Genomic DNA, 144,179 nt, shown 5'->3' with positions numbered 1-144,179 from the left:
ATCTGACATTGATAGTGGCTTCTCACATAGCCGGGATCGACAATGTGTAAGCGGATTTTCTTAGCCATCAACAACTGGATCCCGGGCAATGGAAACTGTCAGAGGAATTGATGACACTCATCTGTTACAAGTGGGGCAAGCCCTGCATGGATTTAATGGTAACTCAGCGAAATGCCAAGGCACTCCACTTCAGTTCAGAAGAGAGCGCAGAGTGGAGGGAGTAGACACCTTGGTTCTTACTTGGCCATGAGACATTTCTTCTATATGTGTTTCTGCCGTGGCCACTGGAGGGCAAGATTTTGTGACTTGTGGGGCTTTACCCTGGATACGTGATTCTGGTGGCTCCAGTGTGGCCTCGGCAGCCTTCGTTTGCAGATCTCATCAATCTAGTGGTGGATGGCCTGTTGGGACTCGCTCTTCTGCCAAAGTTGCTGCATCAAGGCCCCATATCGTCAGATCAGGTGGCTCACCTTTGTCTTGCGGTTTGGCTTTTGAGAGGAAACGTTTGAGAGAGAGGTTTCTCTGAGGATGTTCCTAAGTGAGCTTCCCTGCACATATCTTTTCCTTCTTACAAAGCAGTTTGATGAAGGGTTTCTCCTTTAACTCCATCAGAGTTCAGTTGACGACATTAGGTTGTCTTCGAGGCACGGTCCACGGAGTGGCTCTGGCTGCACATCCAGATGTGGGGGCGGCTATTCCAGAGGGGTGAAGCATTTGTGTCCTCTGATTCAGCAACTGTGTCCGTCCTGGAGTCTTAACTTGTTCCTCAAAGGCATGTGTGCGGCGCCGTGTGAGCCTATTAGAAGGTCTACTATAAAAGATCTCACTTTGAAGGAGTTTTTGTTGGTTACAATTTGTTCCATCAGACATATCTTGGAGATTTGAGCTTTGTCATGTAGGGAGCTTTTCTTGAGAATTTCAGATTTGGGGGTCTCCCTGTTCCAGCTTTTCTGCCGAAGGTGGTTTCGTCTTCTCATTTAAATCAATCAGTGTAGCTCCCCGCTTGCCCAAATCTGGAGGCTACAATGCCTCATGTTGAGAGAGTTACGGCTTTTGGATGTCAAGCTTGCTTTGTTGTGGTATATTAAAGTTACTAACAGCTTCAGGTTCTCGGATCCCCTTTTTTGTGCTGTGGTGGTACGAAGAAAGGGCTCATTCTTCTCGTCCCAGCGGCATCCTGGACCAAATGTCAGCAAGTGTCGCTGCAAGAGATCTGTGGGACGACTGCTTGGAAATCTTTGCACACTTTGGTCAGACATTGTTTGGATATCCAGGCCCCTGAGGCCATGGGCTTTAGTGAAAGTGTACTTTGAGTGGGACTCTCATAGTCCCACCCTGTTTAGGGAAGCTCTGGTACATCCCAGGAGTCTGGACTGATCTGGGTACATACAGGGAAAGGAAAATTTTTTTCTCACCTGCTAGTACCACAAATCAGTCCAGAGTCCCACTCAGTTTTAGAAAGGGAATTTTGGAGAGTCCACTCAGTATCTTATTATAATAATTCTGAAGATTGGCATAGGTTTTGTTAGTCCTGCATTTTTTTACTGTGGATGAGATTATTTATTTATAAATACAGAAAAAGGCAACCAAAATGATAAAGGGGATGGAACAGCTCCCCTATGAGGAAAGGCTGAAGAGTTTAGGGCTGTTCAGCTTGGAGAAGAGACAGCTGAGGGGGGATATGATAGAGATCTTTAAGAACATGAGAGGTCTTGAATGAGTAGATGTGAATCAGATATTTACACTTTCGAATAATAGAAGGACTAGGGGCATTCCAAGAAGTTAGCAAGTAGCACATTTAAGACTAATCAGAGAAAATGTTTTTTCACTCAACACACAATAAAGCTCTGGAATTTGTTGCCAGAGTATGTGGTTAGTGCAGTTAGTGTAGCTGGGTTCAAAAAAAGTTTGGATAAGTTCTTGGAGGAGAAGTCCATTAACTGCTATTAATCAAATTTACTTAGGGAGTAGCCACTGCTATTAATTGCATCATTAGCATGGGATCTTCTTACTGTTTGGGTTATTGCCAGGGTCTTGTGGCCTGGTTTGGCCTCTGTTGGAAACAGGATGCTGGGCTTGATGGACCCTTGGTCTGACCCAGCATGGCAATTTCTTATGTTCTTATGAACATGCTCTCATGTTCTAAGTTTCCACTTTCCACTGTTCATTCAGGGGATATGATTTTGTAATTGTTATTGTAATGGTTGCTGTCTTGGCTTGGGTATTTATCGATACTGAAGGACAGCAGGTGGGACACTAGGTTATGTGGCAGTGTTTGTGAAACTTTGTCTCCCATCTGCTGGAGGGGAGACAAAACTCAGGAGTCTGGACTGATCTGTGGTACTACAGGAACGAAAATTAGCAGGAAAATTTTTCCTATAGTGCTAGGATAGAGAATACTGCTGGAAGGGTCTAGGAGAGGGACTGAATAAAAGAATCTCAGTCTCAGCCAAAAAGATCAAGAAGGGATTGTCCACCCATAGCTCAGACCTGGTCTTAGCCAAAAATAGGCCAACATGGTACCACAAAGGTACAGTCCTGCATGTAGATGTGGTATCAGTTGTTGAACCATCCTGTGCACGGAACAAGACTGAGTGTATTCAGATCATGTCACTTATGACCGAAATCTTAAGAGTTTCAGAAGTTGAAAATCTAGTGCATTAAATCTACTGTGCCAAATGTTGCTAGAGTTTCTTTATTAATATAAAAGTGTCTTTTGTTTCTAAAGTTTTTTTTTTTGTTTTTTTTTAAGTTTACATGAACTTGTGAAACATGAAGAGAATGGCTTGATATTTGCAAACTCAAGTGAACTTGCAAAACAACTCAAGGTAAATGTGACATGCTGGTATTGCAGATGTGACTTGCTGGATCACATTCTGAGCTTGAATGGTTTGCTTAGATCAGGGATGGCCAACTCCGGACCTCAAGACTTACAAAGCAGCCTGGTTTTCAGGCTATCCATAACAAATATACATTAAATCAATTTGCATACACTTTAATTATATGCAAATTTTTCATGCATATTCATTATGGATCTGCTGAAAACCAGGCTTGTTTGTAGCTCTTGAGGACTGTTTGTTTGCCAACTACTGCTTACAATATTCTTAGGACTCAGTTGAGATTTATAGTAGTGGCAGCGTTTATCAGGTTATGCTGCACAGTGCTCCAAGGCAAGCAGGTTAAATTGTGTTAACTGGAATTCATTGTTCTTACTCCTGTAGGGAATTAGCAGCACACTAAATAATTTTCTATCGCAGCACCTCTGTCACAATGTATCATGTCAATTTTGCATGTAATGCTTATTGCCACTGCACATACACTAAAATTGATCTTAGAACAAAATTTCCGGGTAGACATATGTGAATTAAAGGGCATGATTTCAGACAGCACCATAGTGTAGCATCAATCAGCCTTACACCCAAATTGAAGAATTCAGATGCCATTTATTCTCATTTGTCAGCAATGGGAAAATACTTAAGGTGAACACAGCAATAGAGAAGGTCCTGTTGGCAGCAAGTGGAAATAAGCAGTTAGCCAGTTCACCCTGAAAGATGAATGGCTCTTCAGGTCATGTATAACAGCAATGGTGTGATTGCTTTCTGCTTCTAAGAATGCATTCCTCTTCATGCAGTCAAATCAATCCAGACAAATGGGTTATGCTCACCGACCAGCAGATGGAGACAGAGATCAACAGGTTTGCTGACATCATACTGTGCTAACCTCAGCCTGCTAGTATTATGTCTCCAGCAAATGATAGCTGAGCATCCCATACTGTGGAATGATTGCTGGGGCAGTTCCTGCAGTGAAAGGCCAGTCTTTCCTCCCCCAGTTGAGCATAGCAGGGGACATACTTGGTTATATTTGGCTAGTCCGTAAGCTGTTCCTGAGGTGACAGTCTAAGCATGGCCTGGCTGGGGGGTTTGTCTATTGTTTTTTTTTGGGGGGGGGGGAGGTTTCCTCCCTCTCCCCTCTCTTTCCCTCCTCCTCTCCTCTAATTCCAGATGCATATGAAATATAAATAAATAAGTGCCTTGCTTGCCATAGTTTTTGCCATGCAGGCTTTTTTGGTGCTGGTATTTTTTTTTTTTTTAATAATAATTCCCAGTAAGGCAAAGCAATGGAGCAGTTAGGCAGTTGCAGTTGGCCGGGAAGCTGGTTGAGGAGCTGTAGGAGTATGTTGCTTTCCCAGGGTATTCAACTATAGTGGTGAGGACTGGGGACTTTCCTAACTGCCACGGAGGGGTGAGGCATGTTGAGGGGGTGGCTTAGTTGAGCCATGCTTGTTTCGTCAGAAATATCATTGAGTAGGTGTAGTGGGCTCTGGAGGGAGGATCTGCTGATGCAGATGCCCTTGGGTCTGCCTTCCTTGCCAGGAAAGGCTCTGGTTTGGGGACAACTGTCATTTTGGATGTGCCGGGGCTAAGGAATTTGAAGGCCATCTCTCTGTCTCATGATGCGAAAAGCTGAATACTGGTGGATTTTGAGGTAGCGCCCCTCAGGAGATTCTTTTATGCTACTGGTGAGATCAGCAGCGAATTTCATTGCTGCTGAGGAGGTGGCCACCACGGATGAAAAAAAAAAAGCCATAGCTGCCATCTTGGAACTGCAGACAAGTGAAAAGGAGCCAGGGTCTCCTTCCTTCACTCTTGTGGAACACATTTTTAGTGTTGCAATGATTAGTAAAGGGCCTGGTTCTATTCTTTTCTCACTGGATTCCTCCTCTATGGCTTTAATATGAAATGAGTTCTTAAAGTGCTTTCTGCAGGCCTTCTCATTGGGTCTGAGTCTGGTCCCTAACTCCCAGGCACTTCTCCTGTACCATTACCTTGTTGCAGGTTGTCGTTATTGCTGTCTAATGTACTTGTCCTGTTCTGTATACTTTTTTATTATGTATGTTCTTGTATATAACCTACCCCAAAATTTGGAGGGTGTGGGGGAAATACTTTAAAATAAATGGGTCCACTCTAGGTTTCCATCTGCTCTTGTGGAAGTAACTGGTCTTGGAAAGCAGAGCAGTGTTCTTTTTCTGATTCATAGAAGCTCCAGGGGAGGCTGGTAACAGAGAAGAGGGAGGGGAGGTAGAAGTTTCCTCCGGGCAGGAGGATAGATATCGGATACTCCTCCTCATCAGGAGGAGTTTTCCTCTTCGATCAATCAGTCCTTAGGAACTTCCAGTATTGGAGGCCTCCTATCTTCCTTTCCCAGCATATAGCTAGGCAGGATCAGAAAGGGGGTCTCTCTGGAAGCATTTTGACTGGGGCGCTTCTTGCTTAGGCTTATTTAGGGTGGCTCAAGAATGGGAGAGGCTTTAGATCGGCGTTCATGGAGGAAACACATAGAGGAGAACATGTGGTGGCCAAGGAAGAACCAAAGCATCCACTCCTTCGGACCCGTGGTCTCGCCTGCGACTGAAGAAACGAGCCGCCTTTGCGTTCCGACGAGTCGCCATCAGGTCCAGACGTGGAGTCCCCCATCGTCTTGATATCGTGCTCATCGCTTCCTCTGACAGTTCCCATTCCCTGGGATCCAGTTGTTGCTGGCTGAGAAAGTCCGCCTGAATGTTGTCGACTCTGGCGATGTGAGATGTCGCAATCCGGTCGAGGTGGCACTCTGCCCATCTCATCAGCCTGTCGGCCTCGTCTGACATGGGACGACTTCTGGTGCCTCCTTGTCTGTTTATGTAGGCCACCGCAGTCGCATTGTTGGAGAGGACCCGGTTCCGCCTTGTTGCGTAACATGGGTAAGAAGTGTTGTAGAGCTAGTCGGACCACTCTGGTCTCCAACCTGTTGATGGACCACTGTGCCTGAAGCGGAGTCCAAGGACCCTGAGCCGAGCTTGACTGGCACACCGCTCCCGAACCGGAGAGGCTGGCATCAGTCGTTACCACTACCCATTGGGGGCTCTCGAGATTCACCCCCTTCAGTAGGTGATCCGGATTGAGCCACCAGGCCAGACTGGACCTGGCCGGTTCGAATAGAGGCAAGGGATCTGGTACTCTCCGATTTGGGATCCCAACGCAAGAGCAGCGCCCTCTGTAAAGGTCTTAGATGTGCGAAGGCCCAAGGGACTAGCTCCAGGGTAGATGCCATATATCCAAGAACCTGCAAATAATCCCACACCACTGGAGAGGGGAGCGACGACAGACGCCGCACCTGGGACATCAACCTGCCCATGCGATCGAGGGGTAAGGAGACTCTGCCCGCCAATGTATCGATTCGAGCCCCCAGGAACTCCATCACCTGAGTTGGGATCAGCTGGCTCTTGGCATAGTTAACAACCCAGTCCAGAGATTGTAGACGACACACAACTGAACGGACCGCCGCCCGGCAGAGTTCCTCCGATTTCGCTCGAATAAGCCAATTGTCCAGGTAGGGATGCACCAGAATTCCTTCCCAACGTAAACTCGCCGCCACCACCACCAGCACCTTGGTGAATACGCGAGGAGCAGTCACCAGTCCAAAGGGTAGGGCACAAAACTGATAGTGTTGCTCCAGAATCACGAATCTGAGAAACCGCTGGTGGTGTTTCTGAATCCCTATGTGAAGATATGCCTCCGTCAGATCCAAAGAAGCCAAAAACTCTCCTTTGTGGACTGCCGCAATGACCGACCGCAACGTTTCCATACTAAAGCGAGGCACTAGCAAGGCTTTGTTGACATGCTTGAGGTCCAAAATCGGGCAAAAAGTCCCATCCTTCTTTGGAACCACAAAATAGATGGAGTATCGACCGGTCCCGAGCTCCGACGGAGGAACTGGCGTAATGGCTCCCAGAGACTTCAACCGACCTAGAGTCTGAAGGACCACCTGTTGTTTGTGCGGTGGCCCGCAAGGGAACATCAGGAAAAGATCTCGGAGGGGACGAGCAAAATCCAAAGCGTAACCGTGACTTATAATATCTAGTACCCACTGGTTGGAAGTAATTTTGACCCATTCCTTGTAAAAGTGGGACAGCCGACCCCCCGATGTTCGGTATGGAGGAATGCGTCGGCATCCCTTCATTGTGCAGGCTTGCTGTTGTGTGCGAAGGCATGGGTCCCGGCTCGCTGAAGCCGCCTGCCTCGAAAGGAAGAAGACCAAGACTGTGCTCTCGAAGCTGATTGCCGAGGGGCATAGCCCGAAGCACCCCTACTTGATCAAAAATGATGCTGTTCCCTAAAACAGCCTCGGTAGTTACCTGGAGAGTGGGCTGCCCTGGCTTGTCCTCTGGTAGCGTGTACACCTTGTTGTCACCCAAGGCCTTGATAAGTTGTTCCAGCTCATCACCAAACAACAACTTACCTCGAAAAGGGAAGGATCCCAGTTGGGATTTAGAAGAGGCATCCGGACCAGTTCCGGAGCCACAACAGGCGACGCACAGATACCGCCGAAGACATAGTATGTGCCGAGGTTCGAAGATGATCATAAAGGGCGTCTGCCGTATAGGCGACAGCTGATTCCATACGGGCCGCCTGTTCAGCCTCCCCAGGGGGAAGGTCTTGGGCTGTCAACATTTGCTGAACCCATCAAAGCAAAGCCCGCCGCATAAGGCTACTACATACAGCTGCTCGTATTCCCAAGGTGGATACTTCAAATATATGCTTAAGCAACGCTTCCAACTTCCTATCCTGTAGGTCTTTAAGCGCAGTGCCCCCCCATCACCGGAATAGTAGTGTGCTTGGCTATGGCCGTGACTGCGGAGTCCACTTTTGGAACCTTAAGGAGGTCAAGCATCTCAACAGGGAGTGGGTATAATTTTTCCATGGCTCTGGTAACCCTCAAAGAGGCCTCCGGGGTCTCCCACTCCCGGGACACAATCTGTGAAAGCTTCGGATGAAAGGGGAACGTCTGTGGCGGGGCACGAAGCCCCGCTAACGCTGCATCCGCCATAGATAAATTAGACTATTCCTGAAACAGGGGGAGTTCCAGCTCCTGCAGCACATGCATAATCAAATGGTCCAGTTCTTCCCTATGGAACAGACGTAGGACCTGTGGGTCGTCACCCTCCACCTGGGTGACGTTGTCTCTCTTATCGCCCAGAGAAAGGTTGAAAGAATCCCGGCAACCCGGATCCACAGGATCAGGCAACCTACCCCCCCGAGTTCCTCTGTATCTTTGCTGGGAGTAGAGACTGGACATCCCACTCAGTCTCCGCCTCCAGATAAGCTTTATGCAGCAATAATATAATTTTGGAAGAAAAAGGTTGCCATCGCTTTAAGGCACCCCCCCCCCCCCCCCCCCCCCCCCCCCCCCCCCCCGATGGCTTACTCGGAAGAGGAGCTGGTTCGGCCAGCAAACTGCGCGGTCTGAGCGGCGGGGACAGTGGGGGAGGGAGATCCCCCTCCCTCCTCCGAGTCGTCAGCATCCCCGTCTGAGGCAGACAAAATGGCCGCCACTCCTGCGCTAATCGGGAGCGAGCTAGGCCCCTGCCCCTCTACCTCTTGTACTCCTCGTGACTGTCTGCGTCGCGAAATGGCGGCCCCCCTTGCTGAATCGCCGCGCTGCAAAAGCCCCTCACCCCGGGGAGACACTGGGGGCAGAGGCCACGGGAGAGCCAGAGCCCTGGCTCTCCACAGGAGCTGCACGCCGTCCCCCTAGGCATGGTCTGCAGCCAGGTGGAAACTCCACCCCCTCCGGAGGTCCGGGAGAGTGCTGGCAGGCACGGCTGAGGAATGAAGGCGCAAGCCGAAGAAAAAAGATAAGATTCTGCAATTTAATTTAATTATTATTATTTTTTAAAGTAAACTCAGCTCATGGGGAACAGAGTTTGGGGGGGGGGGCGGGGAGAATCAGAGGAATGAAAGCGTCTCTGAGGGAGGGGGAGAGTGACCGGCCCACTGGTAAATCCTCCCCCTCTTCTCACCGGGCCAGCTTAAACGCAATCTGAGAAGTAGAGACAGGACAATGCCCTGCCTTGCCTGCCTGTGGCTGTGATCCAGTCAAAGGCTCTGAAGCTGTGTATTATTGCTTATATATAATTTTTTTTTTTCCCTAAGGTGTTCAAATCTGGTGGGGCACAGCCCAGGGAAAACAGAGATCAGGACCGCAGGTTATGCCTCTCAATCTGCTGGAGTCAGAGAAAATACTAAGGGATTGCAGGTGGCACCCCGGGTTATGTGGGTGGTGCTTTTCGGTTTCTCTCTGACTCCATCTGCTGGAAGAGAGGCATAACCCAGCAGTCTGGACTGATCCTGGTACGTACAGGGAACTTCAGTTAACTTATATGGTGAAACTGGATGTGTCAATTAATAATTCCACAAACTTTCTAAAGTTATGTTAGTTGATTTCTTTAACTGAATATCAGATTTTATTACCACTTCAATATTATCTTGTTTTACTTTAATAGGACTAATCAGCTTCGGAGTACTAGCCTCCTTTGGAATAACAAAAGAACTTTCCAAAGTATTCGATTGCATCATTTGCTCTGATAAATCCCCATTTCTCAGTTCAAGAGGTCTCAGACTTTCCTCCTGCAGATTTTCTGGACTCTCTAGGGTAAAACCCTCTACTTTTCCAGGTGGTGGTAGTGTAACCAGTGCGCCTGGGTTCAAAGATGTTTCTATGACCTGGGGGGAGGCATTCCGCTCTAACGCCTCTCCCGCAGTGGTCTGCCCTTCAGGGGTATTTTGTGTTGAGTCTAACCACTCTAGTACAGTCCTTTGTCCAGTTTCTGACATTACCACACCCACTGGAGGCCTTAACCTGGCCTTCCTTTTGGTATGTGGCATAATTACTTAGAAAAAATATAAGGAAATCCAAGCAATGAATTTGTACAAGATGGAATAATGCAAAAAAAAAAAAAAAGAAATGGAGATTTCACTTTAGAGGCTTTGAGGGAGAAAATATATATGACCTACCTGACTTGGGAACAGATTGCAAAAACCAGAATGCAATAATAAACCACTGAGGAGGCAGATCAGGCAGAATCCCGGCAAAGCCCAGCTTAGCCGCACGCCGGCTCCGCTGCGCGCCGCAGGAAGTTCAAATTTTATAGTCCGCTTCTGGGTCCCAGGCCACGCCCCTCGAGCGTCAGAATCAGCTGGGTAAGATTGTCGCCATTGGGGCAAAACAGCGTTTACCCCCGGAATCCTCAGCTGCACACAAGGTAATAGAAATCTCCTCTCCGCCTCAGTGAGATCAAGGCAGGCAGTTCAAATTTTATAGTCTGCTTCCGGGTCCCAGGTCACACCCCTTGAGTGTCAGAATCAGCTGGGAAAGAGTGTCGCCGTTGGGGCAAAACAGCGTTTAACACCCGGAATCCTGCTAATTTCTTTTTAAGAGTGAGAGCTCTGGATATTCAGGAGCACTGTTGGATATTCAATTTTTCCAAGAGCAATTTTGATTCTTGCAGGCCCTAATGTGTCAGGTGTTCTGTTCGAAATGAGGATCTGCTGAGTTCAACTAATGGTCCTTTAGTTTTTTTTTGTTGCTTCACAGCTGTAGAAATTCTAATAAATAAGGAGACTACTAGATGCAAAAAGTAATCATAGAAAAAGCACCTAGAATTTTTTGGAGTTTTTTAATCTTGTAATGGTGCTTGATTCTTGGTTTCGCCTTCACGGTTCATGTAGTCCACCATCGTCGCATTGTTTGATAGGATCCATACTGGATGGCTGCGTAACCTTGGCAGACAGGTAAGCAACATGAAATGTACTGCTCTAGTCTCTAACCAATTGATAGGCCATGACGCTGTTTTGACCACAGTCACTGCAGGGCCAGAACTTGCCTCCATCCAGAGAGGCTTGTAGAGGTGGTGACTTATCCAATTCGGAATCTCCAGTTCCGCAACAATCTCGAGATTGGTGCAAGTAAGCACCACGAAAAACTGTCTGGCTTCCCCCTCTAACTGAAGAGGAAGGTGAAACTCTTCCAATAATGGATTCCAGTTGGAGAAGAGCCCTCTGCAGAGGCTGCATATGTGTGAATGCCCAACGCATTAATTCCAATGTCGATGCCATAGAACCCAGACCTGTAAATAGTCCCAGACCCTGGGCACCGAAAGCTCTATCAGAAGCCTAATCTGACTGCAATTTCAGCAATCTCTCTCCGTGAGAAACATTCTCTCGGCCAGTGTGTCTACCTGAGCTCCCAGAGTTTACAAGAGAACTAAATGGCTTGTTACTAGGTTCACCACCCATCCTAGAGCCTTCAAGCGCATTTGTACCTTTTATACTGATTCTCGACAGAGGTCATTTGATTTTGCATGAATAAGCTAGTCATCCAGATATGGATATACAACACACCCTCTTTTTGCAATGCGGCTGCCCTCACTACCATCATCTTGGTGAAAGTATGTGGAGCCATCACCAGCCAAAGGGAAGGGCTCGAAACCGAAAATTATTCCCTTGGGACCATGAACCTCAGGAATCTCTGGTGCTCTGGCCTGATGGTTATCTGCAGATATGCCTCTATCAAAGTGAGAGATGCCCAGAACTCTCCCTTGCGTATCGCCGCTATGACAGACCTCTGAGTTGGATCTGAGTTTCAGTGCAGAAATGGGGAACTTTTGAGAGATGTATTTATTTGCTTTAACCAGTATCTCTTGAACTGGATACGGCGGGAAGAACCAGGGTGCTTAATTTAAAATTGACCTCTGGCCACACCGAACATGTTCAGGGTCCAAGCTAACAAACTCAGCAAGACATCTCTGTGAAAAAAGAAAAAATCTGAGCAGAGTCCAAAGCAGCTCTCACATATGCAATTTCTCCCTGAATTATCAGATTCACAAGATGACCAGAAGTACATTCAGTGCATAAAATGTATTTTCAAATGTTGGCTCTCACTCCTACACATCAGCCAGCTCAAGACAAATAGAAAGCTTCAGGTGGACTATAGTACAGTGGGCCCTTGAGTTATGACTGGCTCGAGTTACGAACAACTCGGGTTACGATCAACTTTCCCGGTCTTGAGTTACGACCAAATTTCGAGTTACAACCAAAATATTTCCATGTTTTTTGAGAGAGAGCGCGAGCCTAGCCATAATGCCCTCGTACTAGGTAGGTGTTTATACCCCTATATGAGGCCCACCTAGTTACTCGAGGTGAGGTGTAGGTATTAGTGTAAGGGTTAGGGGCCACTTTGACATGCAGAGGGTGACGTACGAACAGAACAGTGCATTCTTGTGAAGATTTGATGACCTTCGGATTGAGGAAACTCACCCAAAGATGTTCTCTCAACCTAGCTTGATGTTACCCAGGTAGAGAGTCCATATGCAGATATCATAAAGGAACTGGTGGAGGTGAAATTTTCTGGTAGGCTAGGCACATTTTATAACTTTTTTGTGAGTATACTAGGAAATTATTGGTGTTTCTGGTAATTACAGACATTATACCACCATTTTTTATTATAGAAATGGTTAGGTAAGGGGGTGCTTTGGAATGCATTATGGGTATTTCCTATGGAAAAAATAGCCTTGAGTTACAACCAGCCCTCTAGAACCAATTGAGTTCGTAAGTCAAGGGACAACTGTACTCTTCTACATGTTTGAGGAAGCAAAATTTGTGAGGTGGAACATTGGCACCAGCTGTGGACCTTTTTATTGTTCTACATTATGCAATGCCAGGGTGACTGCTATTAACATTAGCAAAAGTATATATACTTCCTGCTCTGAATGTACGTCTATCTTTTATCCTGGTTTGTTTTACTTCTGCCAAAAGCATGCAAAGCTTTTTTTGTTTTGTTTTTTATATTCCTGCTTGGTCCTGAGTAGCAAATTGGATTTCTTTTAATAGTCTTAAATGGCACATGCTAATTGACTACTAGCCCATTCAGACCACAGATGGGGCAATACAGGACAATAAAATCCCTGCCTGCCAAAAGCTGTAGCCTGCACAAGCTCTTGCACAGAAACTCTAAGGAGCATTAAAGAAGCCCATCCTGGAAGAAGTGAGTGTAGATTTCCATCTGGAAAGCAGAGATTGTACATATGTAGCTGGTTTCCATAATTGTATTGTATGTATTAATGTGTGTGAGAAATTTTGCTGTAACATGCTTTGAGCCCAGGTGGAATAAGAAAAAATGATGATTTCAAGATTTTTTATACCTAGAGGTTCCTTCTTCCACCTCCTATGTAACCACCCCTACTGTTTTCTTAAACATTTCCTGCCAGGGGGGAATACTCCACAACACTAGGGGGTGGGGGGTGCAGTAACTTTCTTGTCTCTGTTTCAGGCTCCTTTTAATTCACTATGCAGTCATATTTATGAAAGCAGTTTTGTTAATCAGAAATTAGTCTCACTCTTTAAATATCTCAACTTCAAAATCATAAAATTGGTTATAAAAACAAAATTGGATCCATTATTAAACAGAAGAACAGATCTGGTGTCCCATTAATTTCAGACTTGTTTTGCTGAGGGGCTTGTCTGTTTGGTCTTTCCCTGCAGATGCTTTTCTCAGACTTTCCTACAGCCACCAGCAAATTAAACCGATTCAGAAAAAATCTGCAGGAATCCAGACAGCCACGGTGGGACGAGAGCTGGGATCAGACGGTGCTGCCTGTGCTCAAAAACTCCCTGAATTACGGCACCGAGACTTCAGCAGCAACCTGATAGACGTGGGGTAACGTTTTACCTCACGTTTGGTTTAGTGGAAGTGGCACATTTGTGTGTAAAGGAAGACCACAGCACCTTTTCTACGAATATTACTGTATATGTTAGTAACTTGTAGGGTGCCATGAAATTCTGTGGTGGCGGAAATCACTTGAGAGGGATTGAAAAACATTCATATTTACATTTCTTTTTTTGGATTTGTTGGCCAGCAGTTGTTATATAGACATTAATTATGTGGAAGAATAAGTCCTTTATAATACTGATGCGGAAAAAAAAAATCACATGTTCCTGTTTGACTCCTATTACAACAGCAGTTCTAGTCAATATTTATTTAAAACCGTTTTTATATTCTAATTACTTGTCTAGTACTTTAAAAGGTAAATGAACAAAACCATTCCCTTTTCCATTTTATTCCTGAAGGCATAATTATGCAATGAATCTAAGTAAACTGAGGCTCTGCTTTTCTGATCTTGTATTGGTACCTGCCAAGGCAGTGTGCTGATATATATTCAAACAGCTGAATATGTTTTTTTGGTAATGTAAAGGTATACATAATATCTTTTCAAATTTTTGTTTGTTAATTAAGATATTAGAAAAGAGAGACTAAGAACAAAAGAAAGAAGCAACAGTGAATGAAAATGCAGGTTGATATTTTGAAAATTGGGTAGTGCTGCATCTTTTTATGACACCAGTCCAGAATATCAAATAAAGCCAGGATCTATTATTTATCAGCATGGTTTGCTCATGAGAAAAGCCTAAGACTCTTAGTGTACAAATCATCTCAGCAAGAGGAAGCTCAGCAAAAAATCCGTGTACTGCCCTCAGAAGCTGATCCAGCCTCTGAAGCACTTGTATGTTTCCAGGCTGTCTTCTGATTCTTGACCATGGCAAGTTAAGCCCACTAGGGCAAGAGAAGGAGGGCTCTTAATCATGTTTTGTGAATAAGTTGAGAATCTCGATACTTGAATCCAAATCATAAGGGAAAAGTGTCTTCGTATGACCAGGAATCACTTCCCAGGCAATCCCAGCTTTATCTGCCAAAAAAAAAAAAAAAAGAATGAAGTAGAGGTATAGTTCTTAGCATGTTTAGCTGCACTGTTAGGAGTGTGGTGCAGTATCATCAGGCAGTCCTTCACTGCTGGAACCTGCCTTTTAATACAAGATTAAGCACAAGACAGTAAACAGCTTGCAAGGATGCTATTAGGCTGCTGTATTTTAAGTAAGTTTGCTGGCCATGCTCGTTGTCAAATGATTTTCCATTCAGGAGCAATAATAAAATTGCCTACTCCCCCCCCCAATATATTCAGATTACAATTGTAAATGTTTCAGAGCAGCAATGCTCATATTAAAGTATGAATAGTTTTCTTAATGCTTCACTGTTTTATAACACTGACAGATAAAAATTTGACTCTGCAGATAGGTGCAACACCCCAAATTGTTTTTTTCTGAGAAAAACAATTGCTGTGAAAGAATACTAAATGTTTGAGCAAGATGGAAATTTTTGGCTCTGCAATTCATATTGGCAAACTAAGGCTGTCAAGCATTCCAGAGCAGGTATGCCTCGAAATTACAATAAAAATGTACAGCTTGTAGGACAGTCCTTAATATAGTTAAAAAAAAAAAAACCTGCTGGGGCAATTTTTTTTTAGTTCTGTTTAAGAAAACAAAGCTCCTGTTCCATTGATTAGAAAGTAAGAATGGCCAGCAGTCCTATGATCCTCCCTCTTTGCTGCTTGCTCTGTGCTGCGGTGTATAAAACCCTCGCTCACTGCTTAAGCAAAGAAGGAATAATACTGCCACCAAACACACTCACAAATTAGCGAGCCTGGTTAAGAACATTTCTTAAAGTGCAATTCTTGAAAGCCCAGGGTACTAACCCATTTTTAGCCAGGAAAAATACAGATGGGGACACAACAAGGCCCGTACTTCTGCCTGTGAGAAAAGCAGGCAGGGTTAGGTTGGAGGAGGCAGCATGCTGCATAGCCCTTTTTACATTTTCTAACCTGTGTGTGTTTTTCAGGGAAAATACAGGTGCGGATACTTTGGTTTTTCCCCTAGGTAACATTCAAGGGGACAGCGTACACACACTTTACTTTGCATCAGTTCTCAAGTCCGTAAGAAGCTACAGATGCTGCTTCGGGCTTCGGCATTAGTAGCATATAAATACAAATGCATAAATAACTTTGCCAAGCTTGCTGGCCATTACCATTTAAGGACCTGAAAGAAATGGCAGTAGGGCTGGGCCTGAATTCAGTAACATATAAAACAGACTTTGAGACCAGGCTTTTACTAATTTTAACTTCTATCCCACACCTCCACCCCCCAAAAAACAAAACACTTAAGTAGCAATTGCAGAGTAAAGGCCTTTTTATTTATTTTTTTTTTTATAGTTGGTAGAATAATATCTCTCTCTATCACAAAAAAATGAATGTTCTAAAACACAAATTATTTGCATGCTTATGTTAAAAGCACAAATTGATTTTAGTTGAATTTAATTCTTGTGTTCCTGATTTGGAGATATGTCATGCTACAAAAGAGAAACATTAGTCCAATAGCATCATGTGCCCTTTCAGTCTTCAGTTGTGTAACTGGATCTTGGTATTGCCCATAACCGCTCTCCTACTGCCTGTCACTTACTGAGTTCCGTTTGAAACTGGTGGTAGGTCTCTGGGTTACGAACCGTAGAGGCTACAAATACTTCGGCAGCTCTGCCATTTCTTCTGACATTTGAAATTCTTTGCAGCACACAGACTAGAGATAAAATTATCTGTGGGTCATATACCACATCTGCAGCAAAAAAAAACCAAAAAACAAACCCAAGTATTTAAGATGAAGAATAGACCACATGGAGAAAAATCAGTGGTTAACTAAAAACAAAAACTTTACAAGCTAACTCCATATTTATCATTGTGAAATCTCTCAACTAGTTTGCAGTTAGACAGCAAATATTCCACAAACAGAAATTATTCACCCTTGCTCTAGCTACATCTAAAGAATATCAACTTGTCTTAGCTATATTGTCTTCTGTTCTGGTGTTAATCATTGCTGGGGTCTTTTTATGTCCTAACAAATGTTATTTCTAAAATGTTTCATAAGACATGTACTAATTTGTCATGCCCTCTGTTTTTATAAATTTTCTTCTTAACATCAACTACAGTGTCCATTTTATGTGATTACTTTAGAAAGATTACCAACTTTGCATCAGTGCTTGTCAAGCCATCATGCAACTTTGTTTGACATTTTCCCTAACTGCATTACTCTTAGGTTCCAGTTTCTTTGTTTTTACTTTTCTGTCTTGTGCCCTCTATGGTCCCTGGCGGCATTTTCCCTTCCCACTTGATCTTGCCTGGGTGGCAGAGGGAACCCAGCGCCCGTGGGCTTGCGATGAGGAACATTGCAGTGCTATAGGCGGGGCCAGTAGGCGCTGATAGATTATTAACAGCCTTTTCCCCTCTCTCCCTTCCTGTTCCTGAGTGCATCATCTGCACAGTATGCTCAGGCTTCATAAGCCCTGTTGGCCAAACTTGGATCCTCCTGCACCAGGCCCCTTCCTCGTCTGCTTCTTTTTAGGGAAAATTAAACTCTCATAAAGTGTTAAAAGAAAAGCAAATTGAATGAGACGGGATTTAAGGAAGATGGAAGAGTGGTCGAAGACATGGCAGCTGACATTCAATGCCAAGAAGTGCAAAGTCATGCATATGGGGAATGGAAATCCGAATGAACTGTATTCGATGGGGGGAGAAAGGCTGATGTGCACGGAGCAGGAGAGAGACCTTGGGGTGATGGTGTCTAATGATCTGAAGTCGGCGAAACAATGTGACAAGGCGATAGCTAAAGCCAGAAGAATGCTGGGCTGCATAGAGAGAGGAATATCGAGTAAGAAAAGGGAAGTGATTATCCCCTTGTACAGGTCCTTGGTGAGACCTCACCTGGAGTATTGTGTTCAGTTCTGGAGACCGTATCTCCGAAGAGACAGAGACAAGATGGAGGCGGTCCAGAGAAGGGTGACCAAAAAGGTGGAAGGTCTTCATCAAATGACTTATGAGGAGAGATTGAAGAATCTAAATATGTACACCCTGGAGGAAAGGAGGAGCAGAGGTGATATGATACAGACTTTCAGATACTTGAAAGGTTTTAATGATCCAAAGACAACGACAAACCTTTTCCATAGGAAAAAAATCAGCAGAACCAGGGGTCACGATTTGAAGCTCCAGGGAGGAAGATTCAGAACCAATGTCAGGAAGTATTTCTTCACGGAGAGGGTGGTGGATGCCTGGAATGCCCTTCCAGAGGAAGTGGTGAAGACCAGAACTGTGAAGGACTTCAAAGGGGCGTGGGATAAACACTGTGGATCCATAAAATCAAGAGGCCGTCAATAAAGAGTGGGTGGCTAGCCAGAATGACGGCTACTGCCTGGAGACAATACCCTTATTCAATAAACATACACATGGTTACTGTGACTCCAACATCGCTCTAAGCTACAACAGCAAGAGGAAATGTGGAAAAAAGGATTTGCACTCACAAAGTGGGGAGTAGCTGGCTTGTTACGGCGGTTACTACCCCAAACCAAATAAGCCTGATACTTCACTTTCAATGCATATCCAGCATAGCTCTCTGCTTCAACGGCAGGGGAGAAGAAAAACTGATACTTCACGCATATCCAGCATAGCTCCCTGCTTCAACGGCAGGGGAGAAGAAAACCTGATACTTCACGCATATCCAGCATAGCTCTCTGCTTCAACGGCAGGGGAGAAGAAAAACTGATACTTCACGCATATCCAGCATAGCTCTCTGCTTCAACGGCAGGGGAGAAGAAAAACTGATACTTCACGCATATCCAGCATAGCTCTCTGCTTCAACGGCAGGGGAGAAGAAAAACTGATACTTCACGCATATCCAGCATAGCTCTCTGCTTCAACAGCAGGGGAGAAGAAAAAAGGATTCGCACTCACAAAGCGGGGAGTAGCTGGCTTGTTACGGCGGTTACTACCCCAAACCAAATAAGCCTGATACTTCACTTTCAATGCATATCCTGCTTCAACGGCAGGGGAGAAGAAAAACTGATACTTCACGCATATCCAGCATAGCTCTCTGCTTCAACAGCAGGGGAGAAGAAAAACAACCAATAAGGGCTGAACAACACAGTCTGGGTAAAACAAATAAGCATGGGTGTAGCTTGCTTATTGCGGCGGTTACTTCCCCTACTACCCATAACTAATCAAGCTTGATATTTCACTTGGTTGCAGCTCCATCACTGCTCTCTACATTAATGGTGGGGGTGGAAGGGAAATAGAACCAAAGAGCTAAGAGAAACAGATAAGTATGAGAAAAAAATGTGAAGCTTGCTGGGCAGACTGGATGGGCCGTTTGGTCTTCTTCTGCCGTCATTTCTATGTTTCTATGTTTCTATGTTTCAAATTGATGGAGAAGAGAAATGCTACATATGCTGGGTCACATGAGCATTATCCCTGGCTGATGTAGATGAGCTATCAAGACCATATGCCTTAATTTCTGAAGAAGGGCCAGCTCTGTTCTGGAAGGATCTGGTAGATCAGTAGAAAAGGTATTGCAACCTGCAGCAAAGCCACCTGCCAGACTTCCGTAGTACAGATGAGACATGCAATTAGTAACCTACCTGCTGCAATGACAATGTCAGCAGCAGTCTCTTTCAGTTGCTCTGCTGAGACAGAATCCCAGTCCAGATCCAGCACAGCTAGGGCGGTTCCTGCCATGGGTGGGTGCTCAGCCCTTCTTGTGGCTTGCTCCTCTGTCTCCAGCAGAAAACCATTCAGTTGGATATTCTTCCTGAGCTGCTGAAGGACATGTGGATGACAGTCACTGAATATATACTTCTTGGGTTTAGAAGTCTTGCAGATTGCTAGTCCTGTTAATCCAATCCCACTTCCCAGTTCTAAAACAGTCCTGAAGTTGAATAGTTAAAAAAAAAAAAAAAAATTATTAAAGCAAGGCATGCTTATTCAATTGGGGGGCGCAGCCATCAAACTGCATTTTTGGAAACAAGTGAAAAGCTAGTGCCCATCAGTTTGGACAGATTTCTGCCTGTCCAAACTGATGGGTAACTGAACAAATTAAGTTTTGAAGGCTATAATCTTCTCATTTCTTTTTTTTTTTTTTTTTTTTAACCAAGTGAAAGGTACCCATCTATAGCAAAAAGGTACTTGGAGACCATGTTCATTAGATAAAGCAAGAAAGTGAGAATTAGGAGTGTTTCTAATCCTGCTTCTGCTGCTCAGAGTGGTATTGCACAAGATATGTTACTTGCATTCAGGGATGGTGCAAGAGTAACTGGCACCCTCTGTGAGCTTTTGGTCATGCACCTCACCTCCAATTTAGTGGTGGGATTTTGCCATCCCCCAAAATTATGTTGCTCTAGGTGATTGCTTAATTTTCCTAATGTAAGCACTGGCCCTGCCTCCATTTGCCATGGCTTTTCTAAATACAACAGGCAAATAATAGTGGGAAGTATTTTTTTCTGTAGCTAGCTAGAGGATGAGTTCAGAAGAGAGAGCATTTTTATTTGGAGTTTATATATTGCATTATGTTTAATAGTGGGATTGTATTATTCATTTTAGCACTGCATTTGTATACTAATTGCCATGAGCTTTAAGGCTAGGGTGAGCAATCAAATTAAATAAAATTTACCCTATCTGGAAGTTTTCATACACCATTAAAATATATGCTTCTGCAGTGCTGTGGAATCTTGTTTGGCATAAAAGTATGCATTAGAAATGAATATCTTCAACTGCTTTCTGTCCTCAATTAAAATTGTAAATCAGAGTAGAAAAAAAAATTCTGCCACCTAATAATAAAAAGAACAAAGATAAGGGAGATCAACGTGAACTGGTAGAACTAGGGTTGCCTTCTCAACCAGGTCAACTTGAAAGAGGTTGAGCCAATCCTCATTTTGCCCCACTGCATGCATGGAGTTTTAGTTCTGAATTTCCTAAGACAAGTAGAACTACAGCTCTATGCAGCAGTATAAAAGAAAGATGGATCAGCCTCTCTGGGCTGACCCAGTGAGGTGGCAAGCGTATGCCCAGCTTGGGATGAGCCAGGAAAAATGGCTTCCTCCTGTACTAAAAGATGAAGTGTGCCTGCCGCCTGGTTATTCTTTCTCGTAATGAGACTTCCACTGCCTGACTTGCTTGCAAGGCTCCTGCGACACTGTAGTAGATACTAAACCCATGGATTATAGATCACTGAGCAAGTTAGAAACAAGTACAATTTAGATTACTTTTTCTTGGCTCTGCTGCTGTGCAATGCAGTTTACCTCTGTAAGGAGCAAGAAAACACAGACCCTTCCTTCTCTGATTTCCATCCTCCCCTCCCCCATACAATAATTTGCCTTCACTTTTTTTTTTTGGTTCAGCATTTTCTTTCTGCTCATTTTGGCTTCCAGTCCCATCAGACAGGCCGCTGTAGAGTGGGGCAATGTGAGTCTTAATTCACCATTGATTAATCTCTCCATTTGTTAAAGGAAAATGAGTTCTTACCTGCTAATTTTTGTTCCTGTAATACCACAGATCAGTCCAGACAAGTGGGTTTTGCAACCCTACAGCAGATGGAGGCACAGCACCAATCCAGGCATAACTTCTGAATCGGAGGACACAAATGCTTGACTCCCTTTATGAACTGAACTATATCAGGATGAGAGGCCAACGACCTCCCCCGCAACTTGCCCCTAAGGGAACGTGAAGTGAGCTGTAGGCTAGATCCTTAGACAACCCCTGCTACAAAAAGGCTAAGATATGCAGAACATCCACAGTCAGGGGATCCAGTTGCTGATGAAGACACCAAGACTCAAAACCTTTCCAGAGCCTGACGTATGCCAGAGAAGTAGAGGGCCTTCTAGCCTGGAGTAAAGTGGAAATAACTGGTTCCGAATATTATTTCGGGCGTAACCGCTGCCTCTCAAATGCCAATTCACAAGATAAAAGTGATCCTCCAGATCCGAAAACATGGGCCCCTGCTGAAGCATCCCTGACAGGTGAGCTAACCCGAGGGTCCCTCTATCGCGAGATGCACCAGATCCACGAACCTCTGTAGCCGCAGCCACTCTGGCGCTACCAGCACTACATTCCCTGGATGCGACTATGCGCTGCAAAATTCGACTGACGAGTGGCCAAAGCACATAGAGGACGACTCCCGTCAGCCATGGACACACTAGAGAATCCAGACCCTCTGAGCTGACTTCCCTTGGATCTCATGGCCATATGTGCCAACTGGAAAACACCCCACCTGGCACAGATGCGATCCCAGGCTTCTGGAGACAATTCCCATTCCCCTGGATCTAGTTGTTGCCTGCTGAGGAAATCTGCTTGTACGTTGTCCATTCCTGCGATGTGAGAAGCTGCTATTCCCTAGAGGTGACGTTTCACCCAAGCCAACTGCTCTGAGGTGCCAGAGCCACTGCATGATTCTTCGTCCCTCCTTGACGACTGATATATGCCACCGTCATCGCATTGTCAGAGAACAGGTGAACCATCCAACCTTTTTGATCCAGGGTAGGAAGGCCTCCAGGGCCTGGCGGACTGTCCTTGTTGCCAGTCGATCAACCAGGACATCTCCACTGTTGACCAAAGAGCTTAGGCACACTGCCACCCCCAACCCTTGAGGCTGGTGTCTGTGGTCACTACCACCCAGTTCAGGGCCTCCAGCTCCACTTCCTTTTCCAGGTTGTGACAAGAGCCACCACGAGAGACTGGACTTAGATTCCCATAGAAGAGGCAAAGGCAGATCATACCCCTGAGAATGGATTCTACCTGGACAAGAGCACCTTCTGCAAAGGTCACATGTGTGCAAAGGCCCATGCAACCAAAGCCAACATGGAAGGCATGGAGCTTAGGACATGCAAATAATCATAGACTGTCAGTACCGACAGATGTAGCAAGTGTGCCACCTGTGCTTGTAACTGTGACAGTCTGTCCACTGTCAGGAACATCCTGCTTATCTGGGTATTGAATCGTGCCCTCAGATACTCCAATCACTGGGTCGGAACTAGTTGACTCTTCGTCACGTTTATCACCCAACTCAAGGTGTCCATAACTAGCTAAATGGATCAAATGCATTCTTCCTCCATCTTCGCCCAAATGAGCCAATCATCCAGATCCACATGGACCAAAATTCCCTCTTGCCACAAGGCTGCTGCCGCCACCACCACCATGACCTTTGTGAAGGTTCGAGGTGTCATGGCAAACTAGAAGCGAAGAACCTGGAATTGAAAATGCTATCCTAGCACAATGAATCAAAGAAACTTCTGATGGTTGTAGCTGTAAGCCCCTGTCAGGTCCAACAATGCCAAGAATTCTCCTTTGCGGACTGCCTCTACAACTGTGTGCAATGTCTCTATTCGAAAACACGGAAACCACAAGGCTACATTCACCTTTTGCAAATCTAGAATGGGACGAAAGGTGCCCTCCTGTTTGGGGACCACGAAATAAATGGAGTATCTTCCCTGTCCCTGCTGGAGCAGCACAGTTGGAACTATTGTGTTTAAACTTGGTAACATCTGCAGTGTGCCCGTTACTCCTTCTCACTTGCTTCGAGATGAACAGTAGGACTCTAGAAAGGCCTCACAGACCAGGCACGAAAATTCTAAAGCATAGCTGACTCTTACCATCTCCAGGACCCAGTAGTCCGAGATAATATTGGCCTACTCCTCGAAAAAGCTGGACCATCTGCCCCCTACCACTTCTACGGAGGAATGGGTGACCCTGGCTTCATTGTACTGACTTTCTTCCTCCACTCCCCTGACTGTCAACATCCCTGGAGGACCTGAGGGAGCCTCAAAATGACTTCTATTGTCCCAAAGCCAGTTTTGAGACTAAGGCATTCTTGCTTGACCGGAACAACTGTGAATCCCAAAAACAGGAATGGGACAGGAAAACAGTCTTACTGCTCCTTTTATCCTCTGGTAACATGTTCCCTTTAGACTCCCCCCAAAGTCTTCATCAACTTTTCTAATTCCTCCCCAAACAGGAGTTTTACCGGGAAGATTACACAACTGGGATGTAGACCATATGTCTGCAGACCACTTGCACAACAACAAAAGCCTGTGTGCCGTCCCTGCTCAGACCATGCTCCTGGCTGAAGTATGTACCAAGTCATATAGTGTATCCGCCACATAAGCCCCTCCAGATACCCAGACTGCATGGGACTGAAAACCCCAGTTGAGGCCTGTTCCTGTGCTTTCTGAACCCAGCACAAACACGCCATCTCCATCATACTGCTACAAATCATGGCATGGAACCTCAAGGTGGAAACTTCAAATATGTTTCAACTCAATCTCCAATTTGCGGTCCTGCACGTCCTTCAGCCATCCACTGGGATGGTCGTCTTTGCAGTAACCACTGAAACTGCACCATCCACGTTAGATATTTAGGCGCTCCAAGGTCTCTTCCATCAACAGGTAAAGCTTAGCCATAACCCTGCCAACCTTCAGGCCTGCTTCCGCAAAGTCCCATTGCCTGTTCACCAGCTTCTGAGGCAAGGGAAAGGTTCTAGGAGGACCTTGTGGCCTATCCAAGACCGGATTCACCCCTTCATTATCAGACTTTTCCTGAGCCACCTTAACCCTTATTTTATTTATTTAAAATTATTTATATACTGTTTTTATACATAATTGTAGTCAAAACAGTTTACATAAATTAGAACATACCTAATAAGCCATAAAACAATCTAAGTAAATTAAAAAATTAAGTTAACAAAAAATAAAAACTATCGAGAAAAGAAAGGGAGTCAGTTTAGGTAGGAAGAAATGTTTAAGGTGTGGAACATGCATCAAAAGAGCTTAGTTCCTCTAATAGCTGGGGAATAAGGGAACACAGTTCCTCCTACTTCTTAAAGATCTGGACCACCTGAGGCTCATCCCCCCCCCCCCCCCCCGGTAATTCATTTGGATCAGGGTCATCCTTATTAACATCAGCATCCACATCTGAGGCTGCAGGATCCTCCTGCAGATCATCAGAATCGTCCAAATCCCTGGCATCAGCCTCTGTTCCTGCGTAACCCAGGCCCAAGCGTTGTCGCAAGACTCCAGAGCCTCCTGAAGACACCCCCTTTGGTCTTTTAGAAGAGCGATCTGGATGTGTCTCTCTGGGCCACTCCCTCCCCCCCTGCTTCCTTCCTCGCCAGGAAGGGCTTGTGCAGGCGGACAAATTCTGGAGAAAATTCCTCTGGATTCTCAGCCCCCAGGACAGAACAGGCTCTCCTCCCCATCCTGTCCTACCGATGAAAGAGGAGTGGAATCCCAGGCACGGCGCCTCCCTGTGTTCCTCCTGGGACTGCAGCTGCAGCCCCAAAGACCTGAGAGCCTGTGCACTGATCGCCACTCCCGCAGAGGATCTCTCTTCCGCCAGTGCACGCAGCAGGTACAGAAGGAGTGTGCATTGAATCTCACGGACCAGAGACTGCACGCTTTGGATGCTAAAAGAAAAAAAATTCAGGCTGAGCGCTGCTGAAGAGAAAAACATGCAGGCACCTGTGGCTTAGGCGCTCCTGCACCAGCACATAGCAACCCTCCTTTCCTCTAGATCCCCTCACGGAAGAAAGGCAAGGGTGGCTATCTATCTCTCTCTCTCTCGCCCCCCTCCTGCCAGCGCCGACCCCGTTCTTGATTTCAGATAAACTGCATTGCTAAATTTATTTATTTATTTATTTTTTTAAACTTAAACTTTAAAAAACAGAGTTACTTCCCTTGAAGAAGACTGCAGCTTGCAGGAGGAGACTGAAAAGGCAATGAGGGAGAACACTACCCTGGCTATCAGAACCTCCAGAGCACAGTGGGCTACAGCCAGATAGAGGTTTCCAGGCCCCCACCCCAGTTGCCCGGCTCCACCTGAGGGATGGTCCACGAAGGAACCTAACACTGTATATTTTTGGTCAGCGTGCAGGTTTGCACCTCTACCATCTGCTGAAGACAGAGAAATACTGAGGGACTGCAGGTGATACTCTCGGTTATGCAGCAGTGCCTCAACATTTTTGTTCTCTGCCTCCATGTGGTGGTAGGGATGCAAAACCTGCTTGTCTGGACTGTTCTGGGTATGAATAGGAATGCCCTTTTCATCTAGCTCAACTATCATAGTCTGCAGCTAGATCCAGAAGCTAATTGGCAAAGACATAGTCTGGCCATTAGGTATCATAGTTTAACGACAACCGCAATGTCTTCTCCCCTCTCTCCTACCATGTTCAGAGAAGTCCCACGGTCTGGCCTGATCTGGGTACATACAGGGAATCCAAGTTACTACTGTAGTCTTCTTTGATCTTCTGCCATTCTGAATAAATGATCAGACACGTTCCCATACTTTAACTCCCAACGTTACCCCTATTGCTCATTTCTTTTTTTTTTTTTCAGTCATTTCCCCAAGCATACTTCAAATATCACAATATTTGTTTCTATCACCTCTGTTGCTAGGTTATTCCACATACCCACCACCACCTCAGTAAAGTATTTCCTCTGAGTCTTCTTCCTTCCATATCATCCTTGAATTTTTTTTGTATGGAAAATTGTACCTTCCTGTATTATTGAAACCTGTTTGCTATTTACTGCATACAATCAAAGTAGAAAAAGAAACGGACCTTTCTCTTTACTTTATTACTGAAATGTGATATCTAGTAGCCATCCATGCTGATCAAGTGGTGTTAAGAAATAAGTCTGCATGCAGCTAACTTTAATACATTGCTGTACACAAACCTAACCCAGCTACCTGTCCGTGAAAAGGTGAGAGTTCCCAATTGCCCATTCAGCTAGATAAAGAGCAGCTTCCCAAGTGATGAGGCCGGTGGTTCCTTGCGAGATCATAGCCATGCTCTCCAAAAGCGTGACAGAATTTCCCGAGGGCTGCAAACACAACAGAAAAATAAGCCCAAGATTAAAAATGCCACCAGGTTTGTCAAATCGGTGTGTGAGAAAAAGAAAGGCGGAGCAACTTTCAAGTGTGCTTCATTATTTATTAAGCAATAGTGCAACAAAGACCTCCCTCACCTCTAAGCCCTGTATTGTACTCTTCAAAAGTTGCAGGCCAGCGCTGTAGATTAGCCGAGCAAGCCCACAAGCTTTAAAAAAGGCAGTGCTAGTATTACAGAGAGAGTGGCGCACTGTGCAGGTACCTGGATTTTACTTGCCTACCTCCCTCAGGGCAGGGGTGCCCTGAGGGAGGAGGCATGGAGAGCGTGTGCATGTTTGATGGCTTTTGACCCCCATCTTGAATATGTCACAATTCTATTCTCAAAAGACCGAGGTCAACCTTCCTTTGCTGTGTTTCAGAGATCAGATTTAAGTTGAGGGCAGAGGTCAGGCAAAGAAAGTGCCAAAAAAATCAACTATGTAATTTTGAAATAGGGCATTGTTTATTAAAAAAAAAAAAAAAAAAAAAAGAGAACTATGTTTCCAGCAATTTCTGGAAGGAAAATAAGTTGAACCAATGTGTACAAAGTAAAAGGTTCTGTAAAAAGCACTTTAGAGCTTTCACTCAAATTTTATCTCTATATTTTAAAGAGGCAGATAAGAATCCTGCAGTGCTTTTTTGTAACAACAAAAGATGGCAACAGTAGAACAGCGCACACAAACATCAATGCAATACTTTTTTTCAAATTTACTCAGTTTAGTATTGAAACAGACTACCTGAAGATTAGTGAAATGAGATCAAACTTTCATTGCACTAATTTCTACAACTGAGATTCAAATCTTTATCATTTCTCAAAACTAACACTAAAATATTTTTTTCATTAAGTGCTCTAAAATTCCATTGCATTTGTAAAAAAAAAAAAAAAAGGCATTATTAAAATTGCTTCAAAATTTGTCCCTCCTTTAACAACGTGCCATCTGAGTCCAGTTCCTAACCATGTAGTCCATCTCATTGTGCAAAACATATCTTAGTGATGAAAATCTTCAATGTGTGCTTTTTTTTTTTTTGGCACAAATTTTGGCTTCTCAAAGGTGCAGGAAAATAAGTGCTTAGAGAAAAGATGTGAGAGATCAAAATTTAAGCAGCAAACTGCTTTGCAGGCTCTATGACCTTCCTTTGCCCCTTCTTTATTAGAATATTATAGCGTATAATTATACATCTTTCTGTTAATGTGAGTTATAAGGCCTTTACTGATGTGTCCTAATGTATCTAGGCATATGGGCTTATTTGAAAGCATCAAACCCCAAGCGTTTAAATCGACTCTAAAGGAATGGTATCAGTTGGCTGGGCAGATAGGATTGAACATTTTGGTCTTTATTTAAAAATAATTTACATGCTGCATAATCCTACATCCTTAACGGCTTTCATAAAAGCATACACTGTAGTCATAGTACAAACAACTTGACATCCCCATCAAACAGCAGCATTTGTATCTGCATGCAAATTGATCTCCTGCATGCTCATTGCAGATATCCTGACAACCCAACTAGCTAGGGGGTCCCCCAGGACAGGTTTGGTAACCAGGGGCTTCAGAGTAGCACTAGCACAAGCTTCTGATAAGCAGTACTGAAACCCTGACTTAGGTACACGTAGTGCAAGCACAAATAGCAAAACAGCTCAGCCAAGTTTTGGGTGGGCTGTAAGAATTCCTTTAACGCTGGTTCCAGCATCTTCAGGTCATTTGAAAAGGGAACTAAAAAAGTAAGAAGCCTGCTGTCAGTTGTGGGCTGCTGCAGCAGCCTTCCTGGAAACGAAACACAGTAGAGAAAGAGTGGAGTGAACAGGATGACTAACTCCGCTACAGTGATGCCCCTTAAAGCAAACATGGCTGTATAGCAAGCATGTTCATATTGTGAAGCCTCATTTTCTTCCATTGTGTTCCAGAAAGCAAAACCCATCGCACTGAGCCCAGTTCTTCCTATGGAGAAAAAGGGCTAGGGCCGACTGTACGACGACCTCTATTAGTGATCTAAGTTTTGCTTCAGCTTAAAACTTACTCCATTTCTGCCCTGGTGCTTTTCCCATTTCCAAATACTGAGGAATATTTTCCCTGCTCAATCCAGGACAGCTTTTATACCGAAACAAATGTTTGCAGTATCTGCCACTTAAAGTCTGCATAAGTACCATCGGACGAAGTTGAGTAGGTAAATGCATATTTGTACATACGTTTCTTCAATACTTAGTCACAGATTGGTGGAGAAAATACTCTCCCTTCATAGGCAGTGGAGAATTATCTTCAATAAAAATTTTACTTTACAAAGTTACTAAATCAATTATGATTTTTCACTAGTACCAGTAGGTAGCTTTTGTGACAGAGGGTGGAGTCTTCCATCCTTAATACAGCAGCAAATGTTTCATACAGTTCATCCAGGGGTTCAGAGGCTGTAGACTCATGCTGCATGAAATAAAGACAGTGTAAGATTCCAGATTTCCAAATGGGGAAAATAGAAGAGATTTGTTTGTCTAAGCTGCCCAGCTAAAACCATAACAAATGAGATACATGAAGATCAATTTTTTTGGTCATTTTTTTTTTTTTTACACCTGAAAATAAGAGCCAGCTAAAAATGGACCAGTACTTCTACACCTTTATTTTTTTTTCAGACTCTGTTTACTATGATAATGACAAGGGTACATCAAAACAAGAGAAATAAACCAGAACAGGCTGACTTTCAGGAGCTGAGGTCAGGGGGCGGTCTTAAATGATTTCAGTCTCTCAATCTCACAGGGTACTGCACTGCACTCATACATGGAATTGCTAGAATGTCTCTCTACTGCTGATAAAGCTGTATCCCAAACATTAGGCAAGGTGATAGTTCAGGGCAATAAGCCCCACTTTCAATTTACCTTTTTAATGAGCTCTGATAAGAAGAGCCTCCTATATTTCACTGAAGGAGGATGTTCCCTACATAGCGGGTGAAGGACAGTCTAAAAAAAAAAAAAAGTACAATATCTGGGTTATAGAAATATTCAAATTTCAGAATAAGAGACAGCTACCCAGTAAAGCTTACATGCACTCAGCGCCATACCATGCTGCCATATGGTGCAGTTTTGAGGCAGATTGAAATGCACTGCCAAATCATAATTAGAGGCACGTGATCTGGTAATCCAAGCAGCACGCTTTGGGCTGAAAGAACACAGAGGATGCAAATTCAATCCCACCGGTCCTGCTAATCCTCTGTGTGACTTGAGGCAAAACCTTCATCATTCTGTGCCTCCATTAACTCAACAGTAATTGCACAGTAATAACATATTTAACTAGTAGTACTGTTAATGTGTATTCTTTTTGGAAGCTGTTATGAAATTCAGGTATCAGAACTGTTAGACTTTTCATCCCAGCAGTATCGGTTATAGAAAGTATGTTTTTGTAAAATGGCAGAACTGTGATCCTGGTTGCGTAAAAGATGGTATTATTCACATTAAATGTGAATTCCTGGCATTTTATCATTAGTACATCTAAGAGTATAGCACAGCCTTTAAAGAGTCTTTGAATGACATAAGTTGTGCAGCTCTAAATTAGAAGCAAGAAAATGTTGAAGGTGGTACCTCCTCCTAAAATACTAGTTTGTCTGTTCTACTAGGTCCAGTACTGGTTAAATAATAATGACTTGGATTTATACAGTGCCTTTCACCCAAATAGCTCCTCAGGGGCTTGACAGGCAGTTGCTTCTGTTATTTGGACTGCAGGAAGGTTTCCCCGAGGGGGCCAGGGAAGAGGGAACAATGTTGTAGTAAAAACAAAACACTTTTAATAAGTAAGACACAGATATAGGAGCCTCTGTACTAAACAGTTTTTCCATATTGTGCTTTATGGGAAAAATGTGTGGTACATAAACCCTTAGTAACTTGTCCTAAAGCACACAAAGTGAGATTTGAAGGTGGATCCCAGGAACATTTCTCTCTTGCTTGCTTTAAAAGTGTAAATACAATCACTACACCCAGGAGCGGCTCAAGGCAATCTGCTGCCTGAGGCGAGAGAGTGCCCCCCCGTGGCATCCATAGAAACGACGGCAGAAGATGACCAAATGGCCCATCCAGTCTGCCCAGCAAGCTTTTGCACTTTTTTTTCTCTCTCATACTTATCTGATACTCTTGGCTCTTAGTAACCTTTTGGTTCTATTTCCCTTCCACCCCGGCCATTAATGTAGAGAGCAGTGTTGGAACTGCATCTAAGTGAAATAGCTTAATTAGTTAGGGGTATTAACCACCGCAATAAGCAAGCTACACCCGTGCTTATTTGTTTACCCAGATTATGCTGGCCTGGCCCGCAGCAGCCCTCCTCGCCTGTCTGGGTCGGCAGGGGCAGGCAAGGTGAGGTGGAAGTCTGTGGCATTCTGAGAGGGGCATTTTTTTGTTGCCTCAAAATTCTGCCGCCCGAAGCAGCCACCTCACCCTGCCTCATTATAGAACCGCCTCTGACTACACCACGCCTCCTCCTTACTGACAAAGAGAGTGCAATTATTACCATCTTCAGAATGTCCAGCAGCAGCCGTGTGTCTGATGAATTCTCTAGGTTTTGTTTCAGATCCTAATAAAAGAAAGAGGGGGGGAAGCAGGAAACATTAAATTCAAGGAAGCCTTTTATTGGGCACATGGTAAATGATGGCTGAAAAAGACCAAATTGGTCCACCCAATCTGCTCAGTTACATTTCTTCCATATGGGACAGATGAGAATATACTTTCCCATACTTGACCCAACCCCAGCTCCCCAGGTCTTTTTTTCCTGAACTTTTAATCTCTTTCCTACCATTGCTTTCCCTATCAGGCTCCAGTATGCCCAAAATCTGGCTTCTACCACCTCTGCTGGCACATCATTTCAGGCTTTATCCTTGTCTGTAATTACCGCTTTCTTCTGCTGCATATGGATCTAGATGCACCAACAACAAAATATCTATAAATAAGAACTAATATTGTATATATCTTTATTCCTGATGCCTGTCTAGGTGCTCTCTGACTCTGGATCCAATTAAAGAGTAGTTTGAGCTCTTTTCAGACACATAGCATGGGGTAGAGAGAACCAGAGAAAAAATTGTTGAGTCAATTTCCTTCAATCAGCAAATTACTCTACCTGAAGGTGCTGGAAAGGCTGCTTCCCTAGTTTCCCCTTCCAGTATTTAGGAGTTTGTAGATTTGGTTATAATCCAAACAGCAGTAGCAAGCTGCAAGACTAGCAGTGGGGTGATCGGTGTGGAGTAGCAGTTATGACACCCATAGTATGACTAAGGCTGCACTGCATTTTCAAGAAAGCACTGGGGTAAGATGCATTAAGCAATCATGGTAAAAACTCTTTACATAGCAGGGGGAGGCCAGATGTTCTTGATAATGACTTTGGAAATGTAGAGCCAAGGCTTAGGCTGTCGCATGTGTGTGTATATATGAGAAACAGCATGACCTAAGGACCAAGAGTAGTTTATAAAAGGGGTGGGGTGATGGAGGGGGTTACTCACCGCCCAGCGGAAGGAGCTCAGCGGTTTCGCAGCCAGAAAAGTGCGTTCAAAGGAGCTGCATAGCTCCCGCTCCTGTTCCATCAGTGCAGCCTGGTGTGCAACAACTTCCTGCAGTCAGAATCCTTGGCACAGGGGAGTAAGTGAGGCACCAGCAGCAGCAGAGGAGCATCCCCCCCCCCACACCCCACACCTGTGTTTTGTCTCAGCTTCCCATCCTGGATTCTGTTGGGTATTGCTAGATCGGAAATACAAAGTTTCTATCTTAGAAAAAATGATAGTACACTGTAAAAATGAAAAAATGTACATTGCAAATATAGAGCCCGATGGAAAATGGTTAAATAGGTCTAGAACTGCATGCCAACTTAACAGTATGCTTTAAGAAAATAAAAGTGATTTTGATGTATGTTATTACTTGATAAGAATGATGGAGTCCTGGCCAGGTGCTTCTGCTCTGGTTCTAATTTTCAAATTTATCAAAACAACATTTCATAAAATACACCTTTAAATTGTCACTTGGAAAAATAAGCAACAAAACTAGAACCACTGTTCACCCCTTCATCCAGTATTTACATCCCCAGCCCCCGCTTGCTGTTCCGCCTCCTTTGAGCACCCTCAAGCTTATTCTGTGTTCCTCCATCTTCCCCTCGCTTCTTTCCACAGAGGCCTGGCTGCCCTCAGTTTAGGTGCAACAGAAACACTCTTCCACCCACGAAAGACGCTCCCCTTTCCCCGGCGGACCGCAGCAGACTGCAGATTTCCCTCTCTTTTGTCCTGGTTCCTGTGGACTTGGCACCACCTAGTTCCAGAGAGGGGGAGGATGATGTTATGGGGCGCCTGCCACCCCCACCCCTTATATTACTGGTTTGTCCACGTGCAATGTCACAGTCGGCCAAACTGTTAACATAAGAAAGCTAAAAATGCATATAAAAAATCCAGTGCTTTGTAACCGCTCTGAAACTAGGTTTGATCTTGGATTTGTATTTAAGATTTAATTGCCTTTCCAAACCCATGCTCAAGGCCAGTTATGTTTAGGTACAGTCAGTATTTCCTTGCCTCAAAGAGCTTATAATGTAAGTGATCTTAGGAACAGCAGAATCAAAGTCCAGACATCAGGACGTAGGGCTGCCCCTGCCTTCCCACTCCAGACAAGAAGCACTGGGCACCATAAGAAGCAATGCGATCAAATTCAAGAAACAGGCTCTCTCCCCCCCCGGCGCGAGGCAAGCAGATGGCTGCAGGAGAAAGAGAGACTCCGCTGTCTGCACCGCAGGTAGGCACAGAAAGAAACTGAAAACAGCCTGGCCCTAGGCAATGACAAAAGGAAGGCGAGCTTCCACCCTCCTAACGCACGCGTCTCCAGCCAGTTAACTACAGCACAGGGGAGAAAGGGAACGCAAGCACTTACACTGTTTTCTTCCTCCCACTACAATCAGGATCGTAAAGGAACAACGGAACTAATTGCTCAGACTTAGCTGATTGGCTGCAGAAGTCAGCTTAGAGGACTCACACAGGATTAGCTGATTGGCTGCAGGGAACCCGGAAGTGAAAGTGTTAGGCGGGCAGCCACTGCAGGCTAGATTTAAGCTAACAAGTAAGTTATGTCGCTAATGTGGCAAGTTTTTGTCCCTATTGTCTAGTTGCTGCACTGAAGGGTGTTCTATTAAATCAGTGAGAAAAAAAACCCATTATTCAACGTTTTCGGATTTTTAAGATTTATTGGTCAATCATTGTACCATGGAGCCAATAATTCGCAAGACTGGCAGGGCAGAGTTATCTTATTACAAAAGGCACCGATGAATCTTCCGTCCTGGATGTGTAAAGAGACTGCTCCCGTGTGTAGTTAGAAGAGTAACACATTTTTATGAAAAAGAGTGTTAAAAAAAAGAAAAAGAGACTGTGTAATACAGGGCTTCCCAGACTTTTAGCCAGTGTAACCCAATTTCTCATGACCCCAGAGGAAGTTCAAAATAAATTAGGTGTGTGGTCCCGTTTAAACAAACACTTCCCTTTCACCATCCCTGCGATTCAATTAATCCCTTCCCTCAACCTCTACCCTGTCAGTCTATTCTTTTTCTCAGCAGACCTCTCTTAATCTCCCCTCCAACAGAACCCCCTCCCCCCAACTCCCTCAGGGTCCTGGCCCACCTGGCCAGTTGAGTCAGTTCCTATACCGCTGGCTGAAGACCCAGTGCCTCAGGATCTATCACCTGTCAATGACAGTGAGAAGGATCCTTTCGACCCTTGGGGGGGGGGGGGGGGGTCCTCAAAGGCTTTGAATAAGTAGATAATGTATGGCCTTTCCTCTGAACCAAAAAAATAAACCGGAAATTGATCCAATATTGCAGTAGTGACTAAAAAAAAAAAAAGAGGATCAATGAACACCAGGGCTTTTTTCATGTTCTGTGCTGAATAAAGAACACCTGGTGTTCATCTTTCCTCCGAACCTACTCCTCCCAACGGCAGAAGGAAGGCTTCTCAGGAAGACCTCTCCTTCGCAGGCTTTTTCCAGTTGATGGCAGGAGCCAGCCCGTTTACTTAGCAGACAGAAGAGATTACCGGCACAAAATGTGGGATATCCTCCAGTATGAAGAGCCTCCTAATGAGATCATGGCAATCCCAGTGCAAAAAATCCTTTTGGAGTTCCTGAGGATGTGGGAGAACCCCTCTCAGTTGCTCCCATGAATAAAAAGGTGGACATGATTTACCTCATCCAAAAGGCTCCCAGATTCGACCAGCATCAACTGCCACCTCAATTGGTGAAAGTCAAATCCACTGGCAGGCACCTTCAGTTCTTTGTGCTTCCAGGGAAGGAACCGAGGAGCATGGACACACTTGAGAGGAAGGTGTTTTAATGAGCTATGCACAACGCTCACAGAGCGGCCTACCATGGGCCAATACATGCTGGACATCTTGAAACAGGTGCAGGAGGTGGCTGAGCAGCTGCTTCAGCAGCATCCTCCAGTCACAGATACATAAGAGTCTGGAGTGTTGAAAACACAGAATCCACTCGAATTACGATGTTTTTGAGGCGGCATCGAGAGTCTCTGCCACAAGGATTGGTGCCCACAGACTTGCTTAGCTGCGGGCTTTGGATCTCCATCAGGAAGTACAGGAAAGACTCGTTGATGTGCCATGCACAGGAATGAATCTCTTCAGAAATAAAGTGGCTCAGATCCTTGACTACCACTCGACACTCCAGCAGCTCTCCACTGTCACTTAGGACCCACCCTCCTCATCCAGGAGTCTGGGCTGAGGAAGTCTTTCTTCCACCCACGGAAAGACTATCCTCTGCCATCTTGATCTCATCAACAGAAGCAGGCCCCTCTTAGCCACCTTACGCAACAGAGGGCCCCAAAGGCATCTCAGTCAATTCCTGGGACAGGATTTTGACTGGGTTGAAGGGAGCATAGCCAAGCCAGGATACCCATGGTGATGGATCTTGCAATTCCTCATGAAACAGTGGCCCAGTACAACCTCAGACCAGTGGGTTCTCACTTTCATTCACAGAGGGTACAAATTAAACATATTGAGTGTCCCACCAACCTCCCTCTGAGTCCGTTTTGGGGACCGGTAGCCCATTAGGAAGTGCTTTGGACAGAGCTTTCCTTCCTTTTAATGGCAAGAGCGGTCGAGACGTTCCACCAAGTTAAAAAGGGCATGGATTTTACTCCAGGTACTTCCTAGGAAAACAGGGGGACTCCATCTATCCTAGACCTAAGGGCCTTGAACAAATTTCTAAAAAGAGAAAAGTTCAAGTTTCTGTTCGTATCCCAGATCAATCCAGACAAGTGGGTTTTGCATCCTTACCAGCAGATGGAGGCAGAGAACAAAGCTTTGAGGCCTTGCTACATAACTGAGAGTGCCATCTGCAATCCCTCAATATTTCTGTTTCCAGCAGATGGTAGAGGAGTAAACCTGCAGTTAAGAAAAAAGAAAGAAAGAAGGGACAGAACAAGAGAAGTTAGAAGATGCTCCCTGAGGTGTTAGGTTCCTTCGTGGGTCATCCCTCAGGTTGAGCTGGGCAAGCGGGGTGTTGGTAATCCCTGATCAGGTTTAGCCCACAGCAGATCTAGGAATCTGACAGCCAGGGGTCCTGGTTCATTCTTATCCCTTGAAGGCTCCTTCCCAGAGATGTTGCCAGCAGTAGGGAAGTATTCCTTTTTTTGCTTGAATTTCTTCCTTTACTTTGGGGCTGTTTCTTTCAAGAAAAAAAAAGTGTTACATTATTCTTTCACCAGCAACTGCTCAGGTTGTTTTTGGTTTGAACATCGGCTTAGGCTCGGGCAGGGGGAAGGGAGCAGTGTAGCTCCTCTGTTCGCGGCTTTGGGCTGCTCAGGGAGCCATAGGCTACGTTGGGCCGTATTCCTCTTCTCTCCCGCGTGCTGCGATCACGCGGCTTCTGTACCTCTGTAGCAGGCCCAGCCACATGGAGACAAGATGGCTCTGATATGATTGCCAGCATGGGAAAGCTTCAGGCTGCTCTGGGAGCCGAAGGCTGTGTTGGACAGTGTTTCCCTCCTCTCCTACACACTGCGACCACATGGGTTCTGTTCCTCTGCAGCAGGCCCAGCCATGTGGAGACAAGGTGGCGCTGAGAGCGGTTTCCCAGTGCAGGAAAGCTTGTCAGGCTTAGGGACAGATGAATGCAGTGGTGCTATGCCATGATTCATTTCTGGAGGGGAGGGGCCCACTGGGGGGGGGGGCGGGGACAAGGCTGGTAGGAGAGCCACAGGTTCCCAAGGCCCTGTCAGGATCAATACTGGGAGCCTAAAGAGTCTGTCAGGCAGGAGAAGGGCTACAGCTGGGAAGGTGATGGTCTCCCGGGAGCCCAGGGACTCCCCTCCCCCATTGTCTCTGGAGATCCTGTCGGGGAGGGGGAGAAGATGTGAGCTCTGGGCCAGATAGGGGAGAGGATGACATGGAGTTTTCCTCAGAATTTGTCTTGCTTATGCATAAGGCATTTTAACCAGGAAAAGGACTGGCTATAAAAAGGGCATTTCTGTCAGCCATCTTGTCCTGCTGCAAAGAGGCTGAGGGGTTCCTTGGCCAGGGGGGGTCAGGGGACCTCCTTTACTGGCTGGGCCTGGACCATCCTGAGGGGCCTAGTGGCTCAGATGATTCAGACCTGGATGACCTGGAAGATGATCTTGGGATTGATCCGGGGGTGGATCAGGATGACCCAGCAGATCTCATGGCGGATGTCGATCAGATTGATCCAGAAGAGGTCCCGATAATGGAGGGAGATGACCCACGAGTGGTTCGTCTGTTCCATAAGGAGGAGTTGAGGCCCCTTATTTTCCATGTTCTGAAGGAACTGGGTATTAAGATGGTCTAAGAGGAGTCTGACAATGAAAGGGTGGATCCGGTGTTGGTTGGACTCCAGGGCCCACTGAAAGCCCTTCCTCTCCCTAAAAGGATCAAGAAACTGGTGAACCAGGAATGGCCTTTCCTGGTGGCTAGAGCGAAAGCAAAATTTTATCCCCTCAGGGAGGATATCCTGCAGCTGCTGGTATTACTGAAGGTGCAAGCTTCATTCTTGGCAGTCACTAACAAGTCAACCATTCTGGTTGCGGGTTTAGCAGCGTTAAAGGACGCACAGGACTAGAGATTCAACGAGAAAGGATGTTTGAGGTCTTGGTGCTGAGCCTATTAGCAGCGATCTGTGGAAGTCTGATGCAGAGGGCCTGTTTATGCTGGGTTCAGAAGTCTCAGGCGAAGTCCTCAGCAGACGCTGGTGTTAATAGCCAGGTAACACAGGTGGAGGCCTGGATTGCATATGAGGCTGATGCGCTTTATGACTTGAGCTGGACTTTGGCCAGGAATATGGTCGCAGCAGTCTCGGTGCGACATCTGCTGTGGTTGTGGAATTGGTCAGCTGATATGTAGTCCAAGTCTCAGCTCTGTAATCTTCTCTTTAGAGGAAGGAAAATTGTTGTTTGGGGAAGACTTGAAATAATTAGTGAAGGTTTTGAGGCAGTCTAAAGGGAATAAGCTGCTGGAGGATAAGATGACAGTCAGGAAGTCTTTTCTGCCTCGCTCTGGGTTTCGGGAGGTGTGGTGGTTTTCATGCCAATAAGAGTTCTGCATTCTCTGCGGGGCAGAACCAGAGTTCTTCTAGGCAGCAGGCCTTTCAAGGCGCCCGTAGATTTCCCTGAGAGGGCCAGCGGTCGTAAGGCTTCATGATGAAGCCAGGCTGGTCCACTCTCTCGAGATGGTGGTGGAAAGCCGTCTATTACAGTTCTATGAAGAGTGGACTAAAATTACCTCATACCAATGGATCCTAGAGGTAATAAGGGACAGCTATGCTTTAGAATTTTTTCGCCCCATCATGGAAGCCTTCGCGGTGTCTCATTGCAGTGTCCAAGGCAAGCAAGCAGTGATTCGGGACACATGTCACTTCATTTGCTGGCATGATAGTACTGGAAGCAGCCAGGGAGCATGGTCGCGGGAAGTATTCGATTTACTGTGTTGTGCCAAAAAAGGAAGGAGCCTTTTATCCCATCCTTGATCTGTAAAAGGTGAAATGTGATACTGCGAGTTCCCCGTTTTTCCGTATAGAAACATTACGGACGGTGATAGTGGCAGTTTGTCTCGTGGAGTTTTTCAGGCCTCGCTGGACTTGACGGAAACCTATGTGCACATACCCATTCAGGAAGAACATCAAAGTTTTTTTGTGTTATGGTTCTTTGGCAACTTTTCCAGTTTCGGGCCTCCCAATTCGGTTTGGCAACTGCACCTTGCATGTTCACAAAGGTGATGGTGGTGGCAGCAGCTGTCCGCAAGGAGGGGATCCTAGTTCATACTTATCCAGATGACTGGCTTATCCGAGGGAAATCGGAGGAGATATGCCAGCAGTCTGTGCGCACAGTGATGGAAATATTGTGGTCCTTGAGCTGGGTGGTGAATTTAGCAGAGTTACTTGAGCTCTACCCAGATGCTAGAATACTTGGGGGCGAGGTTTGATACTCAGCTTGGCAAAAAGTTTCTCATCTCAGAGAGGATTCAGAAGTTACAATCCCAGGTGGTGCAGATTTTGTGGATGCCAGTGCCCAGGGCTTGGGATTATCTTCAGATCCTGGCTTCAATGACATCTACATTGAATTTGGTGCCATGGGCTTTTGCCCACATGCGCCCTCTACAGGAGGCATTGCTGTTGAGCTGGAATCCGTTGTCAGAGGAGTTTCATTGGCTTCTACCGTTACAGGGTACCTCCAGGTCGAGTCTCTTGTGGTGGTTGTGTCGGTCTATTTTGGAGAAAAGGATGGACCTGAAGATTCTGGACTGGGTTATAGGGATCGCGGATGCCAACCTCAAGAGCTGGGGGGCGATCTGCCAAGAATGGATGGCACAAGGACTGTGGTCACCAGTGGAAGCATCCTGGTCTATCAATCGCTTGGAAATGAAAACAGTGTGCAGGGCATTGGGGAATTCCTTCCACAAGTCTAAGGTCAAATGGTCTAAGTGTTTTCGGACAATGCAACAATGGTGGCTTGTATCAATAGGCAAAGGGGAATGAAGAGTCGTGCAGTTGCCCAAGGTGGGCCTTATCCCATGAGATCATGCTCAGGGCCATGTACCTGACCGGAACGGAGAACGTGGTAGCGGATAGGCTGAGTCGAGCCTTCAGACCCCACGAGCAGTCCCTGGACCAGGAGGTAGCGAATCGAATATTCTACCTCTAGGGGAGTCTGGATGTTGATCTGTTGTGTACACCTGCAGTGGGAAGGTGCCTCGGTTCTGCTCCCTGTACAGGTGAGAGTGCAAATCAGCCTCAGATGCCCTTGCCTGTCATTGAGGCAAGGGTCTTCTGTACCCAAATCCTCCAAATCCCTTAGTGGCAAAGACCTTCTCGAAGCTTCGCAAGGATGGAGGGATTATGATTCTCACTAACCGAGACAGGTCTGGTTTCTACACCTGTGGGAGTTGTCCATCTGGAAACAGATCAGTCTGGGGACTTCCCCAGATCTCATCACACAAGATCAGGGCAGGCTGTGACATCCCAGCCTCCAGGTTCTGTCGCTGTCAGCCTGGATGTTGACAGGTTAATTCTGCAGCCGCTTGATCTTTCAGAAGATGTGTCTCAGGTCCTGGTGGCTTCTCGAAAGTCTTCCACTAGAAAATCCTATGGACTGAAGTGGAGGAGGTTTCTGTGTGGTGTGATCAGAAGGCCCTAGATCCATTTTCTGCCCCACACAAAAACTGCTTGATTACTTTCTACACCTATTGGAGGCTGGCTTAAAACCAACTCCATTAGTGTTCATCTTTGTGCAATTGGCACATACCACCATGGTGTAGATGGTACACCCATCTCTATATAGCCTATAGTTGTATGTTTCATGTGGGGCCTGCTTCAATTGAAACCTCCCCTAAGGGCTTACGCTGTGTCTTGGGACCTCAATATGGTGTTAGCTCAGCTGATGAAAGCTACTTTTGAACTGCTGCACACCTGTGACCTGAAGTACCTGACCTGGTAGGTCATATTTTTGGTGGTGGTCTCTTCAGCAGGCAAGATCAATGAGCTCCAGGCTTTAGTGATTTATTTACCTTATTGTAAGTTTTATCATTACAGGGTGGTCTTGCGTATGCACCCTAAGTTCCTGCCTAGATTTCCATCTTAACCAGTCAATCGTCTTGCCAATTTTTTTTTCCCAGGCCCATTTGCACCAACGCGAACAAGCACTGCCCAGTTTGGATTGCAAGCAAGCCTTAACCTTTTGTCTGGGGCAGACAGAAGCTAATAGACAGTCCACCCAACTTTTCATTTCTTTTGATAGGAATAGGTTGGTAGTTGATGTTACCAAACAGACGCTATCCAATTGTCTAGGAGATTGCATCTCCTTCTGTTATGCCCAGGTGGGACTGCATCTTGGGAGTCATGTCAAGGCTCATTCTGTCAGAGCCATGGCAGCATTGGTGGGCCACTTGCAAGTGGTTCCTGTGGAGGAGATCTGTAAAGGTTGCGACGTGGAGTTCTCTCCACACCTTTACATCCAATTACTATCTGGATAAGGATGGTCAACATGATAGTAAGTTTGGCCAGTCTGCCCTCCGGAACATGTTTGAGGTGTAGAACCCAACTCTCCCAACCTAGAGCCCATTTGGGTTCAGGCTGTCTCCCCCTCTGATACCAACAGGACCAATTTTGTTCTGCCCATTGGCACCTGGTTAGGTGTCTGTTGGTCCCTTTTTTGTGTTGGGGATCAGCTTGTAGCTAGGGATTCACTCATGTGTGAGGACTACGATCCTGCTTGTCCTAGGAGAAAGCATAGTTGCTTACCTGTAAAAGATGTTCTTCAAAGACAGCAGAATATTAGTCCTCACGAAATCTGCCTGCCACCCTGTGGAGTTGGGATTCTCTTATATTTTAGGGAGGGACCCCGTGTGGATGCATGATGTAGGGCATGCTGGACATGCTCAGTGTGCCTACTCAAAGTTCTAGAAACTTTAGCATATGTTTTCCGCATTGGGGCTCCATCTGATGATGTCATCCACGTGTGAGGACTAACATCCTGCTGACCTTGAAGAACACAGGTAAGCAACTCTGCTATGTGGGGCTTCCTGTTACAACAATAACTCATGCCAGGGTGGTATCACTGCAGGGCCTGTGAGTGCATGCTGTTTCACAGGCCTCACAATGATTTCCCCTACTAATGCTGCTGCTGGCACCTGAAGTGTGCTGCCATTTGAGGCACTTGTGACTCATATGGGGTCCCAACCCAGTTTGGGAAACCTTGATATAATGTTGTCTATTTGGGAATCATGATGGCCTGTCCCTCATTCTTAGCACACCTTCCACAATTCAAATTATCCTATATCAGTGGCTTAGAAGAAATTAAGAGTATGACTATTGCTATTCATTTACACTACTTTGAGCTAAAACAAGATTTCCTTAGGCAGCAGAATTTCCAATAAAGTTTCCTCATTTTAGAGCTCATTGTTATAGATTTCTTCAAAGATTCATAGTAAATACTGCTACTATTATCACTATTACTATTTATCATTTCTAAAGTGCTACTAGACACACACAGCACTGTACAAATACAAATAATAAAGAGTCCCTGCTCAATAGAGCTTACAGTCTGGTCATGGCAAACATTCATGACAAACGAGTCTGTAGGAAATATATTTTGTTAAAGAAGTAGTTAGGATTTGAAAGTAGCCTCAGAAAGGTATTTCCCCCTCCCTCCCGATCCCCCCCCCCCAAGTCTCCCCTCTAATCCCACCCCATCCAAGGGTCCATATACAGCTGCCACTACCCTGCCGGAGCTGGACTCCAACATAGTACCAGTCGTTGGCGCTGTCCTGAAGCACAGCCCCAGCAGATACGAACCATTTAGTCCTCCTAGACTGCCCAGTTGCCTCTGCTTACACTGCTCCAGTTGAGGGTACATCCCATCTATTAGCCATAGACGCTCAATGCCTACATCAGGCATAACTGGGCAGGCTGGATGGGTCATTGCTTCTTTTCGGTCATCATCTATAATGTTATTATATTACCAGGGATCTCCAAATTTTTCACAAGAAAGGCTGCATAAAATATTTCAAAACACTGAGAGGAAAGTAGAAGGTCAACTCTCTTCTCCCTGAACTGGACCATTGCAAGCAGGAATCCCTGGCCCTCGCCCTTTTATAGAAATGTATACTTGTTTAATTTAATCAAACTTGTGCATATGCTTCAGCCCTGTCTGTAATTTTTTTAGGTTTTCCCTGGTGTGAAGGGAGGGAAATCCCATCCACTAATACCTTCTTCCCCAGGTGGAGGCAGCAAGTGCCAAGTACCTAAGGATCGACAGAACCTGCCCGAGGGGAAACTCCTGCCAGGCCAGTCCCAGGAATGCCCTGAAAGGTATCTGGGTATGGGGGCATTACATAAAAGAAAGTTAATAAATATGTAAAAGAAAAATCCCAAGTTCCATTTTGAGGATGCTTACGAAGAAATATCTATTCCAAAGAAAGAATGGGAGTACATTTTGAAAAATGCAGGTAAAAATCAATAAAAAAAAAATACAATTGAAGCAGGAGTCCTGGTTATAGTGTGCAAAACTGTTGCAGCCACTGGATGCTGGAGATTGCTCGATGTTTCATCTAGGATTGCTAACTCAGGCCACAAGAAAAACAGCCAACCACTGGATCTTGGCTCTTTCCCCACTCTGCCACCATCAGCCGTTCAGATGTGAGTCCCTTCTCTCCCACCAGTCCCAGATGAACTTAGACTCCTCCTCCTCCTCCTCCTCCCGTGGCCCAACCTTTGCTTCCGCTTGCCTCAGCTTTCTGTGCTCGCAGCACCCACAGTGATTCTGCCTCCCATTCTTGCACGGGGAAGCTCACGCAGAAGGAGGAGAGAGAGAGAGATACTGGGGGGCCTATGAGCATGTCCACATGCTTTCTCGTGTGCTGATGCTGTTCAGTCCAGATTGCTAGAGCAGTGCCCAAGATCCAGCTGTGGGGGCAGAAGGGAGCTGACTGGAGGGTGGGAGAGGAGAGCAGGAGGGACTGGAGTCAGGAAGGGAGGGCATTGATGGAACAACTTATTACATTTTTGTTCACCACCTGGCTAAGGTAAATTAAGTAACAAAGGAGATATGGCCCCTGACCACTTTTTTATTTTTTAAACTCAGAACTCATGTCAGATAGGAGAAGAGAAAATGTTCCTTTTGAAGGCCAACAAAAGAGCCATTAATACTTCCTTATGATGGTTATTACTTTGTTTTGATGTCTCTGGGGAAGCCCTTCAGGAGGTTTGCTGAAACTGCTTTAGAGGTCCTGCCAGCTGCTGAAAATGGACAAGCCAGCCACATACTGGCCAGTTGGCAAGCCTAGAACACCATATAGAAATAGAGAATTGCCCTGGTTTTAACTTTTCATCCACTTGTGTTTAATCAGATCCTTCTTAATCTGAACTATAAAAAAGTTTTGGTTTACTAGTAATTTGGAAAATCAAAATTACCATTCTGTTCAACGTTAAGCAAAAAAAGTGGATGGTGGCTCCTCCTATTATTATAATGATTAACATTACATTTGCGGCATCACTTTCAATAATGTTTATTTGGTTATTATGCTTAAAAACAAATTGTGAAGAATTTTGACAGTGTTTTTGTTTGCCCTATTTCAAAGCATGGTTTGTGCATTCTCTGGTGCAGAGTTTATGGTGGCATCACTTGCACCATGTGACACTCACTCTGTGTTTTATGTATTATATACCATTTTCAAAATGTTGCGCAATACTTGAGATGGCACTGGTATGGGTGCAAAGTCATCATGGGTACTGATAATAATGACAGGTTCAGGGACAAAGTGGCATTTGACTAGAAAGTGTTGAGAAAATTGTGAGTTCAATAAAAATGAACCTAGAATATTTCTTTTCATAAGGAAACAGTAATGGGATAAAAACAGACTGGGATTAGATCAGATTCAGAAAAACTTTATTGGCATGACAATTTCTGCATGTTGGCAAAGTAAAACATAAGGTGGTGAAAAAAGGAAAACAAACATAGTACAAAAGTGAGATCAATAAAGACAGAGAGTTCTGGCGTTGTTCAGAGTTGTTTCTGGTCAATCGTATCACATTTCTGGTCTTGTCACAGGGTAAAATAGGCCCAGTTTTCACGGGTTTACGCTCTCAATCTTTGGAGTTAGGTTACTAAATTGGCCTTTTTGAAAATGTACTAAGTTTGAGTGCCTAAATTTAGGATTCTAGATTCATTAGGATCCTAAATTTACGATCCTAAAAAGTGGGTGGCTACAGGGGCAGAGTTTGGGAGGAGAAACAAAGTTAGGTGCTTTGTACTAATTTTCATCACTAGGCACCTAATTTAGGAGCCTAAGTCTAGGCAAATGAATAGCAGGGCCAAATTTAGGAAGAAATTATAAATTTGCATGAATTTTCAGCTGATAACTTAGGTTACTAAATTGGCTGAAAATATGCCCCTATGATAGACCCCTAACTTAGACCTAGATTAATCAAAAAGCAATAAATATAGTGAAAATAGCCTCTGTGATAAAAAAATAAAAAAAGAAAGTATTAGGCTAATTTCCCTGCTCCCACATCGCACAGGTAATTTCCGCAAGCTGTGATAAATTTATCGCACCAGCGCTAATTTTCACATCGTACGCTGTATAATCCTATTCAGGGGAGGGGAGAAAGAGAGAGAGACACTGTAGAGACCAATATATAACTTTACTATTTATACCACTGTAAGAGCAGGCATGTTTAACTCTGGGTGGGGTTTGGGGGGGGGGGGGGCGGGGCAGTTTTAAATACACAGAGGTACGAATAGCAAAGTTGACATCACTGAAAATTTTCTGTGATTTGGAGCGATGAAAGGTAAAAGAGAAGTTGATTTGTACAATGTACTCTCTAACGCAAAATGATAAATCACCGTCATGTGGCTAAATTTAGGAGCTCAGCATTTTTTTGGAATCTCGGTCTCAATGTATTTTGCTGCTATAGTTGCTGTTTATCATTTGAGAACTAGAGTTTTTCCTACCCATTCTTTTGTGGAAAGTCTGATTTTCTTTTTCAGCGTTGGGAACTATGCATCTCTCATATCTTTGTATTTTGTACAGTACAGGAAGAAATTTATTTTTGTTTCTGTTCTTTTAATGTTGCACAACATGCAGAGTCTGCCCTGGGGATTTTGTCCGTACATTTCTAACTTGTGATCACTTATTCTGTATTTGTGAGGGTGTGGCTGTCTTTTTGCATGGGTGACTGTGGTTTATCCTGTCCTCAATGACTGGGAACATCTAATGAATGTTCCTTGAGTGCGTCATAAGCATTTCGTTTGTTTTTAGCCTCAGTTCGATTCAAAGAGAGGCTTTTCAGATCGTATTGATGTTTGTGGGTGATGTGGTCTCTGTCTTTGTGTGTGTGTCTCCCTTTATAACTTTTGAAAGGCTGAAGATATCTCAGCCAAACTTGCTTTGAAGCTAAGTTGTTGAGGAGACAGACTGTTTTAGTTTTCAAACTTGAGCAGTGCTTTCAGGGGGGTGCGGGTGACAAAGTTGGGAATAGTGCCATAAATGCATTTGGACTAGAACTGCGGCTAGATTGAATGGTGCTCCTTCTACTTGTTTGGGAGAAAGAGGTAACTACAGAGCGGGTGAAAAAATTAAATGTAAGCTAGTGGCTTATTACATTTTCGTTTCCTGCCTGGCTAAGGTAAATTAAGTAAGAAAGGAGATGGCCCCTGACCACTTTTTTTTAAACTCATGTCAAATAGGAGAAAAGAAAATGCTGCTTTTGAAAGCCACAAAAGGGCCATTAATACTTCCTTATGATGATTATTACTTTGTTTCGATGTCTCTGGGAAATCCTTTGTGTCACAGCAGGGGCTCATGTTGGCTGGAAGCCCATGCTATAGTATTTGAGACTACACGGATACTAGGTGGACATTATGGAAAAGGGGGGGATACTAGAATTTATTATAATTAACTTTTCTTGATCAGTCTACGAAATACTAATTACATTTGAACTAACGAATGATGTATTTTTGCATTAGCACTTAGTTAAAAGACACTTTACTTATATGCATTCTTAGTAGCCAATAAAAAGCAAGGGATTGAATACTAATGAGTTGATCTTTTAGATATGGCTTGGTTTGTTTATTTTCAAATTAACTGAACAGTATTAGCATAGTCCTTGCATTTATTTATTTATTTGAGTGTTTTTATATACCGTAATTCCTTGTGAGAATCACTAGATCATAATGATGTACAGGTTTAACACTCATAGACAAAGGATGAGTTACAAAGGCAGGTATACATACAGGTAAACATTCAAGGTAAATATTCCAAATCTAAGGGTGTACTTCAAGGACAGACATATAAGATGCATTTGTAATTGTTATGGGGGGGCTAAGAGTATGAGGTAATGTGCAGGACATAGATGATTATCAGAGTGAGGGGAAATTGGTTATACCAGTCAGAGAGTAGGCGTTATTGAATAGCCATGTTTTCAGTTCTTTCTTAAATTTCTTAATGTTGGTTATTATTTGAAGATTCTCTGGCATTGGGTTTCATAGCATTGGGCCTGCAATTGATATCGCTCTGTCTCTCGTTTACGTTAGATGAGAATTTTTTGTGGTTGGGATTTCTAGCAGGCCTTTGCTCTGAGATCTAAGCGCTCATGTGGGAATATGTGGTTTAAATGTTATTCTCATCAAATCATTGTTTGGATTCATGTTGTATATTATTGTTAGAACTTTGTATATTATTCTCGTCTGTACAGGGAGCCAATGCAGTGCTATCAGGGGTGGTGTGATGTGGTCAAATTTTCTTTTTCTGGTCAGTAGTCTAGCTGCAGCATTTTGCAATAGTTGGAGTGGTTTAAGGTGACTAGCTGGAAGCCTTGACATAGGGAATTTCAGTAGTCTAAGTTTGAGAATATTAGAGATTTTAAAATGGTGCTGAAGTGTGCTTAGTAGAGGTTTCAGTCGGCTCAGGATTCATAGTTTGTAGAAACCAGATTTAATCAGTTTGCTAATGTGGGTCTTCATAGTTCAGTTTTTGTCGATTTGGACACCAAGATCCCTTTCCTGAGCTGCTGGAATTAGTTGGCAATTTCTAAGATCAATACCAGGTGGAATAGATTTTGGTGGGTTTTGGCTCAACCAAATTAGTTCGGTTTTTTTCGGGTTCATTGATAGTGTCAGTTGTGCACGTTTTTCTTTTATGGTGATCATATATTCATAAATAAGTGATGCTGTTTTTGGAAAGATCTGTCAGTGAGGGAAGAGGCAAACCATTTTAGTATATTTCCATCAATCGCTATGTTTCTCAGCTGGTGGCATAGAAGATTATCCTCAACAATGTCGAAGGCAGCTGTTAAGTCGATCAGTACTAGGCAATATGATTTATTGGAGTCGAAGCCCCACAGTATAGGGTCTATTATGGATTGCAAAAGAGTTTCTGTTGAGCAATTCTCCCTGAAGATAAACTGTTTAGGGTATGGGGTTTTTTTGTCTTCTAGATGAGACTCTAATTGGGAAAGAAATGTCTTTTCAAGAATTTTCGCAAGGAAGGTTAAGTTAGAGATTGGTTGGTAGTTATCCCAATCGTCAGATCTTCCTGATTTATTTTTCAGAATTGGTTTTATAACTGCCTGTTTTAAATTTTGGGGCATATATCCTTCTGTGAGGGTAGGGTTGATAAGCATTGTGATTGTGGGGTTATGGTTTGGTTTACTTGCTTCAGCAAAGAGGCTGGAATCAGGTCACGAGGGTGAGTAGCTGGTTTTTGTTTTGTTATGATTTTGCTTATTTCTAGTTTTAGACTGGGTCAAAGGATGACCATTTATCATTTGTATCCATAACTTCTGAATTGTAAGGAGAGATGGTGTTGGTGATTTGTTGTTTCAGCCTCTGAATTTTTTCGGTTAAAGCTGCTGCGAGGTCATTACATGATATTTTAGTGAATGAATTGTTTATTGTTTGGAGTGATAAAGGGTCTTTAATCAGACTCTTAACTGTCTCGAATAGACGTTTTGAGCTGAAAATTACTCCATGTGTCTGTTTGCATAGTAGTCTCTTTTTGATTTATTTGTTAGGGTTCCCTATTGAGATAGGTAAGATTTGTGTCTTTTTAGTGATTTTTCTGAAGGATTTTTTTGCCAATGTTTTTCAAGTTTTACATCCATTTAGTGTTAGGAAAATTTAGTTTCAGAAGAATAGAGAGGGAATGTTATTTCTTTTGTGAGGATTTGGACATCATCTCTGTGAGGCAAGCTGATCCTGAATCCACAAGGAGCACTAGAAACAATCGTGGATTTACTCGAGCATCAGCAATTGCTTAATCAACTATCTGGATTGCAGAGAAGGTCATCTAAAGTATTCAATAACAATCATGTGAGATTAAACTGAGAATTTTTGCTGATAGACTGGTCAGAATTTAGATGGGAACTTTGAAATCCTATTTTTTAAATTTGCTTGAGCTGAACTGAGAAAAAGGCCAGAGTTAGTGGATTTCTGTAATAAGTCACAACAATCTAATTTTCTTAATTTTCCAATGCTAATAAATTCTTCTTTTACTATAATGCCATGTGCTTCTGTTTCCTATAGAGTATACAAATATAAATATGTTTTGTGAATGTGCTTACACTGATATTAGTTGCAATGGTAATATGTGTTGTTTTATTTCATGTTATTTTATTTTCTGCTCCAGCCTCTCCTCCCCAGCCCTGGGAGAACCTTTAGTGCTACCCATGCCCATTCTAGATCACGCAGCTGAGAGGTGGAGTCATTTATGTGGCCCTTCCCATAGCTCTGGGTTTACACTAAGTCATGTGTAACCAAGCTGAAAGAGTTGGAACATATGATGGTTTCCCAACTTTAAGTGCCTCGACTTCAGTGAACAGAAGAGAAAAAAAAAACACAACTTGTGAAATAGGATTTTTCATATTCATTCACGTGGAGTCCTAGCTCATGTACACAGATACAACATGATATTCCTTGCCACTTAAACCGTCTCAGAATATCGTCATTGGTTGCACTTCATTCTTCTCTTTCTTTTTTTGTTTTGACCTGTGAAAAGATGTGATATGGACTTATTAATCACACTGATAGATTTCATGGAGTATTGATGCATCTAGGTTAAAAAAAAAAAAAAGTTTGCTTCTTTCCTGACGCCTCACCCAGTCCCTCACCAGAGAACTAGAACAGTCATTCTCCATTATTGTGAAGGAAAAGAAGAGACCTTAAGCCTCAACCTGAGGTGCCGATGCAGATAGACTACACAAAAAAATGAGGGCAAGTGAGATTCTCTGGGGGGTATCACAAGTTGTTTTGATCATTGAAAAGTGCAACACATTGCATAGAACATCTTGCAGTACTGCTTTTTTCTTTTTTTTATATCAGATAAAGATATGCAGGGAAAAACAATTTCATTTCGGGCTTTTTTTTCATTTTTGGAGTTTTTTCTTTTTTGCTTTTGTAGTTTTCAGAAATGAAATAAACCTAATTCCCCCCAAAAGAAAACAAAAAAAAAACAAACAACAAACACAATGGGGCCTCCCCAGGCCCCTCTGCGCCACATCTCTTCCACCCTCCCAAAAATTGTTGGAGCCAAGAAAACACTTCGGCCCCCCCACTTACTCCATCCGTGGGGGGTCCCAAAGATGCGGCCAGCCCAAATCCTGGGCCTAGACCCAGGCCTGGTGCTGGGGCCTGGCTCGGAGGTCACGTCCCATCACTGGAGCCTTGGGCCAATGCCAGATCCTGACGCCTCAGCCTCTGCCCAAGTCCAATATCTGGTGCCGTTGCCTCGACCCAAGCCCAATGTCAGGGCTCAACCTGGAGGCCAAATTCTGTCATCTGGGACTCAGCCTAGGCCCAGGCCCAGGTCTGGAGAAAGGAACCAGAGAGACGTCACTCCAGCGCATCCTCTAAACGGAGGGCACCATTTTAAAGAGGACCATCGACAGACGAAAATGTCTGGAGGCCTGGTCCCTGCATGCCAGGCCGAAGTCCCAACAAAGAGAGCTGGTAACTGGCCTTGGGCCTAGGCTGAGGTTTCAGCATCAGGACTCAGGCTTCAGGTTCCAGCACTATCAGCACTGCAACCAAAGTAATACTCTGACCGTAATGCTGGTGACCTATGTGAGTAGTGTTACTGTCAGAGCAAGGCAGGATGTATTGGGAGCCAGATGCAAGATCCAAGCTCCTGGCTGGAATTAAAGGTGTGGGGAGGGTAAGACTGTATTTGGAAGGAGGGAAGGGAGAGGGAACTAATTGCTGCAACCATTACAATATTTATTTATTTTAAGTTGGGGGAGAGGGGTGGAAGGCTTAGGCCTGCATCTTTAATTATCTTTTTTAGGGGGTTTGGGGATCTTTGGGGTGGGAGGACACAGGATTGGTCCTCGAGGCCCTCACAGGAGCTTTTTTTTGTTTTGAGGTAACCAGTGATATTCTTTGAATATGGACTATTAAGTTATCTGAGTAAACCTACCCAGATAACTTTGCAACCTAACCAGAGATATTCATATTCAGCTGGTTAGGTTGCAAAGTTATCCTGGTAGGTTTATCTGGATAGCTTTATTTGGAAATATTCATTACAATATTTATTGTGCAGAATATCTTGCTTAAGTTCTCCGGCTAACTTTAGCTCAATAAGTTAGATGTTGGAGGCTTCTTTGAATATTGCCTCAAGTTTTTTTTTTATTTTCCTTCCTTTGCTAAATATTTTTTTTGCTGTCTCTGTGTGTCACCCTCTGTACCCAATCACTGCAATTGCAAGCGAACCACAGGAGCAAATTATATGTGTGTTTATGACAAAATATCTGATCTGCAACCTTTGAACATGGAGGAAGAGGAGCTGAAGGGAAATTGCCTTGGTAGACTGTGTTTGCAAATTTGAAACAGAATTACTTACCCCTTCTTTCGTTTAATAGCGGTGTAGGGTACATAGACAATGAATATTAATACAAGAATGGCTACCACCACACTTAAGGCTATGACAGTCACAAATATGCTTTCTTCTTTGTGACCTGGAAAACACGTTATGAAAATACAGTGTAAGTGTTATATATTGACTGGCCTTTGAGACTGGTAGTCAATACCAATAGGAAACAGTTGGTCTGACTACGTTTTCTCACATTTTGCACTAGTGGGAAAATTCCTTTTATATACTGGGCTCTTAATGACTCTTGGTACCAAGGAGTTCACTTGAACTACAAAGGGTTAATGATTGTTCAGATAAAAAATATGATTTAGAGCCTGATCTTACTAAGGCTTGCCCCACCATCCAGTCCTGTCAGGTAGCCACATCATATCCTGGCAATTCCAAGCCCTTGCTGTAGCCAGGAATGGTGATTTTTGACACTGTATCAGACAAGCATATAAGGCCAGATCCTGAGTCAGACCAGAAGTGTAGACAGCTGAGAGCTCCAGAGAAAGGTAAAGAAGAAAGATCTGTTTTAGGTTTCACATACAACTGCCATTTTAGTGTCCTTCAGTTAAAATGTTAAATAGGTGCACCTCAATTGCCATACAAAGCTGGTGCTGCTGTAAGGGGTAAGCAAGCAGTGCAACCAACCTGAGCACCAGGCCAAAGTAGGCAACACGCTGCATTTTTATCTGTGAATCCGCAAGCCCAAAAGGGAATATAAGTGCCATGTTGAGTCAGACCAAGGTTCATCGAGCCCAGCATCCTGTCTCTGACATTGGCCAGTCCAGGTCACAAATATCTGACATATCCCCAACAGTTGATCTGTTTCTTGTATCTCACTCCTAGCGATAAGCGCCGGCTTTCCCATGTCTTCCTGGCTAGTAACTGTTTATGGACTTTTCCTTCAGGAACTTGTCCAATCCTCTTTTGAACCCCGCTATGTTAGTCACCTTAATCACATCCTCTGGCAACATAGCTTGATTGTGTGTGAATTTCATGAAGTGTCCCCTAGTTCTAGTGTTATTTGAAAGAGTAAATAACCATTCTTTAGTTTTATCCGGTCCATCCCACGCATGAATTTATAAATCTCAGTCATATCCCCTCTCAGTTTTCTCTTCTCTGTTTAACCTTACTTCATAAGGCACCTTTTCCTTCCCCTTTTTCATTTTTAATGCCCTTCTCAGTACCTTTTCTAGTTCTGCTATGGCTTTTTCGAGGTGGAGTGACCAGAACTGCAAACGGTATTCACACCATGGAACTATACCAGGGCATTATGATATTCTCAGTTTTGTTCTCAGTTCCTTTCCAAATAATTCCTAACATTCTATTTGCCTTTTTGACCGCTGCCACACACTGAACCGAAGGTTTCAAGGTACTATCCACAAGCACGCTGAGGTCCTATGCATGAGTGGTAGAAGGGGGACACCGGAAGCAACTCTTGCCCTAGGCACCATTTTGTCCAGTGACTGCTCCTTACAAGGCGTATTACTTTGCTACTGTAAGCTTTGTGAACTTCATTATACATAACACAAAAAATGCATAATATAACCTGATAAAAATCCAGAAGACACTGAATTTAGTGAAACTTCTTGTTGCTATGGAAACAAATACAGACTTTAAAACTCATTTGTTTCAGATCTAAAAAATGACTGCAATGTGCTAATCAAATGTTACCATCTGTCACTATTTATAGGCGGGCACTGTGCCACACTTACTTGGCTGATCTGGAGATTCGTCTAGGAGCATTTCTTGGGTAAACACCAAGGAGCCATTGTTGGGCTCAGGATTGACCCCAAGGAGTTTGCACATGAGTGGATAGATATGGATGCTATCAAAGGGTTCAGCCAAATAATTCTTCTTAAAATCTGGGCCAAATGCTCGGAATATCATCTTCATGTCCATATGCTTATTATCAAATCCATGATCTCCTTTGTTAACATAAATAATAAACCTCTGAAAGGCAACAGAGAAGCAAAAAAAATATATTCCAGGGAGGAAATAACAGAAGCAACTTCCAGTATTCATTTTATAATACTCATGGTAGTTTCCCGTTTATCAAGGGTAGTCATTCTGGTATGACATGGAAGAACCCTTTGATTAGGTGGTCTTTTAATGTACTATTAGTTCTGTAAATGGGCTAGGCCAAGGCCTAGAACATCAGCAAGAGAAATGCTCTAGGCAATTGCCCATTGACTCCATGAAACCTTCTGACCCATTTTCCTCTCTTTATGATTTTTAACAGCAGGCCAAAGTCAAAACTCTGCCTGCTAGGTTATGTATTTGAGTAGTGTATGAAAGCATGCAATCATTCATTCAGCCAGCTTCAGTAGTCTGTGATAGAACAGATCACTCCAACGAAGAGAGGGGGTGATATGCAGATCTTGCTTAATTGAAGAGAACATCTTACAACACTATCACCTTCAGAACTGAATGAAAATATACAGTGCTCACCTTATGAATTCCTATCTGGATATCTCCTATTCATGATGTTTAATTAAACTGTGTGGATGAATATACCTGTTGACTTCATGAATCTGATTGCTTCCTTTTCATATCTGGTTCCTTTAAAAATGGTATTTTGGTTTCTTTGTAGTTTGCCAGCATGAGCAGAGCAACTTGGAACCCCTGAAGCAGAGATTTTTTATCTTGAAACCCTGTTTATTTATTTATTTATTTATTTATTTCTTTTGTATACCGACATTCGATCGAGATATCACATCGGTTTCCAGATAACACTGTTCCAGTGTTCGGTGGACTTTCTTGAGAATCATCATATTTTAAGAAAGAAAAGCGTTTTGGGGACTAATTGTATGCAGTTCACAAAATGCAAGAAATATGTTGAGGGTTCTGACTAATGATTATAACTAAATACATGAGCATCAGTACCAAGTACTTAGTGTGCAGTGACTTATGAGAGCATTTATGATGGTCATATAAATCCATATTTATATGTAATGGTCTGATTTTTTAGGAGAATTATTAATGGCACTGGCTTTATAAAAAAGCAGGAATATGATTTTGTGGTATGGAATTTTAGTTGACCGTTGAGTAGGCAGGATGGAAGTTTTCCGACTCCTAGTTTTGCTTGTAGGGGAGCAACTCTGGGCCTTAAGGAGCAAAGTCTGGAAGAAAGGGTAACACATCCTCTCTTCTTGGACAACCTAGTTTACTTCTTTTGGATTTTATGTTGGAGGAAGTTTATCCATCCCTCTGTCACCTTTTGTTGCTTATTGAAGCCTGGATTTTATTTTTGGTCCATCAGCTAAATTCCCCAGGGCCAAGGGAATTCAGGCACCATCACTTGGTAAGGAGTTTTCAGGAGTCTCTCACTCAGGGAGATCCAAGGACCCTTCAAAGGTCGACAGAACAAATGGACTCACATTCATTCCTGATAGGAGGAGAGCCATGCAAGTAAAGGAGAACAGTGGCACATATCCGATGTAAAACACTGAAATATCATCAGGATATGTTGGAGGAGGGTGGATGAGAAGTAGTCATCTGAATCAAGGTATGACAAGTGGGAATGCATTATATGCCATCTGAATTCAATGAAGAATCCTATTCTACTAGTTCTACAATGGAGCTCCGAAACAGAAGGACAGAAAAAGTGTCACAGATTTATTGGAAACTGAGAATGTAAATAGACTGCATTGAACAAGGGCTTGTTTTATTGTTAGTCACTTCTATTTTTATGTTGGAATCACATCCAATATCCAGTGTGATCATTACTGTGAGCCTTAAAGACTATTAAACAACCTTTGAGGCCTTGGAGATTATGTTCCCCCATGAGAGGTAATCGATACAAAAGGGCTTAAGGACAGTATGGAAAGTTATAACAGGATAAGTTCATGAAATGGAGTTCTGTCAGAGGACATCAGCCCCTGGGTTACATCAAACTGAAATAAATAAATGCATTTTGTATTGATGATAACTATCACATTGTTTCAGTTTTGTGCAAATCAATCAGTCAAGGAAGCACAGTCTCCTGTAAGGTAGAGCTCTGTATATATCGATTTAAATATTACACTACAGATTCATAAGGGGGAAGAACATTGTTATTATTACAGTAATAAGCTACTTAATTGGAATGGAATAGGATAAAGCGATTTGTCCAATGTCACATAACGTCAATGGCAGAGCAAGGTTAGAATTCACAAAGCCTTCCTCCCTCTGTAGTGACGAAGTCTCTTAATTTGCAATTCAAACTCCTGACTTCAGTGTTTCATTTTTGGGAAATATAAATGCAAAGTAATAGTTTCGGGAAAAAAAAATCTTGACTGTACTGTAGTTACTTTCTGCACTACACCTGGAGTGCCGTACATAGCAGTACCGTATAAGTCTTTTGCACTCTTATTTTTCCTCAGCTGGGGTATTTCTAAACTGATACATTATCTGAAAGACAGATAGTTTTGCAATGCACAGGCTGACTTCTCTTTTTGACCACTGTATGTCACTGTCGTGCCACAAAGAGAAAGCTGCAGGTTCAGCAGTGGAGGATCTGCAACTTTTACAGAGTATGACAAGAGCACAGTTCCACCATTGCCGCCAAGCAGTATTTGGCCAGGATCTTGAACGGTGAAGTCGCTAATAAAATCCAGCCAAAACAAACTACTCCTACACAATATTCTTAAATAGACATTTTTAGAATCCTTATTAATAATTTCCAAATTTTGGAGCTTCTATTTACGGCAGCACTTTAGCATAGCAGACTTGAAGGTCATCTGCTTTGAAATGCCCTGCTGTCACTATTGCATTATTGTTTCCTGCTGTGCACCCTTAAGCAGTAAACCTATCTGTTTTCTTTGTAAGTTATTTAGCAATACCTCAGGAGTGGGGCAACATTAAGGAGGGGTTTCCTGGGGCGGGAACCTATACCACTGTCCCAGCACTCTGGCAGACCCTGAAGGAGGTCAGGAGGCAGCCAGCAGAAGCCCCAAGGTATATAGCATGATAAAGCAGCCCATAGGGGAGCATTTCAGCACAACCAATTTTCAAGTCAGCTCTTCTGGAGTGCTGTTATAAGAGGTGGGACACTAATCTAGATCTAGCTGCAGATCTCTCTCTTCTAGCTGTGTCCTGGTCTTTTTAGAGTCATCTCTTCTTACAGAGAATGGGTCAGCCCCTTTCCAAAAACACACTCATACAGGGGAACAGTGAGTTGGAGGCAACTTTTAAAACAGGCCACATGGTTGCAAAGTCCAAAGATCTTTTGACCTGCAAAACAGTTCTCAAAGGGAAAGTTCTCAAAGGGAAAGTGCACATGTTCTTTCTCTTTGGTAATTGACTGGTGAAAAAGTATCCGCGGATATCTGTGCTTGCTTTTTCTACAGGCACTTTTCCCCTTCAGAGTAATGCATGTAGCTCTGACAAAATGCAAATTTTCTCTTTGAAAATCCTGTGGGCCGCTGTGTCGCAGGGGATTGTTTTAACCCTCATATATTGCAGGTGCAAAACATCTGGCTTCAAGAGCAGGCGGGGATTTCAAACTGACCTAGCCTGCAAATGCGGGAAAGGTCCAACTAAAATCCCTGCGGGTGCCCGAGCAGGCCCTCCCCAGTTTCTCTCCCTGTATGCTGCAGGAGAAAGTATGTGCCCTGTTGACAGCATACATGGGGAGTAGGTTTCAAAGATGCCTTCTCTCTGGGTAAGCTCCTGTTTACTCACAGCGACTCCCTTTGAAAATGGCCTCTTTAATGTCTTGGCCAGGAATCTTGCCCTTTCTGGAGATATTTGACTTTCTCATATCCTGTCAGATGTGGCAAATGTTGGTTATGAGGTGGGAAGCCTGACCGACTCTGTGCTCCGCTCCTGCACTTATTAGTTCATTAGTATCTGAAAAGGGGAGCTAGGGGCTCAAGATCCATGGGCGTCAAGGGAAGGTATCCTTCCAGTTGTACCCTTGCTGCTGCTGGGAGTTTGTTTTGCACCAGTACCAGCAGAGCAATGATGTCCGAAAGCCTTCCCCATCAGAGGAACGAAGGAGAACCCTGACATCACAAACTGCCCTTCTGTGGCCGGAACAAAACGAAAGCTCCCAGCGGCCGAAGAAACTCCATGCCTTGAAGAATGTGTGTGCCCCTCTGATAACTGAAGTCCTTTTAAACCACCTCTTACCTTGGGCAGTAACTGAATGATTGCCTGCCTATGAAAAATATGTTCTATGTAATATAAGCAAAGCTTAAAAGCAGCGCCTTTATGACCCAAATACTATCGGGTAAGCTGTTTTATCAGCTCTGCTCTTTGACCAGGACTTGAGCCTCTGCTAGCAGTTTTACTAGCTTTGGTGATGTCTTTTAATTACAGTTTCCTACAGTACTACCTTAGGTGAAGGGCACATGTAGGTGTTTGGGGGAAGGGCAAGGAGCTGAACATGATATTAGAGGATCCAGGCAAGCATCATAAGCTTCAGAAGATTGCTGTTATCTGGGGCAAAAGGAGTTTGGGTCATCTTGCTCAGATGTTTCCCGCCTGTGATGTTTTGGAGGCCAGAGCTCGGTCTTTGTGCATGTTGCTGAGGGAATAAAAGCTGCTGGGAGGGTAACTTTCACAACTTTTTACATGGATAAACAGGTGTTTACCTACGTAAAACCCTTGTCTGAACATTCTCTCCCCCTCATCTGTAGTGCAGATACCTTTTCCCAAAGGGGAAATAGGGGCTGGTTTACAATATATCCATGAGCCTGTGAGTCTCATGGGTAGTCCATACGTTTCCCCCATCTGCATCAGTTTAATTGTACTCTATGGGGTGGATTTTCAAAGGGTTACACATGTATATTACGCGCGTAACCCCGAAAACCCGCTCCTGCGCGCGCCGAGCCTATTTTGCATAGGCCCGGCGACGCGCGCAAGCCCCGGGACGCGCGTATGTCGCGGGGCTTGAAAAAATGGGCGGGCCGGGTTGCGTGCACAAATCTATGCCCACGCGTAGGTTTAAAAATCTGGCCCTATGTGTAACATTCAGTTTTCACACTGACACAGTTTGGGCCAGTCCCACGTGTAGTTGCCACCCCAGTTCATGCTGCAGCTTGAAGTTCTGTTAGTTACCAGGCAGGGATACACGGCTTGAGACACATGAACTGAGTTAGGCATTTTCCTTGGCTAATTAGGAACTTGCACAAGTGTGCAAATTTCTACAATTCTTACCGGTCAGGCTAAATATGCAATAACGAGTACATTTTGAAAGAGTTTATGCATGGACAATTAGCATATACGCAGGTAAGTAGCCTGTATTCACGGATGTGCTATTTTATAAACATCAAAAGTTCATGCGTATTTTTCGTTTTGCGCGCACGTTTTTCTGGTGTAATAAAGGAACAGTCCAGGGGTGTCCTGGGTCGGGGTGAAGAGGTATGCACAGAATTTGCTATTTTATAAGAAATACTTGTATATCAGTCATCTAAGGTAGTTGTGCAATTTCACACCTGCTAATTAACTAGGGCAATTGAAATCGGACTTGTCTGTTGCCTGCAATGTTTGGGTGGAAGGTCTGGGTGAACTGGTGGGGGTTCAGGGTGAAGTGCTAGAGGGTCTACATGAACTGGAGATGGACTGGGTGAACTGGCAAAGGTATCTGTGAACTGGTGATTTCAAGTACATGCACAAGTATGTATTTTCAAACGGTCTATGCGTGTATGTTATAAAATATGTTTTTACGCGTATATGTTATTTTTTTTATGCACATATGGTTATAAAATAAGAAAAATAAGAGTTTTCATTGCATTGCATTGGAAATATATGTGCATTCTGTAACATAAGCACATGCCTTCCCAGCATAAATACCCAGTATTTTATAAACTGTGTAGCTCTCTACGCAATTTATAAAACAGTAGGATAAATCTCTGCACTTCCACTTACATGTGCACCTGCAGTAACTTAAATAGGTTTAAAAGGAAGACTCCCTGGGGTGTAATTAAGTTGCAATATATTTGGACAGCAGAACTGTTCATTTCTTTTTGCTTCCTTCTGGAAATGGTTTCTCGCATGTATCCAAATTATTAGCTGATTTTAAAGAATCTGACCTGCCAGATTTCTGAGACCGATAAATGAGTATCTGGAGATATTTAGCTCCTGATTTTTTTTCTCCTACTGTAAAGTCCCAGTGGACTTCTGTGAGCTAGAGCTTGCAGGAGCTGGCAGCTGATTGGCTGCAGGAGAACTTTCTTGTTCTGAAATATTAATAAAACATAGCAGGTAATGTGAAAAGGAGTTAGCAAGTCACTCTTCTATTTAGTAACCCATTAATTATGACTTATTCTTTTCTTTCTTCTTCTTTTTTTTTTACCTTTGGAAGTAAAGAGTAAAAACAAAAGCATTCATGTTCCATGAGAGGAATCTCATTTCATAAGAGAAATGTTGTGGAAAATTAAGTAAAAAAAACCTATATCCTTAGAAAAGTACATTTATTTCCGTTTAGTTTGGGGAAAGAAAATCAGCATGTTCAGTAAAGGTTGAGTGGAATATTTTCTTATTCCTCTAGATGCATAAGTAATGATGGTGCTCACTGCTCATGCTGAATTAAAATTTAATAAGAACGATGAGTTTGAGATTCGAAAGCGGTTGTCCAGGTAACTTTGAGTTGCCTGGACAAACCCCGAGTTTTAAATTTCCCTCCCTGCCACGTGAATACATTTTACCAGGATAAAAGAGGCAGAGCAGGGGGCATTCCAGCAGCATGGTTGCAATGTATCCCGGGAGCAGGCGATCTGGTTAAATTTAACCAGCTACGTCGGGTCCGAGGAATGTCCTAAAGTTACCTGGTTAACTTCAGGCAGGTGTATTCAGCAGCGGCAGCCTTATCGGGCTGAATATTGATGTAAAGTTACCACTTAGTAGCCTGCTGACTATGGACCTCCGTGAGATCAAGAGAACCACATTCTTGCCAGTCTCTGCAGAAAATAAAGTTGGTTTAATGCAAGTTTCAGTGTCCCCTGGAATCCTTGCAATATTTGAACTGCACTTTTGTCTACTTTTGGTTTTACTCCTCACTCCATTTTGCCTCTAATGTCTCCTTATTAATTTAAAGGGATCCAATGGTAACTTGATAATGAAACTTTGCTTTGGTAGCGGACAGATAATGGGGTAAAGGCTGAGGGAGGGCGTGCAAAGTTCAAGCAGCACTGTGGGTTCCTTTTGCAAGCAAACTCAAAAAGAAAAAAAACAAAACCAAAGGAATTCCTAGACTAGTGACAGATGGCCCGAGAGACGGATTTGATTCTAATTGAGGATCTTAAGTAGAAAGTGCTACAGAAAAAGAGGAGCGAGAGAGAACTTCCTTTATGATAGCACCCAAACGTAGGTAGTGTTGACATGATTGAACCTGATGTAATGCTGCATTCTTTCAGCCTAACTTTACTATGTAGTTTTGCATAACTATATAGCGTCCAACCAAGGAGCAGCATTAGAGGCAGTTCCTGTAGGCGTTTGCTTTGTCAGTCACAGGTGCTGTATGCCTTGGCCTGAATATGGAAGAAAGCAAAGATATGCTGGAGTTGATCGTTAACTTCTGAACAGCTCAGTGGAAAAGAATTCAGAAAAACAAAACTGAAAGGAAGAACAAAAATGAATAATAAATAAATAAATAACAAATTGAACTTACTCCGTTAATGTTATAACCCAGGTCTCCATATAATATGATTGGTAAAATTCGATCATTTTTAGCATAATGGAGATCAACTGGAAATTCATCTTTCTTGAAAACATGTAGATGAGGATGAGCATTTTTCAGAGCTTGATATAACTCCTCTTCTTTCCCTGGCTTAGGTAATATCATCCCATGGCCACCATAGTCTACTATGTCAAATGCAGTCAAATTCTTGAAGCTGATATTACGTGACAGTAAAATTTCCTCTATTTCAGGTGCTTTCTTAATAGTGGTCATTCCATGGTCAGATGTAATGATAACATTAAGTTTGTCTTTTAAGTTATGTACCTCAATAGCATTTATGAGGTAGCCAATAGTTCTATCAATTTGCTGAATAATAGTTCTTCTTTCTTCAGTTTCTGGGCCAAAACGGTGCCCCACATTATCTGGCTCTCCATAGTACAGTGTTACAAAATCAAAGTCTTCTTTTATGAACCATTTCAAGACTATGTCAATATTCTCACGCCACTCGGTCTCATTGGAGTCTGGATGGCTAAATGACTCCACTAATGATCGATATACTGATTTCCCACTGTAATTTGCCCCTCCGCCAGGATAGTGGAATGAACCTGTCTTTCTTCCCTGTGGATTTAAAAAGAAATGGCTTTAAATTTCTGACGAGAGGATGCATTTTAAGTAATGTGTGCTCGGTGTAAGCAGTTTGGACTAAGGACAAGCAAAATAGATCTTTTATTTATTTATTTAAAATCTTTTCTATACCGTCGCTAAGCAATATACCATCGCAACGGTTTACAAGTAGGCAGATAAATTAATGTAGGTGGGTGCATACTATAGTACATTCTCACAGGTGCCACAAAAGATTCAGTTACAATAAATCGTTAAAGACAATCACTTGTTTAGTGAAGTAGGTCATGACCAGCTGTACCTGTAAGGTACTGTTCACAGATAAAAATCATATATATAGTGTTTACAATTACGTAAATCATCTTATTCCTTAGTCTAATATAAAGCCCTACAAATACACAGAAAATAAGAAAGGTACAGTAAAATCATTCATGTCTGCTGTCTCGGCACATCATCACTAATGTGATTAAAACTTGAAAACTGACTGTCATAATGATTATGGTACCAATAACTTTTTGAGAAACACTTGGCTGTAATTTGTCTGAATTCTAGAAGGCTTCTAGGGAAGGAGATAATTTTATCAGCCTGTAATGCTACTTGGCCTAGCACCATGCGCTGTTCTCCTTTAATCTTCATTTGCAGCTCAGCCAATATAACAAACACTATCAATCCCACTGACAGTGAAATTGAGATGTTCACATTGTAAAAGTGCCCAGCTATGGTACATTGTGTATGGAGCTTTCTCTCGAATGAGTTTGAAATTCCAAACACTTGGAACCAAAATGAATTGCATTTCAAATTTATTTGTGCGTAATATAAATGGCGACTATGAGCTGAGAAGTTGGAGTTTATGACTAAAAATTTTCAACTTAAGCACTGGACATGCCAAGCCAACTTTTGAATAAGCAAAAGGAAATACCCAGTGATATCAATGATATTCAGCTTTTATTTTTATAATACTTAGTACCCTTGTCCAAGGTGCTGAACACAGAATAGACTATTATTTCTCAAATGTAACATGTTCTCATTGTATGTGAGTCGGAAAGATAAAAAGCTGAGTCTACAGAACTGGGAGTTGAACATGCAAACCACAGGTTTTCAAAAACTGGTGCACAGGAATTCCTTCCTCTGCAGTCAAATTTTCTGTAAATTTAACTGCTCTAGTGTCATCCTTCACTAGGGATATGCTAAATTTCAAGATAACACTGAGAAGTGTTTTGAAACTTACTTATAAGGTCAATGGCAGGCAATTTTCTACAGTCCTGTTCTCTTTTAAATCAGGAAGGCTTTGGTTTCTTACTCATTTAATACATGCTATTGTTGGACCAGGTTAATCCTGGTTAATGTGTTTGTAAACTAGATTTCTGTTTAAAACACGGAGAGAGCAGACAAAGCTGTAGTTTACATAAACTAAACAATGAGTAACTAATTAAAGTACAGACTTCTTGTGACTTGCCCCCAGATGAGTTTGGATTTTTTTTTTATTATATGTATTTCCATTTGAGTTTCAAGCACAATCATTGAAGATTGTATTATAGCTGTTGCACATAACTAACATCTGGGTAAATGGAATCATGGATTAACCAGGTTTGGTTGTCACTATATGCCTATATGTCTGTTGTGCTGTATTGTAAGAGTTGCAGTGAACTGAGGGTAAATACTGTTGTATGGAAAAATGTAGGCACCTTTGCTCATAAGAACATAAGAAAATGCCATACTGGGTCAGACCAAGGGTCCATCAAGCCCAGCATCCTGTTTCCAAAAGTGGCCAATCCAGGCCATAAGAACCTGGCAAGTACCCAAAAACTAAGTCTATTCCATGTTACCATTGCTAATGGCAGTGGCTATTCTCTAAGTGAACTTAATAGCAGGTAATGGACTTCTCCTCCAAGAACTTATCCAATCCTTTTTTAAACACAGCTATACTAACTGCACTAACCACATCCTCTGGCAACAAATTCCAGAGTTTAATTGTGCGTTGAGTAAAAAAGAACTTTCTCCGATTAGTTTTAAATGTGCCCCATGCTAACTTCATGGCGTGCCCCCCTAGTCTTTCTACTATCCGAAAGAGTAAATAACCGATTCACATCTACTCGTTCTGGACCTCTCATAATTTTATACACCTCTATCATATCCCCCCTCAGTCGTCTCTTCTCCAAGCTGAAAAGTCCTAACCTCTTTAGTCTTTCCTCATAGGGGAGTTGTTCCATTCCCCTTATCATTTTGGTAGCCCTTTTCTGTACCTTCTCCATCGCAATTATATCTTTTTTGAGATGCGGTGACCAGAATTGTACACAGTATTCAAGGTGCGGTCTCACCATGGAGCGATACAGAGGCATTATGACATTTTCCGTTTTATTCACCATTCCCTTTCTAATAATTCCCAACATTCAGTTTGCTTTTTTGACTGCCGCAGCACACTGAACCAACGATTTCAATGTGTTATCCACTATGACACCTAGATCTCTTTCTTGGGTTGTAGCACCTAATATGGAACCCAACATTGTGTAATTGTAGCATGGGTTATTTTTCCCTATATGCATCACCTTGCACTTATCCACATTAAATTTCATCTGCCATTTGGATGCCCAATTTTCTAGTCTCAAAAGGTCTTCCTGCAATTTATCATAATCTGCTTGTGATTTAACTACTCTGAACAATTTTGTGTCATCTGCAAATCTGATTATCTCACTTGTCATATTTCTTTCCAGATCATTTATAAATATATTGAAAAGTAAGGGTCCCAATACAGTCCCAATACAATTTTGTGTCATCTGCAAATTTGATTATCTCACTCGTCGTATTTCTTTCCAGATCATTTATAAATATATTGAAAAGTAAGGGTCCCAAAACAGTCTAACTTAAGTTAGTCAGCCTGAGTGACTCACTGCTCTCTTGATTAACAAATGTTGGTCCCTATTCAAACCCAATTACACTACCTCAACACCTTTCCAAGGTGAGTAACTGAGCTGAACTATTCAACTTTTTTACTTAGGTATACACTGCTCCTAGCTTATTTCTAGCTTCTGGCTACTTTTTGGGTTGGGTTTTTTTTTTTTTCAATACAAGCACTCAGTTTGTATTAAATACAAACACTGAGCTCTAATTGTATGTTTTAATGAAGTGCTAAGTGAACAGAAGATGATACTGCCTATCATGGTACAAGTTAAACACAACATCTTTCTACAATTTTTAATGCAGAATTACTATTTATTTGCTGATTTTGACACCCTTCCAGTTGATTCATTACTATTTTTGTTAAAAAGTTGTTAATAAGGCCCGAAAGATTGATTGACTTGTTAGCACTTCAATTAGTCAGGTGACGACAATTCCATGGATGAACAAATACTCTGACACTTCTACCCTCTCAGGCTTTAATTGTTCTATTTTTAACAACCATGGATTCCCCTAAGCAACTGTCTGAGCACTTGCAAATGAAAATAATTCATGCTTAAAAAGCAGGGGAAGGCAATATAATATCTCAAAATATTCCAGCTAGAAAATTCAACTGTCAGAATCATGGTTGTTAAGAAATAGAAGTTACATGGACTTGAAGCCAAGGCAAGATCTGGATGACCCAGAAACATTTCTGATAGAACTAACAGAAAAATGGTCAAATCTACAAAATGGAACCTACAGGTCACTGCAGATGACCTGCTGGAAAGTTTAACTGACATTGGAGTAGCTGTCCTCAGGTGTACAGTACAGGGTTGTTTAAACAACAATGGGAGAGATTTCAGAAGACATTTTTTTCTGTAATCTCATCACAAAAGTCATTGTCTAAAGTATACAAAATTAAACCTTGATTATATCTGAAACTTTTTGGAAGAAAGTGCTTTGGACTGATGAAATAACAACTGAACTGTTCAGCCTCAGCCAGTCAAGATATTGTTAAGAAATAAAAGTTACGGTATCTTGACTGGCTGAGGCTGAACATTGTTGTTTCTGATGGTTGAAATTGTAAGCTAGAAGAGTTTAGAAATTGTTTTATAGCCTTCCCCTGCTTTGTAAGAGCGAATTACAGTAGCTTCATTTTCAAATGCTCAGATAGCTGCTTATAGCCCATAGTTTTTGACAGACAGAACAACAATCGCAACCTGAGAGATTAGAAGGGTCAGATTATTTGTTCAACCATAGAATTGTCTTCACTTGAATAACTGAAAGCCTAACAATCAACTTTTTGGAGTTTATTAACAGCATTTTTTTAAAGTAGTAATGAAGGGTATCCAAACATTTGCACATCATATTTATAGTTTTTTAATTTTCAATCTGTTAAAAACTAGCAAATAAAATTTGAACTAAAAATTGCACAAAAAATAGTGGGGCAGATTTTAAAACATACGCACGGGCATACATTTGTGCGCACAAATGTACGCCCAATTTTATAACATGTGCGCGCAGCCGCCCGCAAGGGGGTTCACACTAGTGCAAATTGCACGCACCGAGCCCTCGGGGAGCCCTGCTGGCTTTCCCCGTTCCCTCCCCCCAACACCTTCCCCTCCCTGTACCGCCCCCCCAGCCCTAAAGAACCCCCTGTTCCTTTGTTTTGGAAGTTATGCCTGCCATCCGACTGCCGGCGCGCGATCCCCCGTGATGGCCTCTGTGCCGGAATCCTCGGCCACGCCCTGGACCATCTGCCCCACCCCCTGCCCGCGCGTAAAGTCTCGGGGCTTTACGCGCGCCACTGAGCCTTCTGAAAATAGACCCGGCGTGCGTAATCCCCCTACGCCCGTAAATCCTTGAAAATCGGTCCCATTGTATTTAACTTTGTGAAAAGAGACAAGCCCAGAAAAATAACATTTAACAGAAGACACTCCTGAGTCTCAAAATTTTGAGATAGAAAAGGTGTCATCAGGCCAGTCGGTGTCTGGATCATATGCACAACACTTGGTCTTATCTATCATACACCTTAGGATAAGTGCAAAATTGCCAGATAATACTGAAACTTCATCTCCAGTGAACTTTTTTTTTTTTTAATTAATAAATCTTTTCTATTGCACTAAAAACATCAAATGAGAACCTCATGTCCCTACAAAGAAAGAGGAGTGCCTTATGTTAAGCGATGCTTGTTTGATCTTGTCTCTTTTCTTGATAGTTGAATTTCCTTTCTACCATGTAGAGGTTGTGTCAGTTTCTGTTCACGTAGAGATTCATTAAAAAAAAATACAATTAGACCAGGGGTGCCTAAACTTTTGCACACAATTGTATAGTACATAAAACTGATCTTCAGCAGTAGTGGCTCAAAAACTTCTTGGTGTCCATGGATTCGTAGCGATCCATATTCAAAAGCCCGCTGAGCGGCAGAGTTACCTGGATAACTGTACCCAGGCATTCAGCAGCACATTTTCAGGTAAAAGTGCTGCTGAATACAGTATGGGCCAGATTTTCAAAGGGTTACGCGGGACGGGGAGGGGGCGGGGCCGGGCCAGAGGCCTCCGCACGGCTGCTGGGCCGGGGATCGAAGAAGACCTAGAAATTAAAAGCCTCCTCAACAGCCTCAATCTGGTACTAAACTCATCTAAAACTGAAGTCCTACTCATAACTCCCGATAACAAACCCACAGTCTGTCTTCCAACCAACCTACAAACCACTCATGTAAGGGATCTAGGTGTCCTAATCGACAATAAATTGAACTTCAAAGCCCACATCAACAAAACAACCAAAGACTGCTTCTATAAACTGCAAGTCTTAAAAAGGATAAGACCACTCTTCCACGCCAAAGATTTCAGAACCATTCTCCAAGCCCTCATCTTCTCCAAATTAGACTACTGCAACGCAACTCTTCTTGGCCTCCCCTCCTCATATACAAAACCACTCCAAATGGTCCAAAACGCAGCAGCACGTTTACTAACAAACACCAGAAAAAGAGACCACATCTCTCCAGTCCTTCAAGCCCTCCACTGGTTACCAATCCACTTCAGAGTAATTTACAAATCCATCACATTATTATACAAAATCATTCACCAACACACCATAATCGACCTACAAATTCCTCCCCGTGTTCACAAATCAACAAGACCGACTAGGGAAGCCTACACAGGATGCCTCCTTGTTCCACCCGTAAAAACTACTAATCACAGAACCTTGAGAGACCGAGCCCTTTCAACAGCAGGCCCTCCGCTATGGAACTCTATCCCACCAGATCTAAGAAACGAACCGTGCCTCTTAACGTTTAGGAAAAGACTGAAGACATGGCTTTTCAGGCAAGCCTTCCCGAACTCCACCTAACAAGACCCATCAATGACTCCTATGCTAAGTAGCTGTATATAGTGGACTCCATATTTATTTTGTTCTCTTGTATTTATAGAGGACTCCTTATTTACATTGTACACTTGTATATAATTATCCTCATCTATCTCTTTTATTTCTTATAGTCCCAGTTCATGAACCCTTGTTAATTGTAACTGCTTCTCTTCTCCATGTTTATCTATGTTTTTGGTTATATTTTTGCACCCCTGTTTTCTGTAAACCGACATGATGAGAACGAGTTCTTGAATGCCGGTATAAAAAAACCTTAAATAAATAAATAAATAAAAAGGTAGGGGGGAAAGGGCGGGGGAGGTAGGGGAAGGGAAGGTGGAGTGGGGGGGGGGGGGGTAGGGAAGTTCCCTCCGAGACCGCTCCAATTTTGGGGCGGCCTGGGAGGGAACGGGGGAAGGCTGTGCGGCTCGGCGCGCACAAGGGAGACAACAGGAGGCTCTTACCTCCTGTCACTGAACTAGATATTAAGTACAAATACAGCTCCCCGTTTCACTCTGGGGTGGAGAGACCCATCCCTGTTCAGAACTAAGCTGGCACTTAATATTCAGCCCAGCAGGAGGAGGCAAAAGCTTCTCCTTATGCTACTGGGCTTCAGGGTCACTTTTGGGTGGGTTTGAGGGTGGGGGTGGAAATTTGGCACACCACTTTTATAGGTAGGGGTATGGGGGAAGGAGGAAAGACTGGAATGCCAATGACATCTTGGGGGATGGGGTTTTTCTATCTTGCATATGGGAGGAAGCGGAAAGTGGATGCCACTAGCCCATGACTTTTTTTTTTTTTTTTTTCATATCTGCTTTACCCGGGGTAACCTTAGGACAGCTATTTGTCTGATAAGAGTAACTTTGTCTAGCTTGTGCTGAACATCATCGCTAGCCATACAAAATGAAATTGTGCACTGGAAATGCTCCCAGCATAGCTTTTTTTTTTTAACTGGATACATTTTTAGGTGAATTTTAAAAGCCAAACATGCGCCAAAATCAGGAGATAAGCAAACATGTTGGGCCAGCCCATGCTGAGCGGATTTTAAAAGCCGCCCGAGTACACGCGTTATCTCCCGCTGCACGCACAAATGAAAGTTCCAAAAAAGGGGGGTGGGTGTGGTCTGGACAGGGCAAGGGCGATCCTGGATTTCAACTTCTAATTTGCACGTACATATTATGCGCACAGATGCCAGGGTCCCCTGCTGCATAAATTTACTTCTGCAACGAATGGCGTGTAAGTAATATAATAAAAAAATCTAGGCATGTCAGCCGGGCGTTAAAGGTCGGGACTAACAGGGGAAAAGGGAGGCTAATAAACTAGGGGAATCTAAAAGTCCTATCCGTTGCCTGGATGAACTGGGAATGAACTGGGAAAACTGGTAATTCAGTTGGTGTTCATCTCTATTAAAATTCCCCCCACTTGCGCGGTATAAGCAGCATTTGCACGCACAGGCATACACCCACTTAAAACTGTGTGCACATGTGCGCAATTTCAGCCTATTTTATAACATGCACGCATATACCTGTGTTTGTTATAAAATGGCCGCGTCCCTGGGCGCAAGCCGGCAAACACATGTTTAAAAGTTACCGCCCCTATGTGGGCAATCATAACCCTAGACAAAATTTAGCTGGTGGAAAAATTTCAAATGCCAATGTTTGTCCAGCTAAGTCCAAAATTTAGCTGAACAAACTCTGAATATCGGCCTCATAACTAATGGATGGCAGACATATGCATACCTCTTAGGGATATGCATTCATTAAAAACAAATGCAAAAAACGAAACAAATGAGGCTGTTTTCAGTTTGTTTCAAATTCAACAAACAAAAAATATCGTCTGATGAAAATACCGAAAATTCTTGGTATTTTCATAATTATTTAAAAAAAAAAAAAAAAATAATAATAATAATAATGGCCTTCTCCAACCTTTTCCTGTCTATTCCATGGCATATATTAAAGAGTTGGGGAGTGGCTATCTGGAGGGAGAAGATGGGGTGGTGATGGACGGGAAGAGAGAGGAGGTGGCCCAGTGGGTGGATTAGAGGAGGTTAGTGACCGAGAGGAGAAAGGGTGAAAAAATGAAGAGGGTTAGCAGTCCATGCTCATGGGGGTGAGAATCAGTAGAAGAAATGGTTCAAAAAAAACAACCCAACTAGGCCTTCCACAGCCCTCTCTGAACCCCTCCTCCCACCCTCAAAAAATGATGAGGGGCCCAAGCACACCCAGCTGGGCTTAGCCAAACCTAACCAGGGGACCCCTGGGCTCCTCCAACCCCTGGCCCATGTCCTGGATCAGATACTGGACCAGGGAGGTTCAGGAATGCTCCTCATTCAGTTCTGCCCTGGCTGACGGTGCCGGCCACATTGAGGCTGATGCTGACGTGACATCATGTTGGTGCCTGCCTCGGAAGCAGCTGGTGCCCCATCATGATGTATGGCTGGTACCATTTTTAAAGCTACCACCAACCAGGCTAGGAGGAAGTAGGGAATCACTCCTGCTCTTTACACAACTGGGAGACCCCCATGATGGGGTAAGCAGGGGTCAGGTTTTTCCCTGATATTTGATCCCGGGGGGGGGGGGGGGGGGGGGGCAGCAGGTAGAAGGAGCTTGGGGGAAGGGAGCCCATGGCTGGGTGTTTGACTAAGCCCAGCTGGGTATGACCGACCACTTGTCTTCTTTTGCAGGTGGGAGGGAGGTCCAAAGAAGTCTACGGAGGCACCAGTTTGCTTTTTTTTTGGTGCCGGAGGGGTTGGGAGAGGGCAGTGGGAGCCTATTTTAGCTATATTTTAGGGAAAAATACCCCCCCCCCGAAATGAAAACGAAGCCAAAATGAAAATGTTGGGTCTGCACATCCTTATTACCTCTTTCTCAGGCCGATACAGTAAAAATTGCGGGCGAGCGGGCGAGCACCCGCTCTCCTGTGCGCGCGATTCAGTAAAAAAAAATAATTCAAATTAGGGCCTGCGGTAAAAAGAGGCGCTAGGGACACTAGCGCGTCCCAGTGCCTCTTTTTTGACAGGAGCGGCGGCTGTCAGCGAGTTTGACAGCCGACGCTCAATTTTGCCAGCGTCGGCTTTCCCGGTGCCGGCAGAAATTAACGCCTGCCTTTGGGTAGGCGCTAAATTCTGAAAGTAAAATGTTCGGCTTGGCTGCACATTTTACTTACTGAATCGCGCGGGAATAACTAATAAGGCCATCAACATGCATTTGCATGTTGCGGGTGCTATTAGTTTCGGGGGGGTTGGATGCACATTTTCGACGCGCTAGCTTTACCCCTTAATCACCCCCGCGCGTCCAACCCCCCCCGAAACTAATAGCGCCTGCAACATGCAAATATGACCCCCGGTGGTGATCACTGTATTTCTAGGGGGTGCCATGTTGAGCTGTTGAGCGCTTTAAGATGATGTCAGCCCCGTGCATTGCAGGCCACTGTTGCCCTTGACAGAGGCCTCTGCCACATTCTCTTGCCTCACAGCATTTCTCCCGTGAGACGAAAGAAGGTGACGATGCAGCCATGACAGTTTCCTGGGGAGGGGCAAAAAAAAAAATCATGAGATTAGCCCCGCCCCCATGATATTAGGCCTCCCCCGCAATAAAATATCGGGGCTTAGTGAATCTGGGCCGAAGTTATGTACGGTCTTACCGGAAACAGGCAAATATGCCACCGAATTTCCTTACAAATGTCAAGCACTTGCCTCAGAATGAACCACTGAGCTGCTGAAGGAAACAGGGCTTTCAGCGTAACCACTGTTCATTATCCATTGAACAGTACATCTGCCATGAGACTGCAGTGCTAGCCACAGGTTCAGGGCATATAAACTCAAGGGGTTTGCAGTAAAATCAGTGTAATTATAGTGCAAAGCATTTAAATACCGAGCAGTGTGTTTGCAATGTAACTACAGTATATTTAGTATAGGTATAGGCCAATCATTATCCAATTATACTGTAATCATATTACAGTCAATGATGGCACAAAAAAATCCCCTCCATTTGAGAAATACAAATGTGTCATGTCATTGCAGTAAAGTCCCAGATAAAAAGGTTGTATTGGCACATTATCTTATTTTTACATCTGCATTATTTTTAAATTAACCTAAGTTTGTAGAGGTTAATAGCATTCCTGGATGGATGGATGAATTTCTCTAACTGGAAGGTGCTGATCCAGGGTTTTGTTCCAATTTCCTCCTTGTGGGTCAAGACGTACAATCCCTCCCTCTGCCCCCCGCCACCACTCCCATGGAGCTTTAATAGTTGCTGGCTGTTCTTTCTCAGAATTGGTTTATTACTGCACTGCATTTTTGCAGCACAGGATGACAGCATCAAATCAGGGAAAATACTGGCTCCCTCCGATTCTAAATGGATTTCTTTGTGAAGTGTAGTGCCCTGCGATTCCCCGCAGTAAGGTGCATACTCGTGCGCAGCGATGGAAGGGACCCATTTTTACGAAGACTCATATGATGGCTTCCATCATCCTTTCCAGTATCATCTACCAAAGGGCAATTTACCCCTACATTAGTGAGGGAATCAAGCCACTTCTGTCTCAGTGAAGGAAGACCCATCAGCTTGCATCAGTCTCCACAAAATCTTGCCATAATGGACTAAGGAGCAAAGTGAGTTTCTGGGTGATGGATACTGGGGGGGGGATCCCATCTAAGGGCGCAAGGGAAAATAAAAATATGTCTCGGTTCCTAAGTACCATTTTGAGGACTACAGACTTTTTATGAGCAGACCTGTAAAGGGGAGCATTACATTTGGTTCTTTAGCTTGCACAAGAAAGCCTGAAGTTGCCACCAGCTTATTTATGGGAGTTGTTAAAACCAGGGATGAAAGCTGCGGTGGCAACGCACCCCAAGGGCAGTTAATTTTGTTTAGTAGATGGCCAGCTCCTTACAAACTTTTCTGCAGGGAATTTATGCTCTTCTTTAAGCCATTCTTTCTTGCAAGCTTAAAACAGCCCAAAAATAAATAAATAAATCAATAAATACAAGGAAAGTCAAGTTGACAGCTAAAATGAATACAATTGTTAAGATACCCTTTTTTAATTCTGCCAGTTCTAATTTGTATTTAATTCCTGAGGAGATGTTAGTGTCTAAATGTTTTGAAAGATCTCTACAATATCTATTCAGCTATGCTAAAATCTCTACCAGGTGACTACTGGCATTGAGTTACTGTTGGTAGCCACGATCAGACATTTCAGTAGTCGTGAAGACGCATTAAAAGTACTGAACTCTTGACTTGTTGACTGTGATGGCAAAAGCCATTCTGCTTCCTTCTGTATCATCATGGGTGTCTGTGCATACCTTTAGGGTTGCTTTTGTGCTTCTTATTTCATAACCACACGATGCCAGCTTGTTAGAGTGTGACGGGGATGTAACTTTTTACATTGGCTATATTACATTTGGCAGCTTGCGGGTTGTCCCCCGCAAGCCGCCGCACTCACTCCAACACCACCAGCACCCTCCTTCACGGCAGACACCACCTATTTTTCACTTGCACGGCAGGGCGCCGCCAGAACTGCCGCCTCCGGCACTCTGCCTAGGCTCACGAGTGCCCAATGCTTCAATATTTAAATGGCTTGTGGCAGGAGAAAGCCGCAGCGCCCAGGGATGACATCACCTCAAGCCCTACGAAAGAGCCCAGCAGACATCCCTACCTTGCCCCAGCAATAATTAGGTTCCCCTACCTAGTGTAGTGTGTGTGGCTGTTTGTCCAGCCTTGCCTCATATCTTCAGCCTGCCCCGCCTCGTCCCAAACCTGTCCTGGGGTCATTGTATACAAATTTATCTCCTGCATATTCATTGTGGATATCCTGAAAACCCGACTGACTGTGGGCTCCCCAGGACAGGTTTGGGAAGCCCTGTATTATAGCATCAAAAGGAAGGGAGTTCTACATTATGGATCAAAGGTATTGTTTTCATCTATAGGGATAAACACAATTTGTTGCTCTGCTGTTTTTGTAAGCGTATTTCACAATAAGTGAGGGCACCTAATATGGAAGCTTTATTTGTCTGCCCATCCGTATTCGTGTGAGGAATACGCAGGCGCGGCCTCACCCCCTTCCTGAAGGGGGCCATGGATGTGGCACAGTCCCACAGAATGGGAGGAGCAGTGAGAGTCTGTGCCTTTGCTCCCGCTGCTGCTGCTGCGGGTGGAGGAGAGAAGCAGCAGGACATGAGGCCGCTCTTTCCGCTGAATTGGAGGAGGAATTTTTACTGCTGCTGCAGACGCCTCTGAGCTTCTGGTGGCAGCAGTGGTGTGGGGGGCGGGAGGTAAGTGAGATATAGCAGGACTCCAGGCAATGCCCGAGGCATGCACTTTTGAGCTTGTTTTGTTTGTTCATTTCTGGATATTTTATGTCAGGGACCCCCCCACCCTCAGTCCCTCAGTGGTTAGGCTGTGGTTTTAAGTTGTCTTCACTTGACAGTGTTATTTTTTTGTGTGTACACACTGAGGAAATATTCATTTCATACTTCAGCTACTATTCCATTCTGCAAAACATTATTTTCCATTCTGTCTGGTTATTTTCTCATCTAGCAGGATTTATAACACATAGGGTTTAAGAAATGAGGCTTTTGCTTGGCTCAGATATACATTTCATGACTGTAGTAACAGATTTTTGTTTTTAATGTGCTGGAAGCCGCCAGGATCATGGTATGAATGTAACATGATCCTGGCACCACAGAGGATTTTGGAGGGTGCCAGGTGGGGCAAGGAGGGTTAGAGTTGGGACGTGAGGGAGAAGAGGAGTGGTTCAAAGGTTTTTCACTAAACCAGGAGGGGGAGGAGTGGTGATTTGCCACATTCAGAAAGCAGAACTATTTCCCGTTCAAGTACTTAACAAAAAAAGAATCCTGTTTTCTGTGGTTCCTCATAGAAAGCAGCATCCCCCAAGGTCTGACCCTATCAGAACCCCTGCCAGCAGTGAGTGAAGGAGTGAATACGTTAATATTAAGTGTCGGGCACTTGATATTAATTTATTCACTCCTTCACTTCCCGCCAAATAGTCATTTCACTGTCACATGTCAGTAAAAGGACCAATCCCCTTTCAGAAGGCTGTTCTGAAGGTGGCTTGGTCCTTTCACTGCCAGTGATGGGGAGGGAGCTCTGGCCAGGCTGTTCTAGATGCACAGACACTTCTCCTGGGTGCCCAGTGCAGAGCGCTAGGGATATACAAGTTATCCATTGTGCATCGTTTTTAACACAGCAGCTCATTTGCCGATTGCATCGAGTGCCCAGGACAGGTGGATGTGGATGCATTCAAAACACGTGCGCTCAGTTTGGATGCACGTTTTTTACACGCTATTGCATTGGCCTGATTGTGCATGTACTAAATCTTTGGAGGGCCTTGGGGAGTAAGGGGGATCAGGCTCCCAGGCCCAACATTTGGTTCACTTGGGTGGGGGTAGGAGAACAGGTTGCCAAGCCCGCTTGGTTGATTTTTTTGTTTTTCTGCATGGCAGATTACCGGTTATATTCTTTGAATATAGATGGATAAGCTTTCAAATCTAACTGGTGATATTCAAACATAGCCAGTTAGGTTTCAAAGTTATCCGAATAACTTTATTTGAGGAGATTCAATAGGCTTTTTATCTCACTGTATATCCATGATAACTTATCTGGCTAAGCATGGGTGTAGCTTGCTTATTGTGGCTGTTACTACCCCTAACTAATTCAGCTAGATAATTCACTTAGATGCAATTCCAACACTGCTATCTACATTAATGGTGGGGGTGGAAGGGAAATAGAACCAAAAGGTTACTAAGAGCCAAGAGAAACAATTAAGTATGAGGGGAAAAAAAAAAGTGTGAAACTTGCTGGGCAGACTGGATGGACCGTTTGGTCTTCTTCTGCCATCATTTCTATGTTTCTATATAACTTTTGCTGAATAAGTACCCATTGTATCAATTTTTGAATATTGACCTCAAAATCATTTTAGCATGTGCTAAACACAGAAAGAAAGCAAAGCAAAAAATGAAAGTGTTTCCAATACCCACCCCTGATATCTGGGTAGGTTGCCCCACAGTTGTAGGATTCCAATTCTTTAACCCATTTTTACATTTGTATACCGAGTAATCCCCTTCCTTTGAGCAATGCAAAAGAAAATCTTAGACAAACTAAAACAAGGGACCTTTCCCAAGGCGTGAACACCACTGCAGCCGCCAGTCTGGAAATTTGATGTTCTCTGAGTAACATTTTCATATTTATAACTATGCTGTTTGTAGGCAACGCAATGGGGTCAGCCATCGGGGCAATGGGCCCGACAAACATTTTGACCCACGTGGCATCAGCAAATAAGGAGCTTGAGATGACAGGAGCAGAAGTTGGTTTGTTTGGCACCCCCAACAAAAAAAAAAAAAAAAATTCCACTGCCCCTGATGGACAGGAAAATATGTAGTTCATTTTTTGATGTGATACCTGATTCTGAGCTGTGATCCATAGGGGCAGCACCCCATTGTCCCACCATTCTGTCTTGTTTTGTGTTTCTTTAAAAGAAAACTTCTTCAGCGTTGTAGTGTTAAACATCATGTTGTGAATAACTCCATGCTCCTCCACCCAACGACCTAGACAGCATAAGAAAGACAGAAAGTAAAGGAAACATATGTTAGTAGGCAGGATGCCTTCACAGTGCAAGAGTGGTAATAAAGAAACAGATGTTCTGCAGTTGCTGCTGGTTCCTGAACAAACTAAACATACCAATAACTATTAGCTCCTACATGGGTGAAACAGTTGGAATCCCTTCAAGAAATCATCAGGGGTTGTGTACCTGTAGGCATTTCATAAAAAAAACATGGCTAGTTCTCATTTCTGTTTACTTTTTCATGATGTGATAATCAATATTATTTGGGTTATAAGGAACCTTGTGGAAAAAAATGAACCAATTCTAAAGGCATAGTAGGTGCTGATCTAAGAATGTACAGCAAGGGCTATTGTAATAATTAAAAAAAAAAATAACAAATTGACATAGATAGCCACCCAGTCACATATAAAATGGCATATAGTTCCAGTGGACTATAGAGGCAGTGGCTCCAGAGGCATCTTCAGATTTTGCTGGTTGGTATAGTAACCATGTAACATCACATCAAAAGGAATGGACATAGCTGGTCCTGGTTTTAGTTACAGTCAAATTAGTTTTTGAAGGGATCTAGCTGGCTATGCAAGGACTTTGCCAGCTACATCAGAGACTTTGACCATTTTCCCCTGCTGAGCTGTTGAAATTTGGCCCCCCTCTAAATAAATTTGGCCACTCAAATTTTGGGCAGTACAGGGAAAATAAGTTAGCCCACCTGCACTAATTTTCAGAATTTGCTGGCTAGGTTAGACAGCCACAAGCCTGAGTCCTCTATATCTATTGGCTATGTTTTTCTTTGTTTTAAATTTGTATTTATTACATTTTAATTTTACAAAAATAAGAATAAATCTTGCATGGAAAACAGCAATAAAGAGTTGATATACTCAATATTCTCATCAGTTTTGCAAAACAGTATATTGGGGGCAAGCCAATGCACCAAACCAGAAAATAAAAATAAAAAACAAAATCTGAAGTAAAAAAACAAAGGCAAAGAGTGATAGGGGCACACTCTGTCAGTATTCTAACTTACAAGCATCCAAGCTGTAAAGAATATTACAGGACCGATATCATAGGAGAAAAGCTATTGAGGAGTAGGATCTCCCCTTGCACTTAGCTGAAAATCTAGCTGGCTAAATCTGGTTGCAAATCAGCCTCAAACATAGCTGGCAAAGTCAGACAGACAGTGTTTTTTTGAAAATGTACCCCTTTGTGTCCAAAGATGCAATGGGAGTTAAACCAGGGCTAGCTAAACCTGTCCTTTTTTATTATTTTAAAATTTTAAAATCTTCCAAACATGGAAATTTCAAGCATAATTTCAAACATAAACATTAGGCTCCCTTGGAACAGACTGAATAGCAACATTTGAAAATATTTCTTCATAGAAAGAGTGGTAGATGCATGGAATTACCTTCCAATGGATATGATAGCGACAAAAAGAATAAAGGAATTCAAGAAAGCCTGGGATAAGCATAGAGGATTCCTAGTTGAGAAATGAAGGGATAGGCAGAGATCAACTGAGATCCTCGACATTGCAGCAGAATGAAACTGAGATGTGACAAAGATCAATATTTGGAGAGAGATGAAGAAATGGCCAAAATATTAAACAAATAATTCAGTTCGGTGTTCACTAAAGAAGACTCTGGAGAAGGACTGTCACTAGTTGACAAGACTGTGGATGGGGATGGAGTAGATGATACTCCATTTTCAGAAGAGAATGCATGGGAAGAGCTAAGAAAATTGTAAGTGGACAAGGTCATGGGGCCAGATGAGATCCAACCCAGGATACTGAGATGTGCTGGTGCTGGTGGGTCCGCTGAAGGACCTGTTCAATAGATCCCTGATAACAGGAGTGGTGCTGCAAGATTGGAGAAGAACGGTGGTGGTCCCACTTCACAAGAGTGGGAGCAGAGAGGAGGCTGGAAACTAAAGGCTGGTTAACTTCACCTTGGTGTTAGGGAAAATTAATGGAGAGACTGCTGAAGGAAAAGATAGTGAACTATTCACAATCCAGTGGGTTGCTCAACCCGAGGCAGCATGGATTCACCAGGGGAAGGTCCTATCGGACAAATATGATTTTTTTGATTGGATGACTAGAGAATTGGATCAGGGAAGAATGCTGGGTGTGATTTTCTTGGATTTTAGTAAAGCTTTTGATATGATCCCACATAGGAGACTCGTGAACAAAATGAGAAGCTTGGGAGTGGGTGCCAAGGTACTAGCATGGATTGCAAACTGGTTGACTGACAGGAGAAAGCGTTTAATGGTCAAAGTCACAAGAGAAAAAAAGTTCAGAATAAGCAGCTGATGAGCAGGTGGTCCTTTTTGATATGGGATAATATGAGCATCCTACTATTTTGGTGGAAGGCCTAAATGTCTCAGACCAGAGTATTTTATGTATTCTTGGGGGAGAGTTTTTTTTCTTGTCAATAAATGTGAGACAAGCTTGTTTTGAAGGAGATAACTCTAATGGTGACAGGATTGACTTTGATATATGGTTTGTACTATCAGCCACACACCTAAAATCAAATTACATTTCTTTTTGCAAAATTAAAGAGGGAAAAACATTTTTCAGTTAATGACAAGATAAACCAAGCTAAATGTCACTGAAATGTTATTTACTTCTATTTGTTTAATTAAGTTGACTATATTAATGGCAGAAGATACTTTTGTTTAATGAAACTCATTATAATTTGCTTTAGTACCTCCAGAATGCCTTGCATTAACAGCACAAATGCAAGTTTGAGTATTTGTATTAATAAGTTACCACCAAGCGTGGTAAATAGTGCGGGATATAAATATTTTAAATAAATGAGTATTTCAAATTGAAATAGATTTTTGTCTGTGCTGTGTGTAGAGCTTTTATGAATTTGCCAATGTTTAACTTTTAGATCAAAATTTGGTATTTATAGTATACATGACTGTGAGCCCTCTATAGCTAGTCAAGTAAAGTGTAACTGCCCTGGAATAACTGAGTAGCAATGTAGAAGTCAATATTCAAAAACTTTTAGCTGGTTAACTAACAAGTTATCTAGCTAAATGGCAAGTTTTTGAATAGTGAGCTACTTATCAGAATAGATTTTAGCTGGAAAAGTTATAATCTAGCTGGATAAAAAAAGGCGTACCAGGGCAAGCCTAAGTTATCTGGGTAACAGCCGATTTTCACTTTTGTTGACTAAGCTAGCCAGATAATTATAAACCTGCTTTGGTTATCTGCCTTACGTGGCCAGATAACTTGCTGCTTAACCGGATATCTTGAAAAGACATCTGGTTCAATAGCACTATTTAGAGAAAAAAAAAAAGACGTAGTGCATGCCTGTGCCCCCTATTCCTCTCTCCCCCTCAAATTTCACAAAAGACCCAGCCGGGCTATGCAATACCTCTCACCTCCAAACCTCTCCTAAATGTTGCACAATCCGCAGGTTGGGCATCTTCTCCCTCTCTCCCCCAGTTCTTTTAAATTTAAGTGGCTCCTTCCTGTGCACCCCCACTCTCCACTTCTTAGCCATCCTCCTGTTGCCCACCTGGAACATCCTACTGCCCGGATAACAAAAAAACCCAAGCTGGGAGCAGGGCTGGATTTAGGAAGAGGCAACACGGGCACCCAAAAGCTGCTGTCCACCTTCTCAGGATGAAATCTTCCGCCCTTGGTTCTCTGCCTGTGGGCACCGTAATCATAAATTCGGTCCTGGCCGGAAGTGAGATAACTTCTTCCTTGCTCCTGGCATTTCCAACATTGCTCTGAGAACAGTAATGTCGGACACACAAGCTACCGGCAATCATGCCGTTAGCTCATGCTTCCAGCGTTATTGATGTCAGAGAAAAGCTGGACGTGCTGGGGCCAGGTAAGAGGATCCCTTGCTCCTGGCTGGAAGTTTTCATTATCCAGGGGGTGGGGGAGATCTAGGGGGCAGCAGGAGGGTGGCTAAGAGGTAGAAGATTAAGGGGTAGATTTTAAAAAGCATTTACTCGAGCAAAACTGGATTTTGCTCGAGTAAATACACTTTACTCAAGTAAGTGGGCTTTTCAAAATTGCTACAATATATGCCATTGAATTGTCCATAGGATTTACTCAAGTAAGTGCACTTTACTCGAGTAAATAGCTTTTGAAAATTGCTACGATAGTATGTCACATTTACATGCGTAACTCCTTTGAAAATGACCCCCTGTGTGCGCGCAGTAGGGAGCTTAAAAATTTAAAAGGACCAGGGAAAGGGGTGGAAGGGGCCCAACCTACGGACCCCGCAACATTTTTTTGTTATATATTTAGGAGGGACTTGGGAGTGGGGGTAGGGGACAGCAGGCAAGGCCTTTTGTGAAATTTATGGGGGAGAGGGGAATCAGGCCGCAGGCCTGCACTTCATCTTATTTTTTTCTCTTAAAATTGTAACTGGATATCTTTTTTTTTTTTTTTTTTTTTAAACACTTTTTATTTAACAAGATTTGTCAAGCATACTAATTGCAGGAGGGTACAAAATGAGAAAGAAATAACACAAACAGTGTAGCATAGACAGTTAAACAGCTCTCAATTGGGTCACATCTGTGCAGAAAATAAATAACACAAGCAATTAGATCTTGGTATATTCCACAGAAGGACCCCAGACTCGATCAAATTTAGAGTGCTTGTTTTTCAAATCATAGTGCAGGTGCTCAGCATTGGCAGTGTCTCGCACCTGGGCACGCCAGTAAGTCAGGGAAGGACTGGACGTAGCAATCACGAAGCGGGCCGCCGGCAGCAGGCACCCAACCAGCGGTCTATATTTATCTGGGATGGAGGAATGGACCCATTTACCCAGAAGTCCCAGACTAGGTCCAATAAAGACCGCAAACCCCAGGACATCAGCCACCTCCTGAGTAAGCCAGGATCATAAGTACGTAACGCTTTGACAATGCTACTGCCAGTTTCCCTGCCACCTCTCCAGCAAGCACTGCTTGACCCAGGAAAATGTTTGAGTAAAAGAGCAGAGTTTGATAAGTTCTATGGAGTAATCTTACCATCGGGGCAACTCTCCACGCACACAGAGAAACATGAGGTGCAGATATCCAAATATTTTTCCAGTCTCCACTCCTTAAAGTAAGGTTAAGATGCCCATTCCAAGCCTTGATGAGGGCTGAAGGAGTCTCCTTGCCATACTTATCCTCCAGAAGGCCATGATATAGAATAGCTATATGCTTATGTCGCACACCTGCATAGCCCAGAAAAGCCTCAATGCCATCCAAATGCCGTAATGGCTAATCCAGATCAAAGCAACCTGACCAAGCCTGACACAGTTGCAAGTATTATGTCCAGGATGATGGAACAATCTTGAAATCCTCAACCAATGTTTGAAGGGGAGCAAAACCATCTTAACCCCCTCCCTACCTTCCAAAACCCACCCTGATTCAAAGTGCCCCTCTACAGTGGTACATTGAGAGAGAGAGAGACTCTCTATATCTCTTTCTCGTTGCATTAGAGCATTATCACGCGCATTACGTCCTAACGCAAATTGATAAATATCGGCGCCCCTCTTAGAACCAGTTCCCTTCCTCAGAAACTAGCCCTGGATCCACATGGATCACCCTCTTTTATACTCCAAAATACAAACCCCCTTTAGGGGAGGGGGCCACACTGTCATTAAAACAGTACCCACATCCCTTTGCACTCCAGATGAACTTTCATGGGCTAGAAAATCTCCGGTTTAACAACATGAATTACCAGTTCTGATAGCACTGTGCTATCTAGTGTCCAGAAGGGTCATGTGTGCGCACACCCACCCACCTATATATATATATATATATATATATATATATATATATATATATATATATATATATATATATATATATATATATAGGTGGGTGTTCCAGTTTGTATGCAAAGCAGTGCACTCCATTATTCCATTTCTGTGCCTCAGATGTAGTGTGGCTGTAAAATCAGTTTTTATTTTAAATTCTAAAAAGGATAATTATATAAAATAAATACTTTGACCAAAAGGAGGAAATATAACACTAACAGTCATTAGCAGCAGAAAGCAAATATTTAGGGCTACATGAGTATGGAAGCATTGCCTTTGTTTGATGCTGACGTTTTATTCTAGATATTTTATTTTCCATTACTGTCTGTGGCAAAGTAAACTTGACGCTTGATTGGCCAAGGCATACATGCCAACCAGAATTTACTAAACAGAAATCTAAAATTCCAGTTTCACTGTAGCCAATAACAATAGGCCAAGCAGATGTCCTAGAGCAAGAAATGTTTGTTGGCAGTTTTTGTCAGGCACTGCTGAAATGAAAGAGCTGTTTCCCTAGCTTGCATCTTGGTCTGAGTTGGTTATTTTTAACAGGAAGGTTTATAAATAATACTTCCATAGTATCCCCAGCCAGTTGAGATCATTGTGTTGTCTGAGCATGTGTATGAAAATGTATGTTCTTTCTTATTTTTTTGAAGAATATTATACAAATAAACAGGGGCATTCATCAAATCGCGTTAGGGCCTTATAATGGGCCCTAACTTGATTTGTACATTGTACTCTCAACCTCGTTTGATGCACTCTCTACCTAGCTGCTGTCAATCTAGGGCGAGAGTACAATGTACAAATCTCATCTTTGGGTACCTGTCATCATTCCCATTCACATCAAATCTTCACTGATGTGTACTGTGCTGTTTGTACCTCTGACTGTGCATGTAAAACTACTCCCCAAAACCTAGGCCACCACCAAAACCTCACCCCGAGTTACTAGTTGCACCTCTGACAGTGGAATAAATAGTTTACTTATATAGTATCCTTATAAAGAGTCATTTTCAGAGAGAGAGACTATCACGGGTGTGATAACTTTGCATGTTGCGGTAATTGAAAAATTACCATAACCACACCCCTTTTTTATCGCTTTTCCCCCATTTGCCATTCCCCATGATGCTATTGTTGCTGCCAGTCCTTCTGTAATTCAGCTATGAGGCTTATTATCTTAACTCTTTCTAAGCACAGTATAGAAAACTTTTTTTTTTTTTTTACCAGCATGATTCATATCTTTTGGGTATCTGGTTGACAGACTGTACTTTCTACTCAGCTTTCTTTTGGGCAGTGCAGTTGAAAGTGGCAACGTTTGCCCACATGTAGGTTTTACTGGCTCTTACCAACCACAGGTCCATCCTCAATGAGGATGTTTTACTAGCTCTGCCTAAAGAGGTAGTTGTGCTGGGAACCAGGCATACATGATTACCCATGTTTGATTTTCGTGCAATCTTTCCCTCCATGGTTGAAAAATTGTACCGCCTGGTATGCCAGCATCCAACTTTCTAAAGCTTTAGCAGTTCCATTTATTATGCATTCAAAATAGAGAGAAACCTTTTAGCATTTCTTTTTTTTTTTTTCTTCTTCTCTGTCAGTGGTAGTGATTTTCTCATTACACTCTTCGTTCCCCTTCCTTCTTTTAGTTTTCATTTAATTTCTGGGATTTTTCAATTGAAAGGAGCTCCTATTGCAGCAGTGTGCTAGCTGAGTGGGTTTTACAGCTTTGTCTAAGTAGATTTCTAACAACCATCTGCCAGGGTTTTGTGTTTACTGGCAGCGGTATTCACTTTCCCTGCTGGTGGCTGCATCGGTAACTTCGTGTCATGTTTTCTGTCTAATTTTTAGCTCTGCAGATTTATACAATGCTCTGCCTGCATTAAAGAAGTCCCTCTTGGGAGCAAAGCCATTTTGTTAAAATGAGAATCTCAGATTGCTCTTGCATATTTTGACGTCCAGCTCACATTTGCTCAGTTTACTGGCTAAAATGACTTTTTAGCACACAATAATTGGATGGTAAAAAGAGAACGCAAAGAGCAACTGCTATGATGATACCTGAGTAACACAGTAAATGATAACAAATAGGGATCAGTGGATCCATTAGTCATCTCAGTTATCTCACTCTCTGGTTTTCTATCACTTTGGTTAGATGAATGTATACATTTTTAGTACTACCAACATTTTTTTACCTCGCCTCTCAAACCCTGTTCCTTAGCACGTAGGAGCACAATTAAAGACACTTTAAATTAAGTAGTTGATGTATTAATTCAGTACTTCACATCCTAATCTCAGCCCTGGCTATTCTGTTTGAAATCTGATACCGGCTAAATCTTCAGAGTCAAATGCAGTCCCTTGGTTTGATTTGTTGGAAGTCTGATTGTTGATAACAATTTTTAAAAAGTTATAAGAATTAAAGCAAATGTCATTTGGAATTAGGGAAGTTATGAAAAGAAGGAAACCCGAGGTACAGTAGTGAGAGAGAATCTCTGGAGTACTACAATGAGAATCTGCCCAAAGCCATGGGCAGTTCAGTCCAAGCAGGTTAATTGTGCTGAATTCTGTCTAGTCAGCACTATCCGCGGGGGTTTGTTTCAGATCTGAAGCTGTGTGTAATTTTGATCACTTATAATTAAAATAGTTGTGGACTAATATAAAGCCCCTAAGCTAGATTTCCTGGTTGGGCAAAGAAAATGCTCAAGGAATCTGCCAAGTCAATGGTAGCTTCCCCAATTTTGAAATAGCATCTCTCTTGCTGAAGGATTTACTTTTAACTTCAAAACAGGAAAAATGCCACAGGAAAAATTGTGTAAGCAAAATATTGTCTAAACATAACTCCAGGACTTTTGCCTGTCAATGCAATAGTTCTACAGTGCTTTGTGCATAAGGGTTTTTTTCTTTCTTTTTTTAATTTGCTGGTGCACATTTTCTATGGAAATTGTTGCCTTTTAGAAGATGTCAGAAATTACACTCTTGGACAAAAAAAGTGCACTCTTTCAAAGCTGTGCAAACATGATTTTAGAGGATGACAAAAGTCAGTTAAAGCATCAGAATGGGGGGAAATTCCTTTGATCGTGATTGGTTGTCATGTTTTCACCAATAAGCTTTCAGCATGTGGCATTCTAGCAGCTGCTTGATTTGAGATCTCTTTTCCCTTTTAAATATTGTACTTTGCTTTCTTCACAGCTAATGACTCTAAGGGGCCTGGGCTCAAAATGATTGTTGCTTGCCTTTGGATGACTTTGTGTTCTCCAATGCTGCTATTCCCCTGATGCAGACATAAGGAGGTCCATATTCAAAAGCATTTAGCTGGCTAACTCAGACGTTAGTTGGCTAAATGAACATTTGGACACACATCTGGCTAAATTCTAGCCGGCTAGTAAGTTAGGGAGCTAGAATTTAGCAGGATAAGTTATGTGTGTTCTAGGGATGTAACTGGCAGGAGTTGAGTTAGCAGGCTAAGTTAACTGGCTAACTTTCAGGCCAATACAGTACAGTGCGCTCCGACGGAGTGCACTGTTAACCTGCTATTGGACGTGCGTTTTCCCTTACCCCTTATTCAGTAAGGGGAGGAAAACGCGCGTCCAACCCGCGGCACCTAATAGCGCCTTCAACATGCAAATGCATGTTGATGGCCCTATTAGGAATGCGCGCGGGATACAGAAAGTAAAATGTGCAGCCAAGCCGCACATTTTACTTTCAGAAATTAGTGCCGACCCAAAGGTCGGCGCTAATTTCTTCCAGCGCTGGGAAAGTGCACAGAAAAGCAGTAAAAACTGCTTTTCTGTGCACCCTCCAACTTAATATCATAGTGATATTAAGTCGGAGGTCCTGAAGAGTAAAAAAAGTTAAAAAAAAAAAAATAAAAAAATTTGAATTTGGCCCGTGGCTGTCGGGCCGAAAACCGGACGCTCAATTTTGCCGGCATGTGGTTTCCGAGCCTGTGGCTGTCAGCGGACTCGAGAACCGACGCCAGCAAAATTGAACGTCGGCTGTCAAACCCGCTGACAGCCGCCGCTCCTGTCAAAAAGGAGGCGCTAGGGACGAGCTAGTGTCCCTAGTGCCTCCTTTTCCCCGTTTCTACCGCGCCACCTAATTTCAATACAGCATCGCGTGCACCGGGAGAGCGGGCGTTCGTCCGCTCTCCCGCGGACTTTACTGAATCAGCCTGTTTGATATTTAGAGGTAGCCAGATAACTTAATCGGCTAGGTCTGGTTGAGCCAAAGAGCTGTCCTAAGGTTAGCTGGCTATAGTTAGCTGGCGAACTTTAAGATAGAAGGCTGTATTCAGTAGTGTGGCTGCACTATTGAATATACCTCCAAGTTTAGCTGGGTAAGTTTATCAGGCTAACTTTTCTATCTGGACAGTGTCTGAATATGGACCTCTTCAAAACTTGGATTCTAGTTGAGAGGTGGCTAATTAAAAATATTCAGTTAAGTGCCTATGGCATTTTGGACATTTTACTGTGTATTTGCAGAATACTAAAAAGTAATTGTATTAGTAGTGGAGAGGACCAGTGGACCAATGATTATAGATTTAAACCAATTTTTCTAATGCGGTTTGTGATTATGCAGATCCTGTTAAAACAGTTGGAAGTCAATATTCAGTGGCATTTGGCCAGAACATTATCTGGCTAAAAGCCGACTTTTCAATATTTTCCCCACTTATCCAGGTAACTCATTATCTGTCTAACCAGATAATGTAGGAATTTTTGGGGGCATTCTGAGGCAGAGTTAAGTTAGCCAGATAAGTTATCCAGCTAACTTTGATAATCAGAGTTAGCCAGATAACTTATCGTGCTAACTCTGATCATGCCAAAGAGTAGTCCTAAAGATAGCCAGATAAAGTTATCTGGTTATCTTTAAGATAGCTGGCTATATTCAGTAGTGCAGCTGCACTACTGAGTATCCTTCCAATGTTAGCTGGACAGGTGTTGCGATCAGCAGTCTGCGGGCTTTCCCACGGACTGCCGTACTTACCTCCAGCCTGGCCCGACATGCAGCAGGACGGCACCGGCTCATGCATCAGGTCACTACTACAGTCTTTCCCAGAGCTGACCACTGTTCTTCACAGCAAGATGCCACCAATGGATCCTGCACGGTGCGCCCTGCTCATCGGGCTTTAAATGGACTGCAGTAGGAAATGCTCCATGGCTCCTGAAGATGATGTCACTGCCTTCAGCCCTTAAAAAGGCCTTGCTCTCATCAGTCCAGGCCTTGGCAATATGTTGACTACCCCTGGTAGAACAAATTACCTCAGCTTATTCCTGGTCTTCATTCCTGTGTTCCTGGTCTTTGTCCCTGCGTTCCTGGTCCTTGTCTCGGCAGTCCCTGTTCTTCCTTCCTGAGTTCTTCATCTTCATCCTGTGGACAGTCTTCAGTTCTTCAGGGTCTTCTCCTGCCCACCTGTGCTGTTCCTTGTCTCCCTGCCCGCCTATCTGTCCTGTCTTCCCACGGACGGCTCTCTGGTTCTGACTTCGGCTTGACACTTGACTACGATTGAACTTCACCTCCCACTGAGCACTGCCTGATTCTTGCTCATGATTGAACTCCACCTGCCATCAACCACTGCCTGATTCTCATCCACGATTAAACTCTGCCTGCCTCTGACCTCTGCCTGACTTATGACCTTGCTTGAATGCCACTTGCCCTGAATAACACAGCTCCAGACCTGGCCTGTGACTCAACTGCCTTCAAGATCTTTATCTCAGCAACAGAGGCCCACGCCTAAGTTCTGCTGGCCCTGGCACCCGAGGGCTCAACCTAAGGGGAACGGGGGCTGATATAGGTGAAGCTCCAGTTGGGCCTCTGTCAGAGTCAGCTCCACCAGCTGATGGTGGGGACCTGTAGGGCTCCTCCCTGCAGGTTGTGCCAACTCTACCTTGGCCAAGGGTCCATGCCCACAACAAATATGAGACTGTGCTTGTCCTGGGAAGCTACTTATATTTTTGCATTTTAAATGGTGGAGCATCTTTTTCCTAGCCCCCACCCAAAAGAAATAAATAATTGTATCATGTATATGAAAGTGGGAAATGTATTTATGCTTACAAAGCATCTTGAACTCTTTTGCTTAGTCTACATATTATTTTACTTTTCATCTAGATGTCTTTCATCTGTCTGCAATTATAACTGATATTAAGGATATCCAGTCTCAAACTTTTGATGGCTTTGGTATAAACTCTGAGTTGACAGCACATATTTCATTCCCGGCCAATGCATGGGAAATAATAACCTGCAATCTTACAGGTCTCTGCATTCACGTCCCATTTACTTTGTGTGACTTTCTTTAAATCCATGGCATAACTTATTCTTACTGCTGCTCAATCAAAGTAATAAAAAAGGAGATTGCAAAAATGTTTATTGTCATCGCTGATGAAGGTTCAGTACTTGCAATGAGGAGAAACGTAGACGGAATATATAAGGACTACTAGTTTTATCTCCAGAGAACTGTGATTCAATCTAAAGAGAAATTATTGAAATTCAGTAGCAATTAAGCCTGTTCTTTGGTATCTTCACTGGGTCTTGTATGCTGCTTAAAAGGGGGAGTGGGAAATAGCACAATAATTCACTTTATTTTGAAATTGATAAAACAAAATCTGTAAAAGTCATAGTTGAAAGTAATAGCGGGTCATAGTTCAGATAGGGCACAAATACCAACTAGGGTAGATAATATTTAGATGGTTGTCAACCTCTTCATTCATAGTGCAAGGCACAATGGAGTTTTATTAAGGAGCTGATTCACTAAAATCATTCAAATCCATGTGTAAATCTTGTTTTGTTTTTTTAATGCCAGGGACTTGGAGGTGTGTAAAAACATGTGATTCACCAAAACGTATAGGGTTAGATTTTACAAATTTGCACACGCGCGTACTTCTGTTCGCGCACCAGGCGCAAACAAGAGTACGCGGGATTTTAATAGATATGCACGTAGCCATTAAAATCCGGGATCGGCGCGCGCAAGGCTGTGCAAAATCGGCAGCCTGCGCATGCCGAGCCGCGCAGCCTGCCTCCGTTCCCTCCGAGGCCGCTCCGAAATCAGAGCGGCCTCGGAGGGAACTTTCCTTCTACCCCCCACCTTCCCCTCCCTTCCCCTACCTAACCCACCCCCCCAGCCCTACCTAAACCCCCCCTACCTTTGTTGTCATACATATAAACAAGCTGTCACCTTATTTAACAAGTGAAATAAATGAATTGGATGCACTTACTATATGCTTGCTTGAAACACTTACAGACCGTATGTACTATATGCCTGGAGCAGCCTTCCTGAATTGATGCGTCTGGCAGCATCAGATTCTATTTATTTATTTGATTTATGTTCTGCCTTTCGGCACTTCAAAGTGGATTACATTCAGGTACTGAAGGCATTTCCCTGTCCCCAGAGGGCTCACAATCTAAATCTGTACCTGAGGCAATGGAGGATAAAAGTGACTTGCCCAAGGTCGTAAGGAGCGGGAGTGCAGAAAGCACGTTTATGTGCGTAAATCACTGCCCTTACTCAGAGAACATGATTTGTGCTCACAAAACCATGCCTTCTGTGATTAAAATATGAGTTATGTGCACAAATCATGTTTTGCTGCATGCTAAGCCTTTTCTTCGTGCACGTTATCCCATGATGGGGCAAAGACCGGTCAGTGCCATTTTGATGACATCAACAGGTCCATAGCTAGGGTGGGCTCCGAGCCACCACTAGACGTCAAGGGGATTCACGATGTGGGCTAGGCTGGGGGAACCATTAGACAGCAGGGAAGTCTTCTATGGAAGCAGAGGGATCCAGGGTGGGCTAGGGTAGGGGCTTGACTGCCTTTGTTGGGGGGGGGGGGGGGAACCAGGAGAGATTGTGTGAACTGGGGATTGGAAAGAGAGGAGGCAGAGCATCACTCTGCATGCACTGAACAATTTTTAAACTTTTAAAAATATAGGCCACCTTGACAGGCGGCATGGGGGTAGGCAGGTGTCTGCAGACCTCTGGAAGGGTGGGTATTTTTGCATGTTGAGGGGAGATTTATGGGTCATGTGGCCCTTCAATTGTTACCACAGGAGCATCTGGATGTATGTTAGCGTCCCAATACTCCCACATAAAAATATCTGCTATTCTTGAATTGTAGTTAAAAAAAAAATGCAGCTTCTGTTATTTTTGTCAAACCAAATTATTTTATTTGCGTAGTATTACCTGCTTTGCATGCATTAGTACATTTTACATATGCTAATGTATGCAAAGCAGCTAATTTCAGTAAAGGGTGGGTTTTAGGTCAGACCTTGCTATGTGATTATTGCACGATAAACAGAGTTTTACATGTGATAAATACTGTTTTTCACTATCAGAGTTAGTAAACGTATCCCTTAATTTGACATCCATAGGTCGCCTGCAAAACCAAATAGCTTCTGATTTTAGTGGATTTGCCTTTAAATTATGATTTCCTAACCAGCAAACTATTTTGTGTTCACGCAGTCATTAAAACTGCCCATTTCCCAAGCTAAATGTGATTTAAGGACCTGGCATATAAATAGCAGCTGAATCCCTGACTTTGGATCAGTGTGGCTAAGGGAGCAAGAAACTAAAAGCACAGCTCCCTCTGGAGCACCACGCACCATTGTCCAGGGCTCTGAAACTTCTTGACCCCAGCTTGAAAAGATCGTTCTGCAATGAAGGCCTCAACCATGTTAGTACCATGCCAGTTACATCTAACTCTTTTAGTCACCATAATAAAAGATCAGGATTCACCATATCAAAGGCTGAGCTCATGTCAGCTGTAACTAACAGATTTAATTTGCTCCGAAAGGTGCCATAGTAGGGGCAATAAAGTTAACGAAACTACCCCTGTCAGTATCCATCTTTCACTTCATTTATTAATGCAGTTTTCAGTACTGTGCTCACCCCTGAGACCAGCTTGCACTGGGTGCAGAACATTAGCCTTCACTGAAATCAGAAGTGCAAAAAGCTTTTGGAATTTATAGCCTGAAGACTCAGCAAACGTTTGAGCTACAGGTCTGTAATGCAACTGCAGGAGGATGGGATGCACTTCAGGAGGAGGGGAAGGCAAAGCGTGAGCGGGGAAGGCTCAGTGTGAGGTCAGACGGCAGAAAACTGCGAAAGGCAAAAGGGGATTAAAAAGCTGGGTGAGGGCAAGAAGTGAGGCTTGCTGGTCCTATGTTTTCCATGAGCTGTAAGAATGTAGCCACGGAGAGTTGCTTTTCTCTGTCCGCATGAACAAACTTACCTGTAATAGTTGTGAAGTGGGACGGGGACGTCATGGTAACAAATGGTGGGGTGATGTACCTGGCCTTCACACCTTGTTTCGTTAATCGATCCAAATTTGGAGTATGTACATCTTGGTCATAGTTCCAGCGAAACCCATCAAAGGAAATCACCAACAATTGGTTGAAGCTTCTCTTCTCGTTTCTGCTGATTGGCATGCAAATTGCTGCCTTCAAAAAGAACATCAAAAGAATGCCATGTTTCTTCATTTTGACGTTCTCCTCACTAGGAAGAGCTTTTGCCCTCGCTTCATCTTTTCTTTTCGTCCTGTATCTCACTTTTTATCTGTAACTAATAAGAGCAAAGCTCAGCCTAGGAGATAACACCCATTTTTTGTTTTTATCTTGAGTGAAACCAATGAGGATTGTTAAAGCTGTAGCTTAGAGCACCAGGCCAAGCTAAAAGATAAAAGTTCAGGTGGGTTTGAGATAGAAACATCTGTTACGTAACTGTTTTACACTTGCTTAGAAACCTCAGATCTTACAGACCTTACATTTTTGAAGAATTTACAGTGGGGTGTATTATTATACTCAATGATAACTTTGTATTTCATATGAAAGTTTCTAATGTTTTAAACACACAATAAGCTTTAATCAGTTAAATGATTAAGATAAGAGGATGAATTTGCATTCAGTGGCTAATATTGTACTGCTGTTGCTGCTTGTGGTTCTACTTGTCCTGTTGATGTATTTCTAGGGATGTGCATTCATTTTTAAATGAAATGAAAAACACAATGAAACACTGGCATCTTGTTTTGTTTAAAAATTAAATGAAAAGAACCCTTTCCAGGAGAAGGAGTAACATTTACCAGCCAGTGGAACATTGCGGTCCTGGCGACGGGCTGTGGGGGATGACGACTTCCTCCTTCTCGGGCCCGGGCTGATGTCATAATTTTGCGCCTTCACCACCAATAAATTCCAGAGCCCAGCGGCACGCAGCCCAAGCCATGTGCCAAAGGGTAGAGGTGAACCCAATACCTCCTTTCAAGCCATTGCAGCTGCTCATACATCGACGCCTGTGTTGGTGCCAGGGCTGGTGCTGGAGCCAGAGCTGTGCTGGTCATGGCAAGAGCAGACATTTGGGCCTCCAGCAGTGGCATGAGGTGGCTGAAGGTCTGCTCCTGCTGAGTGCCTGCTGCCTCTTGCTGGCACCATGGTGTGCTTGACTGAGGTTGCACTGCTTCAACTGGCTTGTTTCTTCCATTAAGCCAGAGGTAATTAGGGTAATATTGAGAAAGCTGGCTGAGCCGAGGGCTTCCAGCATCGGCATGGGCTGTTGAAGGTGTTGCTGCTGCTCCTCCTCCTCGCTGAACTGTGTCTGGGCAAGGGGGCCTCAGAAAAACGCTGGTGCGCTGCTCGTCCCTGGGGCTTGATGGCCGTGGAAGCTTCGTGGGCGAGAGCTGTGGAAACAAAGAAGAAGACACAAGTACCAATGGCAAGAAGTAGCCACTTACCGTTTGGCATCAGAGGCACACTTTGCATCTCAAAGTATGTGATCATCTTATGCCAAATGATGTGGACAACTGTAGCAGCCTTGCCATTTACAGGTGAGGTGAACTTACCGGCTGCGGCTCACATGGTGTCCAGCCACTCAGCCATGCCTTTGAACACATCCGGTCCCTGCCATAGCACAAGGCAATCCGCCTTGGGGGTAAGCACTTTTGGACAAGGGACTCCTTCTCAAGTCTGGCAATGTATATGTTGCAATTAGCGACCATTGTCTAAAATTGGGCCTTTATGTCTCAGTACCTGTGGGCCATCTGCTCATCACTGTGTTTCACGGCACTGCGCCAGGAGATAAACTGGGCAATGGTGTGCCAGATCTAGCCCTTGGATGCCCTTGAGTTCTTGGCCGCATGGTTGCTGAAGAGAATGGCATAATGTTCCAGGACCCCTGAAACAACCATCTCATTGTCCTCCAAGCTGAACTTCAATACCCTCAGACGAATATGCTCTGCTGCCTAGCTGCCATGATAGGGTGCCACTTCCAGTTCCGGAGAGGTGTCCTCCCTTTCCTCTCTCTTGCTCCCACTCCCCTCTCCCCTCCCTCCCCCCCCCACCCCCCCATGTACCTGCCCTACCAACTATCCTCACCTCTGCCCTCTCTATCTAGCCCTAGCTTGTCATCTTCTTCCCACTGGCATCGCTTTGCTTACCCTTCCCCCTCCTGCCTGCTCCTATCTCTTACCTCCCTATCTCTACTTCTGTCCCTACTCCTCCTCTCCCTCTTTCCCCTAGCTCTCCTGCCCTCTTTCTCCCTCTCTCCCCCTTCTCTGCTTATGCCTCTTCTCTCCTCCATCCCCTGCCTCTCACGCTCCATCCTTCTCTCCATCATCACCACTCCTTCTCACTCCTCCCTACTCCACCACACCACTACCACTACCACCACCATGCCTCCTCACTCCTCCACACCACCATCACCTCTCCTCCTAACTCCTCCACACAAAAGGCAAACAGACAAGCATGACAAACTGACAAAAACTTTCACACACAGATAAAGACATGAGACAAAGGTAAAAGAAAACAGATGAGAACCGAAGGACAGGACAACACATTCAGATATCTCTAATCTCCTATGCCAACCAACTACCTAAACCACCAACTCACCTCCTCTCCTCTAACCAATGCTTAGACACACCCTCAAAGAGGCAGCTGCAGGAAGCCGGGATATATAAACAGAAAAAGATAACGTGCTACGCATAAATCAAATTGTGCCACATAAAATGATGAGCAATGTGCTGACGCATCACAAAACATGATAATGTAGCTCACTTAGCAGTAATTTCCTACGTGATGTGGAAAATAGAAAATTAGCCTAACCATGCCCGGTTTTGTTTGGTTTTTTTTTATCACGGGTGCTGTTTCTGCTATATTTATAGCATTTTTATGAATCTAGGCCATAATGAGGTATTATAGCAGATAAAATGGTATAGTTGCTCTCCTCAATTTCATATGTGAAATTATTTCATTTCTTGTAAGTTGTCTTTATTTATACGCGCCTCTTTCACTTATAATGTAAAATATTGCCTTTTAAGTTGTATTTTTTTCGAAGAGTTATTTTCTGGGTTTTTTTTGTTATTTCATTACATGTATTGTTACTAATATATATAATAAAATATACATTTTTTAAAACAAGAAAAGAACCCTCCCTCCTTTCAATTCTTTTTTTTTCTTGACTTATTTCAATTGCGCTACTAAGCATAAGCAGTGCTGCATCTGGCACCTTTAATGAGGACTAGGAGTTACAAACTATTGTAAAAAAAAAAAAAAAAAAAAAGGCACAAGAAAATAAGATATGATAATTACAAAATATTAGGCTAATACACTGCATACATATTGGTGAATTTTCAAAATGTTATATGCATAAAAATGAGCATATGTGTGTGTAAGTAGTCTCTACTTGTGTATTCTGTATTTTATAAAAGACCAAAATACGTGTAATTCCTCCTTCACGCACATATATACATGTGTAAAAAGAGGAGCAGTCTTGGGGCATTCCTGGGCGGAGCCAACAATTAGCGCATAAGTTGCTATTTTTTTAATTTTCTTTTTATTAAGTTTTCAAATAATTCCAAAGCATTTATAATCTTGGTACAGAAATTATTTGTAACTTTCCATGATATATCAGCATCATTACATCAATTATCCCAGAAGAAAATAATATACTTTTAATTAGTCCACAAAAAATGCTGGGGCGGAGTAAGAAATATAGGAAGCCCCTTTTTACATTAGAAATAACAAGAAAACACCAATAGCCTACTAAAACTTTACCCATTATTACATTGCTAAGTTATAGGACTAACTAAGGGTGATGAAACATTCACCACCCTTTTCTGGGAATTAAGCCACGGCTTAAGCTGTTCTGGGATCAGGAAAATATAAGTATTGTTGTTAAACTTAATAATGCATCTACACGGGTACCTGAGTTGGACACTAGCACCCGGTGCTCTTGTTTCCTGTCTTAAAGACAAGAAACCTTTCTTGCGCTCCTGCGTGGGTTTTGCCAGATCAGGAAAGATCTGGACAAATGGGCCCCCCTATTTTGAAAATATTTCCTCATTATTAACCCTACATCATTCTCATAAATACAGGAAATTAACAATGTGGCTCTCTCCATAATCTCAATGGTTGAAGATTCTAAGAAATCTGTCAAATTCCCAATATCTAGTTGATTATTTCTATTATCTCTTGAGCGATCATAAGGTAAAAAGTACACCTTATTAAAGGTCGGTATATCTTCACAGGAAATATGTAATATCTCGCTCATATTTCTTGAGAGTGACCCTCGGTAACTCTCCAATAATCTTAGGGAAATTTAATAGTCTTAAATTAAGTCTCCTGAGGCGATTTTCCAACAGCTCAGTTTTTCTGTTAAGAATGGTACAATCTTGCGTCACAATGGACTGTATTTTGTGAATATCTTTCAGCTGATTCTCAATTAGCTGTATCTTATTTTCTTGTTCATTCGATTTACTATTGTGGTCTTGTGTCACAATGTCCAATCTAGTAGAAACTTGGGCTATTTGTGCCATACAAGTCTGAAGGGCCACGTTCTGCTGGCCATTAATTCCCAAATTTAGTCCAATGTAATCACAGGCGCTTTGGACGGCATCACAATTTCTAGTCGGCTCTCTTGCACTGACATTATTTCAGTATTAACTGGAACCGTCTTACCGCCTTCGCGTGGTTCGGTCCCCAAACTTCCAGCCACACTCTGAAATGGATCGTCTCCTTGCATCATTGTTCCTGTTTCTGTTTCCACACCTTCCACTGCTCCCTCCATGGTCCCCTCCGGGTTCTGTGTTCCAGAGGCTTCCAATGCAGTTGCTAGCGGTATGGACAAGGAGATTGCCTGAGGATTCCTTAGCATTGGAGGGCTGAGTGAAAGTTCCCCAGATGAGACAGTGGCCTCCTTTCCAGTCTCATCAGCGGGGATCAGCTTTTCCTCTTTCAGGTAAAGTTGCGCACTCTCAATGATCGAACGCTGTCCCGCTGGGAGTGAGGGTGTTGAGGGAAAGAGCCTCACTTTCCCTTTTCTTTTTGGGGGCATATTCCACTCTCAGCAAAGTTTTTCGGAGGAGAAATCAGCGGGAGCTCTGAGTCGCGCTGCTAGCGGGCGGCCATCTTGAAACTCCGCCCCTGTAAGTTGCTATTTTAAAAGATAATTACCCACATACATTTCCAACTTACTCCTATATTTTTACACCTCCTAATTATCTGGTGTAAGTGATATTAAATGTGTTTATTGTGTTTTATTGACTGGGTGGGAGGACTAGGTGATTGGGGGGGAGTTTAGGCTGGAGAACCAGGAGGGTCTTGATGACCTGGAGAAGGACTGGGTGAACTGGCATGTATGTAGGCCAGCATATTTGTATGCTGGCCTACATACATGCATATATTTTAGGGTAAGCATACGTGTATTTTATAATATGCACATATGTGATACGCAAGTTATAAAATACTATGGTAAAACTACATGCAGCCATAGACACGCGTACATACCGCCGCACACAGTTGTTTGAAAGTTATCTTCTTACCGATCCACACTTTAAAGTGTTTAGTGTTAGGAATTAATGAGTAGGTAAGCTCCAAGAAATAATAATAAAAAAAACAAAATGTTCCTCAGTTGACTGGCTGCCTAGGTGATAATATGCCAAGTGAGTCTTCCCAGTAGCTCGGAGAGGTAGGAAACTATAGTGATAGGAAGACAGGAAGGTTAGTAATTAAGGCTCTATCTATTCTGGCAGGGAAGAGAGAAGAAAATTAAACTGCCAACGTTGAATAATGAGGAATCTTTGATGGAATTAGTGATGCAGAACAGATTCTTGGTACTTGTTTCTTATTTTCCCCATGTTTTATGCAGTAGTTTTACATTAAGAAAAGACTGGTGCAGTGGCATTGTGGTACTAGTGAGTAAATAAGGTTAACTTGAGTCCAGACACCAAGTCTTGACTAGCTTTCTGTTTGCCAACAAGAGTTGAGTCCAGCTGGAATAATAAGATAGTTATTACAGATTTGGATCCCAGCCTAAACTGTGATCCCATGGCGCTCAGTGCAGCTTACAAGTGCCTCGTAAGTCCTAGGAAAACTATAGCAAGTGAAGCAAGAGAGTGCATTTAATCTTTCTTTTCTGGGTCCATTTTTAAACTAACTATGAGGCTTGCAGTCTTAAAAGTACTTTTCCTTTAAAAACTGCCTAGATTTAAAAAAAAAAAAAAAAGAAGTGCCCACAGAGATTGCACCTGCAGTTTCTGCAGTTACATTTTTCGTCAGGAATAGCACAGTGTGCTAAAATGCAAATAGGTGAATTTGAAAAACCTGATGCACCTCAAAACCAGGAGATACATGAATATGTCAGGCTGGCACATGCCCAGCGTATTTTAAAAGCCACCCAAGGACTCGCGTGACTCTCGATGCGTGCACAAATGAAAAAGTCCAAAAAAAGGGGGCAGGGCATGGGCACTCCTGGATTTATGAATGAAACCAGTGCGTAAAACTTTACGTGCATAATTGCACGCTGGGGTCCCCTACAGCGTAACTTTACTTATGCTATGGATGGCGTGTAAGTCCTAAAACAAACAAAATATAGGCATGTGATCAGGATTTTAAGGGTTGAGGTTAAGAGGGGAAAAGGAAGGCTATTGAAATAAGGAGGTTAGGAAGTCCTATCTCTTACTGGGTGAACTGGGAACGAACTGGTAATTGCATCAGCATGCGTTTCTATTACACGGTAGAGGCAGAATTTGCACGCACTTGTGTGTATCCATATAATATTGTGCACATATGTACACACATTTAGCCTATTTTATATCATGCATACATATATGTGCACATTGAAAACTGCCTGTGTCTCTGGACGCATGGACATGTGCGCCCTTGCACCGGTATTAATTACCATTAAAATGTGCAAAATACCCCAAAACTCACCAAAACACAGAAGTGTTGACATTTTGAGCAATTTTCTTTTTAGCCTGCTGCCCTCTTTTGTGAAAAAATTCAAGAATGTGTCCTTTCGCTGTAGTAAACTTTTGCATATAGTCCCCTACATGTGAAAGTGTATTTAAAGTCATAAATAATGAGCTGCTTTGATGCAAAATCATGCAAAGCAGCTCATTAATAATGAATTTCATGAAGACTGGTGTGTGAAAATGTCTTCTTATGGGCGGATTTTTGCCAAAAAGAGAACTCCATTGTAGTTATCTTTTTCTGCTGTCCAGAGAGAAAATGTCATGCAGGAATCCTACCCATTGAGATATCAGCTGCTCTGGTTTAAAAAATGCAAAATTAGGTGTATTGTTTAATTTGTTTCCTGCCCTAACCCACCTCTGGGAATGCCTCTGCTCAGTGTTGAACAATGCTTGTAATTTTACCCATGGTGATGTTGAGCAATTTTCAGAAAGCCCTTGTACTCAGATAAATAGCCATATCTGAGTAGAGGGCTTCTGAAAATTGCCTTCTGCATTTAACCCCAGGACTTTAATTTGTCCTTATCCAGCCTGACAATGTAATGTAACCATTCTTATATATAAGGATATTGATAATTTTGCAATAAAAGGTATTGGATTATCACTATTGCAACTCAGGTTTGATGCTGCCATTAAGGGGATTTGCAGCAATCTGTTTTCTACTCATTCATCACAAAAAGTGCACTAATATTTAATTCCATTTTTTAAACTGATACCTATTTAATCTCATTGTGTTAATTGTATCGATATGGTATACAGCATAGGTTCCCAAATTTGATCCTTGGGTTTTCAAGATTTCCTGTGCGTCTATGTGCAGTGCTGTCCTCCTGCCAGCAGGGAACCTCAGTGGACCATGTTTCCCTGCTGCTCAGTCCCTCAAGACTTGGAGGTCCTGCGGGCGGCCATATTCTCTGCAGTTCCACAGGATAAGAACTGTCTCCACAGTGAGTTCTTCGCTACAGCTTAGAATCTTTCTTAGACTTGTGACCTTGTTACTCTGTTTGCTGTTGCCTTAATCTTAACTTGGCTATTCTGTTTGAGTTTTTAGTCTTGCTTTTCTGTTTTACCTTAGCTTTAGCTGAGCTATTCCATTTGTCATAGCCTTAGTATCAGTGGTGAATCTTGCTCTCTGGCTCTAATATTGCAGCCTTCCTAGTCTTGTGTTTCTTCTTGCTCTAGGCTTGTCCTTGTCCTTGTCCTGTTTATTTCTGTCTTATGGTGAACTCCTTGGTTCATGTCTTGTCATGTTTTGTGGGCACTCTTTTGTTCCTGTTTCCCTGCAGTGCAGTCCGGCTCTAATGAGTGTCTTTCCATGCCTGTTCAAGTACACCTCCTGTTATGCCCTGCCAGCCACCAAAACCTAAGAGCTCAACTCGAGGGGGAGGTGCCCACACCAGGAAGATCTTGGGCCAGGCCGTCTCTGTTCCTGTTTAAGCCAACTGTTCCTGGGAGCAGTCTTGTTCCAGCTCCATGGGTTACCCATAACTGGCAGTTATGCCCCTGACATTTCCAAAATTAATATGCATAAGATCTATTTGCATACAATGGAAGCAGATCTCATATATATTCATTGTGGCAATCTTAAAAATCCGACTGAGGTGTGGCATGAAAAATTGAGTTTGGGAACCCCAGTCGTGTGTGCTAAGAACTTCCAAGGCAGGAGTATTTGAAACTTAGACAGACTCCTGGTACATTGTGTATGTGAAAGACCCAATGAGATCACTGATGAGATCAGCGGCTGTCCAGGTTCCAAATCTTAGCGGAGGCTCACATAATACTTTTAAAGGGATAGACACACATTTATACACCCATTGTGGGGGAGGGGGGGGGGGGCGGGCAGAGGACTCTTAAATGTTTCAAAATTCATTCTTTTGATGCTTATTAGTCATGCAAAGACTTCTTTAAAATGTAACCCATGTAAAAACTGGATTCTGGAATTATTTATTTGAAGAGTTATCTACATAAATAGTTCTGGAGACCACATAAAAAGGTACGCACTCATAGAAAATATGTACTGAATTAATAAACATCTATGGAGTTTTAAGAAATATTTGGTTATTTTTAAACTTGTTCTGAAATATTTTTAATTTTAAACATGAAACTAAGGGGAATCCTGAGGGGTTTTACAGGGATTTCAAGGGAATGAGTACTGTAGTTATTTTGTGAATGATGAATGAATGAGTTTAAGGTGTTTATTTGTATTTTGGGAAAAATATTTTATTTGGGCGATATTGGTTTTAATTTTATTTTAAAATTCAGTCTCTGCCACTCATAAATGCTGAAGCTGCATGCTAAAGGGTGTTGCGTCTGTTGTTGCTAGACAGCTTTGCCCCGTTTGCCTCACCTTGTTCACGGCTCCTCCCGCTGCCTTGGGGAAAATGGCTACCACCGCGTCTGCACCACTACTCCGGCATCCCCGTAACAGCTATGGTGCTGTCTCCCGCAATGCTCCTCCCAAGGGCCTACTAGGGTGCATGCGCGCACGCCACCTACGTCTTTATTCCAGCATTGGCGTGAACCTCAGGGGCATTCCCCTCTTCTGAAGTCACGCCATCCGGGTATATAGCCTGAACTCATTTGCTAGCTTGTTGAGTTAGCAACAGATTGGTCTCAGCCGATCTTAGCTTTGCTGCTGCTGGAAACTCTCTCTCTCTGTCCTTCGGGGTATTGCTAACCTGGGTACCCGCTCCTCGGGGGCCCTCTTCTTTATTTCAGGTGCCTTACAGGGATCAGGTACTTGCTCCTTGAGGGCCTGCTCTCCCTGCCTCGGTGCCAAGTACCACTTTCTTCTACCTGGTGGAATCGCATACCTACAGCAACCATCTAGTGAGTAATCTCAGTCTATCTCATCCACAGTACTGCCGTGTTGGGGAACCTACACTGGAATTCCCCTATACCAATGGGGTGAGAAGGGCTCCCTCTGCCGAGGGTCCTGAGACTGCTAGTTCCAGATTACCTCACTACTGCCACCTCTGGTGGCTAACTTCATGCTGTCTAAATAAAGAACCTTTTTGTGTTTGTGCATCTGCGTTTAGCCCAGTGCTGTGGTGCCACACGGGACTCCTCCCCGTGGGCGTGGTCATCTGCCACAGCACCCAAGAATCCACCCAAACACCGCTAAACCATAACAAAGGGGCATACTCTTTCTGCTTGATTTGCTCTTTGGAAGTTTGGTTTTTCAACGGGCAAGAAGAGAAAGGGAAAATTTTTCCATCAACTGTTCCAGTCCCCATCAGAGGCCCAATGGATCATCATGTGGTTTGACAGGATTTTAGTACCAGATTGGACAATGTACAGGAGACTTCTTTATCATCTGGAGCCTCGCTGAGTCCAGATGATAAAGCTATTATTGGCCACTTTAACCCCAGGAGATATAAGCTCTCCGGGTAGTTTAAGTGGAACTTTATCTAACTTGGTGGTCAATGTGTCTTCTACTTCTCCTGAAACGGTTATTAGCCCATTGCCTTTTTTACCCAATGTAACATCTGGGGGAGACACATTAGATATTTCCCCTGAATTCAATTTGGGAAAATGGGTGACTTTGCCAGCTGTATTAGCTTTACTTCAGGATATAGGAGAGGTTAAGGAGCCCACTATTATCACCATGCTGATTATATGGAGGGTGCTATCCAAAGTGGATAGGGCTTTAACTGCAACTGTTCAACAACTGAGCCAGAGAACTGCAGATACTAGAATGAAAATTCAGGAGCAAGATCAGCGGCTTAATGTTATGGATAAGTCTTTTGTGAAAGTGAATTCTCAGATATCTGCTTTGCAAGCAGTGGAAACAGCGCATGTTAAAGAGAGTTTGCTATATGGTCAGATTGAGAAGATGGAAAATTCTATGAGAAGGAAAAATCTACGTTTTTTAAAAATTTTCCAGCGACTAAATTAATGTTGGCGCTGGGATTATTTAAAACGTATAGGGTAGATTTTAAAAGGTGCGCGTGCACGTTCCTGTTATAAAATTATTGGGCCGCGCACACATGCGTGCCAGATTTTATAATCTGCGCACGTAAGTGTGGGCAGAGTGCGCAGGGGGGGGCCTAATTTTAACAAAGTATGTGCGGCGACAAGATCGGGCCTCTCCTTGTTCCCTCCCAGTTCACTCCAATTAAGCAGCGGATTGGGAGGGAACTTTCCAACCTACCTACCTAACCTCCTTTCCCCTTCCCCTCTCCTCCCCACCCCCTAAACCTAACCTACCTTACCTCTTTTTTTAAAATTTTTTAAGCTGCTGCTCCTCCAAAGCAGAAACAACTTGCATGCGCCAGCCGACTGCCGGTGTGCGCATCCCCGGCACAGCGGCAAATGGCCGCTGTATCGGCCGTCTCCAGCCCTGCCCCTCCCTGCCCTCCGGACTGCCCCTCCCCACCACCCAGTCCGCCCCCTTTTCAGGCCTCGGCACTTAACCCTGGTACACGATTTACGCGCATGGCCGGGCCCATTTTCAAATGGGCCCGGCCATGCGCGTAAGGCCCAGCCATGCGCCTAAACCCTGGGATTTACGTGCGCTAGGATTTAAAAATGTACCCTATATTATAGATCTTCTGCTTATTCCATCAGATGAATGTCCTGCTCTACCTAAGATTTATTATCTTCCAAAGAACAGAAGGGTTCTAGCTTCAGGTCAGGGGTCTTGGATTTGCTTCAAGGGCAAAGTCCCTCCCTTTTCTCATTTCTTGAGTCGTCTTTCAATGACATTTCCTCAAGAGCAAACCTTCTGGTCACATTTGTGTCAGAGCAGGACAGGGAGCTGACGTTTCAGAAATTCTGTCAATATAAAACCAGATTGTTTTGTGGACAACAGTTATATGTATTCCCTGATTCATCTCGCGTCACGCAGATCCGTAGAAAGCAGTTTCTGCAGTTAAAACAGAAGGTTGTAGCGCTGGGTGCATCTTTTTTCCTTAAATATCCTTGCAAATGCTTGGTAACATATAAAAAGACTAGTTTTATTTTTCTTCAGCCATTGCATCTTGAAGCCTTTGTTAAAGATAAGAACTATGGCGAATAGCTGTATTATCTCCTCAACGGCCTATGTAAGATCTAGATATTGCTGTTTTTCCTGCATGATGTGGGCCAATTGACTTATTGATGCATAAAGCGTTTAAAGTATTTGTGTTTTCTTTCCCTTTTGTAATATCCTATTCCTGATTTATTTACTTATTGTAAATGAATAAATATAATAAAATGTAAATAAAAAAAATGTAAAACTGGGGCAAAAAATATGCTATTTCTAAATTGCGCCATCAAACTGATTGTTGGACTTTTTGTATTCCTTTTGGCCTTGCTTTTGGCAGAATTCACCCATTAGATTGCCTAATTTAGGCAAGATCAACTCACTTTTCTCCCATTCTGCGTCTATGAAGAAATAGAAAATCAGGCTCCTGTAGGTGGGAGATGCACATCTGCAGCCAAAGTTTAAATAAGGCCCTTGCTCCCAGGGTCATTTTCACTTTGCTAAGAGAAAAATAATTAACACCTTAATTTCATTTTGGTTTTAGTTTTATTTTTAATTTATTTTCTCAGACTTACAAATCATTTCCTTGATCTTACTTTCCAAGATAAATACAGATGAAAATCATAAATGCTGTACGTTGGCCATCTATAAGGTTTCTTTATTGTTTCCATAATTTTCCAGAAGAAATAAGCCTCAATAAACATCCATTATTTCCATCAGTTTCTCAGCAGAGTATTTTTCTCCTTTTATAAGATGCAATTCATTTTTCCATTGATTTGCAGAGGAATTTAATTAAAAATGTTATTAATCCTTGAATGAAAAAATGACATGATCTCTGCATGACATTATTGGGCTGAAAATCCCATCTCTGTTGCTCTATCTGCCTAATCCTCCAGTTAATTAATATGGAAGATGGAAAGGATCCTTAGTTAAAATGAGATTTTCACATTCCTTATCCAGCAGAAATCCTGCTTATGCCATTTTTATTTGGGGGGGGGGGGGAGGAGGGGATAGCGGGTTGTTTTTTTTTTTTCAAACTAAGCTTTTCGAAGATGAACTGGAATTTATTTGTATTTTTATCAAGCAGAATATCCATGGACAGACGTAGAGGAGAATGCAGACATCTGTATAGGCAGTAACTACTGATGAGAACATGTGTATTTGATAGCTTTTAAGGATTTCTTGCTTGCCTTCGCCATAGAAAAAGCCTCTTGCGAAAGTGTCTCCTGTATGAGTGTCCTTTGTTTTCAACGTTCACCTTCTTGGAGCTAGAAAGGTCGGTGTGCGAAATCACTGAAGGAGCTGCAGCTTGAAAACCTTTTTGGACGTGATTTGGTTACTCGAGCTTGGAAACCCAGTGTGTGCTTCTCATTGCTTCCAAAAATCAACAAAATGCACCCCCTCTGACAACATAACTCAATTCAGAAAAAGGCAGTAGAGAAAGAGAGGAAAAAAACAAAAACTTTTTGTGCAGTATAAAACTAATTATCCTATCTATTTTCATTAACTTCAGACACTCTGAAAAGTGGGGGGAAAGCCAGTTCCTGTATCCATGAATGCGCTGCGAGTCTGGCCTGTGTGCTATATTAGTTTCTAGTTTATTAGTTTTTTATGTACCATCTCATCAGTAAAACCTTCACATCAGTTTACAATAAAATGTAAGTAAGAAAAATACAATAAATCATTAATAGTATCAAATTTCAGGTAAACAGATAACTATAAAATAATAAATAATTAAGAGCCAGTACAAATACTAAAAATCGTAAAATCATAAAAAGGCACAGCCACAATATAAATTACAAACTTTAAAAGAAAAGTAAGCTGAGAAAATAAAAGTTTCTTAAACCTAAAACAGTAAGCATGAAATCATTACTATATGAGATTTGGTTAAGAGACATTTATCTGATGGCATATGGATTAAATCGTTCCTTCATTAATGTTTCAAGGTGGAGGAAACAGTATTATTTATTCAAGCTGAGGTTAATACAGTGCTCATTTTTTATGTCTAGCACATAGGTGTAGGTTGAGTGGTTTTTGCCAGTAACGATTACAGGCCAGCCTCGCAGCGGCTTCATGGATATATGAACTGGCTTTGCCCCCACCTTTTGAGTGTTTGAAGTTAATGAAAATAGATAGGATAATTAGTTTTAAACTGCACAAAAGGAATTTTTTTTCTCTACTGTCTTGATTCAAATTGAGAAGTAATGGGGTGGGAGTATTTTTTGTTTATATTTTTGGTTTATACACATACAGCACTTTTTTTTTTTTTTTGCCGTTTCCATTGGTTTGTACTTTTTTGTTTTTTCATTTCTTCTCCATTCAAGGGGAATTTCCTCTTTCAGATTCTGGGGGGGTCATTTAGTAGGCTGTGTTACTGCACGGTAAAAGGTGAATTTTAAAAGCCCCATGCATGCCAAAATTTGGGGATGCTGAATGTGTCAGGCTGGTGCAAGCCGAGGGGATTGTGAAAACCACCCGAATAGGCGCACATCTCGCACTGCATGCACAAATGAAAAGTTTCCAAAAAGGGGCAGGGCATGGGCGTGGTATGAGCATTCCTGGATTTTAACTTGGAATTAGCATGCAAAAACGTATGTACACTGGCACGCACAGGGGTCCCCTCCCATGAAAGCTTTACTTCTGCTATGGATGACATGTAAGTAATAAAGCATAAACATCTACACAGACCAACAGGGCTTTACAGGTCAGGTCTAATAGAGAAGAAGGAGGGCTATTAAATAGGGAGGTTTGGAAGTCCTAGATATTAACTGGGTGAACTGAGAATGAACTGGGAAAGCTGGCAATGACATTGGTGCAAAGGTCTTTTAAAATTTCCCCACTTACGTGGTAGAAGTGGAACTTGCACGCACAAATGCGTGCCCACTTAAAATTGAGCACATGTGTGCATGGTCAGGCTATTTTATAACATACGCACATATATGCTTGTATGTTATAAAAATAGGCCCATCCCTAGGCGCGGGCTGACAAATGCATGCACATATGCGCCCGCACACTGGTTTAAAAGTTACTGTCCCTGAGCCTAATTTTCAAGCCTGTCCACCAAAAGGCTAGTATTTTATAAACAGTGCTTGGGAACTTCACAATTAAGAAAATACCGTGTATTTCGGCTCCAAAAGTAGGCATGCATGTTTCAATGCACATGAATATTTCCATTGCAAGAAACGCATACTTTGCCTATTTTATAAACATACGTGGATATCTTTTAGGTGCATAAAACGAACATAAAAAGAACAAATTTAGGGCCTTATTTACCAAGGCTATCGCAGGCTTGCGCTGTTAGCGCAAGCCTGCGATAGCCTGCGCTACCTAAATTGGGGCAGAGTCGGCCCCGGAAGAGGAGGAGTCGGGGCGTCACTGGGGCCAACTCCGCGAAGACGCAGCGGACGACGAAAAGGTAAGGGCCTTTTCACGTCCTACTTCGCGTCCAATAGCTACACTTTCTATGGTGACGCTATTGGGTGCGAAACCGGCAGCAATCACACCGCGGCGGTGCGATCGCTGCCGGCTAGCGCAGGACCACCCCCCGTTTCGGCCCCCCACCCCTCATTACCTAAAGTATCGCAGGCCTGCGATACTTTAGAAAAAGAGGCCCAAAGTTATTATTCTTATTACAAATGAAAGTACTTTGCATTCTTCATCCAAAGGAGATATCATGCACAATGTTTGTAACTGAATCTACTAACATATAAAGTAGCACCTATGCCTCCTACTCTTGAGGTTTGGTGCCTTTATTTTGAAATGAAAAAACACATTCTTCTGCCTTTCCGGTGCATGATGGTATCAGAAGAAATCAATGGTGGTTAGGATAGGTATCTTGCAGTATAGCAACAGTTTAGTTGCATGCGCCTCTGGTTCTTTATAATGTGTGTTAAATCCAATTGTATCTTCTTGTTTTCATTCCTCCTGGCAGCTAATATGAAAGGAAGCTGAAGGAAAAGTTAGTTTCTGCAGGTGTAAACCACAGTCTAACTCATTTTCTTGAATAGTTCTTCTATCTATTAACTTGCAATAAACATTTAAATATATGATATGCAAAGTCCACCTTTGTGATAAGAGCATATCCCTTGTTTTATTTTCTAGAGAAATATTCCAAAGATTTTCTAGAGAGCAAACTAAATGGTACTCTGAGTATTCTGTGAGTGCCCTATTGTGCATAGATTTGCAGTCTTTAGAAAGAGTAAAGTGTCAGAGCTAAGGTTTGTGGCAATCTGTTCAATGATTCTGGTAACCTTTGGCCAGCATACAGCCTTGAGATACAGGATAGTAATCCATGATCAGCAATTCCTGTTGAATAGTTTTATTATTTGATTGTGTGCCATTTACAAAAATGTTTATGGAGGCTTATTTTTTTCTTCAACTTCATTTGGTACCTCAGGGCAAAGAATTAAGATTTGTCTTAAAACTCACTTCCGTATATGTTTAGTCAATTAATGCTTTGTCATCACCTAAACTTGGCACAGAGCTAATTTCACTTAAAATGCCAACTAGAGTTTGGAAAACAGCATATTTGTTTGTGTAGCAAGCTACTATAAACCAGGTTCCTGCCCCCACGATCTTAATATGTGGACCAAGCTGTCTTTTGGACCTGTAAAAAAGGGGTTTTCAAACCTGCAGAGACTTCAAGCCACTGCAGCAAGGTGAAGAAATATAAAAATGTCAAAAAACCCTGTGTGCTCTCCTGTGAATGACAAATGTTTTGCAAAATCCAGCATCCAGCACTCACAGTATTAATACGTTAGGAAAAGGGCCATACTGTTTAACCTGCCCAGAGAACAGCACTATACAACCAGCATAGGAGGAAGCCAAAGAAATGTTGGGAGACCATTTAAGGTAGAAAAGGCTAATTTGACTCAGCTCTGTCTGTGTGGAGGGTGGGGACAGCCAGGAGTTGGAGCCAGGAAGAGAGGAGTGTATCTGGCAGCCTGGCAATCAGTTCTTCTTCTGAAGAGATAATTATTGAGAGGAAGAAACAGAAATCTGTGCTCGGAGGAAATACAGACAGCCAGCTGTTCTTGCTTCTTAGCTGAGGTACATGTAACATCCCAACAAGTGACAGAGAAACCAGGATCTGAGAGACTGTGAGACTCCTTTCAAAGACATCCAAGCCCAGGAGCACATGGCTGGATCAACCTCCTGAGGGACTTGAGTTAAGTAATCTAAACTCTACACTGAAAGTATCTTAGCAGAGGAGGAAGAAGGTTAATTTCCTTGCCTTTTGTCACAAATTCAATATCTCATCATAACTGCTTCAGCTTTTCAGCCAAAGTCAAGCATAAACCCTTGCTGGCAGGTACTGCCACATGAGATAATGCTGGGAAAGAGAAACCAATGGACCGTGGTCTTTCTGTAAGAGACTGAAACCAGGCCTGCTTTCTGTTTAGTTCCAAGTAAACAATTTGGGGAAGCTCCCAAGGAGAGAGAAGGACCTTTCACGCACTGCAGTGCTCATTTATTTGATTTGTCATCCAGCCTGCTCACCATAAATAGGGTTTCCTGATTGTTTTTTTACTCACAATTTTGTGTTTGGGACAGCGTGCACTCTTTACAAACTGATGACATTGGGATGAATCTGTTTCCTCTCCCTCTTTTTTGAATATTTAAGGATAAAGACAAGATTTAAAAGCTTTTTACTTGACTGCTTTTCCCCCCAATCTCTCCAGCATGTGGAGAGAAAGCCAGGCCCTGGCACAATGGCAGGTTGACCTAACTGTACAAGCCACTTGTCATGTAAACAATGTTGTTACATCCCCCACAGCCCCCCCTGTGTTCGTGCCATTTTTTTGCAAACACATAGCCAGAGAGGGAATAAAGAGAGTAGCATCTCTCTTACCTGCCAGCCAAGTGTCAAAATTTTCAAAGAGGCCGGATTTCCTAAGTATAAAGGAATTGTGTGCATCTCCCAGGTACCTGGCCACCATGTCGAGGATGCGCAGTCAAACGTCACAGACCACTTGCATGCTGATGAAGTGGAAGAGCTGTCTGTTGCGGACGATCTCCTCCATGTTATGGGGTGGGATGATGGCTACGTGAGTGCAGTCAATAGCGCCCAGAACATTGGGAAAGTTATCAATGGCATAAAAGCCTCTCTTCAATTCCATCAAGTCCTGCCTGTCCTGAGAAAGTACCATTTGGCAATTAATGCAGTCAGATATATTTGTTATGACATGGCCCAGACAGTGGGGAAAAAGTGGTTGGGACAATCCCCTGATGACCCCTACTATCGGTTGGAAGGAGCCAGATGCCATGAAATGCAGGCTGGCCAATAGTTTGGTGAGCCCCGGTATAGTGTGGGACCTTTCTGTGACTGGATCCAAATCCCCTCGGATTTCTTCATACATTTCCAGGAGAGCTGAGGCGATACCTGCTAACCACACACATTTCTGGCACGCCCAGCAATGAAGCTCCTGGAGGAAAGATGTGCTCCCTGGATCTCCTCTGCCATGGCCGCCTGCGTGCCAAGCGCTGCCATGGGCCATGACCCTTTCCCATGTGGGACCAGTGGCTCAGGCTCTGGTGCAGGGACTTCCCTGGGAGGGGTTGGAACTTCCCTTGCCTGTTCTTGTGGTGGTTGTTCTTGTTGTTTTCTGCAACGAGCATCCTGAAGCACCCAGTAACCCCCATCAAGGAAACCTGCCACAAACATAATAGATTTAGGGAAACAGGCCGATTAAGAAAAGGTGTTTTTATTGGCCCTGAAGGGCATGGTGTATGATAGAAGGCCTCAGTTTACCACATGCGATAATAGCTGCAATCCGAGATAGTGGCTGCGGTCATACGATAAAAACATTTTTTCCCTTCTACTTTAAAAAAAAAAAGGTGTTATGTCTGAAGCTAAATCCCACGTTAGTGTGTGTTAATCTATCTCATTAACTCCTCCCACTGGCATAATACATTAAAATTTGCATGCTAGCTTGTGCTGCGATAGTTTTTGCACGTGCAACACGCGTTAGACCCCATTTAACGCGTGTTAGGGCCCTAATGCATTTTGATCCAGTTAAACAGGTATTTAGCAAGGTAAATCGACTTGCCTGAAAGCGTTCATGTGCTTTCATAACGTGCGGACTTTTAGCCAGATTTTAAAAGAGGCCGACCTGGGGGAAGCCTGTAGGTTGGGGGAGAAAAATAGTGCGCATGCATTCCATTTTCAGATATCTGCGCGTGTTATTTTACCCCTGATTGGCCCACCGCACAAGCCATCTGGGTGCTTTTAGAGCACATACATTCTGCTGAGGGGAAAATCCTTTGAACATTAGCTACAAAAATGCACATTAAGGGGGCAATTTGTAAACAGCCTGCTTACTGGTAAAGTCCATGGGCACTTTTAGTACCCCCATTTAATACACATTTTCAAAGATTAACTATCCCTGCAGTGGGCACAGTATAAGTGCCTGCACACTTTGCAAATGGCTGACAGGGGTGCATTAGCACATGCACTGTACCTTTTGAAAATGCCAGGCGCGTATGCTGTGTTCCTGCCAAACCTAATCGCGCCTCCTCATAATCTGGTGAAATGTGCCGACGCTGAGAAAGCCTGGGTGGGCTTTTCGTTGCTTTGAGGAGGGCAGTCTTCGGAGCGGCCGTTTAGGGATGCTAATCTTGTTTATAACATGCCTACATCGCTTTGATCATTGTTCTCCATAAGTGTGTGTATGTGTGCATATTTTTGCCTACACAGGCTACTCAGTATTGCATCCCAACCCCTGCCCCCTGGACAGTAGAGTGCTGTCAGCTGCAGGCATTAAAACCTTGGACACCTGGTGGTCTTTTCGGGAATTCCACTGATTGCATGCAGTGCTTTATACTACTGAGTGATAAAACATGATAGGCAATCACGAGTGTGCCTACAGAAAGCACAGGCAGTCCTACTTAAGGATCATTATTATAACATGCCAGTGATATTTAAACTGTAAATATTGTATTGGAGAGATATGCTGTCTCCGATAAGGACGGTGAGCACCGATTCCTGCTGACAAGGGAGAGATAAAGAGGATCAAAGTTTGCTGTTTGGTAAAGGCGTGAAGATGGACCTGTGATCGAGAAAATTAGCTGAGCCAGCTACCTGCAGTCTCCAAGGGAGACGTGAATGTGCATGCAATCTGATGTCATTTTTACCACCGGCCATCCAACATAGCCAAAGGCTTCACCAAGCTTTCTAACTTGGTTTCTGATTTAAAAAAATACCTTCCATAGTTGCATTTCAGATCCCAGAAGAATTTTGTGAGAGTCCATCTTTATTCATCTATCTCAGTGACAGTAAATTAAACATTAAAAAACAAATGTAAAACTGTTTTAAGCGCATTAAAACAGAGGCATCTACTGCCTCTGATGGACAGAGGCAGTAGATGCCCTGCCACAGTCTCCCATCTTTGATCGTAGAAGCCAGTTATTGCGACAGGATTTAAGTGTCTTTGGGATAGGTATAGATGGCAATGGTTAAGAGACTGGGTAAAAGACACGGGTGGGAGGGAAGGCCTGAATGTTCGCTTAAGTATTAGAACTTGAATACTCACTTACCCAGGATGGTAGAAAACTAAAGATGGAAGATAAAACAAAAAAGTGAATTGAATAAGGAGTGATGTCCTGCAGGTGGTCAAGCTTGAATGGTTGACAGCTAGGAGATATACCGTACTTAGCTTGAGCAGTATAAAAGGGACTATCCAGGCAGACGGGCCAATTGGTCTTTACTTCCACTCTGGGAGACATTCTGTGCTCCCAAGGACCAGACCTCCTTCCTGCAGGTTCAAATATAGGTAGGGAACTTCATTTTCGGTTTTTATTTTTTTCAAGTTTCATGGGAATTTATTATGTCAAGAACAAAAACAGGAAGAAAATCAGCGGGAAAATGTGAGTCATCATTTTTCTGGGGAAATACTGGGGTTTATTTTGTTGGATGGAAGCCAGGACAAATAAAACAATATTATTTATTTATTTATTTATGCACGTGATTTAATTAAGCAGATTTTCCCCACTCAGCAGAATCATTATCTCTACCCTCATCCACTACCTGGAGCCACTGCCACTGGTAGGAGAGGGAGGTAAGTTGGGGGAAGGGGGTGCATGACTGAAAGTTTGCTTAGGGCGCCCAAATACTCTTGCACTGTCCCTGCTTGGAGCTCTTGCATTCTGCAGGGCCGCACTTCTGCTTTTGTGGCAGAGCCAGGGAGCCTGCCAGGAAGTGTTTCTGGTGGGCTGCAGGCACTTTGGTTGCCTGGGGGGAGGGGGAGGTGGAACTTCTGCAGCACTGGAGGGCCAAGCACGTTTGATGGGGGCGGGGCGGGTCTTGGAAACACTGCGGGTGTCTTGGCCTGCAGTGGCTTCTAGTTGCTGCCAGAGACCTTGACACTGCATCCTGCAGCTCTGGAGCTGCTCTTTAATCAGCCTAAAATTAGGATGAAAATCGGTTTCAACTGAAAACAAAGGAACCCTCAATGTAAGATAGCGGGAAAGCAAACTTTAAGCGGGTAATTTCGAAAGGGGGTAAATTGAAAGAGTTTCCGTGTTTAAAAGTAGAATTTCTGCGTGTAAATAGCAGATACGGGGGCAAGTAAAACCTGACGTATGTGCCTATTAACAGTATTGGATGTGGTTAGTGCAGTTAGTGTAGCTGGGTTCAAAAAAGATTTGGATAAGTTCTTGGAGGAGAAGTCCATTAATGGCTATTAATCAATTATACTTAGGGAATAGCCACTGCTATTAATTGCATCAGTAGCATGGGATCTTCTTAGTGTTTGGGTAATTGCCAGGTTCTTGTGGCCTGGTTTGGCCTCTGTTGGAAACAGGATGCTGGGCTTGATGGACCCTTGGTCTGACCCAGCATGGCAATTTCACAATTTCTTATGTTCTTATTGCATGTAAATGAAAAAAGGGATGGTTTAGGGACCTTCTCGGGTGGGTTTTAATAGTTTGCACAGTCAGCATTTTGTTAGCTGCATAGGCTCATATGTTCCTGCACCTGCAATGTGAGTTGCAGTTTTTAGGTGGGAGGTCTGGGTTAAGCTGTTGGGGGGGTGGGGGGGGGGGGGGGGGGGTGGGTGTCAGGATGCAGTGCTCCAGGCTCTGGGTGAACTGGCAGAGGTGTCAACTAACTGGTAAAAGTACAAGTGGATAACCTGTGGTAAATTTGTGCATGTTACAATTATTCTGGGCATAAAATATGTATGTGTTCTTTTATAAAATACATATAGAAAGTATGTGGCCATTAAAAATGCAGGCAAGCACATACTTTATGGGGGCAGACACACATGATAAAGGCTCCCGTCACACAGTTTATAAAACACAACCATAACTTTGTGACTTATATCAATATTTGCTGACTTACTCGGACTGCATGAAAATTACTTTCAGCAACACAAATTCAACCGCCTTGCTTTCTGTGGTACACAAGATTTTCCAGAGCGAACCCACACTTTAATATAGACAATTTGAGTCCCCCAGATCTTTTAGGATATTTAAGGTTGCCTGTCCTGCCTTCCATCCACCTCCCTGATTGAAACCTTACTTACTGTTGAAAAGATGGGGGCAGGGGTTTCTTCGTGAACTGTGTACATTTGGCGGTGTTTGGGACCGAGCAATGCCTGAAACGGTAAGCTCTCAGTACTTGTAAAGGCAAATAACTGGCGTCCTGCATGTGAATTAATATATTTTGCAGTGTGGAGCAGGAAGTTAGCTGCCAATGTTCAGGCGACTTGGGAAGGTGCTGGGGCTGAGACCTGGTGAGGTGAATGTTCTGTGTGTGTTTGTCTTCTTTGATTGAGCTTTCAAGAGACTTGGGAGGTATAAGCCTGATATGCAGTCCTTGAAGACAAATTACTGCAGAGAAGCAGTGGCAGAGGAAGCTCAGTCTGTGAAGCTTTGGAGCTGACAGGAATGTGGCTCATCACACCAGCAAAGGCATCCCTCTTCTAATTCTCATTTCCAACAATATTAAGCAGAGGGATATTTATGGTTTGCTATTTTTTTTTGTTCCCACTAGATTCTTTGTCACTGCGATGAAGTGTTATCCCTCAAACATTCATTGAGAAAAGAGCTTTACCTTGCATTGCTTTGACCTTCGTGATGCTTTTGCTATTTACTTTCTGCTCCTTCCGTTCTTTCCATAGCAACCAGTAAGAAAGAGATGGAAATAACAGAAGGTTAAAGTCCTGCTGGCTTTCAGAGACAAGAGCATGAATACCTTGATCTCTCGTTCTTGCGGCAAAGCTTTTCAGCAAGAATAGAACAAGATACCATTGTCCGCTAAACTCCTTCACTGATAAAAGGCAGATGCCACAACTTCACATAAGATGTATAATTGCAACTAGAAGATTGCAATTTTGTGAACAACTTGATGGTGTTCCTTACTATAAGTAGATGGACCACTTAGTGACTCACTGACAGATCCTACTCTAGAATTTCTAAGTGATGGATCCAAAGGAATTGGAGAATATCCTGGACTGAGCTAGTGATGCACCCTTCTATACTTGGTCATAGGGAGGGTAATTTTCCAAGAGACATCTGTAGGTAGTGATTTATGTATAGAAATGGCCCTTTAGACAATCACGCAACTGATTCAGGCATAAAATTATGGGCATACACATTGGATGCGTGTACCTTTAAACATGTAAGGGAGAGTTATTCCTTCGGCAGTGTCCGGATGAAGTTGGAACTTGCATGATTTTTGATTTTTACAAAGTATGCACATAGATAGCTTTTCTCAACAAAACTGCACACACCAAATAGGAGGTGAAATTGTGTGTGCATAGTTTTACAGGGATAATTTTCAAAATGGACTTATGCAAATAATTGCCAGCTATCTTATGCATGATGTTACAAATGATCCCCTTACTTTCTAGGTTATAGTACATGGAGCTGCTCCTTTCAGTTATGTTCTGAAAATGCTACTACTTCATTAGTTTCTATTTCTATTTGGACTTATAGCCCACCTTATTGAATCCAATGGAAACATTTAAAGTGGCTCTCAAACATGTTAATAAAATTCAATTAATATACAATATAATGATACAATTCACATATCATAGTAACTATATCATATTCAAATATTAATACATATTCAAAATATTAAATAGAATTCATAACAACCAAATAAATCCTACTTCTTCCTTTCACTATAGAACAAATTCAATTATGGTAGAATTAATATACTAAAACAAAAACATACTAACATACATTAATAACCTGTAACATGTATTGAATTACAACAGTATACAATTTTACTGCATATAAATAAAGTATTTTCTTTAGACCCATCAACCATAACTTAGAATTTATATTTCTTTTTTTAAGCATGCATCTCTTGGTTATTTCGTGTAACCCAGAGCTCAGATTAGGTAGGAAGCATTTCCTTTGTCATTCTTACGCCAGACTATAAACTCCTGGAGATCCTCCATAATGCTGTTCTGTCTTCTGCTGAGTGCCACCTATTCTGTTGCCTTTCAGATCACAGTTGTCACAAGCGGACCTAGGCTTCACCTTTTCTCTTTGTACAATATGTTGCTATGTCTGTGTGTGTGTGGAAGAATGGAGGACAGGGAAGAATAGATTAACAAGTAACTCCAGCCTTTTATTTATTTTTTGCATTCAGTAATTTGCGATATTTTTTTTTTCCTTAATGATGAATATTTCATGTTATTTTCCCAGAAGTTCTTAAAGGGGGGGCCACAAGATAGCATGTTATCAGTGGTGTAACAAGTTGTGCCACCACAGTTTAGTGCATTTGTATGGAAGCACAGCTGAAAAAATGAACATCTAAGGCTTCTTTTCCTCCTCTCTCTGTCCTCCCATTCTTTTAGATTTCTTCTGTGGCTTATTGAGGGCCAGCATTCGTCAGGCTTTTCATTCCTAAAGGTTTCAGGACATTACAATGTGTTCAGAGTGGAGCAAGTTTTAAGTGAAGGCATTAATTTGTCACAGAAAGCAATAAATACATACTTTCTATATCAAGGGAAAGCAAGTAATCAGAATTACAACCTCCAGCATACTAATGTACCAACACTTTATCTAGCTTGCACCGAATGAGGACTAACCGTGGTGAAAAACAAAGGGGTTCTCAGAAACTGTCTAAAAAATAAAGTGTGACCCTCTCTTGGATTAGAGGTCCCTAATACAGGGGTCACAGCAGACGTCCCTGGGGCCACTATCTCCTGGATTACTCTTCTCTCTCTCACTCGCACTGTCCACAACACTACAGTAAGCCACCAAGGGGGCCGAGGAACACCTGGCAGGGAGGAGGACAAGCCTCCAGGGTCTTCAGCTCTTGGGGGTAGGTACCTTGAACAGTCTCTCACAGCCTCCGGTTTGTACTCACATAGGCAGATCTCTTCAGTTCAGCAGTCTGGTTCTTTGGATGGAAAAAAAAACCAGGCAGCGACTTGAAGGGTGTGGGGGAAAGGATGGTAGCTCTAAGCATCAAAATCTCTCCCTCTAGGCTCAAACTCTGAATCAGTATCCAAAGCTCTTTCCCAGTGATGGGAGAGGGAAAAAAAACCAAACCAACCTCTCTCCAGGGAGATGACAGGGGGAAACCCAACACCCTCTTTCAAACAAGATGACACAAACTTGCAGAAAATCTCACTTCTTCTCCTTCTAGGTCACTATAGTCCCCACTTTTGCTGGGCACAAGGCAACTTAGCACCCCAGGCAACTGCAAACTCCATCTTGACTGGCAGCAGGCCAAACAGCACCCAATCTTGCCTCCTCAGGTGTGTGTGTGTGTGTGGGGGGGGGGGGGGGTGTCCGCTCCTGAAATGGGAGCAGGTCAAAAACACTCCAGCTCTCTCAAAAGTAAAAAAGAAATTCACTCCTCTGAACTCTCCTTGTTTATCCCAATGATGCAGACAAGGGGGCCAGCTGGGATTCACGAGAACAAGAACTGTTATAAAATAAAAGGATTGAGCCATTTCTGAGGGGTTTGAAGAACGTAACAACATAAGACTTGGCATTCTGGGTCAGAGCAAGGGTCCATCAAGCCCAGCATCCTGTTTTGAACGGCGGCCGATCCGGCTCACAGGTAAAGGGTCTGGGCTAACTGTGGGGAGTGTAGGCTATGAAACCAGGGGAGGGATTGGAGAACCTAGCTGATAACTGGGTGAACTGGTGGACGAACCGGTAAACTGGGAATGGCGTGGGTGCGTGCCCCTTTTAAAATCCCCTGACTTACGTTGTAGAAGTGGGATTTGCAGTCCCATGCGCCCACGCCCACTTAAAATTAGGGGCACATGTGCATATGGTGCACATTGTTGAAATACTGTAGATCCCTGCACATGATCTGTGAGTGCTCCCAACAGACCTCATGGAGCAACTCACAGATGGACCATATTTACTAAGAGCCTGCTCACTGATTTAACACAGGAACCTGCAGTTTCTTATTGGTCTCCAGTGTTCAGAGTTCCTGGCTCTTCTTTTCATGCAGCCACTAAATAGCTACCAATTTCCATTGGATGATCTATGGAAAACCTAATACCAGAACCGCCCACATATTTCAATGGGAACCTGTGAATTTTTTGCCAGTCACCACTGTAAGCTTCACAAGAAGCCTAAAATAACAAATAGATAATGGGTATAGAAACATGAAGACAGAAAAAGTTCATTACGGCTTATCTAGTCTGCCATCTTTATCAACTTTATAGCTGACAAATCAATGTTTATCCCATGCTGTCTTGAATTCATATACTGTCCTTGTCTCCATCACCTCTAGGGCCAATGCAATACCGTGCGCTCAGCCTAGCGCACAGCTTGATGTGCGGTTGGATGCGCTAGAATAACTCCGATGCAGTAATGGGATTAGTGCATCCAAAACAGCGCTCATCACATGCAAATGCCGTGTAGATGAGGCTTTAGCTATTACCCCCGATGCAAAACAATTGCTGTGCGCCCGATGCACACTTTTTAACACAGAAAATTTGACGCCTCTCCTGGAACAGGCGTAAAGTCTTTCTGCGTATCATGGGCTCAACTTAAGAGCAAAATATACTGCTTTCCTGTGGTTCCTTCTTCTTACTATTGTCACAATACTAAGTAGGAGGAACCGCAGAAAGCAGCACCATTCAAAATTAAAAAGGATTGCCTGAAAAAAAAAAACCCAATTTCTGGGTGCACAATACACGCTCCAGGCTGTGTATATTGTGCGTGTATATTTGCCGGTCAATTAGCTGCCATGGGATAAAATGGACGCTCGTATTGAGCGTCCATTTTCCTAACCTGCTCACAGCCATGTCTCCTGGACATGCAATGCCAAGGACTCGCTAAGGACGCACAGTTTCCCCCTAGTGTGTTCTTTAACGCAGCAGTTCATTAGCATATCGCATTGCGTGTCCAGGAGAGGTGGCCTGTGCGCGCGCCGGGAGAGCGGGCGTTCGCCGGCTCTCCCGCGTTTTTACTGTATCGGCCCGTAAGTTGGTAGCTGTATAGATGTAGATCCCAGCAGGCAGAAGTAGTTGTATTGCAGGCACCAAGGCAGGGAGAGCAGGCCCTCGAGGAGCAAGTACCTGGTATCCTAGATAGGCACCTGAAAGAAAGCAAAAGGCCCCCGAGGAGCAGGTATCCAGGTTAGATGAAATACCCCGAAGGGCAGAGAGAGCTTCCTGAGGCAGCAAGAAGCGGCAGAGTAGCTTAGACCGGAGGCATATCCAATCCTTGCTAACTTGAGTTGCTAGCAAACGAAGGGCAGGCTAAATACCCGGATGGTGTGACGTCACTCGAGGGGGACGTCCCCGAGGTTCCCGCCATGACGTGGATAAAGATGTGGGTGGCGTGCGCACGCGCACCCTAGGAGGCCCTCAGGAGAAACATGGCGGATAGCCTTGCCCTAGCGGTTTCGGGGACACCGGAGAGAGCAGCATGCAGATGCGGCGGTAGCCATCTTCCCAAGGCTAGCGGGGAGAGCAGAGAGAAAGGTGAGGCACAGAGGTCGAAGCCGACTGAGACCGGACGCAACAAACGTCAGGAACACCTCAAGCGCCTGCCTAGTTTCACATGAGTATATTTTACGCAGCAACGATTTGAACGGATAACATTTACCTCCTTGGTGGAGATTTGTGTGTGTGTGTGTGTGTGTGTGAAATTTAAACCACAATGATTTCTCTGGCTAACTCCCAAAGTTAAAACTCTCGAATTTCATCAAAATCCATTTGCTGGTTTCTCTGCTGAACAGATGAACTGACCCGACCTGACCATAAGGCTTTCTTTTGTTAAAGAACTCCTAAAAATTACAGTACGGTGGGTTAATGGGAGCAGTGCAGTATTTGTATAACCTTGAAGAAAAAAAACCCATCTTGAGCTTCCTGCATGTTATTTACTGTGATCTATGCCCAGCATTTAGCACTGAATTCAACTATAAATGCTGACACTATGATTTATGAAGCATTAGTGCTAGTTGGGATTGAATACATTTCTCTTTCAGTTCATTGGCTTCAAAGAGAAACATATTTGCATGACAGAGTCAGACATTTTGCTGAAAAAGGGCCTTGGTGATTTGAAATATGCTTGATGTGTTTTGAATAGCCTTCTTACACTGAAGTCCTTTTAAAGTTTGTACTTTCAGGTTACCTTTGTTCTGAAGTTGGCACTGATTTAATAAAGACATCAGCTTAGAAGTAAACTTTAAGACCTGTGCACGTGCCCGCACGTTTGCCAGCGCACGCACATGGGTGCGCCAAGTTTATAATATGCGCGCGTGTTATAAAATCGGCTATCCGCACGTACGTGCGCGCATGAATTTATATTGACGTGCGCGTGTGTACGCAAATGCGTGTGGCCGCGGGCCTTTTAAAATCCGTGCGGTGTGCACGGGTCCAAGTCTCGAGCCTGTCTCCCGGTTTTGACATGCACAAGCCTTTGAAAATCGACCATTTAGAGGGCAGTTTCCGAAGGAGTCTGCCCGGGGTAACCAAGCAGCTTCCTGGGTAAATTCCCAAGGCTGAAAACTGCCCTCCCCTCAGCAGACAGGGCCGGGAACAGGGGAGGTCCAGGGAGGTATAATATGTGCAGAGATTTCATTTTAAAATCCCTGTGTGCACTTTACTCTGAATGCTTTGCTCCTGCTGTTGCTCCACAAATCGGAAACTTGGTTCACAGAAGAAGCATTTGCTGGTCCAACTTCTCCTGCGTCATTCCTTTTCTGCCATTATTGTTGTCTGTAGTGAATCCTTATTGTCTTGCACTCTACTTTCTTTCCACCATGCAGATTCCGGCCTCTCTTTTCTTACCTGATCTACTTCCACCTTTCTTATCTTATTCGTTTCTTGTTCATTCTTCTTCCCTTTTTTCATGGTTTTCGGTGACAATGCCAGTGGTGCTTGTCTTATTTTTTTTGGATTGACTGTTTACTTTCTGCTTCCATGGGCTTCTAGCTCAATTAGAGCCAGCCTCTCGGGGTTACAGTGCTGTGAACCCTTATTCACAACTTCCAGGGTCTCCCCCATTTTACAAATCCTCCTCGCTCCCCAATCTAGCTAAACCCCCTTTCTGAGCCATTGTCAACAAATTGAGGCTCTTTCTAGACCTGAGTACATGTGCTCCCTGAGTCTGGCCACTAGGTGTCACACTGTACAATGACTGGGACTCCCTCTCCTTCCAGGTACTGTAATTTCTGCCTTCTTGACACCCCTAGCACAGTCAGCCCAGGGAGCAGAGGCTAAGATTAGAAATAAGTCTCCCTTATGGCTGATCAGTTGCACCTTTTTACTTATCTGATTTAAATTTGCATCCTCAGCATTTGAAGAATCATTGGTTTAAAATGTTGTGCAGTATTCTAACTATATTGGTCCTGGAGAAAAGTTAAATCATGGTAGATTATGATACCAATATAAAAATAATCCAAAGATGCCTTGTATATAGTTAAAACTAATATGCATTTCAAGCTGAATGAGGCTGTTTTTGTTTTGCTTCATTAAATCTGAATACCACTCCCAGTCTACTGCATATTTTGTTACAACCTGCTTGAAAACTGATGAAGAGACCTACAAGAGTGAGTACTGCTAAAGGAGTGATTGTGCCTAGGGCCCTGGAGGCTTGTCCTTGTCCCTGCTGGTTGGATCCCAGCTTCCCAGGTGCTGACTACTGCAGAAAGGTTGTGAGAAGAATAGAAGGCCCTGGCACTGGGTGACCCCTGTATTAGGGATCTCAAACTAAGAGGTCGTTACAGATGCACAAACGAAAAATCTTCAGAGGGACAGCCATGTTAGTCTGGTGCAGCAAAAATGGGTAGCACCTTATAGACTAACCAATTCATTGAAGCATGAGCTTTCAAGGACAGAGTCCACTTTGTCAGACGCATGAAGTGATATACAGGAAATGAGTTAAATATATACAGAACAAAGAGAAGGCAATGATTTAGGCAGGACATGGTGTGGGGAGAGAGTGTTAATAGCATTGATAGCATTATAGTATAGCCTACTGACATCTGAGGTAAGAGTGAAAGGACAGAATGATCTGATAACAGTTAAGTTCATAGATAGTTGTAGTGAGTCATGAAGCTATTGTCTCTGTTCAGAGCAATACACCTTTGAGCTCCTCTCTTTCCAACTCTCATCTGCCCCGTAGCCCTCTCCTGGATTCTCTCCCACTCTCATGGTCTCTTTTTAGATTCTCACCCTCCTTTCTCCCCACCCCCCAGCCCCTTCCTGGATTTTCTCCTTCCTATGCCTCAAGTAGCCCATTCCAGCTCATCTTACTTTCTTTTCAACCCTTCCCCTCTCCTCATTTGTCTTGTCTCAGGCCTGGTTGAAATCTTCAGGCAACAACAATAGGAGAAAAAAATCAGCACAGAGCTTATGACATGGCATGCACTCAGAGGCACTGCAATGGCCCCACCCTCTGAATAGGTTTCCAAGGTAACAGGAAGCCTTTCTGGGAGAAGGGGCGGGATCACTGCAAGGCCTATGAGCATGAACTAACTTTTCCTCCCATTGTCACTGCTTATATATCTCTGCCAGTGGAACAGCCCGGGACCGGATTGTGTTTCTTTCACCTATGGCCAGGCCAATGAGGCCCCTTGAGGTATGGTTACTCCATTCCCCAACACTAGCCTTATCTGCCAATGAGGGTAAAATATCTAGGAATGTCTGTTTCTTGCATCACCACCCATATCTGCTTTGTTCACTAGCCCAATTTATTTACATGTTCAGTCACTTCACAAAGGAATGAATTGGAAAATTCATGCTGATTTTGTCCAATACTGGTATCATTAGATAACAACTTCCTCTAGAGCCTGTATTCCAGTGCAGACAGCGTTACTAATCTGCAATGTCTCATTAGCAATGCCAGAAAGTCTTTTACAAATTAGACCCCTAGGGATCAATTTTAAGACCTGCGCGCACATCGATTTTATAACATGCTCGCCCCGGCGCGCGCTTGTTATAAATTCCGATTGCCGCAATCACATGCATGCTGAATTTTAAAATCCACATGTGCAAGTGCGGGCGGCCCACGACTTGCGCACGCAGGGGGGCAAGAATTTTACAATGCAACGCGCAGCGACGCGAGTTGGGCTTCCCCAGTACTTTCACAGTCCTCTCCAGTTAAGGAGCGGACTGGGAGGGAACTTCCCTATACCCCTACCTAACCTTCCCATCTTTTCCCCCTCTCTTCCCCAACCCCTACCCCCTACCTAACTGTTATGAAGGACGATATCCGGAAGTGGATCCTTAGGCCGACTGACCCGAGGGGGCAGTCGGGAGGCAGAACTCCCACTGGGCAAATGGAGCTTCACCTGGAAACCCGTGACTCCTCCAGAGGAGCTGTGGGAGCCCGGGTCGCTATGACTTAGGAGTCTTCGCCCTGGAATCCCGAGATCCCCCCGGGAGGAGCCCGTAGGGACCCGGACCGCTGGGACTTAGGCGAGGACGGAGAAACCCAGGAGTGGAATACGAACCGGAGTCTAGGCAGGCTGAAGACAAGCAGGAACTGGAGTCACGGACCGGAGTCAAGGCAGGCTGAAGACAAGCAGGAAACGGAGTCACGGACCGGAGTCAAGGCAGGCTGAAGACAAGCAGGAATCGGAGTCACGGACCGGAGTCAAGGCAGGCTGAAGACAAGCAGGAAACGGAGTCACGGACCGGAGTCAAGGCAGGCTGAAGACAAGCAGGAATCGGAGTCTCGGACCGGAGTCAAGGCGGGCTGAAGACAAGCAGGAATCGGAGTCACGGACCGGAGTCAAGGCAGGCTGAAGACAAGCAGGAATCGGAGTCTCGGACCGGAGTCAAGGCGGGCTGAAGACAAGCAGGAATCCGGGAACCAGGCAGGAATCAAGCAGGCAGGCAGGCAATCAGCGGGGAACAGGAACGACGGCAACTAGCACTTCAAAAGAAGGAACCTCGTTGCAAGGCACTTTGGCAAGAGAAGAGCCCGGTTTAAATCCCCCGGTCGGCGTCTGACGTCACGGGGGGGCGTGTCAGCACATCCGGGTGCTGACAGTACAAAACGCTGCCCTTCGCGCGCGCGCGTTCCCTCGCCGAGGGGAGGAGTCTCCGGCGACGTCTCCCTCGTGGAGACGCCGCTGCCAGGCCGCGTGGAGGGCCCCGAACCCGGCGGTTCGCAGCGCGGGTGTGAGAGGTAAGCTCCCGGTCACTAGGCTAGTGACCGGGATCGTAACACTAACTTATAGATTTTTAAATTTTTTTTTTACCATACTGCTCCTTCGGAGCAGCAGTAGATTCCGTGTGCCGGCTGGCTGCTGGCGTGTGCTTCCCCAGGCAGCTGCTAATGGCGCTGTCCAGCCCGCCCCTCCCTGCCCAAACCCTGCCCCCGGCCCCACCCCTTTCAGACAGACCGGCACTTTGGCGCCTATTGGGGGGGATACGCGTATGGTTGGGCTCATTATAAAATGCGTGCAGTGCGCACAAGGCCAGGCCATGTGCATAACCCCCAACATTTACGTGCGCAGCCTTTTTAAAATCGGGGTGCTAGCTTGTTACAGTGCCATTTCACTTAGCAATGGTAAAGCATAGCTGCTGGAAGTATCCTCTGCTGGAGGTAGGATGCTTATTACAGATGTTCCCCCTTTCAGTGGGTTAGAATATCTCTCACCATAATAGCCATGAAATTCAACGACCCATTCACAGCAGAACTGACATAAACTGACTTGCATAATTACATTATGTTTTATTCAATAAAATAACTTTCTTGTTGCAGCCTAAATTGAATTCACTAAAACATCTTTTATCCCTTTCCTAATGTGCCTCTGGTGTCCAACTGGGGCTAGCTGTTTCTTCAGAAATATAGCACCAAAGCACCAGGCATAGCATAATTATATGCAAGCTCCAAAATAATGTGGCTGTATTTCAGCAATTGGTCTTCAACAGAATTAAGGAAATCTTTCCTCACTGGAGTCAAATTCTAAGTTGAGATCTGCCAGCTATCCTTGTACAAATTTTCCACTTTGGGATATCTTTTCTCTAAGTGTATATATATATTAGTTCATACAAAGATATATATATATATATATGCTTATTGGATGATTTAATTTGTATACTGATAAGAATGAATGCAAAAGGCTTTCTTGCCAGCAGAATGCATATGAGAGGGAATACAATCAAGGTTAGGAATTCACTTTTGTTAGAAATGAATGAAGAAATTTTAATTTCAACAAAATGTCCTGGTTCGTTTCGTTTTGTAATGAAAACAAGGCTAAAGAAAAATGAACAAAATATTTTTTAATGTTTCCCTTGGTTTAATTTTCTCTGTGGCAGCCACCAGACCCGAGCCTTCCATTCTGCTGCTGCCGTTACCACCAAAACCCATACTTTCCACTGCCCCCCCTCCCCCCCCGCCAGTCTTCCCACCACCCCCACCTCCTCTTACCATATCTGTATTGTGAAGAAGTTGGCAGGAGCGAGTCCTATTTAGAAAACATTAAAAATGGTGCCAGCCTAGGATCAGCCAGTGCCATTCTGAGCTAAGAGCTAGTGGGGCAGAAGTGACTGGACATCAATCCTGCCCACTTTCCACACTACCGAAGGTGTAAGAGGAGTTTGGAGGGAGGGGGAGGATGGGATATGATGAGGAGAGGGGAGACATTATTTTAATGTTTTCACGGGGGGGGGGGGGCTCAGACCAGAATTTCTTTGTTTTGGTTTGCATTTTTTTAATTTAGTTTGTTGGGGGGATTTTTTGTTTCATTTTAAATAAACCACAAGAAACAAACAAACCACAAGAAACAAACAAAATAAAGAAAACCCCAAATGGAACAAAATAAAAAAATAAACAACACAAAAAAACAAAACAAAACAATAAAATGAAAAAATTTCCTGTGCACACCCCTAACCAAGGTCTAAAAAAAATTGGCTGTGCAACCAGTTTGAATGTGATCCTGACAGAGGGCAAGATTCAAAGCCTTTGCCACTGGAAAAAAAATGCATTTTACCCACTAAACTGAGGATTTAAAATATTGCCCAACCTGTTTGCAGATAACGGTGTGCGTGTTCATCAACAGCATGCATACGTTCACCTGTGGATTCTGGAGGCATCCCTGGGGGGGGGGGGGCGGAGAGAGGAGCACCCCCATGTGCAGGGGTTGATGATTCAAACCTTCCGGCCTATTTTCTGATGGAACAATTACCCGAAAGGAAAGCAGGCTCAGTCTGTGCAGTTATTTTTTCCAGGGGCAGTAATCAAAAGCTGACGCGGACTTTTGATTGCAGGTGCAAATCATATGGATCGAAACTGCCAGTGGATTTTGCATCTGTGCGGGCATTATTGTTTCCATGCAGGGCAATCTTCCAAAGCTGTTTGCTCACGGAAATGGCTGCTTACCTGGGTAAAAGGGCTATTTGAAGATTGCCCACATGTTTCACAACACAGATATTTTTTACCCAGATCCTCGTGAAGGCATTTCCAAGGCAGGGTTAGACTGGGAGAGGCAGCAACACCTGGCGTTTTGCATTCTCAGAACTATGCATATTGCTTATGCCAGGTGCTACATTTTCCTTTTGAAAACTGGTGCAATATCCACAGATAAAAATACTATGGACTTTGGACCATCCCGAACAGTTTTGAAAATAGCCCCCATAAAACGGTAGTTGCCAAACTGGCCATATCGCTGTAGAGTCTAGGGGTATTTTTGACCTGTGGTCTTTGCACCTATTTTCAAAGGACAAATGTGTACTTTCTTTTACTTTGAGAATACCCCCCCAGAGAAAAGTATCCGCAGAGATTTGCGCCTGCTTTTTCTATAGGATACTTTTGCAGACCAAAACTACAACCACAGTTTTGAAAATCTACAATTTTGCGTGTGATTGTCTCCCCCCCCCCCCCCCCCCCCCCCCACCGACCTACGCCTAGCCTTTTGGCCCCTGCATTACAATGCAGGTAAAAGTAGGCAGGAACTTTGCATGTAGAAGGAGGGCAATTTAGAAGGTAAAATGCTTTTTATCTGCAGAAATCCCTTTGACAATTGCCCTCACATTTTGCCTCTATTGAATCTCATCTGTCAATATTCTCTCCGCTCACATAGTCTTGCATGGATTTTCTTATAACAACAATAAAAGAGAAGCTGTCTTTATTCCATCTATCAACCTGACCACTGGCAGCATTCAGTACATAGCAGCAATGTCATTCTACACATGTTAAGAGTCCTATTCTCATATCTGTTGTTATTCTTCTGGCTTTATCTCTTAATTCTTACCTGGGATCCAACTAAATTCGAATCACTTGCTGCAATTGGTGTTGACACCATAAGGCACACAATAACTTAGAAAACAAATAGAGAACTGTCTGCTGGCTGTCTGCCGGTGGTGCAGGGAACAGTGATTCCAGCTGTGTCCTGCCAGTGACTAAATCAGCTGATTGATTTGTGGCTTTACGCTAAAACTGTGTGAATTAGAAAATAGGGCCTATAAATTCAAGGAGCTGCCTTTCTCAGAAAATGTACCAGGCTCGCTTACTGAGAAAATGCATTTCAGATAAAAAGGTGACGAGCCTTCTGAGCTCAGTGCTGGTATAAGGGTCTGCAGCAGCCCTAGGCAGCGATGACCTAACAGTATCATGTGATCTCTCTCCCTCTCTCTCTCTCCAACCCAGTTAAGAGAGAGGTCCTCCAACTCCCCTGGTTTGATAGCCTTCACTCCCCCTGTTAGCCCAGACCCTTAAAACCCCCACAGATCCACCTAGTTTTCTTTACTTCTGCTATGTTTGCCGTGTAAGTTAAAATTTAAAGTTAAGCAGCAGGGGACCTCAGCGTGGGCCAGGTCGCGTAAGTATTTATGTGCACATCTCGGGTTCACGCCTCGAAACGTCCATGCCCCGCCCAGACTATGCCTACATCCCACCCCTTTTTGAAAAATTTCGAGGCATGAGTGCTGTGGCATTTACACGCGTATCTGGGTGCTTTTTAAAATACGGTCAGCGCGCCCGAGCCCAACTTATTCGCGCATCCCCTGATCGATGTGCAAGCCGGGCTTTTAAAATTCACCTCTGTGCATGGAAGTGGAAACTCCCTCCCCCAAACTCGGCCTCAGGAACACCTCTGCTCCTGTCCGGTTAAACTTGTGCACATACATGACTTGCGTGTGTGTAATTTTACATGCATTCTAGGTGGGCAATTTTGTAAGAGGCCACTTCTGTGGGTAAAAACAGTGTTTCTGTATATCTAATAACTTTAGAGGAGAAAAAATGGATAACAGATAAGCGCCTTACATGTATACGGATGCTTAGCTTCTTAGCAATACCTTTTCATGATGTACTGAACTGGGCCATGGCAAGAAATTGAATTGGATTTTAACACTTAACAGTAACATGCTGTAAATTTTTGTGAACAGGCTCAGGCCAGTTGAATTAAACTTCACTTTATCTGTAACTCTTTGATTTAGTTTGAAAAACAGCAAAAGTGTTTTCTAGGAAAATAACAGCGCTGACCGCAATGTGTCAGCAAAAGTAATGAATGGCATAAGGGAATACAGTTCTATCTATTGTATTAGCAAAAAAAAGAGATTCGCACTTGAAATCAAAGTTTCACACAGAAGTAAAGGAATTTCCAAAATGCATGCATGCGTATATGTTCGTGAGTACATCTGGATTGAAAGAAAACTTCCAGGCGGATGCCCTTGGGGATCCCCTGATAGGTCTTGAAAATTTGGTGTGGATAGGGTAACTAAACACAAAAGTAATTAGCAGGACACTCACATACATACATATCTCATAAGCTTTCTTCCCTTCAGAAGTAGACTAAAAAGTTGAAGTTAGATGCTGATCCTTTGAATTTTTCCTGTTGGCTCTGTTCGTGTTCCGTAACCTGATTCCAATTTGATTGCCTGCTCCAGATGTATTACCTGCGGCCACAATGTCTGTTGAACAAATGTAATCACAATTGAATAAAGTTGGGTTTGTTGTTGCTGGAAAAGCACTGACTCAGAGGTGATTTGATATGCCATTTGTGATTGATGATTTGAAACTTGATATCATAAAAGATTTATTGTACAATGTAATGGAGGGGGTGAGGTTTATGAGGAAATGGCAATAAGTGGGCTCACACAAGGGAGGAGACACAAAGCAGAGGTCATCACATTGTACTGGAAAAGCTGAAGAGGACGTAGTCTTTTAGAAAGGGAACGATTAGCAAGATAGTTCCGATAAACATGCCTTCAACATAAGAATTCCAAAATTAATTGTATGGAAAATTGTAGAAAACAATTTTGAGTTTCTGCTCCAGGACTGAATTAATTATCAACTACAGAGGGGTCAAACCATAAAATTCAGAGCTACTGTACAGCCAAAAAAAGATCCACTCCTGAGCTAGATTCTAGATTAGGCCAAAACTTAAGCAGTTAAAACTTAGCTGTCTAGAATTAGGGCGCTCGGATTTCAGGTGCCCAAACTTAGCTGGCTAGAGTGGAAAATCAGCACTAGTTGGCAGTCTTCTCTCGCTCAATTCAAAATGAAATAGCGGGGCTGGAAACCCCCCCCCCCCCCTTCTGTCCACCGGATTCAAAGGAACATTGCATGATTGACAACCTCATTGAAAATAAATTGGCAGGGTTGATAGCCCCACCAAACCCAAAGAGAAACTGTAGTATGTTGAGCGTGCCTCAACCCACACCCCATAGCACCAAAATACCCACTACCCCAAAAAGAAACAGTCGTATAGTCCTCTCAGCGTGTTAGCATTGCTGTCAGAGAGACAGTCAGCACTAAGCTAAGGATAACCATAAGACTGTGTCCTCCTGGCTTCACTAGGTAACCTTTTTGGGGGCAACAGACTTAGAGTACTGGGAAGGGAAGGAGGGTGGAGGTGCCCCTGGCCCAGAGGAACGTTTGGCAGGGCTGTCGGCTAGATTTGTATTCTGCTGGGCAGCAATGGGCTTCAGTGGAGCTCTCAGCCCAACTCTTCAGTGGGGCCTGCCAGGCAAGGAGTTCACTGGGGGCTGATGGTTCAATGACCCAATTTTCACTCTGGCAGGAGGGAGGGGGTTTTGACAGGAGTTGGGACTAGTTTCCAACCCGACTGGCTGCTAATGCTTTCACTTCCCAGATGCTAGAAAGGAACTGGATGGCCAGATTTAGGGCTTCTTTGATAGTGCCCAGCACTGGAAATCAGCACCAAGTACTTAATTTCTTTCCCCTGACTTGAACATACCCTTTTGCCCACCCGTTTTTAGGTGCCTAAGTTTAGGCACTGAAGCCCAGTGAAGTTTCAGTGAGCCATCCAGCCACTTTTCCTTGCCTTGTCTATAGTCCTTATGGCTTCCAATCTGCTTCTATCATCTATTATGTTGATCATGGATACTCGTGTGAGATCCTTACTTTTATGTTTTATTTCACTTTCTTTAATCATTAATCAGCTTCTATACACTATCCCTATTTTCTTGTTTAAATATAGTAGTTATCAAAGTACTTTTATAAAATGGCTATATAAATTAAAAAAAAAATTATAAAATGGCTATATAAATTAAAAAAAAATATACACACATATTTTTGGGGTGGTGATAGACAATATTTTCTAAATTGTGTGGTTGCCATTGGACCATTTATAAAATATATACATAACTCTAGACGCACCTACTTATGCAGGTATGTGCTGAGCTATGAAGTCTGTTGAAAACTACCCTCCTCAAACATACCAATACCATATCAAATTAATTGACAAAAATACTGTGCAAGAGTTTGCATTGGGAAAATCTTCTCTTTGGAAATTGCCGAAGGACACACAAATCGGAACCTGCTTTTAGTGTGGGTACATTTTCCAGCTGAAATTATGCGCGCATGTTTAAAATTGCTGCTATGCAACAAAATGGTATTGGGCCAGCCAGACATAGTTTCCAGACATCAGTCCTGCCTCATTTGGACTCCATAGGACAGGGCTTCCCAAACCTGTCCTTTAACTCATGCATACTCATTGGGGATATCCTGAAAATCTGACTGGGGGTGGGGTCCACGGGACAGGTTTGGGAAGCCCTGCCATAGAAGGAGGAAGAGGTGTCTGGAGGCGAGTGAGAGGGGCATGGGGAAGATGGGAATGCTGGGGGGGGGGGGGGGTGCTTCGAATTTTAAATATTGGCAATTCTGAGTTTTCTGTGGCAGCAGCAGACAGGGCAGCCACATTTCTTTCCACATTTTCAAATGGATTAACATGACAACCACACATACTATACCTGGTAAGGTTTTTGATGCCATTCCACACAGGAGGCTCATAAATATGATGAGCAGCATAGGGCAAAGTTCTAAATTATAAACTAGATTAGATATTGGTTGAGCACAAGGGCATAAGATCCACTTAGCCCAACATCCTGTCTCCAATAGTGGCCAGTCCAGGTCACAAAGTTATCTGGCAGATTCCAAAAAGTAGATCCATTTTTAGTTGCTCACTCCCAGTAATAAGCAGTGATTTTCTCTAATCTACATGATTAATGATGGTTTATGAACTTTTCCCAATGTAATAACAACCAAACCACTTAAAAGGAAGGATCATGGATAAGGTACAACAATATATATGTATCCTAACTCATTCATGAAAATTTGTATGCGGACCTTCAGGTCGATATTCAGCGCTAGTTAGCAGGATAAGTTTTGCAAGGTACATCTGCAGTTCCTCACAATCCACTCATGTTTTATCAGTTTTGAATAATTTTGTATCATCTGCAAAGGTGGTCACATCACTCATTGCTCCTTTTTCCAAGTCATTTATGAATATGTTGAACAGCACAGGACCCAGTACAGATCCCTGAGGCACTACATTATTATTATTGACCTTCCTCCACTGGGAAAACTTACCATTTAGTCCTATGATCTGTTTGCATGGAGAATGTCATAATGCCTCTATATCACTCCCTGATGAGACCGCACCTTGAATTCTGTGTACAATTCTGATCACCGCATCTCAAAAAAGATATAGTTGCGATGGAGAAGGTACAGAGAAGGGCAACCAAAATGATAAAGGGGATGGAACAGCTCCCCTATGAGGAAAGGCTGAAGAGGTTAGGGCTGTTCAGCTTGGAGAAGAGACAGCTGAGGGGGGGATATGGTAGAGGTCTTTAAGATCATGAAAGGTCTTGAACGAGTAGATGTGAATCGGTTATTTGCACTTTCGAATAATAGAAGGACTAGGGGGCATTTCATGAAGTTAGCAAGTAGCACATTTAAGACTAATCAGAGAAAATTCATTTTTACTCAATGTACAATAAAGTTCTGGAATTTGTTGCCAGAGGACATGGTTAGTGTATTTAGTGTAGCTGGGTTTAAAAAAGGATTGGATAGGTTCTTGGAGGAGAAGTCCATTACCTGCTATTAATTAAGTTGACTTAGAAAATAGCCACTGCTATTACTAGCAACAGTAACATGGGATAGACTTAGTTTTTGAGTACTTGCCAGGTTCTTATGGCCTGGATTGGCCACTGTTGGAAACAGGATGCTGGGCTTGATGGACCCTTGGTCTGACCCAGCATGGCAATTTCTTATGTTCTTATAGACGGTAAGTTGCAAACCGGCTTGGGTGCACACATTTGCGCAGAAAAGCTGGCCATTTTTCAGCATACACGCGCATATGCGAGCATGTTATAAAATAGCCTGGCCACACACGCACACACACGTGCACCAAATCCCACTTCTACCATGTAAATCGGGGGATTTTAAAAGGGGGCGTGTGCCAACGCCACTCCCAGTTTTACCAGTTCACCCAATTAAGAGAGAGATTTTCCAACCCTTCCTGGTTTGATAGCCTTCAATCCCCTCGCTTAGCCCCGACCCTTAAAACCTTGCAGATCTGTCTAGCTTTTTATTTTTATATTTTAACTTCCATGGTATCCATAGCAGGAGTAAAGTTAGGCAGCAGGGGACCTCGGTGTGCAATGGGTTGTATAAGTAATTTATGCGCACATCTCAGGTTCACATACTGAAATGCCCAGGCCCCACCCCTTTCTGAAAACTTTTGAGATGTGCGCGCTGCGGCATTTACACGTGCATCTGGGCACTTTTTAAAATACGGTCAGTACAATTGAGCCCAATGTATTCGCCCATCCCCAATTGAGGCGCATGCTGGGCTTTTAAAATTCACCTTTTATTGTCAATATTATTATGTCATCCACTTGAATACATAGAATATAAGAATTTCAAATAAATAAATACATAAACATTGTCTCCCATCCCATTTAATAGTAAACGTTGTTCAATGTATGTATTTGTTTTAGATTTATTTATTTATTTATTTAACATTTTTCTATACCGACCTTCATGGTTAAATACCATATCAGGACGGTTTACATCGAACAGGGATAAAAATAATTAGGTAAAGGAAGAGACAAAGTTACATTAAACGAGGACCGTGAACTTGGAAGCTTAGGTAGCTGGAAGAAAAGAGATAAAGTTAAGTAAAGAAAAGAGAAATAACAAATTCCGGACTAGAGATAGTTCAGAATAGAATTAGTCCACATGTTAGAGTTGGTATCCATGCTGTCCAGGAATCAGATGAGGGGAGGTATAATTGTTCGTATAATTGTTCGTGAGTAGATAAAGTCTAATGTGTATCCCAGGGTTCTGGGAAGGCTAGGCGGAACAACCACGTTTTGAGTTTTTTTTTAAAAGTTAGCAGGCAAGGTTCCAACCTGAGTTCAGCAGGGAGATTGTTCCAGATAGCTGGGGCTGCTGTTGAAAATGCTCGGTCCCTGGATGCAATGAGTCGCGTGGCTTTGGTTGGAGGGGCTTGTAGTGTTCCTTTGGATATTTCTCTCATTGGCCTATTAGAAGTATGGAGTTTTAATGGAATTTCAAGGTCGAGATAAAGGAGATTTAGCTGATGCCTGTTTATTGGTAGCCCAAGGGTGAGTTACAGTCAAGTATAGAAAATATTTCCCCATCCCCAGAGGGCTTACAATCTGAATTTGCACCTGAGCCAATGGAGTTTGCAATGATTTACCCAAAGCCCATCTTTGGAATGGAATTTCTCCATCTTGAACAACAAAAATAAATGCCAAATCATAACCTTAGTTTGCTAGTACATTTTCTTCATTTTTTATGCTTTCTTTCCTTTAGTTCTTTGTTCTTTTCTCATCACCCCATATCTATCTGCATTTAATTTTATTTGCTGTCTACTAAGAAAGGCAGTGAAATTATTTCAGCATTCCATGTATCGAGTTGCTTCATCCCTCATTGTTTCAAAGGCTTTCTTTTTGCAAGAACAGCAAAATTGCTTATAATATTCACATCAAAATAATTTATGAGGATAATAAAGAAGAACATGTACCGATTAGCACACATCTTTCAGGTACTCCACATAAAACCCTTACTAGTTTAGAATATTCAGTGTGTGTGGTAAACTTGCTTTCTTAGCCTAGAGCTATATTTCAGCCTCTATTAAAGTTTCCTCTTGCTAGAAAGTTTTATAACTTGGGCATTAATCTTTATTTTTTTCCCTTTGTTTTCTGAAAATTGAAATATATGATGTCCTCTGTATTTCCCTGTTTAACACTTCTGTACCATTCTCAGATGATTCAACATCTTATTTAAGTTTGGTCTCTGCTTTGAAAAAAAATCTATCTACCATAAATCATGTTGTATTTTTCTCATCTCATCCTTTAAACTAGCTTAGATTCTCTTTTTTTCAAAGATAACCTCAAACTATTTGATCTGTAGCTTTTTGGCAGACCATGTGCATGGAAGGTTAATGCCTTTATTTTTCCCATTTACATTACTTACCTTCTTCTGCTGTATTTCTGGTACAGTATATTAATCCAAATTATTTTAAAATGTTTCATAGTCAAATTATTAAAATCCATAGTTGCTTTGATAGCATGTGCTGTTTCTCAGTTTTTGCCAAATCAGGCTCTGCAGAGCTCAAATCCAGTTACAAAGGCCTCCAAGCAATTTTAATCTTTCTGTCACCTTCTTGACATTACAACCAATTCTTTTCCTTTTAGTTATTGACCTAGAAAAGCAGAACAAGACAAATGCCTTGGTTTCAGTACAAAGTGTCAGTAACAGCAGGAAGTTTTGAACTCATGTTCCAAGATTTTCCCCTATATCATAGGCAATCCTTCTCTATCTATTTGCACTCATCCTACTTAAGCTACTAGAGTCTAACAAACTAGCTGAATGATATTATTTAGGCATTTTAGACCAAGTAATAAAATAAGTTCTATATTCAGTAGCCTGGTGAGCGACAAAATTATCAGAGTAAAGTTACATGGATAACTTTATCCAAATATTCAGTAGGACAAATCTCCTGCTAAATATACTCAGCTAAGGTTATCTGGGTAAGCAATTGGATAGGAAGCAATGTCCTGCTGTGGGCTGAGAACTTGTTAAAAGATAGAAAACAGAGAGTAGGGCTAAATGGTCAATTTTCCCAATGGAGAAAGGTGAGTAGTGGAGTTCCCCAGGGATCTGTACTAGGACCACTGCTTTTTAACATATTTATAAATGGCCTAGAGATGGGAACAACACATGAGATGATCACATTTGCTGGGCATCCAAACGGCGGATGCCCTTTAAATGTGGACAAGTGCAAAGTGATGCATGTAGGGACACGCAAAATATAGCTATACAATGCAAGGTTCCACATTGGGAGCAAAAGGAGCTAGGCATCATCATTTATAATATGTTGAAATCCTCTGCTTGGTATGTGGTGGTGGCCAAGAAAACAGATAGAATGCTAGGAGTTATTAGGAAAGGAATAGAGAATAAAATAGAGAATATAATAATACCTCTGTATCGAAGAGCGTGCATAAAATCTGGGAGATACTCAGGTGACTGGGCTGTGCGCGCGTTGAGCACATTTTAGAAATGGCCTGGCTATGCGCGCATCTCCCGGTACACGCAGAAGTGCCAGGTAATCGAAAAGGGGCGGGCTGGTGGGATGGGGTCTGGGCAGGGCGGGGGCTGGCCGGGACAGTAAGTAAGCAGTAAGTAAGAAAACAAAACAATTCACACTATCTAGGTAGAGGCAGAGTAGGAAGGGGTATAGGGAAGTTCCCTGCCAGTCCACTCCTTAATTGGAGCATACTGGGAGGAACTGGGAAAACCCTACTTGCGTCGCCGCGCGTATTTTTGTAAAATCACCCCTACTGGGCGCATGTGATGCCACCCGCCTGCACATGCACATGCCGATATTAAAATCGGCCACATATGTGCGCGTGGGAATCGTATTTTATAACATGCACATGGTGATGGAGAAAAGTGCATAAACTATTATTAAGTTGCATTTTGCAGAAATCCCCTCCTTAGTAGCATGGGATCTATTGACCTTTTGGGATCCTGCCAGGTACTTGTGACCTGGATTGGCTACTGTTGGTACTGCTTGATCTACCTTTGGTTTCATCCAGTTTGGCAAATCTTATGTTTTATATAAATATATATATGTATATAGATAAAATTCACCTCTATGTATGTGTATCTGAGACCCGCGTGCATGCACACATGTGCATACCTTTGCCAGCTCACGAACATGGGCATGGCAATTTTATAACATAAGCGCATATATGCGTGCATATAGTTACATAGAAACATAGAAATGATGGCAGAAGAAGACCAAACGGCCCATCCAGTCTGCCCAGCAAGCTACGCACTTTATCCATTTTTTTCCCTTTTTCTCTCTCCCACCTGTTACTATTGGCTTCCAGTATTTATTTTATTTTATTTATTTATTTACTTTTATATAACCGGTGTTCGATTTTACATATCACATCGGTTTACATTTAAACAAAATTTGCAGGAACTTATGCGTTACTTTGTCAAATACATTAAACATTTAAATATGGGGATTGTTAACAAGGGATATAAAAGAACATGGGGAATGGCTAACACTACGGGATGCACAAAGGGGAGTGCCCCTCCAGCCGTAATTCCCCTCCACCCCACCACCAATTTAGAGAGCAGCGCCGGATCTGCATCCAAGTGACATCCAGCTCAATTAGGGGTAGCAACCGCTGTAACAAGCAGGCCACATCCTTGCCCCATACTCTTACCCACCCCTGTTTTTATTTTTTGTTTTGTTTTTTTATTTTTTTTTGGAGGTGGAACACTAACTACTGGCCACTGGCATCCCGCTCCGTGAATGCCACGGAGGCATTGTGCCTGTTATAAAATTGGCTCTACGCGCGTACATGTGCGCACAATTTAATATTGATGTGCACATGTGCGTGCAAATGCTGCCTCGCTTGCATAGGTGGGAGGGATTTTAGTAGGTACGCGCACTGATGCAATTTCTTGTTTCCCCAGGTCATTCCGAGTTCACCCCGGTAAAGAAGAGGACTTCCTAAGCCCCCTAGCTAACTTGCCACCCTTTTACCTTATTAGCCCCCTGACCATTAAAACCCTGCTTTTTATTTTATTATTTGCACGCTGTCCATAGCAGAAGTACAGTTACAACGTAGGGGACCCCGTATGCACTTGTGCACATAAATACACGCATACTTCATGTAACAGATTCAGCCCGCCCATGCCTTACCCAGACCCCTCCATACCCTGCCCCTTTTCTGAACATTTTCATTTCTGGGCGCTTACTCGCGCGGTTTTTAAAATTCACATGGTGCACGCTGGGCTGAGTCTTGCATGTACCTCCTGGCTTTGCCGCATGGTGCTTTTAAAATCCTCTAGATACTGTCTATACATACATATCTATGCATAATACCATATTTTTCAATGATGCAATGCTCCTGGTTCTAGATAAAAAATGATGTACACATAGATGTTACAGAAAAAAAATGATGTACACATAGAAAATGTACACTAAATTTTATTTATACAAAAATATCAAAGTATATCCATCTACAAAACTTTATCTGCCAAGCAAAATACAATAATCATCAAAATACATAGATCTCATAAAAAAAATACCACACACACACATTCACACACAAAACTATTCTCACACGTAAACAGTAAAAACAGCTCCTCCCAACATGTTTCGCATACTATAGCTTCTTCAGGGGAAAAATTCAGGAGAGAAGTTCAAAATGGTGTTTTTGCCACTGTGAGCGATGGATGTGTTTGTCAGTTTCTTTTGCTTGAAAATAACCGATGTGTTTGCACATGGAGATATCCTGAGAGATGTTGGCCTGATTCCAAGTTACTCTGAGCGGTGCATGGTAAAAATATATGTTTGATAGTGAGGAGATTGTGTGAAGGCATTCCATCTAAACATTTTGCTCTGTGATGTTATTTGAAGTCAAACTCCCATTAAGGACTTTTTGACTGCTTTTTGAGCAATTTTGATAGAGATGTTTAAATTTTGAGATATATTCACCATTTTTTACATATGTGAAGTATTGAAATTGTAATTTCTCCGCTGATGGAGCTATAGTAGGCAAAACATGTTGGGAGGAGTTGTGTTTACTGTCTATGTGTGAGAATGTTTTTGTGTGTGGTATTTTTTTAATGAGATCTATGTATTTTTGAAGATTATTGGTACTTTGAATACAGTTTTATAGATGGATACACTTTTGATATTTTTGTATAAATAAAATTTAGTGTAAATTTTGTATGTGTATATCATTTTTTTGAATGTTCTGTTGTATGATATACTATTTATTTATTGCCATTTTTTGAAAGTGTTCCTGGATCTAGATAAGGCAGATAGCCTAACTCCTTTGGCTTCCTATGTTGTAGAAGGTCATATTTAGTAGGGGCATAAATAAAAAAAAAAATCAGGTTTTATATATATTATATACGTACATGCTGTATGAATTCAAATTTTCCATGAATACTATAAATTGGGAGAAACTTTCAAAATACATCATTAACAGGGAGAAGACAGCCTAACTCAATAATTAGACTTGAGGAGAACATTCTATCTGTCCCTGTTCTTTCATCTCTATTTTAATCAGCATGAAATCCAGTGTGAAAAAGCATGTGCTGATCATCCTATACCTTGTCATAGTAAGTTATGATAACTAATCCTCAAACTAAACATAGCAGCCTCATGATGATCTGCTCACGTTTGTGCTGAAACCATTTCCTAAAGATGATTAGATCTATGCACTGGAAAATTTCAGTCAGCCATTCTGAGAGACCAATTCTGTCTTGTTTGAAACAGAAATCCTCCCTATTTGGGGGACATTTCCTAATGATTTGTTTTTCAGAGGGTTTCTCCTATCTTTGCATTTTCTCTCCTTTCTTTGAGCTTCTGTATCCATACAAATCCTCACTGCAGTTCTCAAACATGGACTTGAAGTACATTGTTCTTCCATGCCAAGGTACTGAAAAGTTCTGAGCTCAGGTCCAATTTGACTTTGTATGTAAGTGAGTGAAACATACAATGCAAACTAGTAAATAACTACAGATGTCTGTAGGGCATTATTTACACAGAGATGTTTATAGACTTCCTTACCCCATTTGCCTATAGATTGCTCACAGATTCCCCTTAAATGTATAGCTTTTTTGTCAGCCTGCAGTGTACTGTGGCACCCTACTCTGCTCCTCCGGTTGCTGCTAGTTTCTTGATGAACCTTTTCGCTAGTTGCTATTTATGATATTGTTCTTTTCAAAGACATTTATCTTTCCTATCTCACTCACATTGCTCTTTTGGATAATTATATTGGCTTCTGCAATGTATTTTGCTAGTTATAGTACATATTGCATGAATAAATGCAAATTAGTCTCTCTGCTCCCTTACTCCCATACGCATTTCATTCTCCTCACTTGTCTGACTGCCTAGTAGGGATGTACAGTCATTTAAACTAAATAGGGAATCCAAAGCAAATGAGGCATATTCTTTTTGGTTTGTGGAAATCTGAAATAAATGGCTAGTTCCCCAAAAATTAACAAAAAATGTTGTTTGGATCACATTAAGTCTATGAGGCAAGTAAAACTGCAAGGTTATTTTTTTCTCCTCAAGGCAAACCAGTAGCCAGTAATGTCACAGCCTGGGGCAGGAAGGGACAAGAAAGAAGCAGGACCAATCAAGTTCAAGCATTTTTTTAACCAACCTATCCTGGATTGGCAGCGATGTCCTCTGTTTTTTCAACCTGATATAAGATTCGGCAATCACCATTTTAAGGACATGCCATGCTGAGTCGGACCAAAGATCCATCAAGCCCAGCATCCTGTCTCTGACAGTTGCCAAACCCAAACAGTAGACCCAATTACTTGTTGCTCACTCCTAAGGCTAAGTTTTGGGTCTTCCAGAGTCACCTAGTTACTTTTCTTCCAGGAACGTGTCCAAACCCTTTTTAAACCTTACTATGCTGTTTGCCATGGCTACATCCTCTGGTAACAAATTCCTCAGCATGATGGGGCGTTGAGTAAAATAAACTTGCACCAATTTGTTTTAAATCTTCTACCTGTTAATTTCAAGGAGTGTCCCTTTCATTGCGCTGCTGACAGATTTATTGTAACTGCAATGACAGTGTCTCTGATTGTCCCCTTTCATTTGGTAATAGCTGTACAACACTGATCATGCTTGCTTCTCAGCTTCTTTTTCACTAAGATTCAGGCCCTATGCATTACTGTATATAGGGCCCTGCTACCTAAACCCATTGGGGGCATGAAACTGTTTTAACCTTGACCAAACTGGGGAAATTAAACCTGTGAAAGAATAAAGAAATAAAAATAACCATGAAACCCATGATTTGCAATGCAGTTACATTGTAGCTAAGAATTTATCAAAGTTAAGATATGTGCACTATTTGTTTCTTCTAAGGCAGATTAATTTTGTAGCTGAAACATGTTATGGTTAAGAATAAAGACGACTACAATACAGAGACTGGGAAGCTGTTGATAATATGTGGGCACCTGTGAGTGTCTGTGGATAATCCATGCATGATTCCATGTAATGGAGACCCCTGTGACCCTCCTCACTTTTGGCTCTGGCTCCAAACCTTGCAACAGGGATATGCCCCTGAAAGGTTCAGCAGTAAGAGGGCCTGAAGCATTGACTTCACTCTCAGTCCATGATCCCCCCCCCCCCCGTGCCTTTAAGGGGGTAATTTGAACAGGGACTCACCACTGCCATTGGCTAGACATATGAGACATATGAGACCATCAAAGTCAGATAGCATCTTTCATTCCTGCTCAACTCGCTCAGTAGATGCTAATTAATATGGTAGACATACTGTAACAGTGAACTAGTTAATATAGTAATGCCCCGGACTGTGTTACCCTCCCTTTGCCTCTGTACTGCAGATTCACTCACTTTGGTATGCTGTCACCGCCCTGCTTATCCAGCAAGCAGAAGAGTGATAAATAAAGCAGCAAGATTCTTCTAGAATAGGCAGCCTGCAGGGGTTGTATTTGGATTAGGGTTGTGCATTCAGTTGAAAACATTCATTTCATTTTGTTTTCAAAATTGAATGAAAGAAAAGCCAACAACATTTCATTGGCTTTCCGTTGCTTTCATTTTTAAAACTTTGTCACAAATGAAAAAAGAAAGTAACCTTCATCACCAGTCCGGGCCTCTCCGATGTTCCCCCAGGGCCTTCCTCCAAAAGCAAACAGCTGTATAAAGCCATGTTGCCGGCTGGCCCTGTGTCTGGCACCATTTTATGGTGATGGTCTCAGGGCTGGCTGGAACCATTTTTAAGCAATGTCCGAGGGGCATGGGGGCCTTCCTCCTGCTCCTTTCCCTAATAGGACCCCCACAGAAAGGGTAAGTGGGCGTCAGGGTGTCTCCGGCCCTGGCAAATTTTCAAGGGGGAAAGGAGGTTTGGAAAGGCCCAGGGAGGCCCAGTTTTATTTTTTATGTTCTTTTTTTTGGGGGGGGGGGGGGGAGGGGGGCTTAATTTTTATTTTGGCTTGGCAATGAACCAAACCAAAATAAACATTAACCCAAACCCAACCCTGCCAAATAAAAAATGAAATTCTGGGGACCACATACCCCCTTAATGTGGATTGAAAAATTCCATGCTCCTTTCAGAATCCTCACCTTGCCCTGAAAAACTGGTTAGAATAGGATACCAAATAGGAAAATTATTAGTGGGGGCAGACACACAGGGTTTTCTCCTTCCCGTCAGAAAATTGGGTAAAAATGCTGGGAAAGGAAAAGCAGAACAATGTGCAAGCTATAAAGTAAATTGTTCTAAAATGCAACGTCTCTTGTTTGCTATCTAGTGCTTCCTGGTGATCTGAAAGTTACATTATGTTTTCCCGTGCGAGAGTCTGCTGAAAATTGGCTGTCTGCCAGGCTTTTACTATTTTTAATTGTAATTTTCTGGCTTGCAGCAGGTAACATTATGTCCTGTTTCATTGAATGTACTGTATGCAAACGATGGTGTGCGATTAGTGAGGTGATCGAAAATGTGCTCAAATACCTTGTTAGAAATATATTAAGAACCATTTTCTGTGCTGGCATGATCATTTTTTTTCCCCTTTCTGTTTGAACAATAATTGATTAGCAGTGCTATTCATCCAAACCAGCTCACAAGGCCAAAAGACAGTAAAACTATTAGCAACAACTGAAGTGAAAGAATAGCTTAATAAAAATTGCGATTAATTTTTGGAAACTGCAACATTACAAGCAATGCATAGGGCCACTGTAACCATATACAGCTTCAAGGCTCAGAGGCTTTGGAATTTAAACGATGAGAGGGCGTGTGAGCAGAATTGATCAGGAACTGGACTTCCTGGTTGGTAGAGTTTGCAGGATCAGGATCTGATTGTCGTGAAATGTCAGTTAGCATGAACAAGCTGGGGGTTAACCTTCAAAAGAGTTACTAGTTAGCTGGGTAAATCTACTAGATAAAAAATTTGGAGGTCCATATTACGACTGTCTCTAGCTGAGACTGCATTGTACAAATCAACCCCTCTTCTTGTTCCTTTAATCGATTCGAATGATAGAAATTCATCTGTCATATTAATTTTGCAGTTAATTCCTCTGACTGTGTATGTAACACTGCCCCCCCCCCCCCCCGAACTCACTCTGAGTTGAATGTGGCCATCTACAGGGCTATTCACTCTATTAAAGTGTTCTCTCTCTCTCCCTGCTCTCTCTCCCTCCCCTCCATTTTGTTGAGTGACCCAATTTAGCCAGAAATGTGCCCAAATATTCATTTAGCCAGCTAAATGCTTTTGAATAAAAGCGGACTTATACACAAGTGCGTAAAATACGGGGTGGCTTAGGCACGCACATTTATGCCCTACTAGGGAGCAGGTGCAAATGTTCAAAAATCGATTGTACGTGCAGAGATGATTTCCCCCACCTCAGTTCTGCCCCCAGGAATACCTCTTTGCTGTATGTGAACAAGTGTGCACACTTATCACCTAGAACCCCCAGGGTAATTTTTGAAAAACAAAATCAAGTACATACTTAAATTTGTATATTTTCTGTAAATAGCACATTACAGCTCCAATGCTCTAATTTCTATGCCCCCTGCTTTTACTCTTGTAAGTAACCTGCTTAAACTTGTATATAGTCCTGTAAATAGCTCGTTACAGTTTTAATGCTTTAATTTCTATGCCCCCTGCTCTTTGTATATTCCTCCTTGTTTCCCCCCCCCCCCCCCCCCCCTGTTGATTGTAATTTCTGCCTATAGTTACAATGTGAACCGGTATGATGTATGCATACTAATACCGGTATATAAAAGTTTCAAATAAATAAATAAATACTATATTTTATATAGGTAAATGCTTTTGAAAATTAACCCTTTAACATGAAAAAAAAATGAAACAAATAAATAAAATTTAAAAAATGATTTAAAAAAAATCACTAAAATGAAAAACATAACAGAAAAAAAAATGTCAGCCTAGGCAGAGAGGAAAACCAGTCACTGCTGGGCCCTTCCTCATGATCTTCGCAATCCCCCACTCTTATCCTATTGAAGAAACTTCGTGGGGTAGAAGTGATCCCTGCTCACTCCTGTCAACCTGTGCTGCGATTTACAAATGGTGCCAGCAATTGTTAGTTTATTCCTTACAAAATGGCACCAGCCAGGCCAGGACCCAGAGGAGCGTGGGAAAGGAGGGGGTGGTGGGGGAGGGAGAAGAGCCAGGAGTTTTGTTTTTTCTTTTCTGACGGAGTTGACAGCATAAGGTAGATTTTAAGACCCGCGTGCGGGTGTCCATGTGCGCGCGGTTGCCGGCACACCCACGTGGATGCGCCAATTTTATAACATGCACACACATCGGGAACCGCGCACACATGAACGGCCTCGCGCAGCTTTTAAAATGGACTCCTTTACGTGCACAAAAAATGCTTTCTCCGCTGAAACCATTTTTGTGCACATAAATCACAGCTGAAAGACTCTCTCACTCCCCCCACCCAAGTTTAAATTGTGCTTTCAGCCCGTGCTGAGTGCACATTTTAACTCGGGGTTTGTGCGCCGATTTTCTAGGCCGTGCACTTTTTTTAATGCTTTCCTCATTAGCATAACATTAGCTTACTGCATCCGGAGTTAAAAATGGTTTCTAACCTATGCGTTAATAGACTGCACTCAGTTTTAACCCGCCCCTTATTGCATCAGTCCCCTAATTTGTACAACCACAAAAGCTGGCCTTGGTTAATAGCAGTAATGGCTCAAAGGTGAGGAGGCATTTCTTGGCAGTCTGGGTCCATTAAT

The 144,179-nt window shown here is 43.1% G+C and overlaps 3 protein-coding genes across 7 annotated transcripts in view; 1 reads left to right on the top strand and 2 right to left on the bottom strand.

Annotated features, from left to right (window-relative positions):
- ALG1 (ALG1 chitobiosyldiphosphodolichol beta-mannosyltransferase) overlaps positions 1-16,674 on the top strand; it is a 488,005-nt gene extending 471,331 nt beyond the window's left edge. For all 5 annotated transcript variants that reach the window (XM_029577321.1, XM_029577319.1, XM_029577317.1 and 2 more), the window contains 2 exons: positions 2,753-2,828; positions 13,359-16,674. In XM_029577321.1, coding sequence (XP_029433181.1) covers positions 2,753-2,828; positions 13,359-13,523 — 241 coding nt within the window. In that variant the 3' untranslated portion in view covers positions 13,524-16,674. The remainder of the gene's footprint in view (positions 1-2,752; positions 2,829-13,358) is intronic.
- On the bottom strand, positions 14,225-33,443 carry EEF2KMT (eukaryotic elongation factor 2 lysine methyltransferase). The gene is made up of 9 exons (XM_029577322.1): positions 33,299-33,443; positions 31,894-32,128; positions 30,912-30,974; positions 29,294-29,374; positions 28,743-28,844; positions 26,249-26,382; positions 19,159-19,445; positions 16,161-16,310; positions 14,225-14,557 (listed from the first exon to the last, which is right to left on the bottom strand). Exons 2-9 carry the CDS (start codon positions 31,972-31,974, stop codon positions 14,448-14,450), a joined length of 1,008 nt encoding a protein of 335 aa, XP_029433182.1. The 5' UTR covers positions 31,975-32,128; positions 33,299-33,443; the 3' UTR covers positions 14,225-14,447.
- Positions 33,444-37,907: 4,464 nt separating this feature from the next.
- Positions 37,908-120,539, bottom strand: LOC115076121 (ectonucleotide pyrophosphatase/phosphodiesterase family member 7-like). The gene is made up of 9 exons (XM_029577244.1): positions 120,477-120,539; positions 92,305-92,726; positions 91,821-91,890; positions 91,290-91,497; positions 76,156-76,301; positions 60,872-61,498; positions 52,992-53,229; positions 51,262-51,376; positions 37,908-38,133 (listed from the first exon to the last, which is right to left on the bottom strand). Exons 1-9 carry the CDS (start codon positions 120,537-120,539, stop codon positions 37,908-37,910), a joined length of 2,115 nt encoding a protein of 704 aa, XP_029433104.1.
- Between the last annotated feature and the right edge of the window lie 23,640 nt (positions 120,540-144,179).

This window comes from Rhinatrema bivittatum, chromosome 14, assembly GCF_901001135.1.
Source record: "Rhinatrema bivittatum chromosome 14, aRhiBiv1.1, whole genome shotgun sequence".
In the NCBI taxonomy this organism is placed as follows: Eukaryota; Metazoa; Chordata; class Amphibia; order Gymnophiona; family Rhinatrematidae; genus Rhinatrema; species Rhinatrema bivittatum.
Note: the sequence above shows the minus strand (reverse complement) of the source record. Positions and strands in the feature narration are given on the sequence as shown.

What these genes read in the sequence shown, in the direction of transcription:
- EEF2KMT (XM_029577322.1), bottom strand. Translation starts at nt 31,974, where the DNA reads ATGGAACAGGAGCGGGAGCTATGCAGCTCCTTTGAACGCACTTTTCTG. An exon ending in TGCTGGACATTCTGAAGATG is followed by an intron (nt 29,375 to 30,911) that starts GTAATAATTGCA and finishes TTTTTTTTTTAG; the next exon opens with ACTGTCCTTCACCCGCTATG. An exon ending in TATCAGAGCTCATTAAAAAG is followed by an intron (nt 28,845 to 29,293) that starts GTAAATTGAAAG and finishes TATTTCATGCAG; the next exon opens with CATGAGTCTACAGCCTCTGA.
- LOC115076121 (XM_029577244.1), bottom strand. Translation starts at nt 120,539, where the DNA reads ATGAAAAAAGGGAAGAAGAATGAACAAGAAACGAATAAGATAAGAAAG. An exon ending in GGATCACAGCTCAGAATCAG is followed by an intron (nt 61,499 to 76,155) that starts GTATCACATCAA and finishes TTAAATCCACAG; the next exon opens with GGAAGAAAGACAGGTTCATT. An exon ending in GCTATTAAACGAAAGAAGGG is followed by an intron (nt 38,134 to 51,261) that starts GTAAGTAATTCT and finishes CACTCTTCATAG; the next exon opens with AACTGTAATAGACGGCTTTC.